Source organism: Mauremys mutica, chromosome 14 (assembly GCF_020497125.1).
Source record: "Mauremys mutica isolate MM-2020 ecotype Southern chromosome 14, ASM2049712v1, whole genome shotgun sequence".
Classification (NCBI taxonomy): Eukaryota; Metazoa; Chordata; order Testudines; family Geoemydidae; genus Mauremys; species Mauremys mutica.
In genome coordinates, this window is record NC_059085.1 from 24,460,409 (window position 1) to 24,604,587 (window position 144,179).

Sequence of the window (144,179 nt, forward strand, 5' to 3'; positions counted from 1 at the left end):
TCTGTCTGAACCGTGTGCTCCTCTGCACCTATCGACTTTCCCCCAGAAAGGCTCAGATGATATGGGTACAGGGGCAGCTCTATCTTTTTAGCCACCCAAGCACGGCAGGCAGGCTGCCTTCAGTGGTTGCTTGTGGGAGGTCCCCGATCCCGCGGATTTGGTGGCACGCCTGCGGGAGGTCCGCCGATCCCGTGGCTTTGGCGTACTCACCGCCGAATTGCCGCCGAATCCACGGGACCGGCGGACCTCCCGCAGGAAAGCCGCCGAAGACTGCCTGACTGCCGCCCTCACAGGGACCGGCAGGGCGCCCCCCGTGACATGCCGCCCCAGGCACGCGCTTGAAGTGCTGGTGCCTGGAGCCGCCGCTGTATGGGGAAGACTGATAGCCAACTGGGAGGTGCAGCTCTGCAAGACTGTTCCATGCTGTTCCTTAAACAAAGAGAAACTCCTGTGCTGAGGCTCACTGGCAAATTGATTCTTCTGTGCTTCTGTGAGGAGGCCAGGAGGTGGCAGAACCAAGAACCAGCTGCTCTCTGTGGCAGAATTCCCCCAGGAGCTCCCCAGTGCACAGAAGAGCATGCGTTGTTACACCACTTCAGTATACATCCCCTACTCACTTGACCATCAGAGAATGGAGAAGGGCCTGGGGCCAGGGACTCACTACCCTTCCAGAACTCTTTGAAATGTCTTGCATCACCAGAGGGCAGTAGGAAGTAGCCCCTGCAATCTACGGTGCACAGGGACCACTTATGTAATTGTCTACTGCAAAGAGGTGAAAGAAGCAACCAGGTACAATTTATTTTGCACAGATGTGTAAAAGCCCAGCCACACTTTAAAACTTATAATAATAAGGCACAGCTGGCCAAGCCCTAGGATATGCAACTTGCACACTTAGAGCAAAAAAAACCTGGGTCACTTCAGTGGAGTTACACTCAGGATAGCCTTGGCCCAGTGTGGTTTTTCCCTGGTGCAGTTCTTCGTTTATGCCCTAAAGAGCATGAGGTGTTTCAGTGATGGTTTGAACAAGACTCCTGGCTGAAAATCTGGGAGGGTCTGTTACAGCGGAGGAGTGTGTTTGGTAGATCCTTCTACATCACTACAGCACAGAGGATTCCCTTGCCTTCCAAAGTGCTATTTCACAGTTCACGCCGCGGAGTCTGAAATGCTACGTATATCTTGAAGCTTTAATACTGTGGTGCTCAGACAGTGCAAGGGAGCTCTGCTGAGGTAGTAGGCCAGAGCCTCCACTGTGATCTGCCCCCTTTGCACTGTTTCCTGGCAAAAAGGGTCTCAAAAGTAGCTGGGTCTCACTCGCTAGAAAGAGGTCATACAAGACGTACTAGGGCCGAGAAGGCACATGCCAGAGCTCTCCTTTGCTCCCACAATCCCCTGCTGGTGGTCAGCCCCTAGGGCCTTGTTCTAACTAGAATGCTTTAGAACAGGCTTATATGCCAGGGTCAAGACTGGCACAGAACTTGTCTCAGAATCAAGAAGCCACATCTAATTCTTTTGTAACCTCCCTCCCCTCCCCCCTGCCCACTTCAGCTGTGCCCGGTATCTGCTGGGCACAGCTAAGACTTTGGCACACACACAATGAAGTCTGAAAAATTTGGGGTCAAGCCTTGTTTGCAGGAAGAATCATAATAGGTGCCAATATAGCTCTGAGCCTAGGTATAAAATGAGTGCTAAAACAGTAATCTGGGTAGTAAGGCTGGATTGTATTTCTCCTCCTATAATAAATCTGCATTGTACATGTATATTAAAGCCAGTCCCTTGATGCATCCAGTTTCAGTGATAAAAACTTGGTGAGGAGCAAAAGTTCTTGGGCAAGGACTGATATGCTTGCTGGTTGTCCTTGATTGGCAACAATGCTACATTTTCTCCTGAACTATAAGAGGTGCCCTTGTGATTTGGGAGCATGAAGAAATTCAGTACTTGACAGATTTATATAGTAGGAATACGCTAATGTCCTTTGACCCGCTTAAGAATAAATACAACCTACCAAATTGTCATTTTTATGGGTATTTACAACTGAGGCACTTTGTAAACCTAAGAACTAATATTCCCCAAAGGAAATCTGTACTCTTGAATCTTGATAAATTATTGAAAATACAAGCCACTACTAACCCTGCAATCTCTCTCTTCTATATTTCCTGGTTTTGGTTACATAGGAATTGTCATAGTGGACTGGACTGTTGGTCTATTTAATCAGCTATCTTGTCCCAGCTATGGCTAGTGTTTGACGCTTCAGAGGAAGGGAGAATCCCATATTGCACCCAGCTAATAGATCAATGCGAACAGTACTCTTTCCTGAACCCGGCAAGTGACCAGCATCTGTTTGGAATTACATCATTGTCCTAGCTTGCATATTGCTAGTGTAGAAATGTTATTAATAGTCAAAGAAATCTCCAGTCCTGTTTTGAAATTCAGCTGCAGCATTTGACCCCGTGAATTGCACAGGTTGACTATGGTATGAACAAGAGTTTCCCTTTGTGAGTTCTTAATTTACTGCCCTTTGCAGGCCAGACGGCCCAAGGACCCTCCACTTGACTACTACACCTCAGTCCCACTCTGTCCCATCCACCCGCATGCTATGCATCACACTGAAACAAAACTAGAATTTAATTCTTAGAGCTCTGCCAAACAGTCCTCTATGCTGATAGTCTCTGCCTCCTTATCTACCTGGGATTTCCTCAGAAAGGTTGAAGAGAAGACAAGCGAGTACCTTTGTGCCTTTTAAAATCTCCCCCTAGAAGCTGAAAGGGTGGTTATATCCCTACCCTATTTGGGGTGCGTTAGAGGTTATCAGAAAGGGTTCAAAGAAGAAAACAGAACGCTCAGACTGGGTTCTAGGTTTGATAAAGGTTCATATAGTTTTGAAACAAGGGATTTAAACATGGTCACCCTTAACAAAGAGTTTATCCTTGCATTTTGGCAGCAGTGTAATGTCCTGCAGCCTTGTCATAGGGACACACTAGAGCACAGTGAGAGAGAAGGGTCAGCACACACCCTCCTCTTTTGGAACCTCAGTCATGAAGCCAAAACCTCCCAGAACAACATCTAGAAACCATAAGTCAAATGTTATTTCCCATCAGATGCTTCCCTTATTTTTTTTCTTTATTAGCGATTAACCAGAAGCAAAATCAAGATCCTCTCATCCACTGAACATTCAGGCAGTTTGGATCCCAGCTAAAGCCTGCGATAGAGAGCTAGGAGCTGGCAAGTGAGCCAGCACTCTGATCACTCTGGCACTAATTGCCTCCCCCAGAGAAGTCTGATTGGGAATAAAGATAATTAATTCACTCATCAGAATGGCAGGCTGAGGAAGTTAAAGGATTGATTAGCCCATCAGCTGAGGACTGATAAAAAAGGCATAGGAAGGACTTGTAAGGCAGAGGAAGAGGGATACTGGAGTATGCAATCAGAGAGGTCTCCAGGAAGGGAGAAATCTTCTCTTGGGCCCTGGGAAAAGGGCTGAGGATAGAAGGGATGTTGTACATAGTATTGCTGAACAAAACTGTAGGAGGGAGCATAAATAAAAAGCACAGCCTGGATAGCCAACCAGGAGGGTCTGAGCAGGTTTCTACAGTGCAAGAAGGCAGAAGGGCCCATCTCTATTCTTCACTTCATTTCTAAGTGCATCTGCTTTTCTATTTATTTATATGCATCTGGTGCAAAGAGTCTTTTGTCTATCACAAGAACGTCTTTATTACGTCAGTTTCTGCCCTTGTAGTATTCCTAGTTCCCCTGCATAGTATGCTTTAGTTTATGTGTATAGACAAGGCAGGGGTGAGAGGCAAAGTGAAAGAAGAGGAAACTGGGATAAATCTAAACTATAAGAGGGCACTTTTGGGGGTGGGGGAAATCTTTCGCTGTGCCTAACATTCACACAGACTCCATCTGGAGACATGGCCAATCACTTAGCCTCGTTGCCTCAGTTTCTCCATTTGTAAAATGGGAATGGGAATACTTACCATGCCTATCTCAGACCTCATAGGGGTGTGGTTGTGGGGATGAATTAGATGTTGTTTGTGATACACTAGAATGGTGCTAAATATTATACCCCACAGTTCCACACAAACCTGTTATTATCTCACTACGCACAGCAAGCTGATTAGCACACACAAATGGGGGGAAGGGAGGTTGCATTCACAAGTTTTAAACGGTTGGTTAAGGATTGAGAGATTGTAAACAATGGGCCACTGAATTTGACCCACTGAGTATGCTAACGAAGGGGATTCTGCAACCTTCTGAAATTTCCTCAGTCTAACATTCTGCGTAGGCCCTTGATTTTGTTTTTGCAAGGTTGGATGCTGGTTTCAAAAACAGTGAAATCCTTTCAACACAACACATCGTTCGGAGCAGGAACACATGATAATCTAGCATCCCAATCAAGTGAATGGCATCTCTGTCCCATTCATTTCAATGGGAGTTTTGTCCTTTGGGAAAAAAGAAATCCCGTGAAATGCAGTGGCTCGCTGCCCATAGGCTCGACTTTGTGGAACTATGCATTTCCCCCCCCCCCCACAGAATTTGTGGGGAGAGAAGGGGGAAGGTCAAGTGGAGAAGGATGGGGAGTCATCTCAGCCGAAAGCAGCAAAGTCACTTTTTTGATGGCTTGTACACAAAACCACGTCTGAATAAAACAAATCAATTTTTAATCCTACCAAAATGATTCCCCTCACACATCTCTGCCCATCTAGAGAGGTTCCACAAAGAGCCTCACACTCCCCACAGCTTTACCAGCACTTCTGCAACTTCAAATTGTAAGCAAATAAACAGAGGTTGGGTTGCCCAAGGTGAAAGGTTATCAAATTTGTACTGAAGAACATGTGTTTTCAGTTAGCTGCCTGGTTAAAGGAAGAAAAGATTTCATCCTTTACTCGCTAACATTTTGCTGGAGACCCCTCTGCTCTGGCCGGTGCTTCAGCTGCTACCTCTGTTTTCTGTATGTGATGCAGATTGTACATAGGATGAAAGGCAGCGACAACTGTTCACTGAATGTGAGTAAAGCATAGGGGAGGAAGGGAGTCATCTATAATGAGGGCTGGGATATTTCAATGACCCAAAGGCATCAATCTAAAATAGCATATAGAGGAGAGGAGTGGTAGCACTGTCAGCTGAAGAATAATCTGAGATAAGTATTTAATAGCTCTGGAACACTTGGCATTGGCCACTGTCAGAAGACAGGATACTGAGCTAGATGGACCTTTGGTCTGACCCAGTATGGCCGTTCTTATGTTCTTACCTCTACAGATTTAACGAGGATTAGTCAAAGTTTGTACATTGATTTAACTACAGAAAGTAACGAATTTTGTAAGTTTCACAATTGCAATGCTTATAGTGTCACATCAACTCCTTGAACCCCATTTACAGGGGTGTGTATGAAGCCATATTTTCACATGTTCTCTTTGTCTGAAGTTTCTTCAAACAGTTTGGCTCATTATTTGTGTCCATTCTATGCTCAGAAGAAAGTGCAGTATCTATGCAAGAACAAATCCAACAAGAAAGAGGCCACTGACATTTTAAAAGGGCAAATCGAAAACAATCAACACACAACAAAATGCTCCAGTGTAGGCTGAGGTAGTACTTTAGGATACTATAATGAAGCTAACAAGTGCTGTAATGTTTTAATGTAAATTAACACAAGATAATCTCTTCACATATTTAAGTGATGCACTTCAAATTAATTAATACATATTTAATATAAGTCTTCTTGAACAGCTGTTATTCATTTCTAGAGCTTCTACACATAACACTGGCTGCTTTGTTCTACAGTAAAGCTATTCATGCTCTGCAGTACTCTGAGAACTTGTGTAAAATTGAGCATTCTTCCCAAAAGACACTGCCTTCCTGATAACTTAATATTTTTACATTAAATATTCAAGCATTTTCTAAACAAAAAGGTCAAATTCTATTTACAGCATCTGTGTGCAACAGACAAGCAGATGCTTAATGCTGCTAGACAAATACTTTCAGCAGAAAGAATGATAAAGAGTTGGTGATCAATCACCCTCTCAGGCTTTAAAAATCAACTTTTCTTTGTCAAGGGTCCCTAAATCCTGCAGTTACATTTTTATATAATAATTTAGGGCCAAATATGGTCTTGGTCCTCTTTTAAGAGCAGTACAGTGGGGTGTGGAGCTGTAGTAATCACTGAGTGGAGATGCTCTGTCTGAGACATTCAGTGCATATTCGGAGTATTGCACAAACTCACTAGAAGGTTTCTCTCTTACAAGGTTGTGATGTACCTGATGTTATTTCATTTTAGACCTTATAGACATTACCAAAACATACAGATTCCTTGGTTCCTAAGAATAGCTATTGCAGAAATAGGGCATGTTGTGTTCCTCACTTAGTTCACAGCAATGAACACATTGAGCCTGATTCTCCTCTCACTTAATCCCCTCACTTCTTTAATCTTGTAACTCCACTGATGTCATTAGAGTTACTCTTGACTAACATGGTATAAGTGAGTAGAAAATCAGGCCAAGTAATTTTATTTTTCTTTGTTTCTAGTAACACTACAGTAACACATTAGATTTTCACCTTCACAGTAATTAATGTGACTTTTAGCAACTGTAATCAGTGTCTTTAAAAACAATCATCGCTGCACAGTCATTATCAATGTATTTGTTGCACTTTCCGATTGACTGCTTTAAAATGTTTCCAACACTAGATTGATTAGTAGCTGGTGCTCTTTGTTCACATGCTAGTCTTTCTAGTTGCATCATTTTCTTAACAATGAATTTCAAAGTTGGTGATAATTCCACTAGAAAATGTGTGACACTACAAGAAGAACTTCATCTACTGTGCAATCAGGTATGGAAATATATGCAAGTTGTGAATTGCTTGAAACCTCCCCAGAAACACACAGGTGGGAAAAAAATCATTATTAACTTTAAAACATGGAAATCAGTTGTTTTTACTGAATTCTAAACACACTGCTTTTTAATTTTATACAGCATGTGCCTTTGTAAACAGGACAAGTACTATATAATATGGGTCTCATAATTTAGTATTAAGGACTTAAAAAATAAACAAAGTGAACATCCTAGCTAGCATATAGATTAATATATTACAATATGCAGAGTGTAAATGGGTGAAAAATAATTTAACATATGAAGGACCCCATGCTTCCCAATACTTCTGCACGCAGCCTGTGCATGCAGACTCTGCTTGGGGGCTAGGGATGTATGAAAAGGTAAGAGTATCATCTTTAGGACATAACCTACTCTTCCCTGCAGATGTTCTGTAGTTCTGGAGGGAATAGATGAGCCAGTCCCACCAAATCGCAGGGGAAGGAGTGCAAGTTACTGCAGACACAGAAATTTGTAACCATACACGCATGCTTCTGAAGCATCTGTGTTTTCTACAGACCACAGCAAGTCAGAGGACTCAACAGTCTTTGGTGGAACCATGGGACAGACAGGTAAGTCCAGAGAGAAGGAACCATGGGAGAAGGCTTACGTTGAATTTCACGCTGTGTTTTTTGGAATTACCTGTATCTTTACAAAACAAAACCTCTGGGAGATGATGTTTTTGCTGCATTTGTTTGGAGATGGATGGAGACTCCACCAGCTTACAAAGGGTTTACACATTTATCCTTTGATATACACAACATCATTTACATTAGCATTAATGAAAGCTACGCACAGATGTCAAGAGAGAGATCCCAGTGGACAGATTTCACTCACAGTCCCAAAGAATGAAAACACACATACATTCATGACACTTCAGATTCTGGGTTTTATCCCCTGTAGAGCCAAATTATCAAAAATGAAAGAGTAAAATCTCTCAAAATATAATCAGAAATTGTCATTTTTTTATTTTCATTTGACTGTTTTTTCACACGATAGTTCATGAAGTAAATACATTTCCAACCCAACCCAATGAATCTGCAAAATACAATAAAGATAATTATAAACATAGTATCGTGCACAATTTCATCTCTTTCATTTGGCTGCTCATATGAAAACACCTCTCTGAAATGTATCCATGTAGAACATGTCTGGGTCCACACCATTCTCACTAAAACATCACACAAGATTTTCACATTATGAACCCAAATAACAAAAAAAGATTTTTTAAAAATCTTTTAGTACTTCTATCATTCTCTGATTTTACATAAGCACACAATGACTTCTAGACCTTTTTTGGCTAAGGAAAATCATTTTTATATGTGATAATTTTAGTTTTAAGAGATGGTTGAATCTATCCAATATTGTTTTCTATGATGAATTCTTTGTGAAAAAATGAAAATCTGTGTTTACCCCTCAGTACTACAAGAAAGGCTTCCATCATAATTATTTCTGTGTGTATTAGGAAGGATCTTGGCAGTCTGCAACATCACTAATACTAATTATGAGAGGTGCAGAGCTGTATTAACTGGTCTGGAAACAGCATTAAATTTTCATTTCAAATGTTTTTTATTAAAATATTTTGTCAAAATTTCAAAAAAAATTCCAGAAGCTCTATTTAAAATATATTTAAATATTTACACTTACTATTCATTAAGTAAGTGAATCCATTTCCCATTTTTTTTTAAATTTTGGTGGTGGTACAGCATTTTCAAGTCAGCCTGATGCTGTAATGGCAGTAGACCGTACCACCTACAACTGCCTGAAACCTCAGGAAGTACTAATGGCTTCAGACAGATGAACTCCTGGGGAGAATATTGGGACCTCCAATGGAGGAAATGCATTCGACAGGGAGAAGAGTTATTAAATGGCAACCACAAACCAGAGGGAAGGCAATAGGAAACCACCCCCTGTATTTTCTCCCATGAGATCAATCATGGCAGAACAAAGGCAACATAATCCATGTGTGGCACTGGATGGTGAGATACCTCCCATGACAAAAGGCTCATCAAATTATCCTAGGGAGGAGGTTCCAGCCATCAAGAGTTAAGATGGTGCTGTACCAACTCCTTTGGGAAGTACAGTACCTGATGTTTGCACCAAAGAAAAGAATAACTTGAACCTTCGTAAAAGAATTATCAGAACAGGAAGATGGATTGTGAGGAGTATGTATAAAGGGAACTTTGCCATTGTGATCAAAGATGTAAGATATATATATATCTAAGATATATATATATATATATATATGGAATCTGAGCTGTGATGGAATGGTAGAGGTCATTTCATGATGATGGATGGGTATGTGGTGTACACTCATGTTCCGAGAAAGTGAGAGAAAAGGGGTTGCATTTATTTTATTTAAGGAGACACCAAAGTGTGCGCTTGGATATAATCCAATCAGCGATACAATCATTACAATTCGCCTTCAAGCAAAGTCAGTTAAAATGTTGATCATACAGGTTCATGCCTCGATGCAGCTGACAAGCGAACAATTTATGGCATTCTATGAATGATTTGAAGAGACATTTATTAAAACACCAAGTGAAGACATCACCCTTGTAACTGGAGATCTGAACACAAAAGTTGGAGCTGTAAGCTCTTAAAGAAATAAAGGGAAACAATGGTCTGGGTTTACAATATGAGAGGAAGATGTTTAGTCGATGTCTGTTACTGTAATCATCTGGTCATTACAAACACTATCTCCACCCAACATCCTATACGTTTACATATATGGAGGTCACCTGATAGTGTGACAAAGAACCAGATCAACTATGTAATGATACAGGGACACTGGAGATAAAGTGTCCAATGGAAAAAGATGTCCCTGAGTGCACACCGTGGGTCAGACCATCAACTGTTACCCTCAAACACAAATTTAAAATATAAAAAGATAAGACGTTTGGCAGGTCCGCTGTGTCTGCACTTGTCCTGAAAACTGCATGTCAAGAACAGGTTTGAGTCACTATAATAGGTAAAAGAGAAGAACAACCCAAATGAATTTTGGGATAAAATGAAAACTATCATGCTTGAAGCAGCCAAAGCACACATTCCAAAAAGCCAGTGTCGGACCGCACCATAATTAACAGAGAAGGTGACTGAGCTGTCAAAATGACTATGCAGAGTGGGAGTGGCTTGGAGACTGAAGAATGCAGGACAGAAAATACACTGTAAGGAACTGAGCAGACAGATTGAAAGGCAGACTAGAGGAGACAAGAGCAAATACATTAGAGCAAAATGTGAGGAACTTGAGAATTAAAATAATAAATCAAAAGGTATGTTCACAGTGGTCAGACATTTTAGTAAGAAGGTTTCCCTGCAACCAAGCATAATAAAAGATCGTGATGGCAGTGTTTTTATTGAAGGTGGTGATTTCAAACACAGAGAGATTACTGTGCCAACCTCTATGCCTCATCAGAGCCACTTACAATACAGGATGACAGAAAAGAGAGTACAGAGCCAGAGCCATCAATCCTGAGCGAGGACATGGTGCGTGCTTTTATGAAAATGAAGCTTGGGAAAGCACCAGGGGTAGATAATGTGCCAGCAGAATTGCTAAAAGTGATTGGTGATGGTGGTATTGATCTCATGTGGAAAATTTGCAACAATGAATGAATTACTAGAAATTGACTGGATGATTGGATAAAGGGAACTTTTCTGCTCTTACCAAAGAAAGGAAATATAACAGTACAGTGACAATCGTACCATCTCCCTGATATAGCATGCAAGTAAAGTGTTCCTCTGTATAATTCAGGATGGCATGAAGCAAATGACAGAAGCAGAACTACCATCACCACAAGTTGATTTCAGAGAGGGACGAGAAAAATATGATCGAACTGCGAATATCCAGCAATCCACTGATTAGGCGTTTCTCTGGCTACGCCAAAGCATTTGATATCATCCATCATAACACCCTCGAGGATACTAGCACATATGGGGATTCCAAAGCATCTAATTGAATTCATCACAAGTCTCCACCGTCAGCAGATCATGGTGCAAACAGCAGTAGGTTTTCCACTGGCACATGGGAGACAAGGGAGCATTCTGTCCCCAAGTCTTTTTAACATGTATGCAGAATTTATTCTGAGACAAGCCCTGAAAGTTTTGATAAAGTGGAAGGAACTCAGAAATGTTTTTTGTTGCAACCATCCATGGAATTCAACAAATGTTGGAGTCTGTTAAAAACAGTTAATGAGAAATACGGACTATTCCTGAAAGGGGCAAAAATAAAAATGCATCTATCTTGACACTATCAATATCATCAGGGTGCCAGGGGACATCAAGACTAATGGTCAAGATGTAGAGGTAGTAGATTAATTTAATTACCTGGGATCAGACATATTCCAACCAAGAAAGCTATTCTAGAGAAATCAGAAGACGACTAGGGATGGCTTGTTCAGCCATGGCCTCCTTTATAAAAGTGTGGAAACACCCTGGCCTCTCAAAACATACAAAGGTTCAACTGGTGAAAAGTTTAATTTTTTTCCATAGCGACTTATGGAGGTGAATCTTAGGGAACTACGGTAATGTGGATGACTAGAAGAAAACTGAAGCCTTTGAAATGGGGTAGACTCTTATGTTTGAAATATTATTGGAGAAAAGAGGACTCTCTGCTCTCGGAAATCAACAGGCACAAACATATGTAGTTTGCTCACATCAGCCATAGAGATGGAAAAAATCTTGAGAAAGTTATCATGGAAGGAGTTCATGATGGGTCATCATAGTAAAGGACCAGCAAGGAGATAAATAGATGGGGTGCCACTCATAACTGGGAGAGGCAGCTGCTGAGTGTCCGAAGTTAGTGATGGATCAAGACTTCCAAAAATTCTGCTGTGATGCCACCAGTATTCAGACATGAATAAATGGACTTTACTAACCTATAGCATTTTTACTGTATTTTCTGACAGTTTGATTATTATTTTATTAGAAGAAACTGCTTTACAAAAACTCATTATGTCCTACAACATTTTTTAAAATAGGTATTATCCCGATTTTGCAGATGGAGAAACTGAGGCACACAGAGGCTAACTGACCTGCCCAATTTACAATTCTGGTGGCTGCAATCTTAGGGTGTCCTATTATATTCCACACATAAAACAAAACTCAGCTAATTCTTAAGATGAACAAATTCTTTACCTGTTGTAAAAAATATATTCCTGAAAACTTCTAAGAGATAATTTAGTATTGGAATATGGGAGTAGAGATGCAGAAATGTGCCTACAAATGAAACTGAGAACAACTGTTGTCTTTAAAATGCCACCTGAATTATTGGCTAGCCATTGAGAAGATTCCCCCCTCATTTAAGATTCCCCCCCCATATTGTATTAACCAATTCCAATTCCCATGCAACTCCCATGAATGCTAATGGAGGTTACTTGTGCATGGTAATGCATATCATATTGGATGTGTATGGTAACCCCACAGAAGTTCTCCCGTGGCCAGATTTTATTCTGCACAAACACAATACTATATGATGATAAATTCATTCTCTCAGTTTACCTATATGATCCATAAATTTCTTTACTCGGTCAGGATCAACACTATTTGCCCAGTAACCTTCTTTCTTGAAATATGAACCAATTATTAGAGCATTTGCATCCAAGTAGCTCCTTGCATTCTCCAGCGTCACTCCAGACCCAATCAGCACTGGAATCTTCACAGCATGTTCAACTTCTAAGGTGAAGAAAGCCACGTATGTAAATCCAACATTAGGATTAAGCCTGCTCTAGAATCATTCTCCCTTCTCCCACCCTTAAAATTATAGAGATGAAATTAACCAGCCTGGACTTATCCAATTTCCAACTGATATTTTGCTAAAAAATGATACTGATTGTCAGCAACACATGGTCTTGGTTTCTCTGGTAAAGAATTACATGGCTTGTCTACTGAAACCACTTGTAATGACTGCTAACAAAAGAAGAGCTCTGTGTAAGCTTTCGAGCTTGTCTCTCTCACCAACTCAGAATAAATAAAAGCTATTACCTCACCCACCTTGTCTTTCTAATATTCTGGGACCAACATACCGGTAGCTATAACAAAACTGCATACTAACAAACCTGCATTTGTTTTGTATAGCACTATTCAGGCAAAGGAAACTGAGAGTTGGGGTCACGAGACCCCCATTGGCCATGCATCACACGGCAGTTTCAGTGCTGAGGAAGAGTCAAAGCCTGGGACTGAAATCATTAATGGCGACTCTTGTGACCCCGACTCCACACGGGGCAATGAGTGAATCCACTGGCCTCACTTGCACTAGCCCTTTCTTCTCCTGCCCCCACAAACCAGGTTGCACAAAGATGCCCAAGAAGTAGGGTTGCCAACCCTCCCGATTTTGCTGGGAATCTACTGGAATCACACTCTGTCTCCCGGAAGCTACTGCAGCCAAACGGAGAGATTTTAAGCACTGACAATCTGGCGGCACAGCTGGGCTAAGGCAGGCTCCCTACCTGCCTTGGCTCCACACAGCTCCCAGAAGCGGCTGGCACATTCCTCTGGCTCTTGGGGGGAGATCAAGGAGTGTGTGTGTGTCTCCGTACACTGCCCCCACCTAGGAGCCACTGCCAGTGTGATGTGCTGGTCGCTTTCGGGAGCCAGCCGAGGTAAGCACCGTCCCCCTCACCTCCTCCAGCACCCCAACCCCCTGCCCTAGCCCAGAGCCCACACCCAAACTCCCTCCCAGAGCTCGCACCCGCTCCTGCACCCAAACTCCCTCCCAGAGACTGCATCCTGCACCCCCTCCCACACCTCAATCCCCTGTCCCAGCCCACACCCGCATCCCAAACCCCTGCCCCAGCCTGGTGAAAGGTAGTGGGGGAGAGAGAGGAAGGGGAGATGAAGTGAGTGGGAGCGGGGCGTCAGAGAAGAGGCAAGAGAGGAGCATGGCCTCAGGGAAGGGGCAGGACGGGGGCAGGGCAAGGGTGTTTGGGTTTGTGCAATTAGGCAGTTGGCAACCCTACCAAGAAGTCTCTGCTGACCTGAGCTTTTGAGGGAGCTCCCTTGCACAGCAGAAGTATAATGATTCTTCTGCATCTTGGATTCCCTTGTTACTAATATTACATCAGTACCTAGCATCCAAATGAGATCAGAGCCTCATTTTGCTAGGTGCTGTACAAACACATAGAAAGAGGCAGTCATTTATATTGCCGTAGCACCTAAAATAGAACCCAGATCACTCAAGTAGGAACCCAGTGTCTTGGGGACAGAATTTATTCCTATGGGAGTTACTTAAATATCAAAATAAGGCTTCTTAACTGTGTTATCAGTTTCTCTCTCATCCCAAAAGGAAAAGAATAAAAACAATTCTTTCTACATGATAATTAAAGTGTAACAGTAACAAGACGACAACGTTATTCTTGTTTCCATTTATGTCAGCACAGATGGGGTTTTTTGGGTGGAGGCGGTGAGATTATTAAAATGGCAGAACTATTCAATAGTGCTGTGTTCATTACAATTCTTTAGTTATCAGTTTAAATCACAATAATGGTAGTTGGAGAAGTATATATTTCTACCAGGTCTCTTTGCTGAATTCATGCTATACAGACGGCTAGAACAAGATTTTCAGGGAAGAGGCAGCAAAACAGTGTTATTCCCCATGAAAGGAAAAATGAACAGGCTCTCTAGTTGATCTTCTAATTTAGGGGAAGGGAAGTAGAGAAGCAAACAGTGGTCATGAGGACTATTTGGATAACTCCATCTACTTTATTTGCAGGCCAAAGGCAGTGCTAGTAAAGATTGTTTTTGTTTTAAAAGTGCAATGGGACATAAAAGCAGCACATTATTTTACCTAGAAATAACACGTCACTTAAGAAGTCGAACCTTCGCCAGGTTGCATATGGTGAAATTCACCCCTGGGCAGAAGACAAGGCTTATGCAACACTGAAGTCCCTCTTCAGCCCTTGTGCAGTCCCTGTGCACAAGGGTGAATTTCCCTCAGATTTATTCAAGTGACTGTGTTCACTGTGAGATGTAAGCATTCTGAGGTTTGGGGTTTTTTTTTATATGACAGAAATTGATACAAGGCCCAGAGAAGGTAGTTTGTTGTTCAGATCACAAATTTATTATTATGTTCAGTTTTTTTTATGGAGAAAGGACAGATGATTAACAGGAGTCTCTGAAAGGCACAAGTCAGTATCTAGCTATGAAAAAATAAAGGCCCAATTCTAACAGGTGCTGAACTTCCTCATGACTATTAACTTCAAATTGGATCTCACAAAAATGACTCCGTGCCTTGCAAGATTGGATGCTCTATTTGCTTCCTCAAAGAAAATGGAGTAGAGCATTATTTCTGACCTTTACAGACATATAAAAATTGCTTTACTTGGTGATAACAAGCTGGCATAGGTGGCTAAAGCATCAGGGAGCTAAGGGAAAGGATACACATGTGAAATATGAAACTCTGCAAGAAAATGCTGTAACTTGTTAATGATGCTACAGGGAAGGCTAATTACGTACTGCCATTCTGCTTCACCAAGAGAAGAACTACCTATACAAATGCTACTGAAGCTTTTTCTAGGTCAGATGTGCTAGCATTCTTCCATCTAAAACAAACATCATCTGTCACATAACATAAACACAGAAGAATAAGACCATCCCCTACAGTGGAAGACAATTTTAAGCAAAGCCTTGCCCTGAATTAGACACATCAGATGAGTTCGGCTATAGCCCTTTTCATGCCTATTTTATATCCTGACAGGAGTCCTGCTCACAGTAATATTCATTAGCTTTCCACTATATTATCAAACAAAAACAAAATCAGAATTTTATTTATACAATGCCCTATCTATTAAGAGTACCATATCAGCTTTACTTAGGCTCAAATACAGATTTAACATGACATTCTTTTCACAGATATGCGTTGCAGTACTCAGCTGCTCTCCCAGGAGAATTTGGCCACAAGTCTGTATTTGTTTTTATGAAAAGTGCACAGGACACATTGCAGGTACCAGGGCCGCCCAGAGGGGGGGGCAAAGGGGGCAATTTGCCCCGGGCCCCGGGCTCCGCAGGGGCCCCCAAGAGAACAGCGGAGGCTCCCGCCTCCGCCCCTCTCCTGGAGCCTCAGCGCATCAAGCGCCGAGTCTCCGCCGGGGCCCCTGAGCCCCGCCCCGCTCAGAGCCGCGTCGTCAGGGGGCGGGGCTGGGAGCTCCGGGCTGAGCTCAGCTCCCTCCGCTCGGCGTGGAGTGCCCCGCCCCCTCCCCACGCGGCTCTGAGCGGGGCGGGGCTCAGGCCCCGCCGGCCACACGCTGCGCCTGTTCCGGCGAGGCGCTGAGACTCCGGGCGAGGAGGGAGCCGGGGGTAAGAGGCCAGAGCCGGGGCCGGGGGGAAGCGGGACCCGCTGCCGCCGAAGCACAGCCCGGTCTTCGGCGGCGGGGGGCCCCTTCCGTTCCGGGACCCACCACCGAAGTGCCCCGAAGACCCGCGGCAGGGACCCCCCACCCGGCCGAATTACCGCCGAAGACCGGGCTGCACTTCGGCGGTAATTCGGCGGCGGGGGGCTCCCGCCGCGGGTCTTCGGGGCATTTCGGCGGCGGGTCCCGGAACGGAAGGGGCCCCCCGCCGCCGAAGACCCCGGGCCCCCGGAATCCTCTGGGCGGCCCTGGCAGGTACTATATAATTATACTATGTCAATAAGTAAACTGATCATGCAGGAAGAGTAGAATATCTAAACTGACATATGGGCCTGAGAGAAGCTCTAAGAAGCAAAGAAACTGAAATGTGCTATTTCAAAGGGTTCCTTAAATAACAAAGAATCAAGCATCCTGCTGTAATCTGTGTGTGAAATAGACCCTCCACACATAGATCTGTCCCTTCCTGTGCAGAAGGTGGGACCAGCCAGAAAGTGCCAGAATAGGGAACATACATCATCCCTACTGCCCACTTTGGCATTACATTTGGTTACCAAATTGAGTGTAAAGTCACTCAAATTATTTTAAACAGATACTTTCACACAGTAAGACATAATGTTGATCCATATCAAATGGTTTACATTTTGGTATTGTTTAATAAGACTCACACTATATCACTGCCCAAATTCTAACTTTTTATTTTTTAAATAGGCAACAGCATTAAGGGAATCAGTACAGTATGATGTTTCTGCGTAGTAGAATTAAACATTAATTATTATGTTTGTTAATTGTCTCTAAACTCAAAACCTTGTTTGTAACTCTTCAGCCAACTCTTCTCAAGCTACTGTACTTTTTCAGATAATTTTGTGACTATGTATTCTATGTGACGAGATCAAAGTTTATACAATTGTACTTAGACATTCCTCTGCTTCAATAAACTAGAACTAGAGGGCACTGTGCTCTTTCTTGTGACAGTATATCTGCATACATGTCTAATAAAAATCAGATGAAATAGGATTTAGTTGCAAAGCATAATGAAAGCTTTTGAACTAGGATATGCACAAGTTGCATGAAATAAAGGCCAAAAATTCATAGCTTTAAAAAAAAGGCAAACAGGATAAAACTAAACAATGCCCCAATAACTTGATCAAATACTTTTCTTTAACATTTTTTTTTCATATGCAATAATCGTTGTACCATACAAACCACTGTGTTTATGGTATATCCTGCACTGTAACACATTTTAGTTATTTGAATTCAAAGGGCTTTTTTTCATCATTATGCTTAGTGCTTGGAAAAGGTGCAGATTAGAGACAGAAGTCCTCTCTGTAGAACAGGTACAGCACGAGCAGCAGCAATGTGCCTCTACCCCAACATAAGCGAACCACCTATGTGCAGAAAGGTAAATTGGTCTCCAGGTCCCCACTGTGAACAATGCCAACAAAGGTGCAAATTATTACTATCTACGCTGGTGGTTTTTGTGACATGGGCACTTGTCCAGTGGTTATTGGACTACAGCCACTAACTCATTTTCCCACAGTTCATCAAACAGTCCTCAGACAGTAAAAACTTTTTAGTTACTTCCAACCTGGACTGGATATGGACTGGAGATCTAAAGATGAAAGCACCTATCCTCCAAAAGCAAACCTTGAACTATTTAAACTTGGACAAGTCTCCCACCATAGATGTTTTTATAATATAATTTTGCCTATCCGAAAGATAAACACATTCTCAAATAGAAATATAATCTGCTAAGAAATTAAGTGCAATATAAAATGCTCAGCATTCTAGGCTTCTTAATGGCCTGGCAGGGGCAGAATGCAAGAGTACAAGGGACTTTGGGTCACTCGCTTCCTAGACTAGTGCTGCTTAGGTACTTTGTAGAACTGAAGTAGCTGGTTACTACAGAGAGGCCAATAGTCACTGACAGTATAAGCAATGCCTGCCAGCTGCTGTGTGGAATGGACTGGTAGTTGCCTCAGAGGAGCCTGCTTGCCTGCACTCATAAACAGAGGAAAAGCGACATATCTGTAGTCATCTATAAAAGATTAATACATGAGAGATCCTCAGGATATCATGTGAAAGGACCTTTGGTCAGGGCTGGTCATGGCAAAGTATCATCACATTAGGAGGCTTGAATTAAGGGATCGACACAAACTAAAAACAAAATTCTAGCCTCTACACACAGTTTCCTTGTTTGACAGAAACACTTCTTTCCTACCTCAAATCACAGTCAATTCAATACATCAGAGACAAAGGCACTCGCATTTCTGTATTGTTGCATAACAAATCTGAAAAAGGATATGGCAAAATCTCAATTCCCCTTTCAGTTCTGCTTTCAAGAGACAGCAGATCAGATCAAAGCTTAAGTTGGCATAAAATGTTTTAAATTATACATTTTGTAACATGATGAAAGGTGTCCAATTTTGTCTACACTTAAAGTCTTCATTGTAACACAGTACTTCTAACAACACAGAAACTTGTGAAATGCAAAACTTCACTCACACCAACACTCAACTTTGTGTACTGTAGGTCTGATTCCTTTAGAGAGATTACCAACACTGATGTGCTTAAACTGTCATTTCCTACCCTAGAATACTGATTTTTCAAGAGGTTCCTCCCCAATTAACAATTCAAAATTACCAACCCTCTTAAATGAGAGATTGCCACACGGTCACAAAATCTTAGCACTTAGCTGTGTGACCCAACCAAAACAAACCCAGGATACTAGGTTTGTTGTATTCATGACACAAAAGTGAAAGCCACACAAATGGGTATACTTTGTGTCATTTCTCAAGTCAAGGGAAGCTATGTGCACACATCCGAGAACAGAATTTTGCCTTCTGGTTTTTATGACTTTTTGAGACTCATTTGGTTTTTCCATTGAAGAAGGGGGAAACAAAAAACTAATTTAAGGGTGTAGAGGATACAAAGATTAGGTCTGTCAAATTTATATTCACATTGTTTTCAGAAGGTTCTGTTTCATGAAACAATTTTTGTTTAAAGTAACAGATTTTCTCAGTATTAAGAGGCCTATCTTCATAGAAGGTTAACTTTCCACTGCAGTTTACCTAATCATGGGCTAAAATGTAGTAATTTATCATCTATTCTTTGGCAAGGGCTTTGTTTTAATTCTATATGTGCATTTGAAAACCTATTTTGACAAGTTTAATATGCCTTGTAACAACACAGTGTTGAACCTGTATTATATGGATAAATACTGGAAATTTCCAATAACTATGTAACATTCTGAATGTGGTCTGATACACAGGTCTCAGCTAAATATGTAAAACATGTATGTTTTTCACTGCTTTTTCTTCTTTAGAATTGTAATAAGGAAGGATGAATGACTGACTGTCTTTAGACCAGAAAGAGCCATGTTTAAAGCAGCAAGAATGGAACCCATAAAAGCAGCCTTCTTGTTTCTTCAAATGATTTTTGCTAAAAAGGTGGTAAAAATGTTCCCTGTCTTGGTTGAGTATATCATGATTATTTTTAGAGCCTGATCCTGGGAGGTGATGAACACCAGCCATGTTGATGGGAGCTGACTTCAAATGAAAGTTGTGGCATTTCTCAGATTCAAGCCATTCATCTATGTGAATATCAGTCCTTAACAGAATCAACTGTAACAAAGGAGCAATCCAATCTGTTGAAGACAATTCCAATCTGTGCCAATATAGTAACATTAGGCACCATACATGATATCTACACAGGTCAGAATTCATGGGTCAAGTTGCTCCCCCTTAGAAACAAATACGCCATTTAAAAGTAATTTAAATGTCTCACACTTTTCCATTTATCAGTGAAAGAGAATTCTTTTTCAAATCTTAAAGGCTACACTTCCCCTAGTATTACTGCACTGAAATGTCTAAGGGCATGGCTACACTTGCAGATGTAGAGTGCTTTGAGTTAAACCAGCCTTCGTAGAGCACAGTAGGGAAAGCGCTGCAGTCTGTCCACACTGACAGCTGCAAGCGCAATGGCGTGGCCATATTAGCAGTTCTTGCAACTGCCACAGAGAGTAGTAAATTGTGGTAGCTATCCCAGCATGCAAGTGGCTACAAGATGCTTTTCAAATGCGGTGGGGTGGAGTGTGACAGGGAGTGTGTTGTGTGTATGTGTGGGGGGGAAGAGAGTGGGTTTTTGGGAGGCTGAGAGCATGTCAGCAAGCTGTGTTGTAAGTTCAGACAGCAACAGACCCCCCCACCCTTTCCCCCCCACCTCTCTCTCTCACACACAGCATTCCACAGTAATGGTTGCTTTGTCTCGGAGCAGATAAGCAGCCGGCTGTCAAGCGGAGCTTTCAAAAGGGATATCCAAAACAATGACAAGAGTGGCCACTTGACTTAAGGGGATTATGGGACCTTTCCGGAGGCTGATCAGAGTGCAGTAATGCAACACCTCGTTCACACTGACGCTGGGGCGCTCCAGCGGGGGCGCATCAAACGTTATTCTGCTTGCCAAGGTGGAGCACCAGGAGCGCTCTAGCCCTGGAGTCAGAGCGCTCTACGTGCCTTGCCAGTGTGGACGGGTAGCAAGCTAGTGCGCCCGGGGCTCCTTTAATGCACTGTAACTCGCAAGTGTAGCCAAGCCCTTAATCTCAGCAGATTCCTCTCTTCCTGCTGGAATATCACTTTCACAATGAGAAATCCAATTATAAATATTCTTTCCATGTTAATAGTTAAGTATTTTTAGTTAGCCTAGTTATTAGCCTTTTTTTAAAGAAGGCTATGGAAAATCTCATTCTTAAATTATAATCATGTAGAAATTGAGCCTTCCTTTTCTTACAAGATGCCAATATGAGTAACAATTTTACCAAGCATATTTTCTCAATATTTACAATAATTTTAACTTTTATGCTATACTATTTTTTATAAACATGCTACTGTACATCCAACCAGAACCCAAATCGCTATGGTTTGTGCTAGACCAAATCAAACTCTACAGTGAAAGAAAGCTTCTCTGTTTTTAGGACAGAGAACGTATAGATTTCTCTCTATATTAATCCAGAAAATGATTCACTGGTTGTTGCCCGACCTTCGTGTGACAGCTCTCACCTTTCAATTCTTTAGGATCTGCCTGCATTCCAGTAGCTGTTCCAGTCAATACAATCCCATCAGCGAGGAAGAGCTCAGCAGCCTTAGCAGTCTCTGATATACTGACATCTGCTGTCAGAGCGTGAGCACTGTAAACAGCAGAAACATAACCTGTTGTTACTTTCAGCATACACACTTGCTATCCACCTTGTTTCATGTTATATTGCTTTTCTTACAACTCATGACTGTATTTCAGTTCCCTGTTGTCAGAACCACGGAAGATTGGCTTTTTGAGTGTTAAGAGCCCTTTTTTACAGTTGAAATTAAAAACACAATGTGAGGAAGAAAAAAAAGTTTTGCCATCCTAGCCCCCATAATCTATTTGTCTCTTTGTCTGGGTCTCACCCTGTCTACACAGTGGCTGCTAAATGTGCTAGACTGTCACCCCGGAGTACCAACTGAGCTGGCAGCTTTTGTATTGAGTGCCTAATTTTCATAGATGCTGAACTCTCCTGATTTCAAGTGGAGTTGTAGGTGCTCGGCTCTTCTGTAAATCAGGTCCTTGTCCTCTAGGAACTGGAGTAAGAGCATCATCTCATTTCATAAAGGCCAACAAAAAGTACTAACTTTCAGTCATTAGCAAGCACTATATCCTGGATATCTGTCTTTAGAGAAAAAATGAGAGCAGCTATCTTCAAACAGTATTTGCTTCATGCATCCAAAGATGTGCCATTCAAATTTTAAGCAGTAACTGTCAGTAAGATGTGTAAGCTAGCCTTTTTTTCCGAAACCTACATCTATCTACGGCAACTTCAGCTTTAGACAGCTTCAAAAATTTGAGAAAGTTTTAGCTTTTGAAACATCAACTTTTACATTTATAATTTTCCCTTATCTTTTCTACTATAGAATCAGGAAATACGATAGTTACGAAAGACAATATTATACAGTAACCTGATACCCTGTTCTGGTAGTACTGAGCACTAACCACAAAAGACCAGTAGTCCTAGGACGAGAGTCTTTCTTTTTGGGCCAACCAGATCTGGGAATGGAATAGAAGGAACTTGCTTCACTAATATTGAGAGGCAGTGCCTCTTCCGGCATATTCACTCTGCCATGACCCTCTCTAGTAGTGTGACTGTGCTAAAAAAAGAATATCAAACTACTTTTTGCAGCCAGAAGAAAGTCATTGTGATGTCAGGGCCTTGATGAGGTTGTGCATATGTAAAAATATGGAGGGAAAAAACAGAGTGAAAGGAAACAGAAATCCCTGAAGCTAGTAACAGAGGATAACCTGGGAAACAGTTTGTCAAGTTAGAGAATTGGATACTGCTAATTCTTAGTGCCTGGCATTTTGTTGTTATTGTTGTTAGGGAAAACACCACAGCCCTTTAACCCTTGCCCTCTAGTTCAATAATCCTGTGAATATTTGTTTCCCATAAACTAGTTAGATCACACTCTCCTTTCCACTATTAACTAAGCAAATAACAAACACCACATTGCATCAGACGATGAACAACTCAGTGTACATTCTAAATATCAGTATCTCATATGACAAAGATGAGAATACGTGCACAAAGTACCACGTTCTGGGACTTCTCAGGAGAAGAAATATCACTGTGCGGATGTTCAGAATATGCAGAAGTGAAGCTAGAAAGAAAATGCTTTGAAGGAACCTTTAAACTTATGTTGAAAATACTGCATTTCATTTATTATAATGAAATGTTTCTTTTTTTAAAATCAGATATTAAATATGCCCCAAACCTAGCTATTTCCATGACTTTTCCCACACTCTGTACAAACATCTTTCTTGAATTCAAGCTACTTGATACATGCAATTCGCAGCTTTTTGGTTCTCTCTTTTTCTGAAGTAAATTTCAAAGAAACATCTAATAACGGAAAGGACTGTGTGACAATTGTGATTAAATGTCAGCTGGAATTCACATAGCTGTCATAAGATGCTGCTGTCTGATAATCATAAAACATACTCCATATCCACATACAGCATTGATTTAAAATTGAAGAAACCAATATTAGATGGAGGGGAAGGGATAAGAGCTTTTAACGTGGCAAAAATCTCATGATTTAAATGTGTTACATTTGGTAGCCACCCATATAACTTGAAATAGCCATTTTAGATGCTTAACCTCATGAAACATGATTTATTTGTAAACATAATAAGGAGATACATCTAACTGATATAAAGCATCACGTTATGTCACACATAAGAAATTTACAAATTCTGAAAGTTAAACAACTGCAAATTCCAAAGATGCAGAAAGCTGCAGTTTATAGGTGCAAGTTTAATAGTTTTGCAAGACCCTGTGTGAGCAGTAAAGTTCTCCCAATATTCACTTTCTGAGCAATTAATAAGATGAATGTAAAATGAACATCAGATCATTTTTACAGTAACACATACGTAAACAGTGCTCATATTTACCTGTGTTTCTTTTTAATATCGGCAAAAATTTGAACACGCTGTGCTCCAATTTGTTTTCGGTATCTTAGCAGATCACCTGCACAGGCATTTATCATCCCTTCATCAGCAACATGAGAAAAAACAAACCCTTCAACTCGGATAAAATCAAGACCTAGAAAAGAAATTTGAAATCTGAAGATGAAATTGAACTGCAAAGAGAAATTACATTTCTCCTAAATTTCATCCTGTAATTACATTTTTGTCTATTCTGATACAGTAATGAGAGGTTCTCTGACATTGGCACAAAAAGCAAGTCTCTTCTGATAAGCAGTTTGTCAAGCCTAGTTAAAACATGTGTTAATGATTTTTAGTGCAACCCATCACTGTGGCCTTTGGGTGCAGGGCATACATCAAGAGCAACACAAACTGAATTTCCACAAAGAGGCCCCCCACACACACTTTGTACCTCCCAGGCCCACTACAAGATAAAATCCGTAAGCTGGCTGGTGAGATATCTCCTAACTGCAGCTAAGATACAATCTTTGGATTCTGATGTACAAATTTCAAAATTTAAAACCAATTTCTAAAACTTTCTGCAGTTTTTATTTAATTGGGCAAATTTAGAGATCTGGACCTGCAATCCTTACAGAGGTTGAATGCCCTATTAAAATCGGGCCCAATTAAAAATGATTTTCAGTTGTGAATTTAGAACATTACTGGTTAACCCAGTAAAATGGCAGTTCTCAAACTTTTGCACACTGTGGGGCACTATTTAAGACAATGACTTTCATTTTTCCCTTTCCCCCACATTCTCTCCCCTCCCAGTATACCAAACTCACATCTGCCTTGCATCAACTATAGTGTTTGATTCTATGAAGAAGCAACAATAGGTAGTAAAGGAACAAGATGAATCCACGGTAATTATATGGCTCCCTGCACTGTAGTATCTGAGAACCTCCCTATCTTTAGCTTATCTATCCTGTGATGTAGGAAAGTGCTATTATCTCCTGTGATGGGGTGTGCATCCCACACAGGCCCTGCAAGAGCTGAGTTGGACCAGATGGAGAAAATCACCTAATTAGGCTGCAAAATTAGGCTCCCTTATTAGGGAGCTTTAGGCTGGGGATAGCTAATTAGAGAGAAGCTCACCTGCGAGAGACAGGCAGGGCTTCTATAAAAGACAAGAAAATGGAAACACAAGGGGTAGCAGGGAGAAGTGTTTGAGAGGCTGCAGAAGCAAGTTGCCTAGTTATTCCCTGGGAGGAGGGAGTGAGGAGACTGGCAAACCCAGAGAAGTGGGGAAGGCCAGGGGATATAGAAGCATCTCAGGGAAAAGCAGCAAGATACAGGGACTGGACTTCAGCTGCTGTGTAGAGGGAACCTGAGCCAAACCTGAACTAGAGGGTGGGCCTGGGTTCCTTTGCCAGCTACTGCAGCAGTGGTACTGTGAGGAAACGAAACAGAAGACTGCTGGAGAGCAAGACCCTTGATTCATCCACCTGAAAGGGAAACCAGGATAGTGACCTGGCTGGAGGACTAAGTCAGGAGGACAGCTGTGGCTCCTGAGAGCAAGAGAGGAGCTGCAGAGGAGAAGCTAACTGGGTATAACCGCTGGAAGGGGTGTTGGCCTGACCAAGCTAATCCCCAGAACTGCCAGGAGGTGGTGCTATCCAGTGGTTGGCAGAGCACTTTGTCCCATCCCCATTTTACAAATGGGGAACTGAGGCACAAAATGGCTAAACGACATTGCTTTCTGTTTTGTCTTCTGAAAACTGTCAGGTTCAATCTCATCTCTTGTGGTCAGGAGTTCCACAGAAGGGATCTGACACCGAGAATGTTGTCCCCAGCCCCTCAGAGACTCACCATGGGTTCTATCAACTGCATCATCCTTGTGCAGTAAGCAGTCATGTTGAGTTGCAGCAGAAAAGACTGTCTTAAAAACAGTGAGGCCCTAGCCTATTAAAGGCCATGTAGATAAGGACTAGGCCTTCGAATTGCCTCTGGAAATGTCTAGATATCAGTCAATGATTGATCTGCTTAATAAACTACCAGTTGCATGTTATGCAAATTGACATTTCTGTGTGAATTTCACCCCAAGTCAAATGAGTTGCTGTTGTCTCTCTCTGCAGTGATGACTGCACAAACTTCAGGGGCACCATGCTCATCAGATGGGAAAGGGTAATTTCCTGGCTAGATGAAGGTGAAAGAGGACAGTCCCTTTTCCAAACTGCATGTTTTAAACAGGTAAGAGTCCAAAATAAGACTCTCTACTTCCTGGATGATGAGTGGCAGATACCGTCAGCAGAGGACAATGTCAATATTCCAGCAGCTTCTCAAACTGCTTCCTTCAACCTTTGCAGCATTAATTTAATCTTCCCTGGATTAATCATGGGTCAGCTGCTTTTAATCCACATTTATTTTTTCTAAGCACTGCCTTCTGGCAACAGTGATGACTCAGTTTGTTTAACAGTTTAGTGTTGTCAGCATATTGACCAAGCATCTCTTACAAAGGCTAAAATCTTGATTAATATTAGGGGAGAGGAGTATATTTCACCAGTCCAGTAAAAAAAGAAAATAAGTGTGTTGTGAATTCAGATTGCTGGCTCTACTTTTGATCATTCCTCTAGCTAACAGTAAGAGTCTGGCCTCCTCTCCGATATGGCTACTGCTCCATTCTGAAAAATGTTTGGTGTTTCTTTGGTAAATTTGCAAAGAAAACCCTAGTTACGAACCATGCTATGAGGAACAGCACAACAACAAAGAACAGCACTAGCTTATGGAATCTAGCAGATATTGGTACAGGTGCAATGGTTAACTTTAAGAAACGAGGCACATTGCCCATCTAGAAAAGGTTGACAGCATGCTGATCCAAACATGTACTGAACATTCCTGAGCACATACAAAAATATATCCAGTGATGCTTGCTGATCAGTAAGAGGCAAAAATACATGTATTTTTGTCTCCTCCACAAATGATCCTGAGAGCTGATTATATGCATCATTCTATGTATGCCTCAAACAGATGTAGTTAATTAAATCCGGATGTACGAACAGGAAAACATGGTAAGAATCAGGGGCGGCTATAGCAATTTCGCCGCCCCAAGCACGGCGGTATGCCGCGGGGGGCGCTCTGGCGGTCGCCGGTCCCGCGGCTCCGGTGGATCTCCTGCAGACGTGCCTGCGGAAGGTCCGCTGGTCCCGCGGCTCCGGTGAAGCATCCGCAGGCATGCCTGCGGGAGGTCCACCGGAGCTGCCTGCCGCCCTCCCAGCGACAGGCAGAGCGCCCCCCGCGGCATGCCGCCCCAAGCGTGCGCTTGGCGCGCTGGGGTCTGGAGCCGGCCCTGGTAAGAATACATGGTACACCTGTTAATAATGAACCAATTGAGAACTGTAGCAAACAAATTCAGACACAGAAGTTCTTTGTTTCTCCACAAAAAATATTTTAAGTTTAATAAAAACAGAATAGAATGAAGATGACATGATGTTCTGATGAGGGTATTAAAATCAACTCGTACAAGGTTGTGTTTTAATGATGTGAAAATGCATTGGATATAAAGATATCCTCCAAACAAGAAAATGAACAGAGAACTACACAACATTGTATTATCTCCAAGTATTATGGCCTATGTTGTTTGTTTACAGATATTACTATTTTACATTTAAAAAAAATTCTATGTTAAAACAAAGTGAAGAAGTCAAGCAATCAAGTTAGGATATGCCAAAAGTAAGGTTGCACAAGCAATCTTAATTTGGCCTCCTCATATGTATGGATTATGTTAGCCTTTATTTACATGTTTCTGAGTAGCAGTTGTGTTAGTCTGTATCCACAAAAGAACAGGAGTACTTGTGGCACCTTAGAGATTAACAAATGTATTTGAGCATAAGCTTTCGTGGGCTACAGCCCACTTCATCGGATGCATACAGTGGAAAATAATAGTAGGAAGATATATATATACACACACACACACACACACACACAGAGAACGTGAAACAATGGGTGTTACCATACACACTATAAGGAGAGTGATCAGTTAAGGTGAGCTATTATCAGCAGGAGAGAAAAAGAACTGTTTGTAGTGGTAATGAAAACGGCCCATTTCCAGCAATTGACAAGGAGATGTGAGGAACTGTGGGGGTGGGGGGAAATAAGCATGGGGAAATCGTTTTACTTTGTGTAATGGCCCATCCACTCCCAGTCCTTATTCAAGCCTAGTTTGATGATGTCCAATTTGCAAATTAATTACAATTCAGCAGTCTCTCGTTGGAGTCTGTTTTTGAAGTTTTTTTGTTGTAATATTGCGATTTTTAGGTCTGTAATCAAGTGGCCAGGGAGACTGAAGTGTTCTCAAACTGGTTTTTGAATGTTATAAAATTCTTGATGTCTAATTTGTATCCATTTATTCTTTTACGTAAAGACTGTCCGATTTGGCCGATGTGCATGGCAGAGGAACATTGCTGGCACACATCACATTGGTAGATGTGCAGGTGAATGAGCCCCTGATGGTGTGGCTGATGTGATTAGGTCCTATGATGGTGTCCCCTGAATAGATATGTGGACAGAGTTGGCAACGGGCTTTGTTGCAAGGACAGGTTCCTGGGTTAGTGTTTTTGTTGTGTGGTGTGTGGTTGCTGGTGAGTATTTGCTTCAGGTTTGGGGGCTGTCTGTAAGCAAGGACTGGCCTGTCTCCCGAGATCTGTGAGAGTGATGGATCGTCCTTCAGGATAGGTTGTAGATCCTTGATGATGTGCTGGATAGGTTTTAGTTGGGGGCTGAAGGTGACGGCTAGTGGCGTTCTGTTACCTTCTTTGTTGGGCCTGTCCTGTAGTAGGTGACTTCTGGGTACTCTTCTGGCTCTGTCAATCTGTTTATTTACATGATCACATACTTTTTTTAAACAGGAAAAAATGTTTTTACATAGTTTTTTTTTTTAATATAATTTCCTAATGAAAAAAACTCTCAGATATTCCATCACATAGACTCATACTGACTGACCCTCAAGTTGGGTGAACAGCAGAGTTTGGACCTTTAGATCCACAGCACAGACCTCAAGACCTGAGCTAACAGAATAACTGATAGCCATAGCAGGCTGCGTCTGGATCAGGTACCGGAGGAGGATGAAACACACATGTTGCCAGTGGATTTCACAGCTATTTACTGAGGTAAGAGGAATATAGCGATTCAGGGCTCCAAAGTTCAATTCCAGGTTCTGGAAGAGAGTGTTCTCTACCGTCATAGACCCTTCTACCGCATCTGCCTCTGCTCCTATCTTTTCACCACTCTGCTTTTATCCAACTCCTCCCCATCCCTCTCTGCTCTCCCCAACTCCTATCACTCAGTGCTCCCCCTCACTACTTTCCAGCGACTGTCCCTGCCCTCTGCTTCTCCCCATCTGTTAACTCCTGCAAGCCATAGCCAATTCTTCACTCTTCATCCTTCTCCCCGCTCCCTGGGCACCAGCAGGGAGGCACTGAGAGCACAGGAAAGACTTGCTTTCAGTTTTGGTGCTCAGTGCCAGAGTGGTCCGGAAGAGCAAATGTGGGGAAAATCCTTCAGTCCCTCCAGCCCCATGCTTAGTCACTCTCTGAGGATGGCATGAGGGTGACTAGATGTCCCAATTTTATAGGGACAGTCCTGATTTTTGGGGCTTTTTCTTAAATAGGCGCCTATTACTCCCTATCCTGATTTTTTACACTTGCTATCTGGACACCCTAGATGGCACACATGCACTCTGATCACAAACTCTTGTGAAGGGATGGAGCATGCTCACGACAGACATAATCTTCAGAGAATTTACCAGTGAAACTAACAACTCTCTACTGGGCATGTGCAAACTGCGATTTTTTTTTTAAAAAGAGGCTAATAAATTGGTCTAATTAGGGCAGTTTTTCACAGGAACAGTGAAAAGCACATTCCTGACACAATGGCGACCCCTCCTAACAAGGGAGTCCCTGCTCCAAAGCATAGATGCTAGAACATCTAAAAAGACACTCTTAAAACTAATTTGTTAATATGGCAAAAACGTATTTTTCTAATCTCATTCTTGGAAATAGCTCAATCATTTTTGCTGAAACTTTCCAAAACAATTCAGCCTGAAGTAATTGCTCAGCATAGAACATTTCAGCCTGAAGGGTTTAAGTTTGGGAAATTTTAAGAAACTGAGAACAGGGTCCTGTAACAAGAATCTTAGCTATAGGTGGCACTATCAACTCCATATAGAAGTACACAGCACTTTCTTTTGCTACTACAGTTATTTTTCCAGAGACCTCTTAGAACAGATGTTCACCACAGTTGCCAGCTTTCACGTGATAAATAAGCACCTCGACTTCCACAATAAGTCCAAAATCAAGCGAATCTCTTTTCAAAACAAGACCAAAACAAGCCAATCCCTAAGAACCCCAACACTCTATGTGACTAGATCCCCCTGGTGTATAGTTTGGGACTGTGGTGGGCCCACTGTGCATCCCTGGCTCTCTTCCTCGCTCCCGCCCCCGCACTGGCCCCTGCTTGTCCCTCTTTGCCAGAAGCCGATATTTAAAAAAAAAAAAGAAAAGAAACAAGCTACAAGCCAAAAACTAGCCAACAAGCAACTCAAAAGCCAATTAAGCCAAAACCAAGCCCAATTTCTGCATTTTTTTCACGGGTTTGGCATGTCTGATGTCCACAGTTATTTACCTAACCATTATTGTTTTCTGCTTAATCAGCAGACTGCATTGCATTTTCTTGAGGCTGCTTGAAACTGATGCATGTTATCGTGCACCTTGATCTCTCTTTTACAGAGCTGTAGAATTAATAAATATATAGGTCTGTAAAGAAACCAAGTTCCACCAAGTGGGTGTATTTATGATAGGCTTTTTTCTTTTAGTCCATGTTCCTTTCTGTGACCGTTACTCTTACACAATAAAAAAAAAAGAGGAGGAGGTGCCTTCCTTTAATTTTCTTAAACATAGCACCATATGACTGCCAATTTCAGATTTATCTGAGAATTCCTTTGAGATAAAATATTGGGGGGAAACTGAGAAGTTCATCTCCGCTTCATTCCTCACCTACATAGAAAATGTTTGTGTGAGTGACAAAGTGCTGGTACTTCTTCTGATTTCCTTCCACTTTCTCAAAAAATAAAAAAAAATAAAATATATATATATTTATTTCTGAGGGGAGAGGGGGCAGTAATGCCACTGTATGCACCGAGAAGCCAACTGCTGGTTTCCAGCACAATTCTGTTCAAAGGTATTATTACTGACAGAGAGTAGACAGATACATTCCCCAAAGGGAATGAAATGCCTGCATAATAGCAGGAGATGTTGCTACCGCTGCATCTGCTTTTTCAAGTACCACATCTTTAAGTATTTTTGTAACAAGGACTAAAATGTGCAGTGCTCTGTTTATTAATAGTCACCTCTATTGACCATTAAAACTTCAGCATTACACAATCAAGTCACTACTGTATCACTACAGAAATACTTATCAAAGATGTGGTATCTATAAAGCAACATTCACTTTAATGAAGAGCTGTTGAAAGGGGCTCTTCAGATTACAGTGATTCCCTCTTTCTTCTTGCTTTCCTGTTCATTGAGCTTGAGACAATCATTTTTGCAGTAGTTGAATGAAATGCATTAAACACAGGTCCTTCAGAGCTCCAGTCCCCCAGTTACAGAGCAAGTAGTGCAGAACAGCAGCAGAGATGTGCAAAACTCTAACAGTACCTTCAGGAATTCTCTCCCTCATTAATAATGACTAAGAAGTCGTAGAAATACATTGCTCCTTCAATATATTCTCCTTTTGGTACTGCAACATGTCCCTAAATGAACCCCAGTTAACTTAAAGCATTCAGTTCAGGTTTTTTGAAATACAATAAACTGATGTGTTTGCAAGCACTTAAGCACATCAAGTATCCTTACATGGAAACTGTACCTAAAAATTAGAAGAGAACGGGATTTTGTTAGTTAATTTTTATTGCAGCCATAGCTTTTCCTATAGGCTTTAGGGCAGCAATGAAAATGGATTAAGCTTGCTAGTTTACCAACCAGATCAACAGCAAAAATTCAGTTTTCACTTTTTAAAATGTTAAAAAATAAATCACAGTTCAAAACACTTCTATTAATAAAAACTCCCTTAAAAATAGACTATTAAGATTTTCAGAGAAAAATTCAACCAAATTACAGCTGTCACTCTAATAGACAAGTCTACATTTTTTGAATGGTGTTTTTAATTTTTTTTAAATCACAAAGTTAAAATAAACATCTTTTAATTTTGTGGGTTTTACAAAAGAAAGTGCCAGGTTTTTGGAACTATATATGCAAAAATATGTGAATATACTGCTATTGCATGGGCAATCTGGGTAAATGCACATGCCACTTACCAGTCAGAGCAGTTTAAATGGTCCTTTACATGTGAGTCCTGTGATTTTAAATGCATCAAAAAAAGCTTGTGCGCATATTTTTGCATGCACACAATTCATTGTCATGGAATGGTACGTGGTGCCTGCCTGGCTCTGCAGCAGTAGACATTATTTCCAGAGTTGAGCTTAAAAAAAATTTAAAAAATCAGAGAAGCTCAATCACCAACAAAAATATTCTGATATGACAAGAATCTTAGTAATCAAAGTTACTGTCATTTGTATTAAAATTAAAACAATGATATTCAGATGAACTCCATTCAAAATACAGAGAGAAAAGAAAAAAGTGTTTTCTCAACAAAAAGGATAAAATCATTAGGGGAAAGTTTCTAAAATATTACAAAAGCATTAGAAATAAAAGCTGGTAAAAACAACCATTTAAATGGTATGATATTATAAGAAGATGCATCTGTTCTCCACTCACCATGACTCTGTAGCTAAAAGATTACAGTGGTTCAAAGAAGCCTGAGAACTTACCTGCAACAGGGTGGGTTGTGAAGCATGGAAGAAAAAGGCAATGCCGCAATGCAAGAAGATAAAATAGATCATGGAAAATATACTTGCAAGCTAGAAAAGAGCATGCCAATATAACCAGAGATTTGTTTGTCACTACTTAAAGGTAATGATAGGAAATGCAAGCTTTCAGTGTTAATTCAGCCATCAGCTTTAAACCAAGAAACAAACATGGGGAACACAAATTGTTTTAACCAAACTTTCATCAGGGAGGAGTAGACAGTACAATCTTTGCTAGCCTTGCTGTTTCTTATAGGATTCATGTAGCAAGGGAAGTTGAATTTATATTTAACTTTTCTAAGCACAATTTAAATTGCTTAATATTTTGGTTAAGAGTAAAGACAGTTCTTCAAGATGTGTTGCTCATGTCCATTCAACCGAGGTGTTTGTGCTCGCCACATGCACTGGTGCCGGAAGTTTTTCCCTCAGCAGTATCCGTAGGTGACCAGCTCTGGTGCCTCCTGGAGTGGTGCGTGTATGCTGCAAGCATATAGGGCACTGCCAGCCCCCTCCACCTTCAGTTCCTTCTAGCCGGAAACTCCGATCGTGGGGAAGGAGGGCATATTGTGGAACAACCATGAGCAACACATCTCGAAGAACACTAGTTACGGAAAAAGGTAACTGTCGTTTTTTCTTCAAGTGATTGCTCATGCCCATTCAACTTAGGTGACTCCCAGCAGTACCCAGGGAGGCAGGTAAGGAGTTCAGGGACATATAGATTGCAATACAGCTCTGCCAAACCCAGCATCGTCCCTGGCCTGCTGCGTGATGGCACAGTGAGCCACGAACGTGTGTACCGAGGACCATGTTGCAGCTCGACAGACGTCCTGGATTGGGAGGTGTGCCAGGAAGGCCGCTGAGGATGCCTGCGCTGTAGTCGAGTGGGCTCTCACAATTGGCGGTGGAGGGACTCCTGCTAACTCGTAGCAGGTCCAAATGCAAGAGGTGATCCAGTTAGAAATCCTTTGCGTGAACACTGGGAGGCCCTTCATCCTATCAGCTGTAGAGAGGAAAAGCTATGTCGATTTACGGAAAGGCTTTGTCCAATCTAGGTAGAAAGCCAGAGCCCTTCCTATGGCCAAAGCGTGAAGGCGACTCTCTTCACTAGTCTCATGGGGCTTAGGGCAGAAGACCGGAAGAAAGATGTCCTGGCTCATGTGGAGAGTAGACACCACTTTGGGAAGGAAGGCCGGGTGGGGCCGGAACTGGAGCTTGTCCTTACGGAAGACCATGTACGCTGGTTCTGAGGTCAGGGCTCGCAACTTGGAGACTTGCCTCGCCGACATCACCACCACTGGGAAAGCTGCCTTCCGTGATAGGTGAGAGAGAGAGCACGAGGCCAAAGCCTCAAAGGGCAGGCCCATGAGCCTGGACAGAACCAAGCTGAGATCCCACTGTGGGACCAGGGACCGGACTTGAGGAACGAGTCTCTTGAGTCCTCTAAGGAACCTGACCATCATGTCATGGGAGAACACAGTCTGCCCCTGGATTGGCGGATGAAAGGGCGAAAGGGCCGCCAGGTGCACCCTGATAGAGCAGTGTGCCAAGCCCTGGTTCCTTAAATGAAGCAGGTAGTCCAAGATCGACTGCACTGAAGAATGCGAAAGGAAGATGCCTCGCTCAGCCGCCCAGCGGGAGAACCTCACCCACTATGCCAGGTATGTCTGCCTAGTCCAGGGCTTTCTACTCTCGAGAACCTTCTGGACCCTGTCCGAACAGGCCCGTTCATTAGGGTTCAGCCATGCAACATCCACGCCATGAGGTGGAGGGATGTGAGGTTGGGGTGCAAAAGTTGGCCATGATCCTGTGACAGCAGGTCCGGTCATTTCGGCATTGCCCAGGGAGGGATCACTGACAAGCTTGATAGTGTCCCAAACCAGTGCTGTGAGGCCACGGCGGGGCAATCATGACAAGCTGTGCCTTGTCCCTCTTGATTTTCACTAGGACCTTGCTGATGAGCGGAATCGGAGGAAACGCATATGTCATAAACATACAGCTAAGGGTAGCATAAAATCCCTCTTTACCCTGTAAGGGGTTAATTCCTCTTTTACCTGTAAAGGGTTAAGAAGCTCAGGTAACCTATCTGACACCTGACCAAAAGGACCAATGAGGGGACAAGATATTTTCAAATCAGGGGTAGGGGGAATAGGCTTTGTCTGTCTGTTCTGTGGGCTTTTGCCAGACACAGATCAAGGAAGCAAGCAATCCAGCTCCTATAAAGTTAGTAAGTATTTAGCAAGGAAATGCGTTAGTTTACTTTTATTTTGGCTTGTGTTTTCCTTTGTGTAAGAGGGAGGTTTATGCCTGGTTTTGTAACTTTAAGGTTTTGCCTAGAGGGGAGATCCTCTGTGTTCTTGAGTCTTTTGTTATTCTGTAAAGTACTTACCATCCCGATTTTACGGAGGTAATTCTTTTACCTTTTTTTTTAATTAAAATTCTTCTTTTAAGAACCTGATTGATTCTTCATTGTTTTAAGATCCAAGGGTTTAGGTCTGTGTTCACGTGTACCAATTGGTGAAGATATTATTCTCAAGCCTCCCCAGGAAAGGGGGAGTAGGGGATTGGGGGATTATTCTCAAGCCTCCCCAGGAAAAGGGGTGTTGGGGCTTGGGGGGATATTTGGGGAAGGTAGAGCTCCAAGTGATCCTCCCTAAATGTTTGTTTAAATCACTTGGTGGTGGCAGCGTTACTTAATCCAAGGTATAAGAGAGAAATTGTGCCTTGGGGAGTTTTTAACCTAAACTGGTAAAAATAAGCTTAGGGGGTCTTTCATTCGGGTCCCCAAGTCTGTACCCTAGAGTTCGAGTGGAGAAGGAACCCTGACAGCATACATCAGGCTTCCTGCCCACGGCAGGGGGAAGGCATCGGAGAGGAAGCCCTTGCCCAGACCCCATCTGAAGCAAAACCTGTGGCACCTCCCGTTCTGCCTGGTGGTGAACAAATCCACCTGGGGAGTTCCCCACCTCTGGAAGATCATGCCGGCAACCTTCAGGTGAAGCACTCACTCATGGTGAGAGAAGTCCCTGCTTAGGTGATCTGCTTGCATGTTCCTGGCCCCTGGAAGGTGACAAGCCTCTAGATGGATTCCGTGGTCGATGCAGTAGTCCCAGAGATGGAGTGCCTCTTGGCAAAGGGCCGAGGATTGCGCTTCCCTTTGCCTGTTGATGTAGAACATCGAGGCCATGTTGTCTGTGAGGACTCTGACCACTCTGTCCGACAGGTGAGGCAGGAAGACTGAGCATGCTCTGCGCACCACCCATAGCTCTTTGATGTTTATATGTAGGTGCACCTCGCATGTGAGGTCTGAGGCGTCCGAAACCAACTCGACTGAGTGAGGAGTGCTGACGAAGGGAACTCCTTCCCGGGGCCGGTCTGCCATCGCAGTGAGGTAAGTACCGTCACAGGGATGCTGAAAACCTTCTCCAGGTGGACCCTGGACTGGGAGTAGACTGTCGCTAGCCATTGCTTAAGGGGTCGCATCCGGAGCCTGGTGTGGTGCACCACATATGCACACGTCACCATGTGACCTAGTATGAGGAGGCAAACCCTGGCCGTGGTCAGGGAAAACACAGACTTCCACAATGAGGTCTGGTACCCTGAATCTTTCCAGCGGCAGGAATGCCCTGGCACAGGTCGAGTCGAGCACTGCTTCGATGAACTCTATCCTCTGTACTGGAACTAACATGAATATTTTGTCGTTCATCAACAGGCCGAGATGACTACACTTGGCTAGCAGCACCGCAATGTCCCCTTGGACCTAGAGTTGTCCATGACGAGCCAGTCGTCAAGGTACGGGTAGATCTGGATACCCCGATGTCTGAGGTAAGCCGCCACCACCGACATGCACTTGGTAAATACTCGTGGTGCTATCGCTAGGCCAAACGGGAGGACTGCGAACTGATAGTGGTCAGGACCTACCGTGAACCGGAGGAAGCGTCTGTGTCCCTCAAAGATAGCGATGTGGAAGTACGCATCTTTCAGATTGAGGGCGGCATACCAGTCTCCTGGATCCAGGGAGGGGATGATGGAAGTCACGGAGACATACGGAACTTCAGTTTCGCTAAGTAGCGGCTCAAGCCCCGCAGACCGCCACTGGCTTTGGGGATTAAAAAGTATCAGGAATAGAACCCCTTGTTCCTGTACTCCACAGGAACTACCTCCACCACACCCAGCTGCAGTAGACCCTCTACCTCCTGTACAAGAAGTTCTCGTGAGACGGGTCCCTGAAGAGGGACAGGGAGGGGTGGGTGGGAAGGGGGGGTAGAAAATAACTGAAGGATGTAACCCTGGGCCACCGTATTGAGGACCCATCGGCCCAATGTTATAGATGCCATGCAAGGAGGAAGGAAAAAAGGTGATTGGCAAACAGAAGGGAGGAAGGATCTGGGGAAAGTCTGGTAGGTCACCCAAGGGTGTACCCTTAAAACGGGTGCATGCCTATCAGCTTACTGCAGATTGAGCCCGTCTGGGATGTAGATTGGGGTTGGTAGCCAGGTGCTTCTTGTAGCCCCTGGATCTTTTGTGGGGAGGCTCCTGGTGAGGGTGGCTCCCCTGACTTTGAGGCTGCTGTGGCTTAAACCGCTTGCGGGCAGGGCCAGGGACGTAGAGGCCCAGTGTTTTCAGGGTCGTATGGGAATCTTTAAGGCCATGGAGCTTAATGTCCGTCTGTTCTGCGAACAGGGTGTGCCCATCAAAAGGGAGGTCTTGCATTGACTGCTGAGCCTCCGTGGAAAGGCCAGAGAGGAGCAGCCACAAAGCCCTGCGCAAGTCCAGTCTCCTGGAATCTTTATTCTTAGGGGTAGCCCCCAGCTGACCCTGTCTCTCCCTTTGGTTGACTGCCTCTACCACTAGGGAATGGGGAGCAGGGTGGATATAAAAGGTACTCGTGGCCCTTGGATGGCACTAACTACTTGTGCCATACCCTCTTGGAGATCGGAGGCAAGGAGAAGGAGGTTTGCCAGAGGGCATTTGTAATTTTAGTGACCCTCTCATGTAGTGGCAAGGCTACCCTGGCCGGGGCCATGGGGCACAGAACATTAAACAGGGAGTCTGCAGGTTTCTTTAACTCCTCCGCCTGGAGGCCCAGGTTGGCGGGAACCCTCTTTAGCAACTCCTGATGTGCCTTAGCATCATCCTGGAGCACTGGTGGAGGGGGCCTTACTATGGCCTCGTCTGACGACGATGAGGAGGAAGCCGATACCAAGTGGCCCTCCGCAACCATAGGTGGTCCAGCGGCTTGCTCGCCCACTTCCTCCTGTGCCTGCAGGGTGCCTGCACCTGAGGCCTCTTGGGCTGGAGGTGGGTGGGAGAGAGCTGTAACCCGTCTCTCTGAAGCTCCGGATACCGAGCAGGCGGCCTGAGTGAACCCCCATGGGTTCCATGGGTACCGCTATGCTGGCCATGGAATCTGAGGCCACGGGCCTGGCTGCAGTGCTGCCCACATAGTCTGCATCGTAGGTGCCAGAGCCCTGCTCCCACGACTAGGGAATTTTGTGCCAGAGCCCAAGTGATCGCTCCCCTGTGACCAAGACGGGGCTGATTGGTGGCTCTGTCCTGATCGGTACCAGTCACCCCTCCCAAAGTTGGATGTGGCTGACCTTGACGAGTGTCTGGATAGGGGCCTTGGTGACCAGCGGTGCTCGGCGGATCCACGATGGCCCTTGGCTGGCGATCTATGCCTCACACTTAAAGAGCAATACCGGGATGTGGAGCGGGATCGGGAACTAGATGCAGCTGCACGTGGTGACACCACCTTGAGGGATCAGCGACAGTCTGGGGAATGGTACCATTGGTCCCTCAACCTGTCCCTGGAGCAGTACTGGTGCCACAGAAATTCTGGGTGCTGACTCAAACTCCTGCAGGGAGGCGCATGCCTCCAGGCGCATGTGCTCTGTTAACGGCAAGCCACGCCTCGAGCCTCTCTACCCTTGTCCTAGGTCCAGAGACCGGATGGGGCAAAGAAGCTTCTGCTTATCACAATCAGAAGCATGTCGGCTGCGAGAGGGTGACCGCTGGCAGGATGTCCCCCGCAACGGGGAGTGCTGCCAGAAAGGTGGAGACTGTGGTGGTCCCAACGCGAGTTTACACCAGGACCCACAGGGGCCGGAGTGGACATAATGTCTTGCACTCCTTGGAAGGCCTCCAGTGTGGCCGGCACCCAGAGGGGACAAGGACCTCCACCACTGCAGGCTGGGCTACACCACTCAACCTAGGTTGGGGCCCAGGATCCCAAAGGGGGTGAAAAGGCACCTGAGACAGAGCCTTGGTCCACCCCAGACTTGTCCTTTCCCTTGCGGGAAACTGGAGACATTCCTCGCCCCATCATCCTTGGCTTCTTGGCTGGAGCCATGGAAGGAGGCCGGTGCAGGCTCGTAGGCAGTACCGGCGGGGCACTGCACACCGAGGTCACAGTGCTTGGTGCTGAATCGAAGTGCTGCTCCGGCATCGGGGTAAAGGCAGACTCCATCAGGAGCACTTTCAAGCGAATGTCACGCTCCTTCTTTGTCCTGGGCTTGAAGGACTTGCAGATTTTGCACTTATCACTAATGTGACCTTCGCCCAAGCACTGTAAACAATTATTACATGGATCGCTAATGGGCATGGGCCTTTTACAGCAATCGCAGGGTTTAAATCCTAGGGACCGAGGCATGCCCCATTCTGAGGCGAAGTCCCTTTAGGGACCTACTAAGCCTCTAACTTAAATAGGTTGAGCTAAACTAGAGGGAAACTATATACAGTAATATTTGCAAAAGAGTTCGAACGAATGAAAAGCAACAACTCTAGCTGAAGCAGCACCAGTTCCATGCAACGTCACTGGCGACAAGAAGGAACTGAGGGTGGAGGGGACTGGTGGCACCCTATATGTTGCAGCATACGCGCGCCACGCCAGGGGGGCGCCAGAGCATGTGGTGAGCACACACTCCTAAGTTGAATGGACATGAGCAATCACTCGAAGAAGACTATCTTCTTATTAATTACCACATCAAAACAAAGAGTCCTGTGGCACCTTATAGACTAACAGACGTTTTGGAGCATGAGCTATCATGGGTGAATACCCACTTCGTCGGATACAGATCCAGACTAACACGGCTACCCCTCTGATACTTGACACATTAAAACATTCATTTCATTCATTTACAAAAATGAAATGATAGTTACAGTAGCTAACAAGAGTATCCCAAGATATAACTGAAATCAGATGTTTAACCATTGTGGATTAAATTAATCTTTATTTGCCTCTCACTGGGGCAATGAATAGGGATCATCTCTTAATATGAAGTCGGCATCTTTTGTACAACTCTCTTTCTGCCTTTTCAGGCGAGAGAGAGTACTGAAGGATCTGTGCCCTTCCTGTCTCCTTCTTGAGGGTGTCTATGTTAGCACACAAGTTTCAGAGAGGAAATATTACATCAATTACCAGTACCAAATTATGAGTCATTTCTATTACCTGCAGCAAGAGCAACAGCTACAGCCTGTTGATTTGCAGAACACAGAATCTGGATACCCAATGGGAGACGTGGGCAGGTGTGTTTCACTGCAGCACTAATGACTGCCATTGCTGCAGTTATTTCTGGCCCAACATAAACCGTGTAAGGAAGGTCGTGCATATTTTCCACTATCAAGCCATCCTGTGGAGATTATTATAGAGAAATCTGATTAAACTGAGAAGAGCCATTTAAAAAAAATCATAGCTATTTTGATATTAGACAAAGACTTGTATTAAAAAGAAACACTATATTTAAAGGTTTTTCTTCAAAGAAGGGATTATCTACAGTAAATTGTTCATGCAAATACCCACTTGCAAAAATGCTTTAATCAACATCATGATATCTGTAATCACAAAATGAAATAAATGTGATTTCAATTACACATTTTGTCAATTAGATTTCCTTTGAATTTGTGCTACAATGCGAACTATAGAGGAACAGGTTAAATCATAAATCTAATTTAAAATATATACTGTAGAGTCAAACCTCAATTATTCAGACGGAATAGAGTATACTGAGTAAGTTTGGACAATTGCATTTTTAGATAATCAAGGAAATTTTCAAATTAATTAATATCAAGAGACTAAACTTATTTTGGATAAACAAAGGTTTCTTGCTTTTTTTTTTTTAAACTATCAATGAAAATGTTTTCAAATTACTAAGATTTGAGGGAGAAGAGGAGGATTAAATATCTATAATATTTTTAAGGTGCCTATAACTTTGGCATTAAGCTTCAACACTGCTCATATTTTGGATTCAAGATTGCTTAACAGAGGATGTTGCCAATTATTGTCTACTGTTATGTCTCATTTGGTAGAAACACATATTTGGTAAACAATGGAGTGGCTATAAACTATTCTGCTGATTCAACCGGTGTGATTTATTTAACATCTTTGTACATTATATGGGACGTTGGTTGTTTTTTTAATCATCAGTATGGTATACATTAGAAAACTGTCAGTAGCTGAAAATCATATATAATTATGTCCAGGACTAATAAGTTTAAACATATATCCTTGAAAGATCAATTCAAATCTAATGTTTTGCCTTCACATAAGGATTCTTAAAAGAATTTGGGACTTCTTAACCTATCTTCACTTAAATCTAAAAGTACAGAAGGGAATAATTTGAAAAAATACATAACTCCTATTTTCTTTACAACTCCATAATTAGGGAAAAGTGAGATTGTTCCAAGAGGACTTAGCCTATCAAGGGTGTCCTAACTGAACTAAATGTGTTTGGAAGGCATCAGAGACAGCATTTCAACAAAGAAAATTTTACCATAGGGACAATAACGGGTGAAAAACAATTTATGATGGTGCGGCTAATGGTAATTTAAGAATGTAGAACCAGGAAGAAAGACAAATATTTTTAAGGAAACATTACATTTGTACTTTTTTTCATTTTAACGGTATTTTTTAATGGAGAAGCTATTTCTGAAACAAAAGATACAATATCATAAATGTGCAGCCAGCATGTGATGACCAAGTTGAAGACTAAGCATCTGACATCACAAACAGACACCTAAAATGAAGGAATGGGAAAACAAATTTGAGCATTTAAACAGTCTCTTGAAACAATGTGATAAAACCAAATACATGAACCATACTAAAATAAATTTGATAGAAAATAACATAACAGGATACTGCTGATGTCCCCAAGTGGCTGACAGTTAAATACCTAAATAAATAGGAGGCGCATCTCCTTAAAAGCAACAGGTCACAGTTTTATTAGTTGGCTAACAAATGGTTATTCAGCAATGGACCTAGTCCTAAAGCTCAAATCAATTAATGGAGCCATTCACCGCCTGATGTTTCTTCACTGGGAAGACTCAGCTTTGCAAGTCAAGGATCCCCCAACCATGAGAAACAGTACAGGTATTGATAAAGAAACCTCAAATCTGTTCTTAATCACGTCCAATTCAACTGTACAATTTAACAGCTTAACACCTTCACTTCTCATCCTGTGCTCATACTTTGGGATAAAAGTGACTGACTAACCATCAATCACGATATATGACTGTCAGAATTACACAATTAAAAACATTTCATAAAAATCTCTGGGATGCAGCAAATAATTGTTCCAGAAATTCCAACTTGATCAAATGTTCTCTAGTCTACTCATTCAAGAAAGCCTGCTGAACCCAGCTGACGTCAAAGGAAAGGTATATCCCTCACCCTTCTCTCTCACACACTCATGTCAATTTACTTTAAAAGACAGAATTTCTTCCTGGTCCCGAAGTTCCTGATTTGTAGAGCTGTGCAATTCCATTTTGCAGAGGATTTAAGATATTTCAAAATTTGGTTTTATTCAAATTTCACAACTCTCTTCAAAATGGACTGGAGTCCCAACTCTGGGCAGTCCTCTCAGTGGGTTGCCCCAGAGCTGCAGACCCTGAAAGCTCTGGGATCCTGGCTGAACCAAGAACCTTGTAAGTTGGGAGTTGAAAACCCTAAGAAGACTCGTTCTATGGTACTCTGCCAGGCAAGCTATGGAAGGACCAAGGAGCCTGGGAGTTTAGGAGCTGGGGCTCCCAATGCTTGCAGGCTCTCAGCTGCTGAAAAAACTAGGCGCCTGGGCTGCTGAAGAACCGGGTGGATGAGTTGGTAGGAAGCCAGAAATATTTCCATTGCCAATTTGTCAAAGTTTCTGCAAAAAGTTTGCCAATTTGTCAAAATTGAAATTCTCTGACTGAAAAAGGTTCCATCGAAGAACTTCTGACCAGCTCTATGGGTCAGTTTACTTTTTATTTTATTTAAATAATATGGCCATGACAGAAAGGGTGTTGTGCATGAAACAAAAACCTCTTGTACTGAAATGCTACTGGCACGGTCTCTCTTTACTTAACATGGGTATATGCTTCTGAGTTCTTTGATGGCTGCTCAGTCCAATGCACAAGTGACAGTCCCATCCTCAGGTAGGGCACACCTACACACTAGCAATGCTCTGAATCAGAGCAGCAGATTATTTCCTCCTCTAACGTTGGTCATCACAAAGCTCAATCCAGTCCACCTCACAATGCCTCACTCCATCGACAAGCTGACTCCGACAACCAGAACAGCATTTCCCAATCATCCACAGAGATTCCAAAGGATACTAAATGATCCTTGCAAGCACTCTGAAATCTATGCAGCAGTCTGCCTCTCTTTTTAGACCCTTTGCAATCTTCAGAGTACAGCACACTCTTTGGGATCCTGTTATCCGGCATTCGGTTCACATGTCCAAGCTACCTTAGTCTTTTTTTTACTAATCAACATTGCCATGAATGACATACCAGCACAATTTAACACTTCCATATTTATCAGCCTGTCTTGTGATTTTATTCGAAGAATTTTACACAAGCATCTGATATGAAAGCTGTTTAGTCTTTTGATACATTTGACGCAAGTTGTCCATGTTTCTGAGCCATACAGAAGAGTGCATAAAGCACATCTCATAAATACAGATTTTCACTTTAGTTGACAATTTATTATTGTACCAGGCTCTGTCTTGCAAAAGACCAAAGTTCCTGGCTGCTTTGCCAATTTTTCTAGTCGGCTCAGCATCAAGATCTACATTGCTGGTAACAGTAGAGCCAACATAGCAAAATTGGGCAACAACATCCAGATGAGTACCATTTAAGGTGATATCTAGAATTGGTTCTGAAGAGCCTTGGTGCATGATAGGTCTTCTTCAAGCTTACTGCTAGCCCAAAGATTTTACACGAATCAGAGAACTTAGTAATAAGATGTAGGGTATCCACACTGTGAGCCACAAGGGCTGCATCATCTGCAAACATGAAATGCAGCCTTGCACTAAACTCTGATCCATCACCAAGCAGATAACAGCCACCAGGAGGAACCAGAAGGTGGCCAACAGATAGAATATAGAAGGATTCCTTACTTCCACTGGCAGCATCATATCTCCCTCCAAAATGGTGAGGAAGTCAGTCACCTTGGCAAGCAGTTTCCAAACTCTCCAATCTCACAGAAGGCCTTTTCCTGGATCACAGGCAATGAGGTGGCTGCCCACTGTGAGATTCAAGTCACCTGCCAGAACCTTGGGCACAACAAAAATGATCACCATGGAGGGAGAAATTATGCTATTAGATTATTATTTGCTTGAGCAGCAGGAGGGCAAAAGTCCACACAGTTTTAAGAATAACTAATACAGAACACCCTACAACTCAAAGGGAAAAACCAACCCCCAATTATGTTAAGAGTTTATACTGTCGTACAGGATATAGAAGCTAGTAGAGCCCTAGAACTGTAAAAGTAATAATTCATTGTGTGTGTATGCATCATTTGAGAGGCGAAAAGGACCCTAGCCAGTGGTTGTTTGTGGGGGGCTTTATTATATTATAGATTCTTAGAACTCATGAGGTGGGAATTCTCTTCTTCACCCCAGAGTTACAGGCAAGACTCTTCTTCACTGCAGGGTTACAGGAGAAGGGCTAGAATTCCTATTCTCCCACGGTGAGAAGCCCCCACTCCCATATTGCTATTGTGGTAGGGAAGGGTTCCCAAGTTCTGATCACTGCCATGGAGTAAGAAGAGAAGCATTAGTTCAATGAGCCCAACATCAGTGTCTCCTCTCCCTCTCTCAATTCCACCCTGTTAGCCAGTCTCACCAATATACCCGCCACCAACATACAGCCTGGGAAGATGCACTGTTTTGTGTATGCACTGACCAAGCTCAATCCACCCCAAAAGATCATTCTCATGAACCATAAAACAATCAGGAAGAACAGTGTCTATGGCTGTTCCTATGAAGAGAGCAGACGTGAGGGACTGGACTGTGTAACAGGTGGCATTTCACAGCAGCTTCTGAGAAGAGAGGAAGCAGACTATGTGCTGACCCACAGTTTGAGAGGGAAGTCATAGAGGGCTATGTCTAGGCCTCAGATTAATGCTGTCCATACTGTGCTTCATGATGGGGGGAAAAAAACCCCAAAAAAACCCACTGAATGGCTCAAGTGGTAATCTTTGATTGTGTGGTTTGTAGACATACAGCACATTAGGTAATCCAGAGAATACAAATATTTTATATTGATAACTGTCCAGATAGAAAATTATCACTAAAATTATTTATGAAAACTTCTGAAATTCTTCTATGAGCATTAAAAAAAACCACAGTATGTCATTTATTCATTAAAATCTAAAAATGAAAGCCTCTCCTATTACCGTTCTGATGAGCCTGTGTATACTATTTATGGAGGCATTACCAAAATCAGTAGGACTTTGCATTTTATTATTACAACAGCTCCTGCCACAAGATATTAAAGCACATCAGCTCCAATCAAAAGCGTACATGCCGTTATGCACAAAAATTGACCTTTCCCATTAACCCACCTATAGCCAGACACTTCAGTAGATCTGTTCCTCTGCCAGAGTGCCCCTAAGCCCTGGGCAATGCCATAGGCTCTGGGCATTATTTTAATAACATGTTATTCTTTGGGTACCATCAGATAGGACTGTGTTCTTTTGCACATCATGTTTTGTTTAATCAAAAAAAGAGAACAAATGTTCTGCAATACAGTGAGCTGAATTACAGATACATTAACTCAAAGCTTTCTTTCTTATTTTTGTGTCAAAACTATAACACTTACCACAGATGTTTGTGTTTTTACTGAATTCATATGTATATAAAACAGATTTCATTATTATCAGACAGCTAATTAAAATGGTGGAGAGAAAACAGTTATGCTGCATTAAAGTTCTTGGAACTTAAGCTTATAGAGCAGAAATCTATGGCAACAGTTACTGTATTACATATTCCAAAACAGAATGTATTTGGATAGGAACAGATAAAACTCTTCTAATTATTTCTCTAGCATTTCTTTTTAGTTGAATATTAAGATTATTTATGTCTTACTTATTCAGACAATTGCCTCCCTTCTCATATAAAATATTGCCTGTAATCCCTTTCATTCTGAGTGATGTGTTTATGTGTCTAAAATGTATTACGTGCACAATATTATAACAACAAAAAGCTCTCCTTTTGTTACAATTAGCTACTGGATATTTGTTCTTCTGACTACAAGGGGAGTCTACCATTTCCCTTAATGCTGATATAGTTACACGAACAACAGTCTAGTAGAAAACTAACTTTCACTTAGGAATCATCAGCTTATATCTCCTTTCCAGCACTCAGGTGTGTTCTGGACAAATCAATGCCTCTAGCTCTGCCTCAGCCGCTCCCCTATGAACAGGAAATCACTTGGCACATTACCCTACAACAGTGGTCACCAACCCGTCAATTGATCCTGGAGCCTCAGCTGCTAAAAGTCTGGGGGCGCAGCAGGGCTAAGGCAGGCTCCATGCCGTTCCCGGAAGCAGCCAGCACGCTGCTCCTGCCTGCAAGAACAGCTCCCACAGGCCAGAAACTGGGAACTGAGGTCAATGGGAGCTGCAGGGGTGGTGCCTGCAGAGAGAGGCAGTGTGTGGAGTCATGTGCCCTCGCCAGAGGCCACAGGGGTGCGCTGGCCACTTCTGGGAGCGGCCTGGGGCCGGAGCAGGAGGGAGCCTGTCTTAGCCCCGCTGTGCCGCCAACCGGTAGTCGACCAAGGTAAATGCCACCCGATGGGAGCCCACACCTCTCCCGCACCCCCAGCCCTGAACCCCCTCGTGGAGCCAGCATCCCGTACACCCCTCTGCTCCAACGCTGAGCCTCCTCCCAGAGCCAACACCCCAAACCCCCTCCGGCACTCAAACCCCCTTCCCTAGCCCTGAGCCCTCTCCCAGAGCCAGCACCCTGTACCCCCTCTTGCACCCCAACAATCTGACCCAGCCCAGAGCCCCCTCCTCCACCCAAACTTCCTCACAGAACTTGCACCCCTCACCCCTCCTGCATCCCAACCCCTGCCACAGACTCAGCCCGGAGCCCTCTCCCACACTCCGAACCCCTCGGAGCCCACACCCCAACCTCCTACACCAGCCAGGGGAAAGTGAGGGTGGGGGAGAGCGAGCGATTGGAGGGGATGGACTGAGTGGAGCAGATCTTGGGTTGCACTTAAATTCAAAAAGTGATCGTGTGTAAAAAGGTTGGAGACCACTGTCCTACAAGATCTACTTTCTGTTTGTAGGAATAATCTACCCTAAACACAAGACCAGCTTTCCTTCAAAAGCTCTGCTTGAACAAAAAGATTTCTTCTTTATCTAAAGTAAGTAAAGGGTCTTTTGTGTTCTACTCTGTTACTAAATCAAGGTATATCAGATAATAATTATGCAAGATTCCACCACACTGTAGTGTGGATGGGACTTAAGAAACTGACCAGTGCAAGGGAAATAAATTCTGTGCACAATATTTTAAAATTCTGCATATTTTATTTGTCAAAATAACAATATAATCATGCAAGTTTCAATTATTTTGACAATTTATTTCAAAATACCTGTCAGCAAGTATATCTGTAACAATACAGACAAACAAAAAATATTCAGAAATGTTTTTTGACAAATAGATTTCTTACTAGGCATATTAATATAGACTTCTGAGTAATAATTCATTTAAATTACAATACAGAAATGTATTCCCCATACCCCTCAGAAGCAGTGCAAAGGCTTGGGGATGTCAGCGGTAACGTCCCTGCACCGTCACTCAGCCAGCCCGCTGCCCCCATCCTCATGTGTCCCCGAATCCCCACTCAGCCACCCCTCCTCCTCCATCCCCATGTGCCCCTGAACCTCCACTCCCGTTCAGCCCCTCGACCAATGGTGTCACCCAAATAGCTCCTGTGATCCCCACTAGCCCTTCTGAACCCCAGTTCAGGTGACCCCCTAGCAACACCATGTGCCTCGGTCTGTTCCCCTCCCCCATGTCCTGTGCCTCCTCACCTGGCCCTGTGGGCAGGGCACTGTGAGGAAGGCAGCCATTGCTGTCTCTCTCTCCATGGCTGGCTGCTCGGCCCAGAGCCATCTGCCCTTTCTTTTGATGCCACAGCAGTCTCTGGTGGGCAAAAGGAGTAATTGCAGCACTTCCCTGGCAAAATCTATTTTCTACCAGTTAGGAAGGGGAATCTGCGAGGGACATGAATTCTCTGTGTGCAGGAGCTCAGAATTCCCTCAGGAGTAAAGGATACTTACAAAGACTTTTCTCCATGCTAAAGTGCAGGTTCCACTAAGACTCCAACCACAATTCCTTGCCATATCCATGCAGCAGCTTTTAACAGCAGTTAAAAATATGGCTAGGTGCTCATTTTTCACTGCCAAAAAACTAATACAAATTAGGCATATAGATGTAAAACTTTCCAAGTACAAAGGAGGTAGGAAGAACCTCAAATTCTTTATAAGGAGTCAGTGCGACAAGAAGACTTGTTTGGGAAACTATATGGGTAAAAATTGACAACATAGTCCATGTTTCTTTAGCAATGTTCTCATGCTAGCTGAGTATTCTGCTGTATTTTTAAATTGCCTGTACTTCATTTTAGTATTTAAATAGTCTCAACTAAGTGATGAAAGTGTTAATGAAAGTAAATGATGTGAAGAAGGAAAACTTGAACCTTTGTTGTTTCAATGTAGAAGCTTTCTGTGAGGCTGAGTTAACGTAGGTCCAGTGATTTACACTGTGAACCCTGTATTTTTGCTATAAACACTTTCTTAAAATGAAAGCAGAACACTGGAAAAATTGCGGAGGCCTTAAAGTCTTAGAATCTGTCACTTATAAAATCTTGTGTAGGCAACCTGGTTATTTGGCAATACAAGAACATGGTATTTGATATTTTTCAGCACAGATGGCCTCCTATCTGAGCACTCACTTGTCTTCATTATTGTGCTCCAACATTATAAATCCTCCATATTTATTATGTTAAAAAACTGCTAATGGACTGGGCAAGTCACCTTCTAAAGATGCAGGACTTCCTTTAATCAATGATGTGTATACAGAGTGCTCTGAAAATTTAAAGCTGTCTGTAGCTTTGTCTACACTAAGCAATTTTAACAATTCCCAGCCTTGAAGTCACGGAAAGCCTTATCTACAATGGGAGCGGTGATAGCCCTAGTGAGAAATGCTTGCTAAAAGGTCTATTGTAGATAGAATTCATGAGCGATAGTGGTAAAATCCTGTGTTTCCTGGTGGGTGACCAAAGTATGAATCTTAAAATCCAACTTCTGCAGTAGGGCTGATGGGGCTTAGGATTGTTGCTGTGTAAGCGCCTCTTCCAAAAGAGGAAGAGTCACTTCAGTGGTAAAGCCTGCCAGCTCATCTTGTCAATTTTCTACCATGGTAATGGGCAGGTTAGGAATGCCTATGATAGATGGTGCTGCTTCAACCTAGCTCAAAAGCAGTTATGTCCAATTCACTTAGCCAGAGAAACATTACAATATTGTGAAGATTCTTAGCATGGAGGAAATCGTTATATGCAAATGATGTAGGGAATCAAAGGGGGGAGGCCTTTTATAAGGACCCATAGCTATTGTTCAGGACTTCTGATTCTAAACCATAGATACTAAATTCTTAATTGGCTTGGGTACACAGGGCACTCCTGCCTACGTAAACAAGTAATTATCAACAGGTAGTTGCCAGACAGCAGTTGGGTAGATTTGAGTAACACTCCCAGTGTCTGAGGCACTAAAGAACATCCATCTTCTAGAGGGAGAGGAGAACCATCAGGACCCTTCAAGAGAAGTGAAGAGGCAGTCTAACCATTCACCCCAAGTCCCCATGGGGGAGAGAGACAATAGATTCCTTGCCTCCCCAGAGGAAGCTGAGTTTGGAGGAGTTGAGCACTCTCTCAATATCCAGAAACCAGGAATCCTTTGAAGTATCATGAGAACCAGTATACCATTCAAAGTGCTAAAGAAAATGGTTCAAGTGATACAGGGTAGCAGAAGGAAAGCATTATCAGGGTTCTCAGCACAATTTGATAACAACCTCCTTAATGATATTCAGTTATTTCTGACCCTCATTATCAAAAAAGTAGGTGTGTGGTTTTCATTGTTTCTTTAGAGTTCTCATGTGTTTGGTATTGCAATCAGAATGCAATAAGGTGTTTCAACTGTAAAGCCTATCTCAAATGTTCAACTTTGGAACTAAACTATTGCTGCGCTTGTGAATGCTACATGGAATGTTTGTGCTCCTACTTCTACTTTGAGTGAATATAAGATTTAATATGCAGAGAAATTACTGCATTAACCTTTCATCTATCTACAGAGCGAGTTTTAAAGCTTGCAAGTGAAGAGCTTAGCAATTTTGATACTGTAAAGTATGGCAGCCCAGTCAGTCCAGGATTTGTTATTTGAAGAAGAAGAATTGAGGATCAAGCAAAGAAAGGCAAAAAGTAAAAAAAATTTTTTTAACAAACTCATATTAATACTAGTGACTTATCTAAAATTGCTGAAGGTGTTCTAAATCTGAGGCCAACTAAGGGAGTTATATTTAAGTGTATACATTTTCTTCATCAGATTTTTTAAAATGTATTTTTGATGCTTTTTCAGTTTTGTCCCTAAAGGCTTCAATATATAACTCCTTACATAAGGGAAACAAAATTCCCCCTGCTAAATGTTAATTTAAGCTCCAGTAGTATAGTCAAATAATGGAATGTGTGACAGTGGCTTTAAGAGAACTACAGATTACCTTTGTACCCAAACCCTCTACCACAATGTTAATCTCTAGCTTCCCTACCCCGGCCATTCTACACAAAGCCCTACTGCTAGTCTTTTTCCTCTCCTGCCACTCTAACCACATCACACTCTTGTTGCCTTAATTCTGTCACTTACTTCCTGTCGTATTTTCAGTAAGTGCTCAGAGTGGTTTGTGCTGTAGAATGGCAGATCTCAACTGGGGGGTCCACAAGCAGGTTTCAGGGCTGGTGCTAGACTCATTGGGGTGCAGGGCAGAGACTAAGGAGCCAAAGCCCTCGTCCCGCCACTTGGGCCTCAAGCCGAAGCCTGCACCCTGCCAGATTTACGCTAAGTAAATACAACAAAAATAATATTCAGTTTTTTATTTTTGTGCCTATTTTATCCTTTTCCTTATTATATATGTGTGTGTTTAACTGTATAACTATCAATTTAATACATCTTTTAATCTACTAGATATGCAGAAAAACAGTTGTGGTACAGGTGGGCTGTGGAGTTTTTATAGCATGTTGGAGGGCCTCAGAGAGAAAAAGGTTCAGAACCCTTGCTGTAGAAGACAGAAAAAAAAACCCAAACCCATAGATCCTGCCTCAGCTATCTTACAGTCTGAGGCATCAATCCAGAAAACTCTGCATGGGTAAACTCTGTGAAGCCAATGGCCCTCTTTGTAGGCACAGAGGTCTGCCTCCATGGAGCAGTTCACATGGTTTGGGCGTAAGTTTTTAACATCTCAAATTCTACTTGGGTCTCTGCCTTCAAGGCCATACATAACCTCGTGCCCACTAACAACTGACATGTCTTCTACTCCTCACAGATTTCTTCTTAATACTCCCTTTCCATCTCATTCTTTCACTTTCATGCATCCTGCTCTCCTTCCCCACTTTTACCATGACTCCTTCTAGTTTATCCATCCAATACTCTGCATGCTCTTCTTTACATTAAATGTTGTTCTGTGTCTCATTTCTAGCTTTCTGTAATTTAAGATTACGCTCTTAGATTCAATCTTACTCTGACTGTAAAGTACCACGTGAATTTATGATACTATATAAAAATAAAACATAATGAAAATGTTATGCAGAAAATAGAAGTAGTTCACAGGAGTGACTATTTATCCATTTAAGCCCCATTTAAAGCCCAGTCACTGAGACCTTGCATTATTGCCAGGCCAGAAACTTGCACTCCTGTCAAGTCAAAGCAAAAAGTGCAGCAACACATGGATACAGAGTGCAATGAAATGTTTAAAACATACCCTGACCTTTTAAAAGGACATGCACCCTGTTAAAAATCTGCTGAACTATGGAAATTACTACAACACCTGAGGTCCATAGAAATTCAGTCACTAGTACCTGCATTTTGTTGCCTTTGGCTGAGACTGGCCTTTCAGATCTTCTCTTCTAGATATGCAAAGTAGAAGAGCACTTACTGCCAGGGGTATATCATGGAAGGGTTACACTTAGCAGAAACGGACACAGGTGCTTTTTGTACCCTGCATAATATATACTACAAAGGGGCCAGAACAACCAGAACAGGTTGAATCTGCTTAAAGGGGAAGTGGAGGTGCTTGATCTGCTGCCTGGGCATACTCCATTCTCCAGTGAGACGACAAAACAGAGCATTTTAATTATATTAAAATACGATATGTAGGGCAAACAAATACATCAGACTGGTTGAGCAATTTTATCAAAGAACAGAGTTGACTAGATTTTTGGCAATAATCAACTTTTCTTAATCATATTAATTAATATTTATGTTATCATAGTGCCTAAGAAACCTATTTATGGAACAGGAACCCATATGGTAGGCACTGTACAAACACAAAACAAGAGATGACAATCTAACTTCCTTAACTGGTCTGATTCTTCTAGCAGTTGATTGTAGATATGCTTAAGTGCTGATCCAGATTCTTCCAAAGCTCAGGAATACTGAGATCTAGACTATTATAGAAATTGAGGCCACCTGCAAAATGTGGATCTAGGACTGAATTTCAAACACCTTCTAACAATCTGCATGTCAGTGTGGATTCAGGTTTTGGCAAGAACTCTAATATAAATGTGATCTGGAAAATATTAGTTTCACAGAACCAAGATCTGTTGTATTCGGACATAGCAATATCTTTATTCAAAAATTAAAATAGAAGGATGAAAAATGAAACTTACAACTCCAGCATCCTTGTAAATCTCAGCCTCATGACAGGCTTTATCAGTGATCTGGGTCAATGGCAAACTGCTCCGTGGTGTCCCTGCAAAGAACAATAATCTTATATGCCATGATACAAGCAGAAATCAAAACAAAGTCAGAGTTAGATTAAGATTATTGCAAGTATTGACAGAAATGCCAAAGTAGGCACAAATTGCCAGAGTAAATAATGAGTAGTAGGCTGTTGCATAATGTCTCATACCTTAATGGTATCTTGTCCCTAGTAGAACTTGATTGACATGCTTTTACTACTGAGTTCCTAAAACTGGTTTAAAAGCCCTTATACTTCAGGAATATCAAACATAACCTTACACTGAAGCAGACCAGCACCTAGCTTGTAATTCTTGCCTGTAATTGTGATCACACCTCATTCTTTACCAGTGACAATGCATATATTTCAATCTGTGACAATGTCACAGGCAACTACTCTGCACCGGTGATGGGAAATTAATACAAAGAAGACCAAAGAAATTGACAGGTAGGGATCCTTGGTAGGGATTCTCCAATGATTCATGAGAAGTGGAGGTTAAGTCTTGCATGCCAATTTTCCCAGAGGCACACAAACAGGAATGATGCACTGGAGAAAATTTAAAGACTGCATTAGTGCTAAAAGGAAGGTTCTTAGTACACAGGACTGATCCAAGACACGGAGATACAACTGCAATAGTAAACTGTTGCAAAATAACTCATTGATGAGTAACAGGCAAAAAGCAGCAAAGTCTGCTGTTTTTCTGTCTGTTCTCCCTAAAGATAAGATGGAGTCCAAAAACTTTCAAGTGTCCTCTGATATTTTCATGCCTAACTTTAGGCTTTATTTTCAGAGGTGCTGAACACTCACAATGCCAACAGAAGAGGCATTCAGCATCTCTGAAAATCAGGCTCTAGGTGTCACAAATTGGGCAACCAAACTCAGAAGCCACTCTAAAAACACTGAGCACAGTGTGTGCTCACCTTCAATCTGTCTGCCACAGCCATAAGATCACTCTGGGCAGGAATTTGCCTGACACTGACTAGCTAATATTACAGATGCTCCATTGTGAAGTCAAGGGCAAATGTCTCAGTGAAAAACCTGCATGCTCATCTCAGCTATTGGGCTTCCAGCTAAGTCACTGTCACTGTATCCTGACAAGAAACCCTGATCTTTTGTCTCCCACTCCCTCCCGTAAATTCTCACTTCCCCCCAGTCATGGGAACGGTGAGCTCAGCAACAAGGTTAACTTCCAATCTTCCTTAAAAACAAAACAACAACAACAAAAACAAACAAACAAAAAACCCCACACAACAACAACAGGGACTGCAGTTCTTCTGGCTCCCTTCCCAAGGGCTCAAGGTGTGGAAGCTTAAATGTCCCACTCGGCCAGGGCCGCATGGGGAATCTCATAAAATGTCACCTACTCTAACGTTTTGGACAGCAGAGCAAATCCAGCCAACAAACTTGTGCAACTTAAGTAAAGTCCAGGGAGCACACTCCTACGCAAAGACTGGATCTGGTTACACATAACAGCACCTGCTATGTTGTGATCATATGGTGCATAGTGCCATCTACCTTGCTAGATGACAGACATATGGAGGTAGGCAAGAGGCAGCAAGGTGGACAGTGTGGAAGAATGTCAATATGCTAGCTCCTCCCCACGTCTCTTCTGTGCCTTCTTGGATGTTGAGAAATAGCAAACATGGGTCAGTGAGGTAGTTCTTAAATCAGACTCACTGGACACAGGTTTATCTGAGCTGCAATCAATAGAAAAACTCTTTTTTTTTTACCTGGCAATGCCCCCACGTGCACCATCCCAATGACAACTGATTTTAATCGCCCAAAGAGCTTCAGAAACTTCATGACCTATGGAAAAACAGACCGGGGGTGTCAGTCAGTCGGTCAGTCTCGGGGGGCCAGCTCTGAACACTCACGTGGTTCATCACGGAGAGGCACAGCCCAGGGTGACTGCGGCAATCCATGGCACGGGAAGAGATGCGATTTAAAGCCCAGGCGCTTCCCAACGTGGGAAGTCGGGATGTACAGACCCCGGGCAGGCAAACAGCCCGCCCAGGCAGGCGCTACGAAGCTCGGCCGGGCCGGGCCGCCTGCCCCAGTCAGCTCCCCCCGGGCTCTTCCCCTCCCAAGGCAGCCCTGCCCCGGCCGCTCCCCGTTACCTGGGCGGGGTCTCTCGCGGGGGGGGAGAAGCCCCGCGGCGCGACCCCCTCGGCCCAGCCCTGCCGCCCTGTTTACATCCAGGGGAAGCCACGCTGCTTCCTCCCGCTTCCGCGTCTGGGCCGCCGGCTCCGCCCCCGCGCCCGCAGGCCCCGCCCGAGCCGGCTGCCCGCCGAGCCGGGTGGCCGCGCAGCCTGGCCCCCGCGCCTCTCCTCCTGCCCCCGGGCCCAGCCTCCTGCGCCCCGCCGCCTCCCCGCGCAGACCCCGCCCCGGCCGGGTGCCGGCGGTGCCCCGCGCGGGGCCACGTGTGCGGGCCGGGCAGGGAGGAGGCCCCGCGCCCTCTAATTTAAATGTCCCGCTCGGCCGGGGCCGCTCTCTGCGCAGGGACGGGAGCGACCGCGCTGTGAGGCAGGAGGCGCCCAGCGGAGCCCGCCCGCGCCTCGCGCCCCGCCCGCCCTGCCCCGCGCCCCGTCCGCAGCCGCCGGGCAGCGCCTCGCACAGGGCTCGCCCGTCCCGGGCACCCTCTCCCCGGGTAAGGCGGGGGTGGGCGGCGAGGGGCGGGTGCCTGAGCCCGGGGCTCCCCCTCGGCCATTTCCTGGAGGTGCCCCAGTTAGGGGGCAGGGGAGGGGGAGGTCCCGGCCCCATCCGATCCCCCCCACGCACCCCGCATCCCACCCCGGCGGACTCCGCTCAGGTGCCCCCGCCCGGCGATGAGGGCCACCCCCGCCCCCACCGCGCGCGCCCGGAGCCCTTTGTGGGGCTGGGGAGCTGCAGCTGCTGCCGCCTTCGCCTTTGTGAGGAGGTGACCTGCCCCCCCAACCCTCTGCCTTTCCCTCCTCCTAGGGTCGGAGCCAGCCTCACCCCGTCCCATCCAGGCACCATGCGCAGGGAGAGGTGAGTCTCTCCCCAGCCCCCTGCAGGGCGTGTGGGGGTGGATGTGGGGTAGGCCACGGTCTCCATTAGGCAGATCCCAGAGGAGACTCCCTCGAGGGGTTTATGGCCCTGTCTCTCTCTTTCTTGGCAGTGACTACGTGGATGAGAAGGTTCCCTCCAAGGGTGAGGGTGCTGCTGATCTTGCCATGCGAGCCCGCAAGAGGAAAGCTGATGTGGCCACTGTAAGTACAAAATGGCTCGCTTTGATCCTCTAGGGCCCAGTCCTGCTCTGTCATTCCAGTGTAAATGTGGATTCTCTCTGCTGAAATATTTGGACCATGGCCTCTTGTGCCCTTGCTGGATTGTGAGTGTCCATGTGGCATTGTGAGTGTACAGTAACTGGGTCAAGTGCTGTGCTCTGTCGCACCGGCGTAATGTGCCGGGAGTAACAACTGGATTTACACCCGTGTGACTCAGAGTGGCAGAGTTTGGCCTGGAGTCTGTATTCTTATTAGCACATGGCTCTCTTTTCTTTTCTCCCCACTGTAGTTCTTACAGGATCCTGATGAAGAAATTGCTAAAAGGGAAATGAACAAGAAAAAGCAATATGAAAGCCAGGTAATTGATTTGGCTGTGGATACATAGTTACTGATATTACAGCAGTATTTTTAATTTATACAGTTTTCTTGGAACTTAGAGCATTTCACCAACTCTATACCTACACCACCACTAACATGCTGCATGGTAATGGGGGAGGGGAGACTTTTGGCCAGGAACACTAAGAGAAACCCCCTCAATTTACACAAGGTGACATGGGATCTTTAACATTCTCATAAAACAGATGAGGTCTGTCTGAATTCTTGTGAACGCTAGCATGACTAAATGTCCTGGGTTTGCATGGCCTTCATGTGGCCTGCATGGGTAGAGAGCTGCACAGAACCCCATTTACCTCATTAAAGAGTTGTACACTGCAGGACTGAAGCCTAGGACATATGTCCTAGCCACTTCCATATAATTGACAGTCTGGAGCCTCTTGCAGCTGTCTCCCTACTTTAAATATGAATGTGGAAAAGAGGACATATGTATTCCTCCTCCAGCCCATTAATGATTTGTTGTTGCTGTGGCACTGAATGTTGTCTGAGTGCCAAAAAATCAGAAGGTGCACAGTTAGGATTTGGAAGTTTTATGTTATATACTAGGCCTAGGGGGTGTACACTTCAGTGGCATTGCTGGGACTGAAGCTTCTAGGTAAGGCATAGTAATCCCTATAAAGGCACTAGGGGTTGTTCAGATAGACAGCACTAACTGGCCTAGGAGGAGTGGAGATGGGGAGGAGAAACAATGTCCTTAGCAGGCAGTACTAGCTTTTTAAATCTCCCTGTGATAATATTAAGATAACTTAATTTTGATTTTGAAACAGTGGTATTCTAAACTTCTTCCATTCCACTTCCACAAACTTGGGTATGCTATCAGTTAATGCCCCACACTTTCATACACAATATGAGATGTGTACTGAGTTTGTGAGGTTGCACTTGCCGTACACCTTTAAGGTACGTGCAGATTAAATTTGGCTGAGGCACAAAGAAATAGAATATACATACATGCTCTTTCTTGTTAGGACTTCAGCTAATTAATGCACATGTAGGAGGATATTTAAGCTACAAAAGTCATAGGTAGGGAATACAGTACCCTGTTCATTCAGTAATAGGGTTACTTATGCATAGGGACCTACCAAATTCACGGCCATGAAAAACATGTCGCAGACTGTGAAATCTGGTCTTTTTTATGTGCTTTTATCCTATACTATACAGATTGCACTGGGGAGACCAGCGTTTCTCAAATTGGGGGTCCTGACACAAAAGGGAGGGGGGGTCACAAGGCTATTTTAGGGTGGTTGCGGTATTGCCACCCTTACTTCTGTGCTTTTCAGAGCAGGGCGGCCGGAGAATGTTGGCTGTTAGCCGGGCACCCAGCTCTGAAGGCAGCACCCTGCCAGCGGCAGCACAGAAGTAAGGGTGGCAATCCCATACCATGCCATCATTTACTTCTGTGCTACTGTCTTCGGAGCTGGGTGGCCAGGCGTGCAGAAGTAATGATGGCAATACCATCTCATGCCATCCTTACTCCTGCGCTAGTGCTGGCAGTGGCTCTGCCTTCAGAGCTAGGCTCCAGGCCAGCAACTGCCTCTCTCCAGCTGCCAAGCTCTGAAGGCAGCACCGCTTCCAGCAGCAGTGCAGAAGTAAAGGTAGAAGTAGCGCAATCGTCCCTATAATAACCTTGCGACTCCTCCCCCCCACACACACAACTCCTTTTTGGGGCAGGACCCCTGCAATTACAACACCGTGAAATTTCGGATTTAAATAGCTGAAATCATGAAATTTATGATTTTTAAAATCCCATGACTCTGAAATTGACCAAAATGGACTGTGAATACTTCTGGTTAGATGTACCACATTATGCATAAGTGGTAACTGCAAATTTGAAGACTGAAGTGCTACATAGCAGATGGACATCATTGTTTGGAATGGTCTCTGCTTGTTGCAACTGCATATACTAGTTATCACTCAACATATCAAGCAGGGCTCAAATGGTGAGTGTTTAATGAGGGGATCTCTCCTTCCCGTCTGTCTTCCTTTTATGAATATTTTAAACTAATTTCTCACTTTTGACAAGGGGGAGCTGTCTGTCCTTCATTACAATTCCTTTTCTTCATTCTCCCAAAAAGCGTCCCTCAATTTGAGGTGTGTGTGTGTGGTTGTTTTTTTTGTTTGTTAATATTACAGAGTAGCTACTTACTAAAATAAACTCTAATAACATGTAGCCAGGTATTTATCCCCTCTCCCCAAAATGGCAGTAGAAATAAAGTTGAAATGTTTAGCATAAAATGCACTTACTGTAACTCCTCTATTCCAGAGCTAGAAATGGAATTACAGTCCTGTTTTAACATGAAAATCAGATTTTTTAAAATAGATTCTGGGGCAATTCCTTCATGAATGATTGGTATATTGAAATACAGTTAAAGCACCAATTCCTGAAGTGTAAATTAAAGACTTAGCTTTCTGTAAACCCACTTGGCACTGATGATGATAAGGCCCTGCAACTCTGTAGTTCATAAATAAGAGGTACCTGAGTATCAGTCTGTACATTGAGAAGATTCTGTGGATACTTTGTTATAACAGTTATCCTTTGACAAATCCAGGAAGCTAACATTTGGTTGCACAGCAGCAGCTCTTCAGTCTGTGTGTGACACAAGCTATTCTCTGATATAAATTGCCATAGGCCACTAATGAGACTGTGTGCAGTTCCACCAGGAGTAGAGCAAACTTGTATGATTTCTAGTGAGAAAGCAAGATGGTGCACAATAATAGCATAGCAAACTTCAATGTGCAAGTAGCCATAAATCCTGTGCAACATGCACTGTGTGGCTTTTTTGCATTAAATAAATTATTGTATACTAGTTGAAGCTCCATTTGGCTCCATGTGTAAAGTAGCACTGTCACATCCCACTTGTGGCATGTTAATACCCAATTCATTAGTGTGTTTCTGCTGAACATAAGGCCTGAGGTTTTAATTAGGATGCAGTTAGCCTTTATGTGATGAAAAGGTGGTTATATTAGGCTGATGGAAGCAGAGTACTGCAGAAATTCTGTATTTGGTTTTGAAGTAAAAGAACAGGCACTGTTCGTAATTCTCAGTTTAATTTTCATCATACCCAACATGAGTGTTGATACATTAGCAGAATGTCTTGTGAAACAAAAGTCCTTTAAACTGGGATTATTTTTTCACAAAACATACCAAAGGGGAGATCCGGATGGTGAGTGTAGTAGCCAACGTAATCTTTGATATAAATTATGTGGATTATCAAATTTAGGGTTGGGAATTGAAGCGTTAATCACAATGATCCCTTCCCTTGTCTGACTTCTTTAACATTTCTCTTCACTTCTTGAAGCTGGCTGGTAGAACTGCCTTGTATATCTTTCCTGTGCCATAATACTTGTCTCTAGTGCAGTGGTTCTCAACCTACTTATCATTGTGGGCCACATCCAGTACTGCCTGTATGGCTCTGAGGATGTCACATGGGCAGCAGCTGTAAGCCGATTGGGTTGCAAGTGGTCCACGGGCCTGCTGGTTGAGAACCATGGCCTAGTGCCTTCAGTGAATGAAACTAACTAGAATTACATTTCCTGCAATTTGCCTACAGAAAGTGACATGTAAACAGCATTATTCCTAAAACTTGGCTTAAGGCACTAGTTGCTAGCACATGCTGGGTTTGGTGCGGGGAAGGGCTAAGTATATATCCCTCTTTCTCTTCTGATCCCACCTTCATGTTTGGTAACTTCAGCTTCCATGCTGATGATCCATCTAATCTTCTGCTTCTTATTTCCTCTGTTCCTCAGTAGTTCTGAGTCAACCTCCTACATACAGCCATGGTCTGGACTTTATTCGGAGCTGTGCATTGCTGCTTGTTCACTCATGGATAGATTTCTTCATTCTTCATCTGCCTTCTGCCTTTTTTTGGTCCTATGACCACCAAGCCATTAACTTTCTTGAATTCTCCATCTCTCCTCTCTGTTGATATAGGTAGCATATAAATAAAATACAGGTTTTTTACCGCAGCCATCATAGCAGTATCTGAGCCTTGCCAAAGAACTCCATGGACCTCACATATAAAACCACTCCTCTTCCACACTAGATTCTTTGGCTTCTCTTTCTTGCTGAATCATGGTCTTGACTTACATCCCACTTCGGCTCCTGCTCTACCATTGCAGAGTGCCTTTGGAGGAGCCCACGAACCATAGAATTTCCTTTGCTACGCTGCCAAGATTTTCAGCTGCACCTGCCATCCTGGACAAGGGGGGATCCCTGCAGAGGAGCTGATTGCAGCTCCAGGATTTGGGGACTAGTTAACTTTATACAAACCTAAACTAAGCTTGGCAAAAATTGAACTAGTTTTTCCACCTAAGCCTTTACCCATTTTTTTTTCACAAATGGCAACCTGATAATCCTCTCAGTTGATGTAATACAACTCTTCTGATACATTTCCTCATCTGAAATTGGTGGTGTCACAAAATCTGTAGCCGTCTCCATCTCCCCTGCAAAAACCCTTATCTAAGCAATAATAATCCCTCACTTCAATGACTATAGCCTCTTCCTCCTCACTAGCTTGCTAGATAGCCATCTTGCTTCTCTTTAGCCTATCTAAAATGCTGCCTCTAAAGATAATCTACTTTGCTTACTGCTCTGACCACACCTAGCCCCTCACCTATCATTTCACTCTTAAACAGCATTTTGCTCTTAAACCCTAGCATGTCCTCCCATTCCAATCCTGTTGAGGTTTGTTTACTTTTTTATTTAAAAACACCCACTATACTTTAGTGCACTGATGAATTGCATTGCCTTTTGTTGTTCCCCTTTGCCCTCGTTTTGTCTACATGTTAAGATTGTGAGCTCTTTGGGGCAGGGACCTTGTCTTTCTGAGGTGCTGAGCATGTGCCATATTATACAGAAAGAATATAATTCTCCTTCCTTACAGCTCTTATCCAACACAGTCTGTTTGATTAACTGCACTCAAAGGACTGTCATCCATACCTTCCATGTAATTGGAGAACAAGGTGTGACTAAAATCTAACTTAGAGGAAGGGCAAAAATTAACTTAAGTGCCGATGTGACACTTCAAACTTTCAGTTCATAGGGAATCTACTGTCATCTTACTCAGAATGAATACATCTTTCCCGTCCCCCCAGTTGAATGGTAACACAAACAGCATTGGGATCTTGGACACAGCTGGGCACATGGCTGTGATAGATTTGCATGCACAATTTTGAGACCTCTTTTTAAAGAGGAAAACTGCCTAGCTTTTTCAGGCAGTGGCTCAAATAGTACAAAGCAATTTTCACTATGAATAAACCAAAATGTGGTTATGAGCATTCTGAACCTAGTGCTGGAAAGCGTTGTCAGTTGTGACAAAGGCAGACGAAAAACCCAGGTTTGGAAACTGATTCATAAGTCTTTATTTTTAACTTGTAAAACAAGTGTCTTCTATTTAAAGCAGGTTGGGGACTTGCTGGAGCTTTTTGACCCTGCCACTGATACTGAAAAAGGGATGTAATTTGTAAGATGGCTGTCTCCAGTACTAGGCGCAAATGCCAAGTTTTAGTTAAAATAAAAATAAATGTGCTTATTCGTGGTCATAGGATTTTCTTACTTTGTGAACTTTCAGAACATTGGGCTAAGCAAAATGGGTTCTATCTTTCTTTAGAAACTGGGATAATAACTTTATACCAATGTCTTGCTTTTTAAAAAATCTAGTTTGCCAGGATAAGCCTTCTTTAAAGGAAGGCTAAAGTGTTAGGTCTGTGTACTGTTCCAAATACATAAATAACAAGCTATAATAGCTGGAATGTCAGGTGTCTAACATTTGCAGATTTGTTAGTATCTATTCTGTATATGAATGGACTAGTTGTTATGAGTTTGTTCGCTCTTTTTCTAAGAGGGAACATCCTTGGGCAAATAAAACGTATACAAAGTCATTTTCATATGTCTGAAGTGATAACAAAGTGTTAGCTTTGTGCTTAACCAACTTTACAAGATGAGCAGTCAATAACCTCTGAATCTTGAAAGACAAAACAAAAGCAGCATTCCTCTTCTGTGTTCATTACCAAGGACATTTTGCACAAAAGCAGGCTCTGTCTGGGAATCCCATTTGCTTATTCCTCACCTAAGTCCTAATCCTTAATTGTCTTTTTAGCATATGTGCAACATGCCTCATGTGGCATGTGACCAGCATTCATCACTGAATTTGGTCTGCTGGTGTTGGATCATTAGTGCCTGGCCCAGGCCAGGAAAGCTGGCTGGGATTGTGATGCCATAAACCAAGGGATTAGAATTTCAAGTGGGGAATAAGCAGATGCTTATTCCCAGACAAAAGTCCTACTTTCATGCAAAATTCCTTCCATCTGAAACATAGCGACAGAACTCTCTCTTTATAGAACACTTGTCTTTCTGTGGGACATCTGCAACCCTTCAATCCCAAAACATGGAAAGTAAATGACTTGTTTAAGATCAGCAATGGAAAGTCTTTTAGTGTGAAAATACACCTTTAAACTTGTTCTGAATTTTAGCTGCCTGCAGGAGTGATCACCTCTGATGTAATGTGTCTTGTGGAGTCTGTGTGCATTAATAGCCCTAGAAACTAAAAAAAAAAACAGTTATGGTGCAACATTTTTTTCTTTCCTTTAATAGCCATCTTGGAATAAGGATGTCCAGAAAAGTCCCCATATGCTGATTCCCACACCAGATAAAGATGAGCCAGTTAATATTGGCTTCTCTCATTTTGTAGACCTCAGACTTAGTCCAGCTAGAACTTCACCGCTACCAATTCTGGGGTAATTGTATTTCATTCCCCCTTCTTTGTCTGTTCCATTCACAACTTAACAGTTGATACTTAACGTGTTTATATTTTTTCCTTAGCTGGGCAAATAGAGATGATGTATGGAAAAACATGCTAAACAAAGAACAGACATATGTGAGAGAGAAACATTATATGCAAAAGCACCCTCTCTTGCAACCTAAAATGCGAACAATTCTTCTAGACTGGCTAATGGAGGTGAGTTTTGCTGTTCTTGCTAACACTTTAAGCATGCTGTAGGTAGGTATAGAGATGTCCTGAATAACATGGATTTTTCTAAATACCTAGTATGATCTGCATTTTCATGAACTTTACGTAATGCATAAAGCACTAGAATATTAGTGGAACTTGTTTACTCAATGCACAGCTAAGAAATTTTACTAGAGTGTTAGAACCAAATAAGTAGAACTTAATGGTTCCAAGTTTCAAGTGTGCAATTTGATAATTTCATATCTAATATAAGGATAGTTTATCAAACGTGTACTCCATGAATGTGAATGATTACTTCTGCCTGGAACTTGCATAAAATGTTTTATTGCAGCATTTTGAGTTCTAGGCTAAAGCAAAACAAATGAAGATGAAATTATGGTGGAGGGGAAGTGACGGTGTGTGTAGAGAAGTTGGGAACCCTGATGTAATGCCTAATGTTCCATAATTCTAATAGTTTCAGCATATACTACATGATATACAACTGTTTCTAACATGATAATCTTAGAATTGAAAAGATGCTATTTTTAAACATGCTTGTTGCACAGTATCTTCCTGTTGGCCACCTACTGGCTTAGAGGACTGAAGAGTTCTGTCTCAGTCACAACCAACTTGTGAGAATTCTTTTTTCCGTTATGAACTGTGGAGAAGCTACATATTTTTAAAAATGAAGACCTGATGCTCTGGTCTTGTAACATACATGCTTTCCAACGTGTGGTTTTTTTTGTTTGTTTTACACATGACAGCCTTGTCCCACTGATGTAAGTGCCGTTCTACACTGACATAATTCCACTTTCATGAGAGCGCTTCTACTGGGCTTATGTTAGTGTAGTTAGGGTAATGCAGTGTCTGTGCAGACATGGTGTGAAAATTGACAAGACAGTCAGGCAGTTAGCGCCCAGCTGCCTCCAGCTCCCCGCTCCCAGTGGGCTACTGCCCGGAGGCTCCCTGCTTAGGGAGCTGAGAAGCCCGGGTAGCTGCTCCTCCGCTCCTGACTGGGAGCAGGGAGGCAAGAGCCTGGGGGGCAGCTGGGCTCCCAACCAAGAGCTGTGTGGAGCTGAGAGCCTGGCTCTAAGCCCCTCATGCTGCTCCTCTTCAGTTGGCATCAGTCACTGCAGTAATTACTAGGACTGAAGGGTCATAGATGTCCCCTGGAAAGACATTACTGTGGCGGCTGCAAGTTGACCTACCATAGGACATGCCACCACTCTTCTTACCCCATATTTGATTTCAGCTCTTTATATTAAAAGCTACTGTATGAAAAATATCCCTAGATTTGTCTTATTAAATGTTATACGCTGCTTGAGACAGAACCGCCATTGTAGGTACATGAATTGGTTTGATACCTAAAAGAACTTGTATATACTCTCTGTGCTTTCCTTATGAATATGCATTACTGTTTATCTCTTGCAGGTTTGTGAGGTCTACAAGCTTCACAGAGAGACTTTTTACTTGGCACAAGATTTCTTTGATCGGTTTATGGCAACACAACAAAATGTTGTAAAAACACTGTTGCAGCTTATTGGCATTTCATCTTTATTCATAGCTGCAAAGCTTGAGGTAAAAGTCTTTAGCTTCTACCTAAACATGAGTGGCAAGGAAATGCTTACTTCTGTTGTGTGCTAGGCATATCTTTGTTTTATGGAAGTCATTAAGGGGAAAATAATTTTTGGAGGGGTTTGTGGGAAGAAAGAAGTCTCAACTCTTGCTACAGTCCCCGCTCTGACCCATTTTACTCTATATAAGGTTACATCGGAATCTGCCATTGCTTTGTACTCCTAGGAAATACAAAAACTGAGGTCAAGTTAGTTACCTTGAGTTTTAAGGTTGGCCTCTGTATCCAGAGACCACTTCTAAGTACTCTACCAATAAAGAGTATAACTGACATTGGAACTAGATGACATAACTCCGGAGTTATCTCTCAATTGTTTGAATAACTCGACTATTAAAATAAGTGACTTTCCCTGGTTTTAACGCTTAAAGGGGAAGATGAGTAGAAATCTCTGGAATGTATTTGATTCTTTAAGCTATTCTTTGGCACACATCCTTGCTCTGTTTCTAAATCATAACGCCTCATCACATTTTTTAATTTTTTTTAAAGTATGTGTAAGGTAACGCTTACACCAGTCAATTGAGTGGAAGGGTTGAGGAAGCCAACTTGTCTGAAAAAACAGATATGTTAAAAGAGCATTTAAATTGTTGAGCTAAATTGGGGCTAATGTCTGTTTCTTCCTCTCCCCACTGCCTCTTTTAGCAAGCCAAATTTAGACCAGACATATCCCATAACCTCCAGAGATACATCCTCATACCACATCTGCACTGGACACCAGGTTTATAATCCTACATTTGGGAAATTAGAATAGGTCATTGACCATGCTGTTCCTAATAATGATATTTCTTTTAGAGGGCTAATCCTTTTGTAATGTGACACAAAAATAGACCCCCATGCTAAGATTGGAACCTGGCCCCTAGAAAATGTGGTGGCACAATATTCAGCCTTTATTAAAACATTTTTTAGGAATATGCAGGTGTTATCTCTCCATGTATGCAGTAGGAGTATACAGAGGCAAATTTGTGAGGTGGTGGAATAACTGACATGAAGATCTTGATAATGAGCTATAAGAACATGCATTGTATCCCTTGCAGTCAAACTCTATTTTGCACTTATACTAATTAAACAAAAATGGAAAACGAAGACTATGAACAAGAAATTTGCTATTTGTGAAGCCATTTTTTATCACTACCATGATTCATGAGCGTCAACAAAGACATGGGCTCCCATGAGATTTTAGTTTTAAACAACTTTAAATGTTCAGTTTTTACACGTGGAATATCTACATTCTACTTGAATTCTATTTTTAATCTTTTATCTTTCAGGAAATCTATCCACCAAAGTTGCACCAGTTTGCTTATGTTACAGACGGAGCTTGTGCAGAAGATGAAATCCTCAGCATGGAACTGATCATTATGAAGGTAGTAATAAAATAGTATCGTTTACGTTTCTGTAAGGACCAAAACATTGTATGGTTGACTACAGCAGAGAGCTACTGTTGTAATATTCTGGTAGAGTAATATTTTCCTGTAGTTAAAACTAGTGCCCTATAAGATATAGTAATTGCATACTTCTCAAAGGTTACATATAAGATGGTTTAGTTAGGTTTTTTTACATGGGAAAGTTCAGTTTCACTCGGAAAAAGAACATTGTTTTCTTTGCACTGCTACCATAGATAGGAATGCAGTCTCCCACCAACACTAGGTAATGATGTAAAGAGTAAGCCGCATATTCTAATAACATTTTTGTCAACCTTATATGTATCTTTTTTTAGGCTCTTAATTGGAACTTAAATCCACTGACCGTTGTATCATGGCTAAATATTTACATGCAAGTTGCATATCTAAATGAGCTTTATGAGGTGTTGCTGCCACAATATCCCCAGCAAATCTTTGTACAGATAGCAGAGGTAAGGGTGACTTCATCCCCAAACACCATGCAGCTCATGCTAAGACCTGTCATTTGTAATATGAGATTGTCACATGTTAGGAGTCTGTCTTCTCTCTGTGTAGCTTTTGGATCTCTGTGTGCTCGATATTGGCTGCTTGGAATATACATATGGAGTACTTGCCGCTTCTGCTTTGTACCACTTCTCCTCATCTGAACTGATGCAGAAGGTTTCGGGTAATTAACGCTTTCTAGTTGCAAATGTTTGTCTGACAAGTAGGTTAACCTAAGGCTCACCTAAGTATTTTTACCTTCCAGGTTATGAATGGTATGACATAGAGGAGTGTGTAAAATGGATGGTTCCATTTGCTATTGCTATCAGGGAAGCAGGAAGCTCCAAACTAAAACACTTCAAAGGCATAGCTTCTGAAGATTTGCACAATATACAAACACATATAAACAGCTTGGATTTGCTGGTATGCTTTTTTCTTTTTTTAATCTTTATGTAATCTCTAGAGGCAAAAACTATATTCTCTTGTAGAGTATAGGAATAACAAGGCTTTTTTTTTTTTTTTTAATTTGTGACCTGATAAAGGCATTTAGTTTCTGAATTTGCTCTAAGAAGTGATACACAGTACATATTTAAGGACCTATACTTAAGAGTGCAGCGGATGACAAACTTGAACTTAAGTTGCAAGTTCTTTTGGGCAGAGGCTGTCATCTTTTGCGCCATGCCTAGCACAAAAGGGCCACTCTTCAGATTGTGGGCTCCTGGTGATGGCATAATACACTGAGCACTTGATAGTTATTTGTATAGATTATGTCAGAAACATACTGTCATCTTGCAGATACTTGTCAGAGAAATAAACAAAACCCCTCTGGCTTGATTTTCCCCTAACTTGGTATCAACTTTGGGATGCTTCACAAGGATTATAGAACATGGAGCTTCCTCATTATGTTTGGAAAGATAGAATAGTCTAATTTTAGGAAAGAAAACACGTCCCCAATTTGGATGACTGCTTTTTTCCTCTGCCAGTGACTAAATTCTCACTATATTCCAGTAAGATCAATATCTTATGGTCCCAAGGTTTGCTAGCAATTGACTAGTTGAATAAATCAAGCAATAATGTTTTAAGGGTCAGAATATATTTGCTTGATGCAATTATAGCTCCATGTATCATAAACTGGAGTTAACTTTTATTCACTAATTCTTTTATATTAAAATGATTTTGATTAAAATGTAGTAGATTACTAAGATTTAGAGGTGTTTTTATAGCAACTGAAATTCTGTTTTCTTATACACTTATAAGGGCTATATCTAATACTGATGAAGAGAATTCAAAATGCTGCTAACTTTGATCTATCATGATTTACAGTGTCTGACTAGCGATATGATATAATGTATCTTACTACAGTAAAGTTGTTTGGTAGGTCAAAAATATAATTCAAGTAGAATGTAGATATAGAAACTTGCCAAATTGCACTCTGGACTCACATCGGTAATACTTTTAAGGCAAAGCTGCACACTGGAAAATAACCTAAATTGAAGAATTAGCAGTGCGTCGTTACTCTCAGACTTATTCTGCTATCAGCTAATTGTTCAGAGGCAGTCTTAGCTTTGAAGAAATTTCAGTGATATGGTGTAAGAATTTTAAAATGGGATAGCAGGCTGGTGAGAACAAACTAGAGAGGTTTAAATGTGTAAATGATAGCTTTGGAAACATAATGGGCATTTAAGTAATACCTCAAGTCTTTTGCATCTTTTATTAATATGTGTGGCTGGAATATCAAAGTTGATTTTGTAACACACACTAACTTAAACGTTACCTTTTTTACTTGTTCAGGACAAAGCTCAAGCAAAACAGGCCATGTTGGCTGAGCAAAATAGGACTTCTCCTTTACCCAGTGGTGTCCTCACACCACCACAGAGTAGTAAGAAACAGTCCACTGGGCTGAAGCTGATATGACTGCAAACTGTCTACATCAGAGACAATTTAGCTGAAGTGCCTGTTTTTGCTGTTTCTGAATCCTGCTCCATTATGGAAATGCTGCCAGTGAAGTTTATAAGCTTTTATGGATTCTAAAAAGGAAACTTGCATTTTTTTTGTGACAGAAGAATCTTCTATATGAAAAAGTTTTTATTAACTATTGATATTTTAAATAAATGGATCAAGTACACCAGCCACTTAAAAGAACGCCGAAGAGTGCTCCAAATGCTGCTAAGGAAGGTGATACTTGATGTGACCAACTGTTCCAAAAAAAAAAAAGGCTTGAAGTTGAAAACTGCAACTGTGTCCGTGTCCGTGTGTCTGTCTGTCAGTCGGTCTTTGGATATCCTGGGATCATTTAACCTTGTGAGGGCAAATGGGCTTGAGAATGCTGTGGAAGACTACATTTTAGAGCCTCTTTACAAGCTAGCTATTGGCTTACAACTTGATGACTTTTAAAAAACCCTTTATGTAAATGCTGCTATGTCTCTGTATATCAATTTTTAAATAAAAATGCTGTCCTAGACAGCTGGTTTTATGTGTATTTGTTGTATCAGTGTGGTAACAGTAGCTGTTTCAAAGCAGAAAACATGGGGCTGTGGGGGAGTTAAGTAAGGATATCTTCTGTTACCACCAACTGCTTCCCTGCGAACTAAGTCTCTTCTTGGATACAGAAATGTGAACATCCAGAGAATGAAGCTGTTAATGCAACTGAAAACAGGGACTTTTCATATTGTGGTGTTTTTCCAAATATTTTGAATGACTACTTCTGGAAATTGATATTCCACCTCCACGTATTGCAGAGAGGAGGAGATGTAAAACAGCTTTTCAGTTCGTCGTTGCACTTGTTTTTCAAAATGTCAGTGAGCAGTTTCTACTGCAAATGCAATACTGAAAATTCTGGGAGGCTTTCAGCATTACTCATGCTAGTTTCCCATAAACTAAGCATTAGCAGCATGAAACCGAGGAATGGAATACAAGTTGTTTTGTATTTTCATTAAATTTCTGGTGTTCAAACTAAAGCTTGCTGGTAACTATAGTGTTTGGAAGTAATTTAGTGCATGGAGTGGGGGGGAAATCTGACAAAATCTAAAGCCCCAACACATTGGGAAAAAAAAAACATAGACTTGATCAAGTGTTAGCTAATGCTACTAATGGTTAAACAATTCATTTTTATCTTCATGATGCTGTTCAGTCTCTTGAAAGATCCTCTGAAAGGTTGTAAATTGGACATTAAAGGAACAAGTGTAAATGTCAGCAGAACAAGTTGGCAGCTACCAACTTGAAGTTCTTACTTCTGGCAGCAGCTATGACTAACAGTGAGACATGGATTCTGTTAAAAGGAATGTTAGAAATGCTCATGAGTGGTGGAAATGCATGTAGCTTAGTACTACTCTTAAATATCCTCATGCTCATTTAAAACCTGAGCAAAAGAGTAGTCTAGGCATACCTTGTAATTGATGAGAAATCAGTTTTTAATGCAAACCTTGCTGTCATTATTTCTAATGCTTTCTATAAAAGCTTCAGTATTAAATAATGAGTACTACATACAAACCCCCCATTTGACTGCTTATAATGGGATGTTACACTTTAATTTAGGACCTTAATAGTCTGCCTTCTCCAATTGTGAAAAATTGAAGACAGTAGCAAACACAGCAAATGTGACAAGCACTAATTTTCAGTTTCAATTAGAAAAAAAGATGTTTCTGGTTTGACATCCTAATGTTTGAGAATAAATGCAAGTGTTCCATACCCCTGTGGAAAGATATCTGGATAGAACTAAGTTGTACCTCCTGGAACTCAGTTTCAATGAGCGGTTGTCTCTAGCCAAAATGAATCCTGACTTATAGTTAGAATCTAAAGTAGGATGAGTATATAAGTGATGGTAACTTTGAAAAAAGTTTAAAATGCCTTATTTCTGAGGAAAGGAGACTTGTGTTCAGAGTACACTTAATCATAACCCTCCCTAAACCCCTCTAATTATCTGCCACCACAGCCGAGGCCACACTAATACACAGCTGTTTTCATGAGTTAGACAAAGCAGAGTTTAAATTTTTTGGAATGTGTTTTGAATTCATTTGACTTGGGCATGGATTATATGTAGAGAGGGGTAGAAGATGGGAGCCAATGTAGTGAGTGGTAATGAGTTATGTTACATTGTCTCAGAATGGAAAGCTCTGTGAATAACAAGTTAAAATAACAGTAGATTTCTATTAATTGATTGTTTGAATAGGAAATGGCAATATGTTTCTTCAGATTTCAAAGTGCAACATTGTCTGGGAGGGAGGAGTAGGCTGGATGGAGTGAGTGTGATTGAGGAATCCTTTCACTTGAGATTTCTAAAAGTTGTAGAACTTTTATACTATGTAAAGTGCCCATAAAAACACACTTTTAACCTTAACTCTTTTAGGTTCCTGCATAGTATAACTTTGCTGATGAATTCCACATAGTATGCTGAATGATCTAGTCACCAAACAGTCTGAATTAAATATTTGCTTCACTTTGCATATAATTGCTCCTTTCAGGTTTTAAATTAACATCTGCCTCTGATGGAACTTGCACCATTTTTAAATGTCACCAGTCAATCTCTTGAAATATCCATTTAATTCTCAAAGAACTTTGGCAAGCACAAAACAGTAAATGTTACATAAGAAAGGCCCTGCTTGGTCAGACCAAAGGTCCATCTAGCCCAGTAACCTGTCTCCTGACAGTGGCCAGGTGCACCACAGGGAATGAACAGGTAATCATCAAATGATCCATCCCTTGTTGCTCATTCCCAGCTTCTGGCAAACAGAGGCTATGGACACCATTCCTGCCCATCCTGGCTAATAGCTATTGATGGACCTATCCTTCATGAACTTATCTAGTTCTTTTTTTGAATCCTGTTATGGTCTTGGCCTTCACAACATCCTCTGGCAAGGAATTCCACAGGTTGACTGTGCATTGTGTGAAGAAATACTTCCTTTTATTTGTTTTAAACCTGCGGCCTAATAATTTCACTTGGTGACCCTTAGTTCTTTTGTTATAAGTAGTAGTAAACACCACTTCCTTATATACTTTCTCTACACCAGTCATAATTTTATAGACCTCAATCATATCTCCCATTAGCAGTCTCTTTTCCAAGCTGAAAAGTCCCAGTCTTATTAAGCTTTCTTCAAACGGAAGCCGTTCCATATCCTAAAAATTTTTGTTGCCCTTTTCTGAACCTCTTCCAATTCCAATACATCTTTTTTGAAATGGGGTGACCACACCTGCACAGAGTAGTCAAGATGTGGGCATACCATGGATTTATATAGATTTATATAGAGGCAACATATTTTCTGTCCTATTATCTATCCCTTAATGATTCCCAACATTCTGTTTGCTGTTTTGACTGCTACTGCACATTGAGGGGATATTTTCAGACAACTATCCACAATGACTTTTGCTTAGGATTTTCCCTTCCCATATATTTCAAGCTTGCTTGGATAAATTTGTTCAAGTGTGGTTATAGGGCTTACAAAAGAATTGAGGTTTGTAATTGCAATCCGCAATACTTTTTTTGTGCCTGTTGTTTCACATACAGTAGGGGAATGTTGAATTGTTTAAAAATACCTTCCACTGCAATTAAAAAAAAACAAATTTCAAGGGGTCTTAGCTTTTATAAAAGTCTATTTAGGTGGCATTTTAAAAAAAAGTGGGCCAAAAATGAGTTGTCTTTTGAACTTCAAAAGTATAATAAAATGGTCTGGATATTTGTACAAAGTGAGATTAAAAAGACAACCTTGACACTGAAACTACACCACATCTTGGTTAAGAAGTAAATTGTGCTTGCAGCCTTGAGTCTGTTTTACCAACATAGAAAGAAACCCTTAATTAACCATATAAAATGTTTTATTCATCCCAAAAAAGGTAAGTATTCCAGGAAAGTAGCATCATAACAGAAATTAGGCCCCCAGTATGAAAAGCAAAGACTATGTACACACGGCTCAACATCAGATGCATTTTTCTATATTAGAAACTGATTATTTTAGTTAGTGTAAATAGAAGAAAAACTTAGATATTCCAAGACTTGTCTCCCTTCCTTCCCTCCTGTTCCCCCCTCCCCCCATCAAAATTACTTTCTTTCACAAATAAGAATGTTCATTAGCCAACTGACTCCTCATGGTAGTGCAAGGAAATGAAAGCTGAAAAATTGAAACTGCAACGTATTAGCTGGAATAAGTGTGTTACTTGCACAAGTTTTAAGTTTTTGCAGCCCCTTCTAGAGTAAATCAGTTGAACTCTGAATCTGGGTCAGTAACTCTAATGTGCATGCGAGGAGACTAATGAACCAAAAATACAGGAAGTTGGCTGGAAGTTAAGCACCCACTGCAATGACTGTATAGAACCAGTAAAACTGCAGGAAGTACTTCTCTTTTTTTCCATGTGTTTATAAAATTGAGATGCAGCAACAGCTGTGCCTTGCCAGGTCTACAGTTATTGTGGTCTGATTCCACTTGTGTGTGCTTAATACATACTGATCAGGTAACTAGAATGAATAGTATGAAAAAAGTATTTCTCACCTGAGTCCTAGAGTTACGTCATCAAAAAGAAAGGCAAAATGAGTAATACAGTACACCTGTGGTTCTCAGCCAGGGGTATGTAGAGATCTGCCAGGGGGTACATCGACTTGTCTAGATATTTGCCTAGTTTTACAACGGGCTACAATAAACGCACTAACGAAGTCACTATAAATTAAAATTTCATACAATGACTTGTTTATACCACTCTAAATACTATACACTGAAATGTAAGTACAATATTTATATTCCAATTGATTTATTTTGTAATTATATGATAAAAATGAGAAAGTAAGCAATTTTTCAGTAATAGTGTACTGTGACACTTTTGTATTGTCTGATTTTTGTAAGCAAGTAGTTTTTTAGTGAGGTGAAACTTGGGGTACACAAGAAAAATCAGCCTCCTGAAAGGGGTACAGTAGTCTGGAAAGGTTGAGTACCACTACAGTACAGTATTTTAATAACCCTCATACTCAGCTGTTGCTTTTTTAATTGGATTCTTTATTCTAGAGGCTATAGTTGCTGCAAACAGGTGTTCCTTCAGTCAACATTTGTGTACGCTAATAATTATTGGGAGTGATGAGTTCAATAGGCAATAGTTCTTTCATATAACATTAACCTTCCAAGTACTTACCAGTAATATTTTTGAGCTCTCAGTAAGGTCCAGTTGTGAGACATCCTTTTGAGGCCACTCAAAGAAGGCAAGTTACTTTGTCCTCTCAACCAACTCTGCAAAATGTTGATTGTGCATTTTCTATTTTTTCAATGTTTAACATTTCTAGGGATGTCTCCCACAAGCCCGGTTACACACATACTGGAACATAGTTTTTAGCAAAGTGAAGGAAAAAATAAAAACTTCTGTTTTAAATCAAAATTTGTGAAGTGGGAAATCAGTCAGAGAGACAGGTATTAATTTTGGCCTAAATCTTGCAGAATGAGAAATGGTTGGTTTATCCTTAGTTGTTTTATTAGTATTCTGTGCTTCAAATTGTAGATTAATAATTGCTCCAGACAATGTTTTTTTCATATTAAAGTATTTTCGCATGAGTAGTTTGGGTGAGTGCAAAAGGGCTGCGAGGTAAAAGCAAATCGTCTTCTCACCCAAACTGAAAATGAGTCAATCCTTTAACATAAAGCGGACAGTTGGAAACAGTTATTAACATAACAAAATATCCCTGAGAATTCTCAATATTCATTTTGTTATATTTAAACATATTTTCCCCTCACCACTGACGACAGAATAATTTAATAAATGTTTTGCTGCCTGGGCCACCTCTGTTCTACAGGGAAATGGTACAAAATTCAGGCCATCAAAGGATCCTATTGGATTATCCATGAGTTCGTTATGACAAGAAGACAAGATAGGTACCAAAGAAGAGGTTTATTTTCTACACATCATTTGCTATCCTATGTTTCAGATTACACTAGGAAGGTGTGAAAGATCTATTTGTTAAATGACAAAAAGAAGCCACCTATTTTATGCAGCTAAAACACATTATCCTTGTGAGCGCCACAAGCTGTATGCACTCTAGGACCACACTAAATAGTCAAACTACATAGAAGCATGCATCCACAGGGCTGTTTAGGGCCACATAGTGTCCTGAGAGCTCATGCAAGTGATGTAGTGGCTGCTACTGTAGCCTGTATATGGTTGTGCTACAGCTCTGTGTCCAGGCCTCATATTGCAAAGTGGATTTTGTCTCATGACATCCCTACAGATCATTTTCTTAAAGCCAGGTTACTTGGGTTTGAGGTGTTGGAGTGGCTGCCCCCTGGATAATATGAAATGAGTGTGCACACAGTACATATTACTACTCAGAGTAACGTGTTACTTCCCGGTGTTCTGTGAATGGAGCTGAGAGACTGGAAAGGCTTAAAGGGACAAGTACTCTAAGGGTTATGTTTTCTAAGGGACCTCAAGCCAGGGGTCCTGGAACAATTTGTATAGTGGGGCTGCTGAGAGCCATTGAACCAAACTCTGAACCCTGTATATAATGAAAAACACTTCAAGTCAGGGGGTCCTGCAGCACCCCCCACACCCATAGTTCTAGCACTTATGCCTCCATATAGCCTTCAGATTTGCATGTCTGGTTTTGTTTTTGTCACAGGGTGAGCTGGCCCTTTATACTTACTGAGCCCATCTGACTTTGGATTTATACATAAAAAATCTTGGATGTTGGAGCACAAACATTTTGGTGTTCAGGTGTATGTGTGCGCATCTGCACCCATCAGTCTGTTATATGTATTACAGACAATAGAGTAGCATTTTTCACTCTAAACTAGAAGACAGATTTGATTATTGCCTTTATTTCCCTTCCCAAGTCTGCAGGGTCTGTGTGCTTAGTCCTTTGGGTTGGAGAAGAGGGAGAAAAGGCAAACCCATCAATCCTTTGTGGCCTCTGCTGAATGGTTAGTGAGTGATTTTAACAGATTCAGAAAGCCGGTCGGAGGAGATAGCTGTGGGAGGACTTGGATGAAAGACGGGAGTATGGAGATGGTATGAGTATTATAGGCTTGATGGCAAAACTCTCAGTGACTTAACTGGGAGCATGATAAGGCCCTAAGAGAGAAGAGTGTTAAAAGGCAAGGATTTTCAGGACTTATCTAGCCGAATTTTGGCCGGAGTGGGCATGGAGAGATTCCACCAGCAAAAACAATGGAACAGTGAAATCATTAAGATCAATTAAATACATTCTGTGTAGATTACTGACATGTTATTGTTACATTTCTAAAGGAAATATAATTAATAAAACTCACCATCCCGCACCAAAAAGCTAGCCTTTTGTGTGCCCTTTGCTTTCTTATTGACTACGCTATCTATCTCGTCTCGCAGACTTGCATTCCTTTCAACTGCTGTGAACAACATTAACATTTGAATTAACATAAAATCACTTTCTGAAATCTGTTAACACTTACAATGTTGCTGTACTTTGCCTGATCATTGCAATTTTTCTGTCAGTTTGAGCTCAGTGAGTTTTTCCAATAGTTCCAAACATGGACCTATTATACTGCAAAAATCACATATTGGTTTAATGATTTCCCATTGGTATCTTTCTTGCTATGAACCAAAGCATTAAATAGGAGCTAGCATGTTAATGCCATATTGTTCTACATAATAAGTTGAATATTCCCAGATGAATATGCTTAAAAGGGATGTTCTGAATAAAATGCATACACACCAGCATATTAGTAATCACTTAAAATCATTTTTTGACATTTAATGTTGGCATCTAACATCATTTCCTTTAATTTTTCATTGCCTCTGCATCACGAATTATGACATTTGTCCTGGAAAAGGCTCAGTGGCCAAACATCATTTTTGCTTATAATGAAAGGAAAAAGCAAATAAGATAATGTCGGAAATATCAACAGTAAAGAGTATATATTTTGTTAATGCATTATGAAGAGAATATACCATGAACAGTCCAAAACCCAGATTTTAAGTAACATAATATATTTGAATATTAATAGATTGACCATTAATCCACTGTTATGGGTAAATTTTCAGCAAATTGACTATTTAAATACGTTATTACCTCTATAAATCCTATAAGATCTCTTGGTGGTAGCTAAAGCATGAAAAATAATTATAAATCTGAATTTAAATACAACTGAATTTTCTTCAGAATTGCACACATTTTCAGAGACAGGCAAAAGATAATGAAGTATTGTTTAATTCCAATACACTTTGTCTTTGCAGAGGTTGTTCATACTAAAAGCAGCAGATTAAGAGTTTTGGATGTCTCAGGTGACTGTCAAATACCTAAAATATTTTCTGGCTCTAGCTAGCTTGCTATTTCAGACTTTGCTCTGGTGAGTAATGACTGGAAATCTTTACCATTTGACAGAGCTTTGATAGCTTATACAAACCAAACCAAACTATGTACATCGGTCAAACTGGACAGTCTCAATGTAAAAGGATAAATGGACACAAGTCAGATATTAGGAATGGCAATATACAAAAACCTGTAGGAGAACACTTCAATCTCCTTGGACACACAATAGCAGATTTAAAGGTAGCCATCCTGCAGCAAAAAAAACTTCAGGACCAGACTTCAAAGAGAAACTGCTGAGCTTCAGTTCATTTGCAAATTTGACACCATCAGGATTAAACAAAGACTGTGAATGGCTAGCCAACTACAAAAACAGTTTCTCCTCCCTTGGTGTTCATACCTCAATTGCTAGAAGAGGGCCTCATCCTCCCTGACTGAACTAACATCGTTATCTCTAGACTGATTCTTGCCTGCATATTCATACCTGCCTCTGGAAATTTCCACCACATGCATCTGACGAAGTGGGTATTCGCCCACAAAAGCTTATGCTCCAATACGTCTGTTAGTCTACAAGGTGCCACAGGACTCTTTGTCACTTTTTACAGAGCCAGACGAACATGGCTACCCCTCTGATACTGTACAAAACAAGTTGGTCAACACAGTTCAGTTTCTTGTGGAGAAGTGTCCATATGGCAGTTGGCACTCTTGTTGGAGGTCTGAGCAGGAAGGAGTGAATGGGCAGGTGTTCCGCTCCCATAAAGGTGATCTCTAGAGGTCACAGTAGATGTGCCTTGGCGGGAGCAACATGAAGAACTTTACACGGCTGAAAGCCTTTGACAAGGTCCCTCACCAAAGGCTCTAAAGCAAAGTAAGCTGTCATGAGATAAAAGGGAAGTTCCTGTCATAGATCAATATCAGGTTAAAAGATAGGAAACAAAGGGTAGGAATAAACGGTCACTTTTCAGAAAACAGAGAGCTTCATATTGGTGTCCCCCAGGGGTCTGTAATGGGACCAGTCCTATTCAACATATTCATAAATGATCTGGAAAAAGAGGTAAGCAGTGAAGTGGCAAAATTTGCAGATGATACAAAACTACTCGAGATAATTAAGTCCACAGTGGACTGTGAAGAGCTACAAAAGGATCTCACAAAAATGGATAACTGGGTAACAAAATGGCAGCTGAAATTCAATGCTGATAAATGCAAAGTAATGCACATTGGAAAACATAATCCCAACTATACATATAATACAATGGGGTCTAGCTATTACCACCCAAGAAAGAGATCTTGGAGTCATTGTGGATAGTTCTCTGAAAGCATCCACTCAAGGTGAAATGTCAGTCAAAAAAGCCAACAGAATGTTGGGAAACATTAAGAAAGGGATAGATAATAAGACAGAAAATATCATATTGCCTCTATATAAATCCATGGTATGCCCACATCTTGAATACTGCATGCAGATGTGGTCGCCCCATCTCAAAAAAGATATATTGGATCATGGCCAGCATCAGGACGTGCTATGACCTGGCAAAGATTCCAGCCCCAGAGTTGACTGTGCACTCCACGAGAGTGCAGGCTTCATCTGCAGTGTTCTTGGTGCAGGTCCCCATTCAGGACATCTTCAGGGCAGCAACGTGGTCATCTATCCATACCTTTATATCGCACTATACCATTACACAGCAGGCTAGGGATGATGCCACATTTGGTAGAGTCGTGCTTCAGTTTGCAACTCGGTGAACTCAGAGAAACTGCTTGGGAGTTGCCTATTTGGAATTGACATGAGCAATCACTCGAAGAAGAAAAAACGGTTACCTACCTTTCATAACTGTTGTTCTTCAAGATGTGTTGCTCATGTCCATTCCAAGACCCACCTGCCTCCCCGGTCGGAGTATCCGGCAAGAAGGAACTGAAGAGGTGGCGGGTTGCAGGGACCTATATACATGGCCATGAAGGCACCATTCCAGGGGGCTTCACAGCTGACCCGATGGGTACCACTAGGGGAAAAACCTTCTGATAATCATGCATGTCACCCATTTGTCTTTTATTAGCATTTTCATGTGTGCTGGACCATACGAAGAAACCCAAACTAGGAATGTGCCAGCATTCATATAAAAAAAGAGATGGTCGTGTTTGGGTGCTGTTAATGTACTGAACTCTCACAGCAATTATAGAATTATATCTTCAGAAATAAGCAATTTTTTTGGTAGTGGGAGTGGGTTTGGGAGGAGGGTAATAGTGTAATCGCTTATGTATTCAGATGGTATTGCAGAGTTTTTGCAATATTGTAGTTCAGGAGTTCTCAAACTTCATTGCACTGTGGCCCCTTTCTGACAACAAAAATTACTACATGACCCCAGGAGGGCAGACCAAAGCCTGAGCTCACCCGAACCCCACTGCCCTGGGTGGGGGGGGGGCAAATCCCGAGCCCCGCCTCTCTGGACTGGGGGAGGGAGGTGTGTGTGTCAAAGCTGAAGCCCAAGGGCTTCATCCCCAGGCAGGGGAACTGTAACCTGAAGCCTTCGAGCTTTGGCTTTGGCCCTGAGTGGTGGGGTTCGGGCTTCAGCCCTAGGCCCCAGCAAATCTAAGCCAGCCCTGGCAACCCCGCTAAAATGGGGTCCTGACCCACAGTAGAGAACTGCTGTGTAGTTGAAATTTTCTCTATGGGGAAAAATTGACATAGTGGGTGAAATCTTGATCCCTATTGAAGTTAACGAGAGTTTTGCCATTGACTTCAGTGGGACCAGAATTTCACCCTATGTCCTTTTCTCTCATCCTAGCTTTTGTACAACTTGAATGACATATGACTGTTATCTCAGAAGAGTGATGTACCCATGCTGCTCATACACACATTGGTTTCTCACACAAATGTCATTATTATTATTTATTATTATTTTCTGTCTGGATCCCCCTCCCTTGGAAAAAAAATTCAATCTTTTGTTTTATATTATTCTATTATTAGCTATTTAGTTACCAACTTATCCAAGGAGAAGGGCAGAAAATCTGTCAGATTCAAGCCTCACACAAAGTTAACAGGCCTGTTGCTCGGTGTCCCCGTCAGGCTCCCTTCTTATGACCCTCTGACCGCACTCCTGTCCCTGTTCTTTTATTAGTTGTCCCCCGAAATCAGTGGGTTTCTGAGGTCCTGTAGATCCTCCCCTTAGGCTGGGGGGGTATCCTTTAGCATTCTGCCCAGTTCCCAGAAACCCAATAGGTACAATAATGCAAATAATAAATAACAATGATAATGTCAGGTTAATTTAAAGAAGTGTGAGAAAGATATGCACACACAAATAACAAATCCAGCACGTACTCAGCCCCAAATCTACTGATCAAGACCTGTGCAATTAGGGTTTGATCCTGTGAGGTGCCGAGCACTCTGGCTCCGATCCAGCGAAGCACTTAAGCTTGTGCTTACGTTTAAGCATATGAGCAGCCCCATTGACTTCATTGTAGGATTGAGCCTTTAAACTTAGGACAGAGCACCTCAGCTGTGAATTACAACTGTTCCTTTCATAGCTGCAGCTGTCTGTGTTGTCTCATAGTGTGTAGTTGCAGCTGACTTTACCTCTGAAATTGTATTTGATAAATGTGATGGATGAGGTTTTTTTTTAAATTCCTCTCAATCTTTTTAAATGAAAAAAAAAAAAAAAGAAATGAGAGAGAAACTGAAAAGAGTTGTAATTGCAAATGAGCAGCCAGCAGGCATGCTTCAAAGGGAAACGTGGACAGGCTGGAGGCTTCGAATGCTGGCCAGCAAGGGTTTCCAGTGTGCTCACATGTGGGGCTGCTTTAAATTGTGATTTATATTGAAAGAGCTTAATTGGGGGATATTGTTTGGTTTGATTTAAATGTGATCTTTTATTCAGTATCAGTGGAACATTGTCAGAGCAGATGCCAGAGCGGGTCTTTAGTGGATGGAATGGCCGTCACTGCAGCAAAGATCCTGGCTGGGGAGAGCAGCAGTAGTTTTGAATGTGGACGGACAGGGATCATAAATAAAGGAGATAAAGGTCTGGGCTTGAAGGGATTGGTTTGAAAAGGTCTGTATTAGAAAATAAAAGCCATGAAAGCTCTGCTCAAGAGAAGAAGGGTACTGAGCCTTAGCTTGAGGCTTGCTCTTGTCGATTATAATGTTACGGTATAAAGTAATGAAGTGTTTTCAGCTAGTTAGATCATTGTAGGGTTGCCACTTGTCCTTGTTTTCAGAATGTCTCCGTGTGTCTGCAAGATAGTTCCTTGAGGTATTAGCTTTATTTTATATTGGGCCGATGAAATGAATAAGGTCTTTTCTTGCAGGAGTGGGAAATCTATTCTATGCATTTAAAACCATAAAGCAGGCTATGAGATTTATATTTGGGAGATAGGAGTCCATCACTTTTCCATATCCTCATATTCCACCCCCCACAAACATACACACACAGCTGTTTCTTATAGCCCCCTCGCCCACATGCACATGGCTCCCTGCACACTCACACAGGTGTTTAGCCCACATGCCCTCTGTGCCCACACACATTAGCTGTGAGCCAACCCACTGTGTCCTTTCTCTTCCAGACATGCGCAGAGGACCAATCAGTGTATCCTTCCACTCCTCCACACTGGGAAAGCCCAAGTGTCCTCTTCTATCCACAGGTGGTGGGGGTGGGCCATGTCTGGGTTATAGCTCCGACTCTGGTTTGCATTGATGGAACTGCGCCTGTAGAGAATTATGCACCCAGTTTTCATCAGTGTTGATGCACCTTGCATGTATCTATAAACTACCTATTAAGGCTATTGATTCACATCAGTGAAGGTATTACATTCCAGTAGGAACTGAAAAAGGAGACACTAAACTTCTGGAGACAATCTGTATAAAGCAGCTAATTTATCATCTTTGTATATCTTTAAAAATGCATTGATAATCCTTGGTATGTAGCTCCCAACCAGTATGTGTGTATTTGGAGTCCTTTACTTCTCAGCTGTTTCTAACTGGGACTGATTTGAGCCAGACATCGGAAATTGTTGCCCTTGGAGAGTATTTTGTTATCCTTTATGAAATGAGTCAATGCTCTGAGCTGATGAATTCTACAGGATGACTAATCACTGCATACGGATGCCTTCGCATTTACTAATCTATGAGTAAAGACACTCTTCCATTGTTGTCTAGGTTTCTGAATTTGCAAACATATTCACTAGCATGGACCCCTGGTACCTGTGTCACATACCATTCTCTTTAGTGGAATGCCACGTACGTCCGGGTTAGTGACTCGGTTTGTGGAACTGGATGCTCAATTTGCTTTGTTTTCACAATAATTCTACATTCAGAGTCCAGGGCCAGAAGGGACTAACGTGATCATCTAACTGAGCTCCAGTGTTACACTGGCTGTAGAACTTTCTGAAAATAATTCCTAGAGCAGAATTCAATGTTGGAGCAGAAATAGCAATTTTCTACCCAGTGAATTGCCAAATTATTTTTGAGCAAATTAGATCTATTTCCTGGACTATGATGATTATGAATGATTTTTGGATGCTGCTAAACTGTACTACTTGCTCAAGATTGGCAATGGCAAACTATATTTCCCTCTCACCTGATCATAGTTGGGAGGTTGAAATACCAGAAGTTAAAGGATTATCTTGTGTTACTAAGACCTCAGTACTTTTGTAAAATACACTATGGCCCTGCAAGAGCTGAGTTGGACCAGGTGGGTCCAATTAGCTAGTTAGCCTGCAAACAGGCTGGAGGCAGCTAGTCAGAGAGAAGCTCACCTGCGAGAGACAGGCAGGGCTTCTATAAAAGACAGGAAAATGGAAACAGAAGGGGTGGCTGGGAATGTCTGCAGTCACTCCCTGAGGGAAGGGAGGTGCGGTTGTGCTGACAAATCCGGGGAGGAGGAGGAGGAAGGGAAGCCAGGAAGGTAGGACAGGGCTCAGGGAAAGGCAGTAAGATCTAGAAGGGAACAGACCTTGACTGCTAGAGGGGCCCTGAGCCAGAACCCGGAGTACAGGGCGGGACTGGGTTCCGCTGCCAGCCAGTGCAAGAGTGGCACTAAGAGGCAGTGAACAGGAAGACTGCCCAGGATCGTTGAAGGAGACTTTGGTATCCCAGAAGGAGGAAACATGTACAGCAACCTGGCCGGAGGGCTGAGTCACGAAGAGACCATAGCAGCGCCTGGAGCAAGAGAGGGACTGCAGACTGAGAGAGAGAGAGGCAGAGGATGGCGTGCAACTGTGGGAAGGGGTGTCAACCTCAGGAGCTATTCCCTAGAGCAACCAAGAGGAGGTGCCATCCTAGCAGTGAAGTAGAGCACCCTGTCAGAAAGACCTTTACTAGCATGCTGCAAGGTGTTGTCATAAAAAGTTAAAACTCTAAACTTTCCCTGTCCAATATTTAGTTTCTCCACACAACCTACATGGCTCTACTACCATGATATAGGCAGCTTAGTCTGAGGTTGAGGTCTGCAAAGAAACTTGAAAACTCACAATGAGAAATACTTACTTCTGTCAGCAGATACAAACAGCCTTGACTCCCTATTTTTTTCCTCCTCATCAGAACTTTGCAGATGCTGTGGTGTGATGGAAATGAAGAAACCTTTCTCCACTACTTGCTCGGTTTCATAAGGGTTTTATGCCATAATCAGTCCTTTTGGCATGAGGCTTCTGGCATTCTAGTCATTTTGCACCCAGCGTGATCTGCCACATGCAACCATATTGTTTAAATGGCTGTGAAGATAATGACAATGGAATATTTAAGGTATGTCTACGCTAAAGTTTCCCTCTAATTTTGCCAGCTTACTCAATGTAGTTATCACGTTTCTAAAGGCTTGTTTGAACATGACCCAAAGATTTGTGCCAGGTTAGAAATGTTATGGTTTAGCCTAGGGATCAAGGATCAGCCTAAGAGGTAAACTACAAATGATTGATTCAGTTAGCTCAAGGTAAAAGATACTTTACAGGGGTCGGCAACGTTCGGCACATGGCCCATCAGGGTAATCTGCTGGAAGGCCGCGCGAGACATTTTGTTTACGTTGACCATCCGCAGGCACGGCCCCCAGCAGTTCCCAGTGGCTGCGGTTCACCGTTCCTGGCCACTGGGAGCTGTGGGAGGCCGTGGCTGTGGACAGTCAACGTAAACAAAATGTGTCACACAGCCCGCTAGCTGATTACCCTGATGTGCTGCGTGCCAAAGGTTGCCAACCCCTGCTTTAGAAGCTCTTAGGGTTTGTCTGCATATGGAAATTTACCAGCCAAATTTTACCAGCATAATTACACCACTATTGTATACTGGTATAACTCCCCCATGTAAACATTTATTCCTGCATATCTGTCATGCCATTGTAAAAATAGTTTAGGCTTAATATAAACATCTTTATGTGAAGACTGGCCCTGGGCTGTTCTGGGTAAATCCAGAGGAGAGTCCTTAGAAAGTGGTGGGGTGTTTGTCTTGGATACCTACAATATAAACTTGCTGCTGTGATTGACAGCAGACATTTCTTTAGACAGCAGCATGGTGATGCAAGTTGACAAGTTCTAACAAATGTTGATAGTCTGCTTCAATGTCTCAGACTATTTCTCCTACCTTTTAATTTTCTTCCATTGAGTGGAAGGTTGGTTTTGTGCTTAATGTACTGGACTGCAACCCTCTGGATGTTGGTTCAATTTTTAGTTCTGCTACAAACTTCCTAGACTGTGGATAGTTAATTACATCTCTTTCTGCATAAGAACCCTATCTATGAAGTGGATAGTAATGACCTTCTTTCACCCAACCTTTGTATTGTCTATTTAGGACTAGATTTTCCAAAGACCTCAGCTCCCATTTAGGCACCTGTGTAAGTGGCCACAGTTTCAAAATAGCTCAGCTCTCTTTTGGGCACCAAAGACCCTGTCTACATCAGAGAAACTTCCAGCCATGTAACTATACTGAGGTAATTACACCAATGTGAATTTTCCTATTGTAATCAGGGTCTTTATAAAGATGCCAGATTTTCAAACGTGCTGAAGATTCTATTGGGAACAATGGGAACTACTAAATGCTGAACAGGTCTGAAAATCTGGCCTTTCAGTTGCAAGCTGTTCTGGGCAGAGGCTGTCTCTTACTGTGTGTTATGTACAGTACCTAACACAAACGAGCTCTGGCCTTTCTTGAGGCCTTGGGTGCCAGTGTAATACAAATTAATAACATTCCTTGTAGGCTTTCTTGCTATAATCTTTAAATCTTTAATTTAATAATTCTTTACTTCAATAATCCAGTAGCATCCCAGGTGGATCCATATCCTTCACCCCTGTACTGCTGCACTCTCCCTTCCTTTCCTGCTGGAAATCTCCAGCTGCCCCAGGGTATCTGTATTAAACTAAGGGCATGTCCACACATACAGTGCTGCAGCAGGGCAGCTGCATCAATGGTGAAGATGCTCTATGTCAATGGAGCCTGGTCTACACTACGCGTTTAAACCGGTTTTAGGAGCGTAAAACCGATTTAACGCCACAACCGTCCACACTAGGAGGCACCATATATCGATTTTAATGGCTCTTTAAACCGGTTTCTGTACTCCTCCCTAACGAGAGGAGTAACGCTAGTATCGGTATTAAAATATTGGATTAGGGTTAGTGTGGACGCTGATCGACGGCATTGGCCTCCGGGAGCTATCCCACAGTGCACCAGTGACCGCTCTGGACAGCATTCTAAACTCGGATGCACTGGCCAGGTAGACAGGAAAAGCCCCGCGAACTTTTGAAATTCATTTCCTGCTTCCCCAGCGTGGAGATCTCATCTCATCAGCACAGGTGACCACGCACAGCTCATCAGCACAGGTAACAATGCAGTCTCCTGAGAATCGTAAAAGAGCCCCAGCATGGACTGCACGGGAGGTACTGGATCTGATCGCTATCTGGGGAGAGGATTCAGTGCTAACAGAACTGCGTTCCAAAAGACGAAATGAAAAAGTATTTGAAAGAATTTCTAAGGCTATGACGGATAAAGGCCACAGCCGGGACTCAGTGCAGTGCAGAGTGAAAGTTAAGGAGCTCAGACAAGGCTACCAGAAAACCAAAGAAGCAAACGGAAGGTCCGGGGCAGGTCGAAAAACATGCCGCTTCTATGCTGAGCTGCATGCAATTTTAGGGGGCTGCGCCACAAGTACCCCACCCCTGATGGTGGATTCCGAGGTGGGGGTTGTAATCTCTGCCATGGCTGAGGATTATGCAGACGGGGAAGATGAAGATGAAGAAGAGGAGGAAGACATAGCAGAGAGCACACAGCACTCCGTGAGCCCCAGCAGCCAGGAGCTTTTTATCACCCTGACGGAATTACCGTCCTCCCAGCCCTCACAAGCCACTATCCCAGACAATGACGCCATGGAAGGGAGCTCTGGTGAGTGTACCTTTGCAAATAGCAAACATTGTTTTTTAAGCAAGCCTTTTTTAATGATTGATTTGCCCTGAGGACTTGGGATGCATTCGCAGACAGTATAGTTACTTAGAAAAGTTTGTTAACATGTCCGGGGATTGAGAGGAAATCCTCCAGGGACATCTCGATGAAGCGCTCCTGTAGGTACTCCAGAAGCCTTTGCAGAAGGTTTCTGGGCAAGGCAGCCTTGTTCCGCCCACCGTGGTAGGACACTTTACCACGCCATGCATGTAGCAAGTAATCAGGTATCATTGCGTGGCAAAGCATAGCAGCGTATGGTCCCGGTGACTGCTGGCATTCAAGAAGCATCCGTTCTTTATCTTGTTCTGTTATCCTCAGCAAAGTGATATCGTTCAGGATAACCTGGTTAAAAATCAGGAATTTAAGTAAGGGGGGTGGCCATTTTTCTACTGGGTTCGTGGACTGCATCAGCTTAAAAAAAAAACTTTCCTGCACGTAGCGAAGCGGGGGGAGGGGAGGAGTGAAATGCCGATGATCTTTTCTGTGTTTGGTCACCGGCGATCTTCCCCAAGGTACCAGACACGCAGTGGGTAGGGGGGGGGGGGAAGGTTGTTGATTAGCAGGGAGCTAGCGTGGTGTTAGCCATGCGTTGGGGGGGAGGGGTACATCACTACAGAAGCAGAAAGACAGTGGCTTACCATGGCCGCATGCAAGCTGAATTCTGATGCCTGGACCTGTGTCTGTGAGATCTGTAACTCCAGAGCTGCAGGCACTCACTATTAAGATTAAAAATGCGACCTTGTAGGGAAATCACATGTGCTAGGTGAATACTTCTTTTCACTGTGAAAGAGTATAATCATTGTTCTGTAAAATGTATCTTTCTAAATATTTATCTCCCTCATGCAGCTGCAAATTTTTCAACCATCCCTCCTCCATCCCAAAGGCTAGCACAGATAAGGCGGAGGAAAAAGAAGACGCGAGATGAGATGTTCTCGGATATTATGGAAGTTACACGCAATGAAAGAGCTCATCTGAATGAGTGGAAGGACGTGGTTTCAAATTACAGGAAAGAGGCCAGTGAACGTGAGGACAGGAGGGATGAACGTGAGGACAGGAGGGACAACCGAGATGAGAGGTGGCGGCAGGAAGACCGGCAGGAAAATCAGCGGTGGCGGCAGGAAGATCAGCGGTGGCGGGATGCAACTCTGGGGCTGCTGCGTGATCAAACTGACATGCTCCGGCGTCTTGTGGAGCTTCAGGAAAGGCAGCATGATCACAGAGTGCCGCTGCAGCCCCTGTATAACCACCCTCAACCCTCACCTTGTTCCACATCCTCCTCACCCAGACGTGTAAGAACGCGTGGGGGGAGGCTCCGTGCACCCGCCCACTCCACCCCCGTGGACAGCCCAACCAGAAGGCTGTCGTTACTGTGAATTTTTTTTTTAATGGCCTTCTCCATCCCTCCTATCCTCCTCCCAAACCACACCCTTACTTCTCTCCCTCTTTTTATAAGGAATCAATAAAGAATTCATGCTTTTTAAATGAGAGTGACTTTATTTGCATAAGTAAGCTGTACTCGAAGGGGGTGGGGGAGTTGCTTACAGGGACTGAGTCAATCAAGGGGGTTGGGTGTTCATCAACAAACACAGCAGTCACACTGTACCCTGGCCATTGATGAAGCTCGTTTTCAAAGCTTCTCTGATGCGCACCGCTTCCTGGTGTGCTCTTCTAATCTCCCTGGTGTCTGGCTGTGCGTAATCAGCGGCCAGGTGATTTGCCTCAGCCTCCCACCCCGCCATAAAGGTCTCCCCCTTACTCTCACAGAGATTGTGGAGAATACAGCAAGCAGTAATAACATAGGGGACATTGGTTTGGCTGAGGTCTGAGCGAGTGAGTAATGTCCGCCAGCGCGCCTTTAAACGGCCAAATGCACATTCCACCACCATTCTGCACTTGCTCAGCCTGTAATTGAACAGATCCTGACCACTGTCCAGGCTGCCTGTGTATGGCTTCATGAGCCATGGCATCAAGGGGTAGGCTGGGTCCCCCAGGATAACGACAGGCATTTCAACATCCCCAACTGTTATTTTCTGGTCTGGGAAGTAATTCCCTTGCTGCAGCCGTTTAAACAGAGTAGTGCTTCTGAAGACGCGAGCGTCATGAACCCTCCCTGGCCATCCCACGTGGATGTTTGTGAAACGTCCCTTGTGATCTACCAGTGCTTGCAGCACCATTGAAAAGTACCCCTTGCGGTTTACGTACTGGGTGCCCTGGCGCTGCGGTGCCAAGATAGGGATATGGGTTCCATCTATCGCCCCCCCACAGTTAGGGAATCCCATTGCAGCAAAGCCATCCACTATGGCCTGCACGTTTCCCAGAGTCACAACCTTTCGTAGCAGCAGCTTAGTGATTGCTTTGGCTACTTGCATCACAGCAGCCCCCACAGTAGATTTTCCAACTCCAAATTGATTCCCGACTGACCGGAAGCTGTCTGGCGTTGCAAGCTTCCACAGGGCTATCGCCACTCGCTTCTCTACTGTGAGGGCTGCTCTCATCTTGGTATTACGGCGTTTCAGGGCAGGGGCAAGCAAGTCACAAAGTTCCATGAAAGTGCCCTTACGCATGCGAAAGTTTCGCAGCCACTGGGAATCGTCCCACACCTGCAACACAATGCGGTCCCACCAGTCAGTGCTTGTTTCCCGGGCCCAAAATCGGCGTTCAATGGATAGAATCTGCCCCATTACCATCAGGATCTCCAAAGCGCAGGGGCCCGCCGTTTGAGAGAATTCTGTGTCTACGTCCTCATCACTGTCATCGCCGCGCTGCCGTATCCGCCTCCTCCTCGCCTCGGATTGAAGGTCCTGGTTCACCATAGACTGCACTAGAGTGCGCGAGGTGTTTAAAACATTCACGATTGCGGTATGGAGCTGAGCAGGGTCCATGCTTGCTGTGCTATGGCGTCTGCACAGTTCACCAAGCAAAAAAAGGCGCGAAACGGTTGTCTGCTGCTCAGGGAGGGAGGGGTGAGGCTGTACCCAGAACCACCCGCGACAATGATTTTTGCCCCATCAGGCACTGGGATCTCAACCCGGAAATGCCAAGGGGCGGGGGAGGCTGCGGGAACTATGGGATAGCTACGGGATAGCTACCCACAGTGCAACGCTCCAGAAATCGACGCTAGCCTCGGACCATGGACGCACACCACCGATTTAATGTGTTTAGTGTGGCCGCGCGCAATCGATTTTATAAAATCTGTTTTACAAAACCGGTTTATGCAAATTCGGAATAGTCCCGTAGTGTAGACGTACCCTGGGAGAGAGCTCTCCAATCAGCATAATAAAACCGCCTCTGCAAGCGACAGAAGTATGTCGGTGGGAGAAGCTCTTCCGCTGACATAGTGCTGTCCACACCGGCGCTTAAGTCAGTGTAACTTATGTTGCTCAGTAGTTTATTCATACCCCTGAGAAACATAAGTTCTGCAGACATAAGCTGTAGTGTAGACATAGCCCAAGAGACAGTGAGAGGCTGCTCCACCTAGCTGTTGTGGAGAGGTCAATTGAGGGAATGTATTTTACTTGTAGAGCTGACATAATTGTTTAAAGCAAACAGACAGCTCAACATTTTTGCTTACTTACAAAATCTGGCATCTCGTAACAACGTGTTCTGAGTCAGCAAGTTCATTTTCACAGAAGCATTGTCATTAATCTGCATGTTTGACATCGCTGCTGAAGATTGTCTTATTTTGCTATGATAAGATGCATATTCATACTCTGAAACTTTTTTTGAGAGTGTGCTGGCCGTGTGTTCCAACTGCGCCCCGTTCCCCCACTTTTTTGTGTGTATGTGGACACACCTAATCGCTCCATATACATGCAGTCAGCATTTCCAACTACACTTTGAAAAAAACTCTGGTCACTTTTATTGGTATTTTCTAATCTAATGACATGGAAACTGTAATTGTGTCAAGGTCTGTACAATGATTGCCTGACTGATGCCAGTTATATTATCTGTCACTCTGGGAAAAGAACCAGTGACTAAATAAGATGGTAGAGTGAATGATCTGTTCAGAATGAAAGGAATAACCAGTTACTACTGCCTGTTGCCAATTTCTGTATAACCCGAGAAAAGTTCACATGGTGCTTTGTATTCTGTCCAGCTGTGAGCCTCACACAACCTTCATACAGCAACCCACTGCAGAACACTTGTAAAAGGAGTATGCGTACACTAAGATGTGGGACCCAACTTTATTTATTTCATTATTGATTTTCTATTATATCCTAATCAGGTCTTTATATTGTACCCGTCATGGTGGTACCAGAGTACTTACTAGATATGAAGCCTAAAGAATATTGCTCTTCCCTTCAATCATTGCAAAAGCCTATAGTGCCAGATGTTCAAATAATTTAGGTATGCAACTGTGTGTCCAAAATCCTTGTGCAATTGTGTGCCTAATTTACAAATAATATTGCTGCCATTGTGCATGCAAATCAGATAATTATGCATGCAAATAACCAAAGTGGACACTGTGTATTGTTGGGATTTTCAAAAGCAATTGAAAGTCAATGGGAGTTAGCTATTTAACTCGCTAGCGTATTTTTGAAAATCTCACCCTGTGTTCTTAAGGTATTTGAAAAACTGGCTTAGAACATGTAGTGGTACACACATCTTCGGAATGATAAAGAACTGTGTGTCAGGTAAGGAGTTACTTCTCCATTTAACCTCTCTCCCTCTTGACATTTCTGTACATGACTCTGCTCACCATGTCTTTGTGTTGCATGTTTGCTATTGTCTCTCTCTCTGTGTCTTGATATGTGTCAACTACTCAAATTCCCAAGGGCCTTAAAAGATGAATGGCTTCATCTATGAGATTCCAAAAATAATCCATTTGTGTATGAAATATGCTGTTCATTATTACTGAATCATAGAGAGGTAGTATTTTCTGATAGTTAGAGCAGGTGAATGAGGACTGGGACTCCTGAGTACTATTCTAAATTATGCCGCTGACTCTGGCTAGCTTTTAAAAACTCATTTTAATTCTTAGTGACTCAGATTACCAGATTAATGTTACCCACTGAGTCACAAAGATTTAAAGTGACTTCTCAAAAGCTATCCAGAGAGTCCGGGGCCTAGCTCAAAATAGGACTCCTTTTCACCACAAACATATGCTACAGGGGTTGTGCGGGTTAATTAGTGGATGTCTGTAAAGTGCTGTGAGGTCCTTGTATCAGATGCAATATGTAAAGAATTACTGTATCAACAGTATGCTTAAGTACACTGTGATACTATTAAGGCTAATCATAATAGCTAATAAGAGACATGTGTAGCATATGTCTGTGGTAAAAAGGGGTGATGTGTGTTTTTCAGTCTGCTTCGTTCACAGGTGTATAGAATGTTGCAGTGGCTCGCCATGTTTAAAGTGCAATTCTAAACACTCATTGGCACTTTGAAAGCTTTGAAAGTTGTCTACCAGGATCTGCTTTAATTTCAAATGATCTCAGTCCAGTCAAGAAATGCAGAATATGCCAATCAAGTAGTACAGTGCACACAAAAGTACAGTTCAGAAGTCACATTATCCTTATCTATTAGTAATCATAAATTAGCATGAAGGTTAGTGGGCACCTTGGAAATGAGTCAGAGAAGAAGGTCAGAAAGAGGACTTGAATGGAAAGGAAACTGTGAATACATATGCAGTGTTCAAATCATTGCAACAATGGGCGAGGAGGGTAACATTAAATAATCTCACTGTCAAACTGCCTCAGCCAGTATGTATATCATGGACGGTATAATAGTGTGGATTTTTTCCAATGCCAAAAATCATTTTGTATTACAGTGAGGTTTTTCTATTGCAAACAGTCCTCCTTCCCCTCCACTCCACCCTGAAAGTGCCTGGCCAATTACACTCCTCATGCATCGCATGCCTTCAACAGCACAGCAGGGACAGTGGCTTACTGTGAGTGCCACTGAAGATTTAAAATTCTACTCTTCTGCTTCCACCAAAATGAGCTGAATCAATGGTGAAAGCGATGCCCGCAAGGCATGAGACAGTGGGAGGCAGGAAGGCGTCAACAGCCTCCTGACATTACCCAAGCAGGAAGTACTTTTCAATACAACGTTAATGTTCGTCAAAAAAAGATTTGTAACCAATTAATTAACTTGCAAATTTTGCACAGATGATCCAAGTGTGTCACATTAAACAGTAATCAGCCCTTCCCAGTGTGTGTGTGCTCCCTGAGATAAAGACAAAGGTATTAAAAAACATTAATGGGAGTTACACGCTCACAGCCAGGGTGGTATAGGCCTCTTATTATGATCATGTACTCTAGCTTGGTTTCTGTTGCAAGCTGTTACAGTTCAGGCAGAAACGGCTGGGCAAATCACTTACGTTCTTGAAAGTTAGGCATTATGGTACATTGACTTTTTGCCTAAATGTTATTTTTGCCTGGTCAGTTATTTAAAACAAGTGTGCTTGAAATAATTCTATCCTGTGCTGAGTCTTCTTGAACGTGGACATTGATGAAACCAGCCAGAGAGTGCGATGCACAATAAAAAGCAGTGACTGTGCTAGCCTCAGATTCAGTTAAAAATGTATAGGACACAAATAAGAAATGAAATGGAGGCCAGGCCATCTGTTTTCATTGACTCACGTGTGTAACTTTGGGGTATTTAGGGAGAGGTCAAAGGTCTTTCAGGGGCAGATTGAGTGACTTTTTTTATAAAGGAGCTGAAATATAAAATGTACATGACACAAGATTAATGCATAAGAATAGAAAATCTGTCTGTGGTTCTGGGGCAGGACCTTGGAGACTGTAATTCTCTTCAGAGCTCTCCACAGAAAAAGTAGGGCACAGACAGAAGCACTACACACTCCCCACATGCTGCACTGTCAATCTGATTCCACTCTGACTTGGAGGGACCAAGGGTAGCCCATCAAGCCTATTTTCTCCTGCATTACCTAGGCCATCAATCCCCCTTTCCCTGCCACAGGGTCAGTCCCAGCTGTCAAAAGGCCCTGTGAAAAGTAATGTGGAGGGTACCGTGACAGACATGGCAACCCCGTGCAGTATCTTACAGGGCTTTGTATGAAATTTATGAATGGTTTGTGAATGACTGTGTTTTACTTCATGGAGAAGGATTACCACAGATCCTACCGGAACTAAAAGCAGTGGAAGATGATTAAGGCGAGTCACTGAGACTAAACAACTCTAGAGAAGTACCAGCTCCTGGAGTGGTTTGCATATACTGATTCAGGCTGTGTTTCCAGGGAGTAGGAAACAAAGAAAGGGGTTTGGGTATAAAAAGGCTGCATTTGTACCGATCCAGGGCCGCCTTTTTGATCCAGCAAATTGACAGGACCTTCTATCCAAGGGGGTCCCAACCTTTGCAGGAGAATTGGAAAGCCTTCGACCTACTATGGCCCCATGAGGCCAACTGCTAATGGCTGGTAAGCTTTTTGCATGAGTATAGGAACATTTAAAAAAATATTTCTCTGTATACTTTAAAATAAATATGCTTGCTTAGAAAGAGCTGTGTGGTAACTTGTAACTGTGGGCACAACATAGTTCGTTGCCCTCGGAGAGAAAGCAACACAGACGCTGGAGCTATCACAGTGTAAGGCAGGGAGCTGTGCAGCCTTAGAACCCCTGGTCAGAAGGGAGTGGGACAAGGGTCCCTGCCCAGAGACAGGTGATGCTAGGATACCTGACTAGGCACTTCTGGAATGGTCCATTCCAGGGGTTGTGGGGGGGAGAGTGCAGGTGAGGTTACCCTGACACTGTGACAGGTACTACTTAGCTATGTTCTGCCTCCTGCTTTCCCCTCCTGTTGGGCTCAGACTAAGACCCCTCTTTCCAAATGCTGTTACTCAAAATGGACTGGGCAATTCTCATTTTAACAGTCTGAGGGTCCCTGGGTCCCTCTGGATTTGGATCCCTGGGTTCCTGTGTGGGAGGAGATAATCAAGTCATGGACAGGAGCTCACAGGAGGGCTCTCAGTGCTTGGGGCCTCTCCAAATTCAGAGCAGTGCCAATTAGACCTCTTCTAGGACCAGCCCTGGTCACGAGCATGTATTTCCAAAACATCTGAAAGGGGAGGGGATCATCCTTTCCAGATGCCCCCTAGGACAAAGATTGAGATAAGAGCACCTCCCCCATACAGGGTGTGTCTTCACTTCAGAGTTAACCCAGGCTCTTACCTGTGTTTTCGCTTTAACCGCTCTCTCCTCCTCCCCTGTACTGTCCACGCACACAACAAACCTTTTACCTGGATTAATATGTGCTTTGAAACCAGACTAGCTTACCCAGCTGGGGGTAAGCCAAGTCTTGTGAAGGCCAAGACTATAACAGGGTTCAAAAAGAACTAGATAGGTTCATGGAGGATAGGTCCATCAATGGCTATTAGCCAGGATGGGCAGGGATGGTGTCCCCAGCCTCTGTTTGCCAGAAGCTGGGAATGAGCAACAGGGGATGGATCACTTGTGATTACCTGTTCTATTAATTCCCTCTGGGGCAGCTGGCATGGGCTGCTGATGGAAGACAGGATACTGGGCTAGATGGACCTTTGGTCTGTCCCAGTATCGATGTTCTTATAGGTAAGAGCCTGAGTTTTGCTATTTAATTTGGGCTCTAACCCACCTACTTTGCAGTGTGGATGAAGGCTCTAACCCAGGTTACAAAACTTGGGTGCTGATAGTCCTTCAATGCCCTTCCACAGTTCCCAAGGACTGTATGTTCCTGCCTTTCTACCAACTCCCTTCGTCTGCACCAGAAGTCACCTACCAGTTGATATGTAGCTAATTGGTGTTTAAACCCCACATTCCATGTGCCTGCTCCTTTTCTGCACAGCACTCAAACAGTACTTGAACAGAAATGTGATGTGGGAGATCCTCCTCCCAGCACGCTTCTTGCTGGCCAGAGCTCCCACCAAGGTTCTGAGGGACATCTAGTGTGTGGTCAGTAAAGTCCACAGTTTGGGGAGATGTACCCTGAAATCATCACCGGGGCAATAGAAGCACCAAGAGGCTGGCAGAGGAAGGGATTAAGTGGATGGCAATTCAATGCAGGGAGAGATTAAAAAACCTGAAGACTTCATACCGCAAGAAGAAAACACCAATGGCAAGTTAGGAAAGTCCCCCTCAGCCTGACCTGACTACAAGGAATTTGACTGGGTGTTCAGCTCTGAGCTGCGTACGGAGCCCACAGTTGTGCTGGATGAGCTTTGGACATTGAATGAGCTAATTTTTTGAAAGGGACCAGGAGGACCAGAGAGGCCAGAAGAGACCTAGTGGCAGAGGGTCTGGAAACCCCATGTGCAGGGGGACTGGAGAACGATGATGGCCTGGAGTCCATGGATCTCTTGGGGAAGGGGCTTGCGAACGCAGCAGGGAGGATGCACCATCACAACTGCAGCTGATTAAGTCACCGCTGCCATCTTTATTATTGTGTGGGGAGAAATTACAACATAAGTGGGAGGGGTTTGCTGGTTTATGACCAATGTAATTATTGCCATGGAGGATATTACGCTGTGGGATGGCCTTTGCTTCAGTTGAGGTGGAAATGAGATCATTTCCTGGCCCCCTTTCCTCTCCTTTCCTCCTGGACACATGATCCAAGATGGAATGCAAGCAGAGAAAAGAAATGTAAACATGCAACTACTGATTTATTCTATTACATGTGTGCAAAGCTGGGATCTTAAACTGAGCAATGCCGGCAGATGCAGGGACACATGCAGCATAAGCATATATGCATATTCATATACATACTGCAATCTGTTTATTCTCACAGTGCCACTAGCATTGAAGTATTGTATAAAATAGCCTAGATTGTATGTCCCACTGTATGACCTGCAGCTGTCGTAAGTGCAGAGCAGTTTAAATTCTCCTGGTAACTGCCAGTCTGCTGTCCATGCAGGGTGATTTGAAAAGCCACATCTGTTGTAATGAAGTGATTGCATCTTAGTTCAGCATCCTGTTTATCGTTCCTCCAAATTTTAGTCCACCCCTGGTTGATGATGCTTGAGAGCTTCATAGAAGAGAAATTCAAGATGGTCTGAGATTACTGGGCAGGGCAAACTTTCCATTACTCCCTATCTAGTTTACTAGACATCTTTGCTAGAGCTGGTTGAAGTTCTGAATTTCATCGGAAAATGGCAATTCACCAGAGCAAAATGTTTCACCAAATCTATTACAGATTTGACAAGACCTTTATCAAACCACAGGCAGGCTTTTACTAGAGTGAGGCAGTTTTGGGAACAAGCTGTCCCTGAGCCACAGACTCAGGAATGTCAGTTCCACATTTCATTTTGGAAAGGCAATGTTTCAGTGTTTCCTAAACAAAATTGTTGATCCTCAGAGACTTTGGGCAAATTTGCTTTAGTTTTGATGTGGAATGAACCCAAATTACAAAAAACAAAATTTCTCATGAACCAAAAATCACAAGTTTTGGCCAGTTCTACTCTCCAGTAATTTGCTGATGAGTCACCAGGCAGTGAAATATCTCTTGGAAAAGGCTCAGGGATGACTGGCTGCAGGACACGCAGAAGGACTTTGGCCACAGATCAGAGTATCACATAGAAGTGCAGAGAGAAATGCTGGAGAGGGAGGAGAGAATGAGGTGAAATACACTGAAAATGACAGGATGATGAAGGAGCAGGACCAACAACAGCAGAGGGAACTGTTCGAGAGGCTGCTTAGCCTGAGGGCCAGAAGGCAGCAGATTCCAGTACCTGCCTCTGCACACTGACTGCTCTGGTGCAGCAATCTCCAATGGACACTGCTCCACATTACTACATCCTGCAGCCACTGGATAATTGTGGGTGGGCAATGAGCCAGTCTATGCACTCCTGGAATGGAAGTATGTAAGTGTGCGTGGGCAGATGTTTCCTGTTCACTTGATTTCCATGCAATGGTAGGGGAAGGAGAACAAGTGCGGTGGTGATGTGCAGTTCCATTACCAGTGATGTTGCTTTATTGTTTGTTGGTTAACTTTGTACTTTCCACTCCTATTAACATTTGCACTCTCTGTGGAGTGGCAGCTAGGCCGCCTGTTTTGTTCTTATGTAAGTATTTGGGTACACAATCCATTGGTGCATGAGTGCTTGGGAAACAATAAAGAGGCAGGAAGATTAAACCAAAGCTTTTAATAGTTTCAGAAAAACACTAGATAAATTGATATGTGTACTGTGGGTGAATGACACTATCCCACATCACCACATTTCCCCATGCATGCCCCTTGTAAAGCAAGGATGTGAGCATACAAGTAATCCTTTTCTTCCCTCAGTCTACTGGGCCCAGCTTCAGTGATCAAAGGTGCTCTTCCTGCTTACCTCTATTGGGCCCATAAACAAGCACAGACATGCACCCTTTCCTGGTTCAAATTCTCTCCCTTATGGTCACATATGTTGTGTAGTTCAGAAGCTCTCAACCTTTCCAGACTACTGTACCCCTTTCAGAAGTCTGATTTGTCTTGTGTACCACCAAGTTTCACCTCACTTAAAAACTTACAAAATCAGACATAAAAATACAAAAATGTCCCAGCGCACTATTACTGAAAAATTGCTGAATTTCTCATTTTTACCATAAAATTATAAAATAAATCAATTAGAGTATAAATATTGTACTTACATTTCAGTGTATAGTATATAGAGCAGTATAAACAAATCATTGTCCATGAAATTTTAATGTGTACTGACTTTGCTAGTGCTTTTTATGTAGCCTGTTGTAAAACTAGGCAAATATCTAGATGAGTTGATGTATCCCCTGGAAGACCCCTGACTCCCAGGGATACGTGTACCCCTGGTTAAGAACCACTGGTGTAGTTTACCATAGCAGGTACCAGCAACATGAATGGCATTATACTCAGTGTGTAATTAAACCTCCTTCTGCCCAGGTGCTTTGAAATCAGGATACAGCTGCATTAGCAAGGGCAGTAGAGGATAAGCTGAGTCCCTAGTGAGCACAGACACCTGTTGATATCCATTTTATCAGGAGTGAATAAAGTCCCTTCTAGTCCAAAAAAGTTAAAAGCCTGATCCTCTGACCACCCTAGTGTCATGCACTGCAGGTGCATCTGACATTAGTGTTTCTGAACCTCCTTCTGTGGTCAATCAAGCTCTGCATAACAAACGAGATAGTATCCTTTCTCTGACATACTTATGGGCATCTTGAAGGTGAGTAAACAATGGGCAGATGTGTGCCAACAATAGCCCCAGCACAAATTGGGAACCCTATTCTCTTAAAGCCAGATAACATTTTCTGGATCTTAGGAATTTTCACCATTTGTGGCTAAACTACAGCAGTAATTACCCCAAAAATCTCCATCCCCACAGCACCACAGTTGACTTTTCAACTCCAAATTGATTAGCCACTGAACTGAGCCAGCTTCCAGATGGCAATAGCAATCCACTTCTGAATGCGTATGGCCTCTCATCTGCGTGTACTGGTGCTGCAGGGTCAGGGCAAGCTCCTCACACAGCTCCGTGACAGTGTCTTTCATATGGAAGTTCTGGAGCCACTGCTGGTCATTCTAGGTCTATAGGACAATATGATCACACCACTCTGTGCTTACGGCCCTGCTCTAGAACCAGTCAGCTCAGGGGACTCTACAGCTATTAAAACCTGCATTAGCTGTATCCTCTCCATCATGGCTGCATGCAACTTGCAAGATTTTCTAACCAAAGTCTGCTTCCTCTTCCTTCTCAGGGTGACAAGCCACTGCCAAAATGCCCTCCGCCATGTCTCATGGCCTGTAGCTGCCTCCTGTTGAAATGAGAGTTGCATTAATGCCAAAAGCTGGAACGGGTCACCATCCTGAGCTAAATCCATGCCTTACTACCAGCTGGAATGGATTTTCTTGATTAAAAAATGAGAGTAAACTTTGGCACTTTCCATAAATTCAGATGATTTGATAAAATATTTCTTGTTTTCTCAAGTTTACATATCCCAAGCTTTCACTGTTGCTATGGGGCAGGTTGGAGCAGAGATGAAAATAAATCTGTGTCATTTATTTCTCTGTGTGAAGTTTATTTCTGCTTATTTTTTCCACACATACATATATATGTACACATATAGAGGCTTACTAAAATACTTAAACTCTGAATGCTCTCTGCGTGAAGGAATACATGTGTGAAGGAATACATATGTACTGTGCTTTCAGCTTCTGTTCTTGAAATACCATATGTTCCGGACTGCACGCTTAAAATAACTTGATGAAGCAATGCTTTAAAGCAATAGATAGGTAAGTGCAGATTTTCTCCACCAATTTCTCAAGGTTGATTAAGCCCCTTAAAATACACTTGTAGAGAAATAGGTACTCTCAGTATTAGGCAACTGAACTGCCTGTTGAAGATAATGAAATATAAGTACAAAAGAAAATAGGTAAGGGTAGGTTAAAACTGTGTTCCTGTCTCTGACAGTTTACTTTGATGAATGCACTCATTCACTCATATTCACCTGCATAATCAGAGATAACAGGCTGATGGTTTGCATGAATAACTAAGTTTGGCATGTTTAATTTTCTTTTAAAAAAGAAACAGCAGTTGTTTCACCTGCATCCTTCAGTTCCTATACATATTTATAAATTGTCAAAAAATGAAAAGCCCTTTAACAGCAAGCAACAAGCATACAAAACTACCACAAGAAAGAACTGGGATAGCAGTAATCCAGGGGAGCGGACCAGATTGTGAGCAATTCAGACCCACTCATCCCACTGTGGGCTGTGCAGATAATATGGGACAGAAGAGCTAGTTGCTTGAATGATTAGTAAGTGTGGCACTTCTATTTGTTTTGTATTCTTTAGGCTGTGTCTTCTGACAGCTTGACATTGCAAAACAAGATGCACTAAAATTGAAAAGTAAATCCACACTGCATAGCTAGCTAGTAATTTGGAAAGTGAATGTGCTGCTTAATGTTTGACGGTTTATATTCTTTAGATTACTTTAAAGGGCCTAACCCAATGGCTCCAGGCACTGTTTCAATTTCTTGAAATGGAAATGGATGCAACTAGAGGTCACCAAGATGGACCAAGATGGCAGAGGGTTGCTCTACCTCCACAGAAATCCACCACCAGGATTGATTTATCCCCCGCCAAAGTATTGAGATGGCAACTTCTAAGAACCCCAGGAAGCTGGCAGGGATGAAATACAAAGGTAAAATGACTGATTCACCAGTTGACTCTGATCTAGAATCAGACCCTCTAGGGCCAGACATAGGGCAGGACATCAGGTGTTGGAAACTCTGAAGCAACAAATAAAAATATTCTAGAACTATATTCTCCTTACTGGCCAAATGATGTCTGTGCAGAAAACAGTAAATGATATTAAACCTGGTATGAAGGAGGATTCCAAGAGAGAATCTCAGGAGCAGAGCACTAGACTGAGAGCATTGACAGCACAGGATCTGCAGCCCAAGCTTTGATCAGTAAAAATTAAACTGAGATTGCCAAGATCCAGGAGAAACTGGCAGGGGCTGAAGAAAGAAAATTGAATCTGAGGTTTGTGAGTCTTACAGCAGGAGAGGGAGGAGGAGATACCCTTTCTTTCATAAATAACTCCATCAAGGAGATCTTTGCAATGGAAGACCTGGATCTGATTTCTATACAAATTTATGTACATCAAAATGTGCAAATCCCAGAAGCAGACACAACACTATTTAAAACAAATCAAAACTGCCAGTTCTAGGAGAGAGAGATGCAATTAGATTAGAGGAGCACATATGTTGGTAGAGAATGAAGGACTATAAACAGCAAAGTCTGGGAGAAACCCAAGGCTGGAAGTCTAGGGAGCCAAGTTCTTAACAACTTTTAGGCAAGAACTTATTCCCTTATTAAGCTGAGTCTTTGCTGAAATTTTAGAAAAGAGTAGTTTCCTGGAAAGCATGCAACAAGCTACTGTTAATTGCACTGATTCTAAGGAGGGGGAATCCAGAGATAATTGTGGATCCTACAAATCAATTTCCTTTTAAAATGTAGAAATTAACACTTATGCTAAATGCTGGCAGCAAAGAGGAGACTATAATCAAACAATTGCTACACAGAGACCAGACAGGATTCCCTAATGGAAGACAACAATATGGATTTGGTCCCAAGTTTAGAACACAGGTGAGTGCCTCCAGGAGCAAATTTCTTGGTATATGGCTCCCTCCTTAAGAGTTTAATTTGCTCCTGTACAAAGGACCTTCATAAGGCCTAGGCACAGAACCACGCTTCACCCCAAAGGAATATACCTTTAAAAGCTGCTGAAGAGGATGGGGGGAAACGTGACTGTAAGCCACTTCTGTGCTCTCACCTCCCCAGTTCCTGGTGTTGCTGGGAATAGGTCTCAGGGGCAGTGTCACTCGGAACCATCTCCGGGCTGTTCTAAATTACACTAGTTTATAGTGGGTCCCCCAAAGGCCATTATGCTGGCTTGGGATTGCTGGAGCACAGTGGGTAGGGGCTACCCACTTGGCCCAACACATTCTTTATGCTGTGGTCACAGGGCAGGGATGGTCTAGAGACGGGATTCCCCCATGCCAGATGAGTCGTTCGTGAAATTATTGCCACGCAGTGTTGATGAAATTGCAATGAGGAAGGAAACAGAAAATATATAATTTGATATTGTTGCCCAATATACAGATTTAGTGGTAAAAAATAATAAATGTTACCACAAATATCACTGGGATGAAAAAATATTAAATCCTCCCCACAAGTGATTGTCTTGGGAATAGACAATAATGAAATAGGAAATGCAAGACCACAGAAGCCTTTAAAATATTATTTCTAGCAGGGGAACATCATAAAAGTTTGAAAGCCTGAGTCACTTTTGATATGCCTTGATTCAGCAAGGCGTTTGACCACCTGCTTCACTTTAAGTACTTGAGCAGTTCTGTTGACTTCTATGGGACTACTCCTATGCTTAAAGCTAGGCCCATGCATCAGTGTTTTGATAAATTAAAGCCATAATGAATGGTTATGGAGAATATGGCAGGTGGTGGGAATAGAGAGCCAGATTCTCATTTACACAATAGCCACTTTACATGGCTCAGGCAATGGGTGTAAATGTACCTGAATTCTAAACCATGTAACTGGTGTAAAATTCTCTGAAGCTAACCTAAAAATAGGCAGGATATTTTATTTGTATGTGCTGGGAGACCACAGGCATCTACACAACTTTACACCTTTGTTCTCTGCTCACGAGCTCCCGCTCTTTCATGTGAAAAGCAAGAGTCCTCCAACCATGGCTCTTTCAGCTAGAGCCCAGCAGGTGGCACTGAAGAGCTTGTAACAAGGACCTTTTTCCTTATGAATCATGCAGATGGTTTCCATTGTGCATCTGGTGTCCAGCAGGTCCCTGCTAATGCTGGGTTAGCAAGGAGTGCCACAAATGTGTGATGTGGACGAGCATTTGTGTTACTATTTTTAACAATGCAGCGGGGGCGCGCGGGGGAGGGAGTTTGCTGTGGTCTAAATCACTGTAAAAAGCAGCGCATCTCATTAGTTTATTCTCAGTACATCCTCAGCTGTCTGGACTGGAGAGCCTCCTCTCAGCTAGAGACATTAACATTTCAGTTAATAGGGATATCTGTGTGGCTACTTAGTGTGAATCCAGCCTCAGTTACTTATTAATGAGGATCCAAAAGTGCCTGTACTTAAGGCCTCACTTAGCTGGGGGAAGCCTTGGAGGGCCAATTTGAGTTCTATTAAATGACTAATGGCTATTGAGACATAATGTCCACCAAGCAGATATCACATCATATTTAGTATTTAATGTTTAAATATTTAATTAATTAAACACGGCCAAATATTGAATTAAATACCATCAAAGTCATCCGGACACCTCCATTATGCATAATGCAAAGGAAATCAGGGCCCTTTTTATCAAGTAGCGTGAATTTAGCATTACCTAGAAATAATGGGTCTGTTCAGCCAAAACACTTAAAATCATTCCATAAAGTAGGCGAATTTTAAAAACAACTTTTTTTGTAAAGTAAGCTGGGCTAAATGTTGTGCTAGTAAATCAGGCTCTGAAAGAGCACATAGACTAGACAGAGCTGCAGTGCTGTATTCTGCACTGAAACAAGAATGCTGGGCTTGTATATTGACTTTTAATTATTTAAAAGTAAATGACTGCTACTTAGCCTGGCATACCTGCCAACAGTTTACACTAGTTTTACTTAAATATTTACTCTGCTATTCAATAAAAAATGAGTCTACTGAAGCAAAAAATGAGAAGCTACCACATCACATAGTCCTTGTGCTACCTGTGGCATGCAGAGTTCACACTGGATAGAAGAATTATTTGCAAACATTCTAAACTTTCCTGTTTCTAAATTACCCAGATTAAACTTTCACATTTGGATGCTTAATGTTAGGCACCTACATCAGAGTCACCAACATTTTTAATTTAGGCACCATGAGTAGATACCTGTATTTAGCACTTAATTATGAAACTATAAATGTAGGTACCAAACTTGAATTTTGAAAAGTGGGCTCCACCCCCCCCCCACAAGGTACAGTGATGTTTTACTTTAAGTACATTTGCATTTATCATGAAACAGTTAGTTGACTAGTTGCTAGGTTTAGCTACTTCTACAGGTTCCTGAGAGCCAATGTTTTGGATTTGCTTATTGTCCCTTCACCCACCCAAACAATGAACTGTTTGATAACACTGTTCTAAATACACCACTACCTCGATATAACGCCACCTGATATAACACGAATTTGGATATAACGCGGTAAAGCTGTGCTCCGGGGGAGAAGGGCTGCTCACTCCGGTGGATCAAAGCAAGTTCGATATAACGTGGTAAGATGTTTTGGCTCCCAAGGACAGCGTTATATCGAGGTAGAGGTGTATATGTAGTCATTGGGCCTGGGTCTCCACTCTGCTGCACATTGTGTAGTATTTTAAGCAAGTGTAAAATGTTACCCAAAGTGGGTGTAAAATTATACCATTACATCCACTTTGCAGGTGTAAATGATGAGAAAACATCCCAAATGGATCCGAAGAAGTGGGTATTCACCCACGAAAGCTCATGCTGCAAAACGTCTGTTAGTCTATAAGGTGCCACAGGATTCTTTGCTGCTTCTATCCCAAATGGGGGAGACCCATCATTTCTTGTAAACAAAAAATTTATCTTGTTTGATGTTCATGGATTGTCCTTCCTGACATTTACGTTAGCCTTATTTATGCATTAAATGCACACTAATAGGATCTATCAGGTTATAGCTTCATTAATAAGGTTAATATGTAAACTGTATAGTTATCTCGCCCTTTGCCCTAAGGTGCATGTACAATAGGCAGTAGTCTATCTGGGTTTTGCTACTCAATAAAAAATGAACGTTAAACAAACTTTCTTTCTGGTCGCTGTTCTCTGACAATCTCTCTAGCAAAAAGCACAGCTTGTTTTGCACCGATCTAGCTGGAAGTTAATTAGTAGTATAGCAGTGTCCAAAGGCCCCAGTCAGGTTCACATGGTGCATGTGATGACATGCTGCATGCAGGCACAGAAGATGGCACAGTCCTTTACAGATGCGTTAACTAAGTTGATTCTCTTTCCTTTTTTATTTCTTCCCCCGTATTTCACTGTTAAAATAAAGAGGATTGTTACATTACAAAGGGAGCACAGGAGGAGGTTATTAAACTTGCCACATTCACCTTATTCTTGCTGACTGTCCTTGCTGACTTTTCAGGGATCTGTTTTCAGTGCTTTTCTACCAGCCATCCTAAAGACTATTCCCTCAGCTGGCAAGGAACTGATGCTGTTGTGAGCAGAAGGAAGAGAGGCAGCCAAGAGTGGGGGTTTGGATGTTTATATGAACATGTCTCAGTTTTTACTGAACTGCGTCCTTTAATCATCAGCCCCTTTGGGCTGTGCAGTGGCTGGGAGGGTAGAGCAAGTGAAAGGCCACATGGGATGTCTAGAAAGCCCTCATCCTAAAATGTTTTGCTTGCCTAGATGGAGTGAGTACAGAAAGGCACTGTAAAGCTGGAGTATTTTCTGCTATCTTGAGCTTGCAGAACTGTTCCACTAACTCAACTGGCAGAGCACTTGCAAGGGTAAGCGGGGGATTTGGGTTCTAGTTGCATCACTGAGTCCTTCCTGTGCTCATTTATTATTCAGAATGCCTTCACTGCTTAATTGAGGAGATGTATAGCAGCCTCTATTAGTGGATGAGCTGTCTGGAAAAAAATCACAGTGTGAACAGAGCTTCTGTGTTAATATTTTCAACCTTAGGATGGAAAAAACCCTTAACCCTCCAAGATTTATTTACCGTAGGTTGAATTTTTATGAATTTTTATCATATTTGAAAGTGGGTCAGTGATTATGCCTTGTGATTACATCTAAGCACTGGCTGGCTTGTCTAGTGCCTCATGTCATGCCTGGCCAGTCCGTTGTGCTGGCAGCATCAGCCATGGCCCATTCATTGCAAGTCAAGGCCTGTCCAGCCTGACTCAGCTTTTGATTATGAAATCACGGAAGGCCCAAGTCTCATTCAATGTTTCAAAAGTGGGTTTCTAAAGTTAGGCCCTTGAGTCCATATTTAGGCACCTTAATAAGCGACTTGATTTTCCCAAGCCTGGGGAGGGAAGAAACTTCTCCCCAAACCTAATGTCTAGCATGTTTGATGGGGAAAGGGTCCCTAAAAACTTTTGTGCCCTGGTGCTCCAGGAATATTACTTGCTTACAAGTGATTTATTGCATTTCCTCTGTGACTGGATGGGGGCATATGCCGTTTTGTAAAAATATTTAAGAAAAAGGTTTCTCCTTTAATTATGGTAACAACATTTCAAGTATTCAGGTCTCCAGCCTTTGTAAGCTGGAGTCACAACAAGCTGCACTTAATATGGCGAGACTGTTAGAGCCTGATAAGGTGAAGAAAGCGATGTTGTTATAAAGATAGCGGTTATAATGATTCTGCTTTCTCCTGGTCTCTCGCCTATCAGGTCTAAACCCAGGGAGTCAGGCTGAACTAAGCTACCTTCTAGAGATACTTTCATTGTGTTCTATAATCCCCTCTAGAGAGATGATAAAAAGGGATATCCTACTTCGATATAAGATCCCACTGAGGGAGATTCATTACACAGGCAATCTCTGGACTTTTACCTTCAGTGTGAATATATAAGGTAAGGGTATTATTGAGTGAACTGTACTATCCCAAGGTCCTAGCATCCCTCAGAGGTGGATCTGAGTCACAAAGCTGAGACCCAGTTCTAGATCAATTTTGAACCTTTCCTATAGTTAGGAGGTGCTGGGCTGCTTTAGACCAGTCTCTAGCATCAATACAGTGAAGGAAAAGAGAACGTTATCTCTGGGTTACTTAGTTATTATTTTATATGCAATGAACTAGCAAACACTTCTACAGGAGCAGTGGAATTCGAAGACCACTTTACAGCTTTACTGTTGCTCGTTAGTTATTTTTATTTCATTTTTTAAAAACTGATCTGCATGTAGTATCAGTCCCATGTGCCTGGTTTCTAAACCTACATTAGGGAAACAGGGAGCATGTGTGGATGTGCTGGGTGGGATGACAGTTATCAAGAGGGGAGTGTTTGGGAATTTGGGAATGAAAAGCTCTGATTAATCAATTGAGATTTATAACCAGCCCATGACATTATTTAGATTTGTTCTTTGTGCATTAAAAGAAGTGGGTGAAAGAATGTTCCAAACATGTTTAGCTTTACTGTGCTGGTTTCAGACTAAATTTACTTTCACCTTACAATATTAAATGTTATAATTCGAGATCAAACAGTTGTACTTCCATTTATTAAAAAATGCATGTAGGTATTGATCACCTAGCTAGGATATTTCAAAGATTCTACTGCCATCTTGTGGATAAGTATATACTTATGCAAATATAACAGATTGGAGCAGAACATCATCCATATTCTGAATATTCTTATTAGGTATTGTATATATGGCACCATATATGTGCATGGTGCTTTGCAGACAAATAAAAATGACTGGTTTCTACCTTAAAGAATTTACAATCTAAGGGTCCAATCCTGCAAAACTTTGAGTGCCACCTTTGAGGTGATTGACTCCTTTTGTCTTGGGATGGTTTTGACACGAGCACAGGCAAATCTTGGTCATTTCAGCAGGATTTCATTTTGAGTGTTGTGGTTTGCTAGAACCTGAAACTCAAAGTGAAACACTAAAGGAACGAACCCACATGAACTGAACAAAACAATGGTCAGCGAAGTAAAATCAGCAAGTATTGCATAGCTCTAGCCTTCATTTTGCTTACTGATGGGGATCTACACAGGAAATCACTAATTTCCATAAGCCTGGCTATATTATTATTATAAACCGATTGTGTCATAATTTGTAGATTAGGATTAATTTAAAAAATCTGTTTTTAATTTTAAAATTTAAACCTTAAAGAATAAACCTACTTTTTCAGGTGTAGGAATTCAGCTACAATACTCAGAGGGGTAGCCGTGTACGAAAACCTACCGACCGCTATGCCTACCTTCATGCCTCCAGCTTCCATCCCGGACACACCACAAGATCCATTGTCTACAGCCAAGCACTGAGGTACAACCGTATCTGCTCTAACCCCGCAGACAGAGACCAACACCTAGAAAATCTCCACCAAGCATTCTCAAGACTACAGTACCCACACGAGGAAATAAGGAAACAGATCAACAGAGCCAGACGTGTACCCAGAAGCCTCCTACTGGAAGACAAACCCAAGAAAGAAACCAACAGGACTCCACTGGCCATCACATACAGTCCCCAGCTATAACCCCTACAACGCATCATCAGGGATATACAACCCATCCTGGACAATGATCCCACACTTTCACAGGCCTTGGGTGGCAGACCAGTCCTCGCCCACAGACAACCTGCCAACCTGAAGCATATTCTCACCAGCAACTGCACACACCGCACCATAGTAACTCTAGCTCAGGAACCAATCCATGCAACAAACCTCGATGCCAACTCTGCCCACATATCTACACCAGCAACACCATCACAGGACCAAACCAGATCAGCCACAACATCACCGGTTCATTCACCTGCACTTCCACCAATGTAATATATGCCATCATATGCCAGCAATGCCCCTCTGCTATGTACATCGGCCAAACTGGACAGTCTCTAAGGAAAAGGATAAATGGACACAAATCAGACATTAGGAATGGCAATATACAAAAACCTGTAGGAGAACACTTCAACCTCCCTGGCCACACAATAGCAGATCTTAAGGTGGCCATCCTACAGCAAAAAAACTTTAGGACCAGACTTCAAAGAGAAACTGCTGAGCTCCAGTTCATCTGCAAATTTGACACCATCAGCTCAGGACTAAACAAAGATTGTGAATGGCTTGCCAATTACAGAACCAGTTTCTCCTCCCTTGGTTTTCACACTTCAACTGCTAGAACAGGGCCTCATCCTCCCTGATTGATCTAACCTCGTTATCTCTAGCTTGCTTCTTGCTTGCTTATATATACCTGCCCCAGGAAATTTCCACCACTTGCATCTGAAGAAGTGGGTATTCACCCACGAAAGCTCATGCTGCAAAACGTCTGTTAGTCTATAAGGTGCCACAGGATTCTTTGCTGCAGCTACAATACTGCATTCTTGAACAAGTGTTTACACAGAGTGAATTTTTGTTTCATTCTTAATTAAGTCAGTATTTATGTGGAAATTACCATTTCCCCATCCATAATTTCAAATCTTATGTACTGTGCTGCATGGGATCATATGTGATTTTATCAGGCATGCTACTTTGATTACAGCTTGGGACATAATGCAGTGTGACCTGCAAAATTAGTCACAACATGATACATCAGCCTGGAAGAGACAAAAGATTTCACAGACCTGAGTACTATCTGGTATTTGACTATGAACGTTTCTGAGCAAACTATGGTTTGATGGCTATGTTCAAACTCAAAAGTAGCAAATGTTTTCCAAATAGTTGAACATAATGACATTCAAATGTATAAACATTATAGGGCAAATTCAGTGGCTTCACTGGAATTACAATAGTGATCAATTCGACCTAGTGGCATTATTTCCCTCTGTCTTGCTTCTGGATTAGTGTATTACACAGTATCTGGGAGACAGTTGTCCTCCATTCTAAAAATAGGATCTAGAACAGGGGTTCTCAAATGGGGGGTCATTACCCCTCAGGGGGTTGCGAGGTTATTACGTGGGGGGTTGCGACCTGTCAGCCTCCACCCCCAAACCCCACTTCACCTCCAGCATTTATAATAGTATTAAATATAAAAAACATGTTTTAATTTATAAGGGGGGGGTCACATTCAGAGGCTTGCTGTATAAAAGGGGTCACCAATACAAAAGTTTGAGACCACTGACAGAATAAACGTGATGCACTAGGTTTTATTTTGATTTGTTGGTTTTATCAGCTGCTGTAATTTAGAACGGTCTTTCTTACTCAGACTGGGATAGGAGAATGGTGATCATATGGTCTTGGTCATGTGATTCTGCTAAAGTGTAACACCAGCCTTGCATCAGAGGGCAGCATCCAAAGGTTTGTGTTAGCAGCTCTCTGAAGACTTTAGGTATGCTGTGCTTGGGAGAAGATGAACCAGCTGCAGGATATGTCTGTTACTCAAAGTGGGAGTTGAGACTCAGTGAAACTCACAACTCTGAGACTATTTGAAAGTTATGGGCCCAGTCCGGCTCCCATTAAAGTCAATTGGCCATGTTCATTTCTCAGTGTCTACGGTGCAGGGCCGGCTCCAGACCCCAGCGCACCAAGCAGGCGCGTGGGGCGGCATTTTGCTGGCAGGGCGGCATTTGGCTCCGGCGGACCTTCCGCAGTCATGCCTGCGGGAGGTCCACCGGAGCCCCGGGACGAGCGGACCTGCCACAGGCATGACTGCGGCGGGTGCGCTGGTCCCGCGGCTCGGACGGAGCTCCTGCAGGCATGCCTGCGGATGCTCCACCGGAGCCGCGAACCAGCGCACCTGCCGCAGACGCTTCTGCCCCGGCCGCGGGACCGGGGAAGGGCGGCGAGCGCGCCGCCCTGCTTGGGGCGGTGTAATTTCTAGAGCCGCCCTTGCTACGGTGCATGCTCGTGCCTAACTAGACCTCAGGGAAGCTTGGGTGGATATTAAGGGTGGCTTCATAGGCGAGTGCCCACTGGGCCTACCTGCAGCCAGTGCAAATAAAGGCCTATTCCATTCTGTTCAGATTCTTATACTGTGTCCTTCACAAGGACCAGTTCTAGGGGCAGGAGAGCAGGGCGGTCACAGTGGGGGCCAACGTCCGGGGGGGAAGGGGGTGCCATACCACTGTGTGCTGCTAAGCTGTTTGTTGGTTTTGCTTTGTTTTGTTTTTTGTAGTTTTTCTTGGGGGGTGTGGGGGGGATGCGTGAGGGGGGGGTATCACAAATGTTTTCCACTTTGGCTGGCAAAATGCCTAGGGCTACCCTCGCCACAAAGTCTGAGCACTTTCATGAGACATCACATGTCATATGCGGTTCCTTCTCCATTCCTCTCCTCCTGCAGCGCTCCAGCCCTTTCGTTGGGGAGCAGCCACACTCTTGTGGCTCATGCTGTTCCTCCCCGTAACTTCTTCCCACCTCTTCTCCCCCCCTCACTCTCTGGCCCCATCCCCTGCGCCAGCCACCAAAGTTTCTGCCACGTCCCAGCCCCTGTGGTGCTAGAGGAGGAGAGGGGGACTGGAGGGCTCTGTGAACAGGGGAGACAGATCAGAGAGGCCCTCCAGGTCCCCAACTCTACTTCTCCCCCTGCAGCCACCTCAGGAAGAGAGACAGAGTGAGTAGAGGGGGGACGTGAAAGAGTTAGATGGGGACATGGGGGGACCCATAAGGGATAACTGAGGGTCCCCCTGAGAGATCCAAAAAGAGGGGATTGGGCCACAAGGGGCCAAGAGGGATTCTGAGAGATCTGGGGCAGGGAATGGGGAGGGGGAGGCTGAGGGACCCAGAACGTCGCTGTTGGGAACCCAGAGGCTGAGATACTCAGGTGGAAGTCATAAGGGCACATGAAAGATCCAGAAGCCGGAGAACCCAAGAGTCCAGAAAGTGGGTGCATTTAGAGGGTGCTGAGAGCCCCAGAAGAGGTGGAATAGACATGATCTCCATTAAGTGGTGGGTGGATGGGTTTGTGGGGAAGGGCACTAGTGTTGCTGTACATGGTTCTGTGTGGTGGGCGCCCAGCTGTGGGAGTGGGAGCAGCGTTGGGCCCTAGCTGGCCACATGCAGATGAGAGGCATTAATTTAAATAATTCACTTTGTGTGATGTGACAGATCTCTCTGTTTACATTTCTTAAGGGAGAAACAATACTTGCCTCCGCAAACATTTGACTTAGTTTAAATAACCGTGATAATAGCAACACTTAGCGCTTATATTGTGCTTTTTATCTTCAGGTGAACTTTCCATATACTAACCAGCTATTCTTCTCACCGCTCCTGTGGCTGTTACTCTCCTCATACTACAGAGGGAGAAAGTGAGGCAGTGAGCTTATTATTGTCACTGTTGTTATTAAGCATTGTAAGGGACCCATAACTTTGGCCTCTGTGTGCTAAGCTCTGCTACATGACATGCCCAGGGCCAGTCACAGAGCCAGAACTAACTGCCTTCTAGTCATGTGCTCACACTGCTAGGCCATGCTGTCACCAGAGGGCCTAGGAAGAGCTTATCTCTCAACCAGTTTAAGGTAACTCCTGTTTCTCTGTAGTAGAAATGATTGTCAGTTGATCCTTCACCACTGCAGTGGTGACAATCTGCATTTGAACTGCTGTAAATGAGGCCAATCAACATTACTTTCATTTCATTACTTCAAGAGCTTACTCATAAATTTCCTCTTATCCTACTTCCCCTTTGGTCTGGAATTAGCCTCAGTACTTGCTGCATGCTACAATATCTCGTTCTCCTCAATCTCAGCTGTCTGATCTCTGCTAGCTTTAGTAATCAATTGGCAAACGTGCCCTGCTTGGTGTGGCCTGAAGAAATCCACCTCTCAGTCTGTCCTTCTCTGCTCTGCACGTGCATGATTTTGTGGGTGAAGTATTGAGCAAGCTTTGGCACTTAACCGACCTCAGTGTTGCACAAGAGAGAATGAACTGGGAATGACCGTATAAAATAATTAACAACAATCTCTCACTTAGCTGTGTGAATTTTATTACTCGATTGATGACAATAGGGGAGGGTGGATTTCACTGCATATTAAGGAGTGTTTTCCCCCCTTTAATGCTGAGGGCACATGATCCACTGTGTGGCAGGAATGGGAGGGTTTTGAGAACTCTGCTCTTTTCAGAGATCAGTAACGGAACGTTTTCTCGGAGATATAAGAGACGTTAATATTCTCTGTGCATTTTGTAATTTTCATTCATGCTAAATACAGCTGGGCTGAAGAAATGACATTTGGCTCCAGTTTAGATTCATGGTTTGAGGAAGAACCGGGGATAGGACTTGAGGTCTGGATTTGACAGTGCTGAAATTTTTGCAAGCTGTTCCCTTGAGATTTTGGTCATTTCTAAACTGAAACTGGACAGATAGGCCTGTTCAGTGTTGGATGGATCCATTTCCAAATGAGCCAGAAATTCAAAGGGGCTCAAGCTGAAGACTCTGTTTTGGCCCATCCTGACTTTGTGGGTATCTGCTCACTGACTTGCAAAACCTGCTAAAATGTAAGCAAAAGTTATTGTACATGAATTCACCTTGTAGTATAATCTTTTAAAAATCAGACTGCTCAGTGATATCTCCTGTCTTTCATTGTTCCCCAATGTGAATAAGTAAAAGAAAAACTGAGCTTTTAAAAATGAAGGTCTGGTATTCACCCATGGAAGCCCCATTTGGTATAACAGAGAGCAGAATTTGCCTGGTCTGTTTGCCTTTTATGGTCACTTTGCATTAAAGGTTAGTAGTTAGGAACTGGAACTCCTGTGCTCTATTCCTGATGTTTCTTGTCCAGCTCTCTACATATTTCAGTTCATTCAAACGATAAAGAATTATGATGATATGGCAGCCTCACAGCGAGGCATGGCCTCTTCCTGGGAGCCCCATTTATAGACATTTAGAACACCTTCTCTCCATTATGTCTAGAGGTTTTACTGTGCTATAGTGGATCTAATTTTAAAGGATTTGGAAAATTCTCGGATTAACAAAATTAGGTTTATTCTCCAAATTGTGGGTTTTTTCCATCTTTTTCAGTTCCTTAAATTGTCATGTCAGCATGAGGGTATAAGGCTCTGACTCAGGCCAGGTCTACACTACAGACCTTTATCGGTATAACTACATCACTCTAGCGTGTAAAAAATCCACCCCCCTGAGCAACATAGTTATACCAACCTAACTCTATCAGAACCAACCTAAAAAAGAGAAGAAGGAGAAACTGGGGAACTACAGACCGGTCAGCCTCACCTCAGTGCCTGGAAAGATCATCGAGCAGGTCCTCAAGGAATCCATTTTGAAGCACTTCGAGGAGAGGAAAGTGATCAGGAACAGTCAACATGGATTCACCAAGGGCAAGTGATGCCTGACCAACCTGATTGCCTTGTATGATGAGATAACTGGCTCTGTGGATATGGGGAAAGCGGTGGACGTGATATATCTTGACTTTAGCAAAGCTTTTGATACAGTCTCCCACAGTATTCTTGCCAGCAAATTAAAAAAGTATGGATTGGATGCATGAACTATAAGGTGGATAGAAAGCTGGCTAGATCGTTGGGCTCAACGCGTAATGATCAACGGCTCGATGTCTAATTGGCAGCCGGTATCAAGCAGAGTGCCCCAGGGGTCAGTACTGGGGCCGGTTTTGTTCAACATCTTCATTAATGATCTGGTTGATGGGATGGATTGCACCCTCAGCAAGCTCTCTGATGACACTAAGATGTGGGGAGAGGTAGATACGCTGGAGGGTAGGGATATGGTCCAGAGTGACCTAGACAAATTGGAGGAATCTGATGACGTTCAACAAGGACAAGTGCAGGGTCCTGCACTTAGAACGGAAGAATCCCATGCACTGCTACAGGCTGGGGACCGACTGGCAAAGTGGCAGTTCTGCAGATAAGGACCTGGGGATTACAGTGGACAAGACGCTGGATATGAGTCAACAGTGTGCCCTTGTTGCCAAGAGGGCTAACGGCATATTGGGCTGCATTAGCAGGAGCATTGCCAGCAAATTGAGGGAAGTGATTATTCCCCTCTATTCGGCACTGTTGAGGCCACATCTGGAGTATTGTGTCCAGTTTTGGGCCCCCCATTCCAGAAAGGATGTGGACAAATTAGAGAGAGTCCAGCGGAGGGCAACAAAAATGATTAGGGGGCTGGGGCACATGACCTACAAGGAGAGGTTGTGGGAACAGGGCTTATTTTGTCTGAAGAAGAGAAGAGTGGGGGAGGATTTGATAGCAGCCATCAACTACCTGAAGTGGGGTTTCAAAGAGGATGGAGCTCGGCTGTTCTCAGTGGTGGCAGATGACAAAACAAGAATCAATGGGGGGGGTGTCTAGATTGGATATTAGGAAACACTATTTCACTAGGAGGGTGGTGAAGCACTGGAATGGGTTACCTAGGGTGGTGATGGAATCTCCATCCTTAGAGGTTTTTAAGGCCCGGCTTGACAAAGCCCTGGTTGGGAAGATTTACTTGGGATTGGCCCTGCTTAGAGCAGGAGGTTGGACTAGATGACCTCCTGAGGTCTCTTCCAACCCTGACCTTTTATGATTCTATGATAACCCCCTGTGTAGACAGTGCTATGTCGACGGGAGAGCTTCTACTGCCTCTCTGGGAGGTGGATTAACTATGCCAATGGAGAAGCTCTCCTGTCAGCATAGGAGCATATTCACTTAAGTGCTACAATGCAGTGTTTTAAGTATAGACCTGCCCTAAGGGAACTAGCCTATGTTTGTGGACCTCATCTCCGGCTAGATGCGGCACCTCATCATATCATATTGAAAGTTCCCATTACAAGGGGACACTCTTAACTTAGAGAAACATAAATGACTCATGAATTTCTTCTGTGTAAAGAACAGTTATTTGTCTCCCTTCCCTAGAGGCCTATCTTTCTTTGTTGAGGATAGCAGTGTGACTCTGATGCAGGCAGATTCTGCCAGTCACATTTCTCAGCTAACTCCCTGATAACTTTAAGAGAACCCTGCTCAACTTGGACTTGTGTTCTTCTCTCTTCTCTTCAGCTTACGCACCTCAGTCACCTTTGCAGGCCTATGAATGTGGAACGGCAGTGTGCAGAATACTTCCCCCCGTTCTTCCCCTTTCATCATTTGTCCCTATTTCAGTTGGTACTAAGGACTCACATACTGAACCGTATAGCCATGTGCAGTGGATGCATTGACCCTATATCTTCATCTCTGTGGGCTCCTGTGCTGAGAATTGGATTGGGAGCTTGATGTGGATTTTGACAAGGCTCCTTCTACCGACAAAACTGTCCTGCTTTGCTGACAAAATAAAACTACCTCAATGAGCGGTGTAGAGCTTGTAGGTGTAGCAGCAAAGTTAGTTCGACAAAGCATCAGTGTAGACACTGCGTTCCTTACGTCGCCGTAATTGGCCTCCAAGTATCCCACAAAGCCCATCGTGACGGCTCTGTTCGCTGCTTAGAACTCTGCTTCCCTGCATCCAGCTACAGGCCCCTCCCCTTTCAAAGCTCCAAGAAGTTTTGAAACTGCTCAGTGTGGAGAGGTCACATAGCTACTGCCCAGCTGCCGAATGCACTCCTGCCTGGACTACAGGGGAGGGGCTGGATCTCCTTGGTCTGTGGGGAGAGGAGGCTTTGGGAGAACTCGGAGGGAATCAGGGAATCGAAACATTAACACGGAATCCTGCTCTCCCTGGCACAGGACCACAGCAGCAGGCAGGCAGGCAGGGCAGGGCAGGCTGCTGTTGCAGGGGGGGTGGGTATTGAGGGTGGGGCAGACTGCTGTGCTGTGCAGAGCTGGGGAGTGAAGTGAGGGGCTAATGTCAGGGTGTCCCCCTCCTCGTGCCAGTGTACCAGTCTCTGCTGAGCTGGGTGGAAGGACAGAGGGACACCAGCTGTCCGTGAACCATCTTCTGCCACAGGATTGGTTGCTTCCAGCTGCTGTCTGAACTTAAAGGGACAGTGTGCCGACACACTCACTCTCCACCAGCAGTCTGTCTCTAGGGTTGCCAACTCTGACTGAAGCTATTCTGGGAGATTTCCCCCCCTCCCCCCATGACAGAATGTCATTTTCTTAAGATATCCTATTAAAATCTCCCAGATTGCTTTCAATAGTCACCGCGAGGTCAATGCCGGTTCCGGGAGACTCCAGGCCAATCCTGGAGGGTTGGCAACCATATCTGTCTCTCTCTCTCGTTCTCACGCACACACACACACACACACACACACACACACACACACACACACACTTCTATGGGCTTCTCAGCAATGTCTGTACCAAGTACTACTTTAAAAAGTGATTTAAAATGTGTTACTTTTTGGCCACACACAGCAATCATTACAAGGTTCATAGCACGGAACAAGAAAATAATACCAGGCTCAGCACACTCCAGCAACACACATTACTATGGCTCATTGTTAATATGCTCCTTCAAGGCATCCCCCAGCTGAATAGCCCTTTGTTTGGCTCCTCTTATAGCCTTGTGTTCATAACACACAGCACAATCCTGAACAGCAGTGCAGGATCCATGCTTTGCAGGTTACCAGGGCAGTTGAAAAGCGGCTGGCAATCTAGTAGGATGCCCATGAGAAACCTTCATCATGTGACGCTGTACCTGCCCCCATGAGGCATTGCAAACCCTTCCCAAAGCACCTTGCGGCCAGTTGCACAGTGGGATAGCTACCCACAGTGCACTGCTCTCTGTGTTGATGCAAGAGCTGCTATTGTGGGTGCACTCCACCGACACAAGGAGCATAGTGTGGACATGCAATACTGGTTTAATTACTGTGATGGCTGTGTGTCGGCATAACATGTGTAGACAAAATCCTGTAGTGTAGACAAGGCCTAACTGTACAATTAGTGGACATGAAGGGTTCCCCTAGTTTTGAATAGGGACTTCAACACAATTCAACCCTATTTTATTGGTTTTAAGGTTCATCAGGATTTGAACCCAGTCTGCAAGGTAACTAACACTCCCACACTATCACCCAGCAGCAGCTGTATCCTGGCTGCTCCCTCTGACCCACAAGCCACAGAGATTGCACGCCACAGGAAGTTCTGCCTCAAGAGATCTAACGATTGCTTATTGGCTCCTTGATCTTATATAAGCCCATGGGACATACCAGTAACTGGGTCCAGGAAACAACGCAGGTCCTTGGTTAGCTACTATGATTATCCTGCTTCTCATTTCTTGGTATTGACTTTTCCTCTGACTTGGATTTTGACTCCTGATTGACCCTGGGATCCCCACATGGCCCCTGATACCTCAGCCTGATTCCTGACTCTGACTCCAGCTTGAGCTTCTGGCAGACGCTTTGGGCATGATACTGGCTCTGACTCCTGGCTTCAGTTCATGGCTTCCAAACTCCTGCCACTAGTCCTGCGTACCTTCACCCAGGATCCTGACAGTGGCTAACCTGGAAGCGCTTCCTCCAGAACAACTTTGAACTCTGTATGATACCTGGAGATTCAGAAATCCTGAATTTGTTCTTTATGCTAGTCTGGGAGACTGGCTAACATGCTCAGAGGTGCTGCATGACAGTGACAGGGGTGTGGTCACTGACTTGAATGGTTGGTCAGACCTTCAACTCTGTTGACAGCAGGCCCCAAGGGGAGCACATGTGTTATGTGGAGCTTGTTGACTCCAGAACCCCCCTGAACTATCATGCCCCATGCAGGCATGGATCTTCCATGTGTTCTCTACCACTCTGTTTCCCTCACTTTATGCCTTGAAGTTGTGAGGGTAGGGCCTTCCTTTAAATCTTGGGCGCTACCACTCAAATACTTCAGGTAAGGTAAAAGCAGAGATACAGATATGTAGTGGTTATTAATAGGGATGGTTTTGAGAAAAAATATGGTCACTGCTTTAATTAGATTGAAATGCACTAAGCGAGATAGGAGGACAAAGCAAAACATTTTTTAAATAGCATAATTTTTTAACTGGAATGAATTTCTAAGATACACCTCAGTGATGGAAAGAATAAAAATGACCAGGTATTGAGGTGGAGCAGTACTGTAGGGATTCAGTGCTCCAGTGATTGTTATGGCCACATAGGGTCCTTACACAGGGCATGTGGGACCTATGTTTTTGGAAGAAAAAAAGTTATTGGTGAATATACAAAATATACTTCCTAGAGCTGTGAGTACTTTTCCATCCGATTCCAGCTTCTCTAGGTAATTCACCCCTGAGGTGAATGCTTGGGTCAAAGTTAAATACTGCTGCTTTGGGATTTTGTGAGTATGAAAACAGACTAATTTGGTGCATCAGTCATTTTTAGTGCACTAATTTCCTGCTTTACGTGCAGAAATGGTCCATAAATGGCACAAAAGACTTCAGTAAACTGAACCTAAAGCATGCTGTTCAGATACATTGAACTCTGGAGTTTTTCTTAAGAGCATATTATAAGGAAACTCTCGCTACTTTAGTTATTACTAAAGCCCAGCAAATCTCTACCAACTTATGGCTTGGTTGACACAAAACTTTATTAGTTGGTTCAGGCACATATTTCTCTGTTTTTCTCCCCTTAATATTAAGCTTTTATTTTCTGATTTTTCCAAAGAACTTTAAGTCTACAGGTTTGAAGATCTGATGCCTTTCTTCATTAAAAAAAAATACTGTATGTGAATCTGGTGTTTATGAAAACAATGGCTAGAGCCACAGGCATAGGACAGACAATTGTTAGGAAGGCTCTCACATAGTTCAGTCAATATGTCTCCATTGTAACCATGCCAGTATAATCCTGGCCCATTTGAGCTGAGACTTCCAACCATGAAGGACTATGTAGTGTTTTCATGCAATAGACCTGTGATGGGTTGGACCCCTTGGGAAGCCACCTGATGTGCTGAGATATCACTGAGGCCTGGTCTACACTAGGACTTTAAATCGAATTTAGCAGCATTAATTCGAACTAACCGCTCAACCGTCCACACCAGGAAGCCATTTAATTCGAACTAGAGGGCTCTTTAGTTTGAATTTGGTACTCCACCCCGACAGGTGGAGAAACGCTAAATTCGACATGGCTAGCTCGAATTAGGCTAGGTGTGGATGCAAATCGAACTTAGTAGCTCCGGGAGCTATCCCACAGTGCACCACTCTGTTGACGCTCTGGACAGCAGTCCGAGCTTCGATGCTCTGAGCAGCCACACAGGAAACGACCCGGGAAAATTTGAATTCCTTTTCCTTTCTGGACAGTTAGAATCTCATTTCGTGGTTGGACATCAGGGCGAGCTCAGCAGCACCGGCAGCAATGCAGAGCTCTCCAGCAGAGGAGTTCATGTAATCTCTGAATAGAAAGAGGGACCCGGCATAGACTGACCGGGAACTCTTGGATCTGATCGGTGTGTGGGGTGAGGAGTCTGTGCTTTCGGAGCTGCGCTCCAACAAATGGAATGCAAAGACCTACGAGAAGGTCTCCAAAGCCATGATCCAGACAGAGGATACAGCCGTCATGCAACGCATCGCCGCGTGAAAATCAAGGACCCCAGACAAGGCTACCAAAAAATCAAAGCGGCAAACGGACGCTACGGAGCCTGCCACCACTGCCCCACCAGTGACCATGGACTCTGATGATGGGACAGTGTCGACGGACAGTTCCTCGACGATGTTCACGGACGGGGAAGATGAGGAAGTGTTTGTGGAGGACGAGGCAGGCGAGAGCGCTTACAACGCTGGTTTCCCCGACAGCCAGGATCTATTCATCACCGTCACGGAGATCCCCTACCAACCCTCCCCGGCCATGAACCCGGATCCTGAATCAGGGGAAGGAGCAGTCGGTAAGTGCTTTAACCATGTTAACTTTTATTCTTAATATAACAGGAATCTGAAGTGTGTGAGAAGGAGGTCTCTCTATATATGGTGATAGAACAGAAATCCTCCTGGGAGATCTCCACGAAGCTCTCCTTCCGTTAATCGATAAGCATCAGCAGGAGGTTCCTGGGGAGAGCTGCCTTATTGGGTGCTCCGTGATAGCACCCTTTTCCGTGCGAGGCTTTCATGCGGTATTCAGGGAGCATTGCCTCCCCGAGCACGGCTGCATCGGTCCGTGGTTCGTGATAGATTTCACGCAGCATGCGCTCTCTATCTCCTTCAGTGCCTGTCCTCACGGTGATCTCGCTAGGAGACTCATGCATCTAAGTAGTGGAATTACTGTTATGGTGCGCCTGGTCCAAAGTATTTTTAATAAATCCACGGACAGATGGCATAGCACAGACTCAGCACGCAGCTGCGTGACGAGCGTAACGGAAAGCCAAAGAATATAATGGACGCTCATGGAGGGAGGGGGGAATGAGGACGCAAGGTATCCAACAGTTCCTGCTGTCTCCGAAAAGTATTTGCATTCTTGGATGAGCTCCAAATGCTTCTAGGGTCAAACACAGTGTCTGCGGTGGGTCAGGGCATAGTTCGGCAATTTGCGCACACACCCCACCCACCACCAGAAGTGAAAGGGAAAACAATCCTCTCTTGACTCTTTTACATGTCACCCTATCTTTACTGAATGCTGCAGATAGACGCGATGGTGCAGCACTCAACACCAACATCCTTGCTCCCCCCACGCTATGGATGGCTGATGGTACAAAACGACTGGTATCCGTCCTCATCATCAGCCTATTGGCACATGGGGCAGTGCAAAAGGACTGGTAACCATGCGTACTAGCATCTGTGAGGTCGATCAAGGGCGCCTGGCCCTAATTTTTCATGGTAGATGGTGCAGTATGGCTGGTAACTGTCCTCATCATTGCAACAGGGGGCTGAGCTCCATCAGCCCCCACCCTTCCTGTGTAAAGAAAAGATTGAATTGCCCCTGGACTAGCAGAGGGATGATGGGCTCCTTCATCCACAGTAATTAATGTCCTGCCTGGACTATCATTGCAGCTGGAGGCTTCCTTCCACTCATTTCTCACAAACAAGTCACTGTGTCTTATTCCTGCATTCTTTATTACTTCATCACACAAGTGGTGGGACAATGGTATGGTAGCCCAGGAAGGCTGTGGGAAGGCCGGAATGAACAGGTGGTGTTGTTGCAGGAGCACCCCCTGTGAATAGCATACAGCTCCAAATTTATGCAGGATCGGACACAGAGCAGCTGTGCTCTCTGGTTCTATGATACAGTGGTTCTCTAGTACACTTGCCCATAATCTAGGCAGGACTGATTCTATTTTTAGATACCAAAAAGGAGGGATTGACTCAGGGAGTCATTCCCAATTTTTGCTTTTGCGCCCCTGGATGCTCGGCCAGGGGCATTTATGACAGCACCAAATGGTGCAGTGCAAAAGGACAGGTAACCATGCCCATCTTATTACCATCTTATTACCAATTTATGGTATGGTAGATGGTACAATATGGCTGGTAACCATCTCTGCTGTCATGCAAAAGCAAAAGCATGCTGCTGTGTAGCGCTGCTGGACCGCCTCTGTCAGCGGCATCTAGTACACATACGGTGACATACACAAAAGGCAAAACAGTGTCCATGGTTGCCACGCTATGGCGTATGCCAGGGCAATTCTGGGAAAACGGGCTTGAAATGATTGTCTGCCGTTGCTTTCCCGGAGGAAGGAATGACTGGCGACATTTACCCAATATCCACCGCGAAAATTATTTGTGCCCCAGCAGGCACAGGGGTCTCAACCCAGAATTCACAGAGACAGCCTAGACTCAGTTAATTGTTCGCAAAAATGTATCTTTTCAAGGAATTCACTCCCTGTTTCCCATCTCACAGCTTCCACTGTCTCCAGACCTGCCACAGCATCCCCCTCGCAGAGGCTGGCAAAGATTAGGCGGAGAAAGAAAAAGACAAGGGACAAGATGTTCGATGAACGTATGGGCTGCTACCTAGCCGAGGCGGACCAGCAGAGCCGGACCAGCAGTGGAGGGAGACCGTCTCTCTGTGCCAGCGCTCACACAGCGAACGGGAGGAGAGGTGGCGTGAGGAAGACAAGCAGGCGACTGAAACAATGCTTGGACTAGTGAGGGAGCAAACGGACATGCTCAGGCGCCTTGTGGATGTTCTGCAGGACCGCAGGAGGACAGAGCCCCCCTGCAGTGTATCTGCAACCGCCCTCCCCCGCCACAAAGTCCCATACCCCCCTCACCCAAAATAACCAGAAGGAGGGGCGCCAGAGGCCGTGTAAACTGTCACTGCACCCCAGCAGAGTGCTCAAGTACCCAAAAGCTCTCATACCCTACATTTGCAGAAGTCGTTCCCTTCCGGACTCACACAAGTCCCAATCCCAGTTCCATGCCCTAAGTGTCTACTTAAGTAATAAAAATACTTTGCTGTTAATTACTGTTTCCGTCATGTTTTTTCAAAGAAGACTGTGTTTGAATGGGGGGCTTGGGGAAGGGGGTTGTTAATTGCATAGGACAGTCACCTTTCCCAGGGTACAGACACGGGGGCAGGATCAGCAGCGGGTCACACACACAGTGCAGTCAGTAGGCACCATGGTCAGTATGGGAGGTGGTTTCCAGGTTCTGTGTGGGCGGGGGGGATGTGACTTTGTAGCAGGGGAGGGCGGTTACAGATCTTATACAGCGGTCCTTGTCCTGGACCGCTGAGTCACGCAGCAGAGGAATCTGTATCCGTACTCCTCCGCCACAAGGTCACATATCCCCCCGCACACAGAATTCGAAAAAGAGGGATGGCAGGCTCCGTTGAAAGAAGCATTCCGGCACTGCGGACCGCTCTAGGAGCAGGAGCCTGTCATTCGTTGAGTTTAGAGGCGGTCTTTACATCACCGCACACCCTACCCAGCACAGTCTGCCTCCCAGTTTCAACCCTTTAACGCAAAGTCATGAATAAAGAAACCTTTCTTCAGTAACAATGGGACATGTATTTTATTTTTACACGTGTGTTGGAAGTGGGGGAAACGGGGTGAACAGGGTATGTAGCCGAAGAGGAGAGTCAACAGTCAGTGGGTAAAGAAACAGGGGCAGGTTCAGCTTCTCTGTAAAGAAAATGAACAGTCACAGGTCACGCTGCTTGCTGGTATTTGAAGAGTTCCTTGTCGGTGTCCCAGGCACCTGTATAGGGCTTCATGAGCAAGTGTATTAGCGGGCAGGCTGGGTCCCTGAGGATGACTTTAGGAATCTGCTCATCCACAACAGTTATTTCGTGGTCCGGGAAGAAACTACCTTCCTGCAGGCGTCTGAGCAGCCCACAGTTCCTGAAAACACACGCATCATGAACCTTGCCCGGCCACCCGACGTTGATGTTTGCAAAACGTCCCCTATGGTCCCCCAGTGCTTGCAGCACCATTGAAAAGTAGCCCAATTTCTCAGCAGCTGACTGTGGAAGAGGTGGACGATAAAGTGCGAGGAGGAGAAAACGGCGATGATCGCAGCGGGCTCCATGCTTGCAGTGCTGTGGCGTCCGCGCTGTCACTGACCAGAAAAGTGCATGAACAGATTGCCCGCAGGCGCTTTCAAGGAGGGAGGGAGGGAGGTTGTGATTGACGGTTCAATGACGACACTTACCCAAAACCACCCTCGACACATTTCTCCCCCCAGCAGGCATTGTGGGCTCTACCCAGCATTCCAATGGGCAGCGGGGACTGCGGGAACTGTGGGATAGCTTCCCACAGTGCACCGTTTCCAAAGTCAACGCTGGCCCTGTGAATGTGGACTCAAAAATTCGAATTAGTGTATTTAGTATGGATACACAAATTCGACTTCATAAGGTCGAATCCACAAATTCGAACTAAGTTGATTCGAAATAGTCTTGTAGTGTAGACAAGGCCTGAGTCTACCTGTTCTGCCAGCATAGGCCCCCTTTAACCTGTCTTGCTGAACCAGGATCTTAAAACCTCCTCCAGCACACACACAGGCAGGGCCACACCCAGCTGCAGATCAGCTCTGGGAAGACTCAGCTTAAGGGACTTACTCCAGCACTCAGATGTCCACCTCCCTTGGAGTGCAGACCCAAAGATATATTATATTCGCTCCCTCCCTCAATGTGGAAGAGGGTATGCAGAATTTCTCACCCCCCACCCCAGTTAGAAATCACAGAAACTGGGTTGTATTATAAACCAGAAATAAATGTATTAACTGTAACAGGTGTATTTTAAGTAGTTAAGAAGGTAGCAGACAGAACAAGGCAGATTACTAAGAAAATAAAACAGAGCACGCAAACGAAGCTTAATACACTAAAGAAACTGGTTACATGTGAGTTCTCACCTGAAATGTGGTTCTAATAACCTTCTTCACAGGCCAGACACCCTTCCAGCCTGGGCCCAGTTCTTTCCCACTGTTCAGTCTTAGTTGTTTCCAGCAGTCATCTTGGATGGGGTAGCAGGGGAGAACTCAAAACCTGGATTACCTCACTCCCCACCCTTAAATAGGATTTGCATAAGGCGGGAGTTCTTTGTTTCCTAGTTTGACCCCCCGTCCCTCACAGTGGAAAGTTACAAGACGTCCCAGGTAATGTTTTAGTATCAGGTGACAAGACCACCTGACTTTGTAAGGCCCCTGTAGCCATTCTTCACAGGCTGACCCACATGTTCACAGGAAGACTAAGCTCTTTTACAATCCATTGTCTTTGTTGATGGGCCATCCGCCCTGTCTGGCTTTTCCATTGTTGTACCTGAAGTGTTGGCCGTGGGTGTCACCCAAAGTAGCACAGTCGAAATACAGATACAGAGTCAATATTCCTAATTTCAGTTACAGAAACGATACCGGCATACAAAGAGGATAATCACATTCAGTAAATCATAACCTTTCCAATGATATCTCACACGAGCCATCTTGCATGAAGTATATCTCAGTTATGTCATATTCATATCAGCATGTTTTCATAGAGAATATGGACTGCCACGTCACAAGATCAATGTCTCTGGAAGGGGGACGTTTGGACCCAGAAAGAGGCTAAGTTTGGACCTCCTATGATGTGTGTGTATACTTTTGTTCAAAGTGGGTAGGAGAGTCCCCTACTCACACACACTCGTAAAATGTAATAATTCCACCATCTTGATGTTCTCCTACTTCTGAGCCTGACGCTGTCCCTAAACTCCCTCAGTGTTCTCAGTTATGTATTGCATTTACTCCTGCTCTAGTCCATTTGCTTACCAACCACACATTAGATCATAATCCTCAAAACAGAAAATTGTGCTGTGCAGCTAAGTCCTTAAACACTATACAGCAAGGAGCAGATTTTTAGAAGGATAAGCAATCCTGTGCCCAATGTACAGGCATAATTACAGTGTTTGTCATGCAGTCTTTGTGTACCCAGTCTATTACCACTTACATGTGAAATTGCTCTAATTTGCACGTGCAGTCATGGTAATTGTGTGAGCAAATTAGACTTGTAATTCGCACAATCTATGCAAGAAATCGTACAATTCATACTAACATACTAATGTGAGTGTACATATCACTTTATCAATTTCATAAAATCTTAAACTTTTTCAACAAGTAGGTATGAGTCAGAGCATTCCCATTGCTCCCATATTGGGTCTGAAGGAACCATAGACCCCATGCAGTGGCCAACAAAGATTTTTTTTTAAATGAGCTGTTCCCTATACAAGAATGTAATCAGAGCTGTTATGGTATCAGTGAAAGATTCATTACAATATCTATGGAAGGTTTATCTTTCGTCTTTCACTTTTTTTAAAAAGCGTTGTCCTGAAGGAGTTGTTACAATGTCAATAAATGTGTCTCCTGCACTTGTCAGTGCAAATGCAGTTATCGATATGTCAAGGAAAACTTGGTTTTAAGAGTTTTATTTCTATATTGCAATTGAAAAACAGAAACAATTCCAAAAGAGACACAATAACTATCTCAAGCCTGCCTTCCAGGGCACTGGGGACATGACCAACGGACATGGCCCACTTTGTACAAGGGGGAAGGCCTGAGCCCTAAGGGCATGGGAGGCGGGTATCATAGTCTGGGGGAGTCTGTGCCTTCCCAAACAGCCTGGTGTGGCCCCGCCCATGCTCTGCCCTCACGCCCCCTCCTGCTGCAGTTCCTGGCGCTCTGCCCTGGCCCAGGCTGGCTGGGGCTGGCTGGCCTGCTGTGAGGACTCAGGGTTGCTGGCACTGGGGCCGCGCTGCCCACCTGGTGCTCCGGGGCTGAGAGTGCTGTGGCTGTGCTGCCCGGTGCACCAGGGCTGGGGGCGCTGCGACCACGCTGCCTGGCCACCTGGGGGTGGGGGCCACGTGGGGGTTCTCTGGGCTGCTGTGGGGACAGTGGGGGGCAGAAAAGGAAGGGGAGGGGTGGCACCTCTGGCACAAAGGGAGGAGCTGGGGGCTAGCTTCCCCAAACAGCTGGGTCACCGGCTGCCCATGCCTAAGGGTGAAGCCTAAATCCAGTAAAACAAGAAAATTCAGAACTGAAAATACAGCTCCGTCCTTAATTCACCCAATTATGCCTGTGTTTTTATAAGATGTGAGATCACCCACTATTCTGAAACTCCTACTATACTGAGGCACAGCAGGTTGGGGTATGGTGAATCGATTTGATTTTGTTAAACACTTAAGGCTAAATTCTTGCTTCCAAAGCCTGGATAAGTGGACTTTCTTTGGGATTCAGCAGTTGGTGGCAATCTGTGGCATACGTCATATTCAGAGGTCTTGGCCAGTAGATCCTCATAGCTTGTGCTCCTGCTGACCACCCAATATCTCTCTCCCAGTTCATCCACCATGCTGCTGCATGGTTTATCTACAGACTCCTACTGGTTCCTCACATAGGAGAACCACAGTGGTTCCACTGCTTTTTGAGTCTTGAATTCCCATCTGGGAGATGTGGGTGATTTGTCCCTCATCAGCTCCAGTTTGCTGAGTGTCGGGTGCCTCTTTCTCACCTGCAAGAGCAGAAGGGCAGGATCGCTCCCTAATGCTGGAAGGGAAGGCATGGGTGTATTCTGATAGGCAGAAACCATTTCCAGCCTGTTCAATGGCACACTACCGTCTCATAGACTATAAAGCCAGAAGGGGCCATCATGATCATCTAGTCTGACCTGCACATTGCAGGCCACAGAACCTCACCCACCCACTCCTGTAAAAGACCCATGACAGTCAGGCCTCCCTCCCTATGCTAGGTGGGAGCAAATGCGTCTCCCATTTAGAGCAGCAGCGAAGACATTGCACCACCTGTCCCTCAGGCCACTTCTGGAAATCTTTTCCTGGCCAATAGGACACAACTGTCACAACACCAGTCAGGGTTGGAATTGACCCTTTAATGTTATTTGAACAGATTTAAAAAAAATTAATTTACATGTATCCAGTTTTAATCAGTCACTTCATGATCTAGAGAGAGACACAGATTCAATACCTTGTTCGAACTTTCTCAAAGGAAATACAGCGAGGTTCCCCCTGTTCATTTATGTAGCTCTATTTCTCAGACACATCCTGCTAATTTAATAGTATATTTCTGAATACTGTATGTTGGATAAAGGCTTTATCGGAGCCAGATGCTGCTGATGACTTGAGGTTTGGCTTTTGTTCACTTAGAAAAGATCTAGCTATTGAAGCACTGAGGCTGGGACTGGCTATCTCAGAGCCAGATGGTTCAGTTCCAAATGTTTAAAATCTATAAATCTTTAAACTATAAATTCTGTTGTCACTATGAAAATGATAGGTTAAATTTTGCAGTCCTCACAGATAGTTACCCTTTGAGTAGATATCATCAAAGATTAAAAAGTCATTATTTCTTGGCTTTTTATATATTTTTCCCTCTTTGTCATTTTTGTATAAGTTCTTACAGCGGGAAAAAATATTCTAAGCTCTGAGTTATAGAACATTAGAAAGAAGCTTCTATGAACTTGATTTGAAATCATATTTTTCTAGTGTACTGCTCCTCTTTAGTTTATCTATAACTTTTTTATGACCTGGTCTATTTGTGGTAGTTTCTGTTATTTATATTCTGGCTAACTGCTGACTTCATTCTCTCAATGCTATTTATATATTTTACAGCTATTGCAGAAAAGTGGTTATTTATTTTACTTTGTTCCTTTTTATTCTTGTATTTTTATTTTTAAGTCTATAAGCAGCAATATTTTTCTCTCCTTTTAAAACTTACTAGCTGTCATTAAAGTTTACTGCTTGGTAATTAGTTGTCTGTGGGCAAATGCTGCAATTTAAAGGTATTGTAGCTAGCCAAGGGCCAAGTATGTCCTCTGGCAGAAGAACCTACAGCAGGGCTAAAGATCTCAGAAAAATCACATTTCTGCCCAGAATTTCTATGGCTAGAGGGAGATGTGAGGGGCTTGCTATGGTGTGGGTACAACCCTCTTGCCCCACAGATGTTCTGAGTTCCAAGGGCTACAGCAAGTGCAGAGAGGTTGTCCCGTCTGTATTACTTTCCCAGCCTCCTTGTGTCACCTGCCCTCATGGCTTTCTCTGGAGTTGTGCTGCCAACATCTTCCTGTCCTCAATGCACCAGCCATTGCCATAAGGAAGGTTGGGGTTGCTCCAAACACAAATCTGGTGGCTTAGAGTAGCCAAAGATTATGTGGTAGGGTAAAGAGAATAGATTTCTTGTTGAGGCACAGAATTGTGAGCCAGGAAATCCGAAAACTTCTTGTGTGACTTTAGCAACAGAGGCTCAAATTTGCAAAAGTGGCCTCTAATTCTGGGTGCTTCCATTTTTAAGGCCGGACATTAGACAGCTGTGTCCTGGTTTTCTGAGGTATTGCTCCCCCTCAGTTTCCATTAACTTATCTTGGAGTGGTGGGGTCTCAGCATCTCTGAAAATCAGACTGTAGGTGTCTCAGGTAGGCACTCATAAACTGAGCACCCAAAATCAGAAACCACTTTTGAAAATTTCCCCCTGAAGGATTCTCTGAGGCTGGCATTATGTTTTTAAGCCTCTTTTTTGACCCTGTCATCCTCAAATGGAGGGCATTATATAAGTGCAAGGTGGTAGTAGTGGGGTTATTATTACAGAAAACTGTGATATAAAGATTTTGGGCCAAATTCAGATCTTGTCTAAACAAATACAACTCTGTCAAAGTCAGTGGCATACACCACTTCCACCAGGTTGAATTTGGACTATTGTATGGCAAATTAAAATATTAATTCTTAAGGCTAATAACAGAGAGCAGAAGGACATTTATAGGCAGAGGCAAGGGAGAAAAGATGTGTCTTTTAAGATGAGATTTGAAAAGAGATGGAATCAGTGAGCAGACTTGACAAGTCTTACTGTTTTCCCACTGCTTTTCTATAGGTCTGAAGGGAAACTTGAACAATCTGCTGTTTTTTTCTGGTGATTGGCTCAGTGCTGCGTACAGGAGGGTTTCATATGAAATCAGAGTGATTTGTGCTGTTAACACTAAAATGCACTAAAATGTTTCAAAGTCATCTTCTGTTTCCTTTATTTCTCTCATAATCTAGATTATACAAATCGAGATACCTCAGACTCTTTCACAAGATAAACTTCTAAGCAAATATTTCTACCTTTCTTTATTTTTTTAATACACACCTTTGCCAGAATTCTCACTTATTATTGTTTGGGTTTAAAATTTGCTATCAGATCTTCTCAGGGTTACTTAGAAAACTTATAGGTTGTTCCCTGAGGTAAAGGAATTAACGCTTTTGTATAAAAATGGAAATATGTTTTTGGAGCCTTATTTTTTACAATAAAAATATAAAAGTGTTACTAATTCTTCTAAACACCTCAGTACAGAGGTGCTGCAAATGGCTTCCCTCTCCCCACCCTATCCTTAAAACTTATTGCCATGAAGCAAAATAATATTGATATGCAAGATAACTTATTTATTATTATGTTTATGGTATTTCTGTGCATATCTAATTGCATGGAATTGCATTCATGAGATGGCTAGTATTTGATGGTATTTGTATACTATATATATATAGTATAGTATATAGTCTCTAGCCATCCCATAAATGCAATTAGCTACCCTCACAGGGATTTTGCTAAGTTAGTTAGGTACGGGCTTCTGATGTTTTTGCCTTAATTTATGCACATTTTTCTATTTTGTATTTTTTTAAAGGATATTGGCAGACATGAATGAGGGGAAAAGACCTGGAGCTTATTTTTCACTACCTTGCATCTTGTCTAGTAATTTACACTTGGGCAAAATCAATGCAAAGAGTATGTGAAACGCGACTAAAGCAGGATAATAGCATTTTACACCCACTTTGAACAGATGAAATGACTACATGAAGTGGAGAATCAGGCCCCAGGTCTGTGATGTAGTTTGGAGCAAGTTCATGAATAGTTTTGAAAACAAGGAGGACAATCTTTTGGTGAATCTTTACATACGTGAATTGGGAACTAGTGGACATATATGTGGATAGAAGTGATTTGTATGTACTTTTTTAGTACAAATGAGATGTTGAACAGCAGCAGCTTGTCTATGTTTTAGTATGGACAAGACAACCATGTTCTCTCCCTGTGGTGATGCCTTTGACACTGCCTCATCTACAGTACGAACTTATGTCAGTATAACTATTTCCCTGAGGGAGGTGGAGCACCTATACAGACGAGTCTTTACTAAGTGCTACAGTGGTGCCACTGCAGCGCTGTAAGTGTAGACAAGCCCTTAGATATGTTTATAGGGAAAACAAGTAAAAGTTTATTTAACAAAGAATAGAGATTCAAGTGATAGCAAATAGAAAATATTGGAAACAAATGGTGACCTGTAAAATAAAATCCTAACATTCATTCTAGAGCCTAGACTTAAGTAACAAGATACACTCATACATAAAGTATTCCTCACCAGTGTTATACATCCAGGCTTGGCTGTGATCTTCCATTTATGAGACAAGTCATGCTGTCAGCTTGCCTCCTCAGCAAAAGACCTAGGGTATTCTGCACCCCCACATATATCCCAACAATCCATGGTCTTTACTTGTAAACAGGATTTCCTTCTGCTTATTTCTTCATGTAAATTTATTCTCTTGAAGATTTCACAATCTCTTAATTAGCATATGGCTCAGTACACAAACAGGCATCCATTGTGAAACATACAGTGCTCAATACACACATTACTAGGCAGAGAGAGAGGCATTGGTTACCTCCTTCTTGAAAGCAACCTGTCTGCGACACGTTACTTCCTGGTTATCTGCCTTAAGAAGATAATTTTTCAGTATAAACACCTAAGTTGTGTCGTCTGTGTAGGTGCTCCACCTCCCTCAGGGAAATAGTTATACTGACATAAGTTCGTACTGTAGATGAGGCAGTGTCAAGGGCATCACCACTGGGAGAGAACATGGTTGTCTTGTCCATACTAAAACATAGACAAGCTGCTGCTGTTCAACATAAGTCCTTAAATATTATCCATGATTACGATGACCAGTGGGCTAGTGGCCCTCGGTAGAGACGTTATTCACCTTTAGTGAATTATTATGCAGGTATCTGATCCAAGGGATCCCTGTAAAACTCTATGTACCCCCTTGTGTTCTCTGCCCGTTGGCACCAAGATATCCCTGGGTCCCAATATGTTGATCAACTTTAGCAAGAGGTTTGATATCTTCATTTGATAAATTAGCTAACGTCTCAGCTGGGCCCCTTAAGTGCTACCAAAATAATAACAATGATTATGGATGAAGCACTTTATGTAGAGTATCAACCATTTTGGAGTTGTCTCAGTTATCTGTGTCATGTGATGTTTCTCTGTCAACTCTTGTTTCCATGCCAGTATTGTAACTGATTTTGTCATGACATTAGTTTCACATAGACCATGCCGGAAGGAAAGATCCATTTCTAATAAAGCAAAACATAATTTGATCATCAGTCAGAAGTCCTCCATCCCAACTGTTTGAATATACAGTTGTTAGAGGCAATACTCATATTTGAGAGCAGAATTAATATGTGTACTAGGACAAAATTCAAGCAAGTCTGTGCTCACTTTTTAGTTAATGGTCATTATATCTGGTTGACATATGCCAATTTTTAAATAATAAATTCAGAATTTTCCATGAAAATATTTTTTTCTGTGAAAAACTGAAGCTAAAAACTGGAACATAAGTTTCTGAAAATGTTTTTGGTAAAAATGTTGGTTTTCAACACAAAGTTTTGGTTCTCAAAAATCTAAACTAAACTGAAATTTTCTGCATAGATTTTGTATTTTATTATTACTATTAGTTGAAAAGCTATTTTTTTTTGTTGAGGAAATATTCTGATGAAAAAATATTGACCAGTTTTCACAGTAATATTCCTGCTTGAGGTGAAAGATTGGAATGTTTTTGTATAGTTTGTTACAGAATGAATATTTTATATTAGTAGGCTCCCTTAAAAACCTTGAGATAGCAACAGTCACCATGTCTGCTTCTACGTAGAAATCAACTAAATAAAGCAAGTTTGTTGCTAATCTGCAGCTAATGTATAGTTCTATTCATTGGAGAGTCTAGTTAAGATCTAAACCTACTGTTATATGGCGCAAATATGATATGCTGTTCTTTTGGTTTAATATACTATTTGCTTAATGGGCCACTGACATAATCATTTGATATAGATCTTAGTCATACCATGTTACCATGCTATGATATATTAATACAGTTATGTATTAATATTGGATGGCAAGTATGGTACATTATTATCCATGAGCAATTAGTTTCTATCTTAGGGATACTACTAGCTAGGTTTTAGTCATTAGAAATCTGAGTACTCTCAGCTCCAGTTGAAGCCAATAGTCTTTTCTGATGGATCCATTATTCAGGGTTACCCGTAGCACTCTCTGTAATATAATCTTTGAGCATGTAACTATAATTGTATATTTCTACTACGTACTTGGATGTTTTATGTTTAATTACTAGCTGCTTTTTATTCTTATCCAATGAATAATTAAATAATACTTTTATTTCTCTTTACAGTTCCCCAATCAAGCAACCATAGGATGGTCTATAAAGCCAAAAGGAACCATTGATGCCAGGAAATCATGGTATTTCAGGATTCCCTGTGTCTCTGCATGTCCAACTTTTGCAGCTTTTCATTAATATTTATATGCGATTTCTATATTTCTTGCAAGTGGTAGTATTATGCAAAAATCAAGATATGTTATGTGCAGCAGTTTTCACATGCAAATATGGTCTATTTTCCTCTTTCCTCCACCCCCACCCCCAGATTATTAATTAAAATATGAGAGACTAGAACAGAAATAAAATTGCATGGGACAAATTCTGCTCTTAGTCATATGTCTACAACCCCATTGAAACCAACCAAGAACGGAATTTAGCCCAATATATTTATAGCTTTGCTATTATTACTATTAATATCTATATTGTTGTTGTGCCCAGAGGCTGATGTCAGAACTGGGTAGGTGGTAGGTGTTGTACAAACACATGCAAAGAATTTACAGTCCAACAGCCTGATTTTCAGAGATACTAAGTGCCTTCTTGTTCCCATTTGCTTTGGCTGGAGCTGTACGTGCTTAGCACTTCTGAAAAATCAGGCCATAAAAAAAGTGACGTTAAAAGTGGGAGGAGAGAGGGGTAAAACTAAACACATGTATTTACAGACATATATACATTTGCCATTTTTAAATGATTATTATAAATAGGTTAAGTGCCAGCTATCCCTATCTGCCCCACAAGCTGTCATTAACCAACTGATTTCTGGCAGACATTGTGGCAATAGTAGGTCTTTCTGAGGAAAGATTTGAAGGCACAGAGAGGGTAGTGGCCTTCTGGATCAGTTCAGGGAGGGTGAGCCATGCAGAAGGGATAACAGAAGAAAGTGTGGAGAGATTTGTGTAAGAAACTGACAAAATGGTAGATGAGGAAGGCCTGGATGAGAGTTTTGAATTTGTGGATGGAGAGAAAATGGGTATGTCTACATTGCAATTAAAAACCTGCGGCTGGCCCGTACCAGCTGTTTTGGGCTCACAGGACTGGAGCTAAGGGGCTGTTTAATAGCAGTGTAGACATTCAGGTTGGGTCTGGAGCCCGCAGTCTAGGCCCCTTCAAGGTGGGAGCCCAAGTACAAATGTCTACAAGGCAATTAAACAGCCTGTTAGCCTGAGCCCCGCAAGCCCGAGTCAGATGGCAGGGGCCAGCCACACGTCTAATTGCAGAATAGATAAGCTGAATGACAGCTCTTAGAAATGTGGGCACAGCCTGGATATGCGTTTGAGATTAAGGAGCCCACATTACAGGCTTGAGCACCAAGGTGAATGGTGGTGATGTCTATAGTGACAGAGAATGGGAAAAGTGAAAAGGGGGAACCATCATGAGCATATCACTAATACCAGCCTGTACATGTTACAAAAGGAATAGATTATTGTGCATTTGGGATTACTTTTTAAACTATTATAATGAACATGTACAAAACAGACAAATATCAGAGGGGTAGCCGTGTTAGTCTGGTTCTGTAAAAGCAGCAAAGAATCCTGTGGCACCTTATAGACTAACAGACGTTTTGCAGCATGAGCTTTCGTGGGTGAATACGAAGAAGTGGGTATTCACCCACGAAAGCTCATGCTGCAAAACGTCTGTTAGTCTATAAGGTGCCACAGGATTCTTTGCTGCTTTTACAAAACAGACAAAGTAACTCAGAGATATTGTCTGGACAAGGGAAACTGAAGTCCTCTAAATAGCTACAGAACAGCCTGAGCTGTGGCAGTAGAAACCTCCACCCTATCATCCTTGAAGTCCCATCCAGACTTCCACTGAAGGACCATACCTGGGGGTGAGAGAATAGGTCACTCTCCATGCTCATTCAACATTTGACCGACTCTGAGAATGCCAACAGGAGCACCATTTGTGAGGGTATTTTCTATTATGTGTACATTGGTCCACAGGTAGTATGCTAAAACCACCAATTCATTTTTCATAGGCTATTAAATAACCCTGAATATCGAATGATGGTCAGTCAAGGCATCTTTAAAGAGGGCATCTTCATCAAGTTTCACAATAGTTAAATGGCATGCATTTATATATATAAATATTGTATAGCTGCTCATTCAGTGAGCACTGTTCATCTTGTGCACTGACTGAAGCAGGGCTCTTGTGGAAAATCTAGTGTGATAATGCAATTAAATACTATATCTTAATGCGCACACACACAAGGGGGCTGAACTAAGGTAGCACAGGCAACCTCAATTTCTAAATCTGAGTGCTTGAGTTTGCAACCTTCATGTTCCTTTAATATAATTTCTGGTGTATAAGTCCATAAGTTACTAAAAAAAGGAAACTGCAAAAACAGAAATTCCATCTTGTAGAACCATATTGACTCAGCAGGGTTAGAACCTATAGATCCACTGCAAAGATCTCAGTCACTTCAGCTGACAGAGTAGCTGATAGAAGAAGTAGGTTGTCATTGTCTGTGTGGGTCATGAGGGAAATGAGGCACACGTGCAAGAGGGTTTCACAGCTCTTTGCTGACAGCAGAGGAATATTGAGAGTTAGAAATTATTCCTGAGGTTTTGAGTGGCATGTCCTCTTGTGATTACAGACACTTCTGCCCATCTGATCTTTTCTGCCCTTGGCCCCTCCAATCTGGCCTTGTCTCACTCTCCTCCCTAGTCCTCCCTTAGCTCCTCATCCCAGTGTCCCTTCCATCAGCTCTATGCTCTAGTCCCCACCCCTCTGCTCCACTTACCAATCCCTCACCCGGAACATGCCTTGTCTCCTCATCCTAGTCCCCAGTTCCAATCCCCCTGTTGGCGCCTTATCCCCATCCCCCACTATTTGACCCACTATCTCAGTCTTCCCCTTAACCAGCCCCAAGGCTCAATTCCTCACCCCTCTACATGTTAGTCAGGCTGTTTCCACCTCCTTCTCCTTGCTGACAGGGCACCAGAAGTGGGAAGCATTGAGAGCACAGGAGAGACAGTCTTCCTGCTGTTAGTTCTGGTGCCTGGTACCACAGTGGCCAGTGACCGCCAGGAGAAGCAATTGCTGGGAAAGTCCTTCTCAGCCTCCGTGTGTTCAGTACAAATGGAATCTTCGAAGTATACCAAAGTCTAACAAATCTCTATTGAACGTGTACAAACTGAGATTTTCAGAGGCTCATATCTTGGTCAAATTTGGGCAGTTTTTTCATAAGGACAACAAAAGACACATCCTTAACACCAGCCTGATCCCCCTGCCAAATTTCAAGTTCCTGCTCCAAAGCATGTGGCTTCTAGAGCTTCTCCACAAAATGTTTTTTTTTAAAAATTAACATGAGCAAAACAACCTCTTTCCCGCTGAGAAACAGCTGAACTGTTTAAAAAAAAAATCCACCTGAGCAGACACCCATCATGGAAAATTTCAGAGTAAATGGTTAAAGTTGGCAAAGTTATAAGCAACTGAAAATAGGGTCTCATAATGGAAAGTGTCTGGGAGTCTTAACTATAGGTGTTGCAACCTACATAGCCTATAAATTATAAGAGAGAGAGAGAGAGAGAGAGGCAGTGTGTTAAATAGAATACTTCAGACTTTAGCTAAACCCGGAGTTAAAAGACTGGGGGTTACAAATATCGTACATGGCTGTTGTGCTCAGCAAACAAAGGATTGGCCACAACTGCAGATCCTTTCCTGTCCTGTGTTTTGTTTAATCTATGGAAATGGCCACAAGTCCTTCTGTACACCTCATTAGTTCCCTAGCAGGCCATCCCTGGACTAATTTCTAGTTTTTACTAGTAAAGTGTGTTCGGGTTAACACATGATTGTTATCTCTGTAAAGGTGTGAAATAAAATAATGTAATGGTTAGGGGCCTTTTCAAAAAAGTCCGCATACAGAAGGTGGGGGAGAATTAGAGGCTTTGTGGGATGCATGCAGAAAATAAAAATCCTCAGCTCTCCCACATGAAGTTAGACAACTGGCAGCCATATGTGTAAGCAAGCAAAGTTTTACTACTTCTTTCTAAAAGAGATCATTCTAAAAGCTTTATTTTCTTGCCAGTTGGCTAAGAAGCGAACAAGGAACAATAGATTCAAGCTGAAATAATTTGCATTTATGATGAATACAAGGAACATCTACCTTGCATTTTCCTAAAAAAAGAAAAATTAAACCCCATTTTTAATTAACTGATAAACTATTAATCAAATTTCTGCAATGTTAGGTGACACATTATTCATTTAGATAGAATGACTATGAACTTAAACTAATCAAATCTGATTTGCCCACATATGCTTGATTGAAATACATTTTAACTAGCATATACAAAGAAAAAATCTTGGATTTCTTACCTAATCTTCAGAGTATACTGCTGAGTTAATAAGGGCAGCTTTTTTTTTAAATGAGACCACCATTTCTTAATCTGCATATCAAAATCAAGAGCAACTTAATTGCAAAACACATATTCCTGAAATCTAATCATTATACTGCTTTAGGGTATTTTATTGAAGCATGTTAAATTATGGACAGAATATTAATGATGAAGCTAATCAAACCCAATTAGTCACTTCTAACAATAGTCACATAAATATACAAGTCAGGTACTAAAATACTGTAGGTATGGTTTTTAAAATTTTAATATAAAATTTATGTGGTATTTATGAATTATATACTCGTTATTTTTAATCTGAAAATCTAAGACAAGTCATTTCAGAGAAAATGAGCTATGCTAGAAGACAAAGGAACTTGTCCCATCGTATTAGAATTGGCATTCCTGATATCTGAACATATAAACAGTGCACAGATTTTATGGTGATGGGCACATAATTAGTAGGATAGAAAGGTAGATAGGCCCTGGCTTTCAAATATGGGAATACAAAAATGAACATAGTGTTGCATGCCTAATTTGTGTAAGTGATTATCATGATTGTATGCACAAGCTGGGTATTTGCATGTACACATTTATATTGGCCCTGATCCTCTAAAGACTTAAGCATGTGGTTAACTTTAAGCTGAACTTGATGGAAACCAAAACAGGTTCAATTACGTATTGATATTGTGGGTGGCTTTCCATTGACTAACTAGGCCACTGTAGCTCCTACTTTGGTAATTATCTTACTTTAAGTGTTTCTGCTCTATAAAAAAAAAAATCACACACTAAAGGGGTCATAGATGCTAATGGTGTGTCCTTTGTTTGTTTTGAAAGACTACTGAAATTGCAGCCATAAGAATTTCTAAAATTTAGTTTATCTAAATAATGACAGAGTATTTATAACCTCTACTTGTACTTTCATATATAAGTATATTTTCAGTGATAATTTATAGTTTGTTTTCCATAAATCATAAGTATGATTTTAATGCCAGAGAACCTTTGACAGGGTTTGCAGTTCCATTGACAACAAAAATTGTTTTGTGTGTCTAAGAACCTATAGCATTTTTCTCATAAAAGTGATGATCATTCTTGGCTCAGTCATGCCATTTATGCACAGACCTGTGTAGGAGGGATGTGAAACTGCACTTCTCGAGATGGGGGAGTTACCGGTGGAACGCTTTCTGGTACAGAGAGTGAGTGCACCCCCTGCCACTCCCCTTCAAGGAGTGCTGCATACTATACCTTGTGTACAGGACCACTTCAATGAGTAGGGTCAAAGGGGAAGCAGGCCCATGGCACTACCTCTTCCCCTTCCCCTTTTGGGGTGATGTGTGTGTAACACGTGTTACCTCCATGCAGTTATCTGTCCCTCTCTAGAGGCGAGACCATGTGTAGAGATTTAAGAGTGCACTACTGCCTCCAGCCCAACTGGACTGGTTCTTTAGCTCAAGCAGAAGAGGTTTATGTGTTTAGACCCAAAGGTCTTAGTGTCAGTTCCTGCAGAAGACATGTCAGGGATGTCACTGCAGCTAGTGGCCTGTACAGGGTTTGAACTGCTGTGGACTGCTGACACTCGGGACAAGATTCCCTAGCCGAGGGCAGTGTGTGTCCATGCTAACTCAGTGAGGCTAGCTGCTAGACCACAGCTTGAGTCTGCTTCTGTCTGCAAGCAAATGGACCTGGTCTTCTAGCTCAAGCGATGGAGTCTGATTTTTTTTTAATCCAGAGATTCCCAGGTTCAGCCCTCACAGATAACTCATTCAAGGGCATTGTCCATGCACTCCTGGGGGTACTAGAAAGAAGCAGTCCCTGTGATCCCATGAGCACAAGGACTATGACAGACGCTAATGTGCAAGTGGCAAGAGACTTTCCAAATGCTCTTTCCTGCCCTGCATAAGGGCCAACCATGATCTTGCTCTTGGAAAGGAAAATACCTTTGAAAGAAGAACTGCCCTATCAAAAACTAACACTAATTTCAATGTACCTGAATCATGCTAAGCATATAAATACAGCATCATATTTTGTGTTTGAAGTTATTATGCGTCCACCATCAGCTGAGGAAACAAAAGATCACGTTGAGACATCTACTTGATCTGCAGATGCAAAATATAATCAGGTAATTAATAATAAATTCTATTATTTGTGCCCAGAAAAAGAGACTGAAGAGGTTGAGTGCCCTTTGAAAACTGGCCCATACTTCTTTTTCATATGGCATAGAGCTCATTCCAAGAGGAACTTAATGCTTCTGCCTGCATTTTAAAATCCATAATAAGAGTATGGCAAATTAAGCACACAACGGCAGTCAGGTTTTGCAGGCACAGTTGTATGCCTACATTTGTTGAAAATCTGACCATCGCTAACAGTGAACAAATCAGATCCTACATACACAGTAACCCTTTGAGAAAAACAAATTTAATCCAAGTTTTCTATAGGGTTGTACTAGAAATAATGTGGGTCACGGCCAACTGATTCAAGTTTATTAGCAGATGCTAGGTCAGAGTCGACTGTAACTCTGTTGAAAATGAAGAGCTCCTGTACTATTCTATGAAATCCACATGGTACTGATGTGGGTGAGCTGCACTCTCACATTCTGGTTATATTCTTCAGAGCAGGCTCAGTTGCAATGGCAAACATACATACACTGGATTTGAGTTGATCACAGGATTTCAGCAGAATATCAACACTTAACAAATACATTTAAATAAAAACTCTGTATCGAAATAACCTGGAGATGGTAATGAAAATAAGGTCAAGATCCTGCACTGAGCTCTACGTGGGAAGTCAATGGGGTTCTGTGTGGTCACAGGGGTTTGCCCACTTGGAGCTCAATGCAGGCTCAGAGCCTTAATTAAAACATGCACCATCATGCACCTTTTCGAGGTTTAACATCTTCCTTCTTGGTAGGCAGGGGGTTTCTAATATACTCTTTGGGAACTGCAGTGTTGGATGTACTATGGAATCTGAGTCAACCATGTAGTTGAAAATGATGATCTGTCCAGCACTACCAATATTTAACTGTTGGAATAATCTTTCTGTAATTTTTTTTGACAGAGTAGATGATACCTTGACATTGTAAGGCTCATTCACCAATGCCTTACTCCATCTGCAACTACAGCTTCAAGTGGTCATAAGGGATGGAGAGTGGAAGGGGGTTTATCCTTATCTGCTATCACTTTGCAGTAAGTTGTTAAATTTCTGCAGTTTAGAGGAACATCCTATGCTCAGATTCGTGTGATAGATCTTGACTCCATTATCCTGCTTTCAGACATTCTGCTATATGTGCAAATTGATGTTGGTGGGAATCCTGCACATTTACGGAGAACACAAGATCCATGGTATTACAGAAACATTAACATAGTATAATCTTATGTATTGCTCTATCAATATCTAGTGCATCAACAAACAGTTCACTATTGCATTATTCCAATTTTCCCTGAAGCAACTCCAAAGTACCAGAGGAACAAAGAAGCTCAAATCTTCTGAATTTTGTTATTAAAAAAGGAATTAAAGTGCTCACACAATGCTGTAGAATACTCAGCACAGTGCTGAGTCACCATAGCAGATTGCAGAAGAGAGTCAGTGCTTCTTTGAAAGAATGCTGCATATCATCCTTTGTTCCATGATTTATTTCACTGGTCGTTTATCAAGAAATAATAATCAGACCCTGACTGCCTCAAAACTTGCTCTTTGCTGTTTCAGATCAGAGCCACTACCCCAGTTTTCAAACATGTTTCTTCTCATTATTGAGAGGCAGGAGCACACAAAATGAATTCTTTCTGGAGAGGAAGTTGGTCAGTGAGAGTTGGTCACAATAGTTTATATTGATTCCCAGTGGTTTGTTTGCAGAGAGGGCTGTCTGCCAAGAGAGAGTTCTCTATTTTCTGCATGGAGGGAGAGTGCCACTTCCATGGTAACATTTCCACATGCTGGCTTTACATGGATGCCCTTCTGTTTGGGTTCTGCCTAGAGAGAGTGCTACAGATTTTGGGGACAGCAAAGAAGGGAAGGAGCTATATTTTGTAGTGCTGTCCCTTGCTCTGCTTACAGATTTTAGCATGGTAAATGGGCTTCTTAGAAACTAAGCAGGGGGAAAGCGTTCGAGAGAGCACACAGACCACAGGCAAAACAGGGGCCTAACTGCTTTGCATGCTGAATAATCATTTACACTGGCCAGTGTGAGTGGAGAATTCTGACTGGATGTTTACACAAATGTATAAATGTCAATACAGGGTCCAAAGAAAGAACATTCATGTCTACTCTCTTTCTGGGACACACAGGTGGGAATGGAGAAGCTCACCATGAAATCTTGGTCCCACTGAAGTCAATAGGAAAACATTGGCTTCAGTGGGGCCAGGATTTCACTGGAGCTCTTCAGTGTGGTTTGTGGAGCATTGCCCATTAGGATTCTTGTTCTGTTTGTGATGATTATTGTTGCCACAAAAAGTACTTTTCTAAATTTAGAACTTTTAATTGAGGTAAAAGTTAACTTTTAACCACAAAGTGCATACGTCTACATTAACTGAGAGCTTACTACTGCAGCTCTCAGCCTTCCCCACCCAATACCTTCCCCATTTGTTTGCCCCCAATCATCATGTCTTGTCTAAAATTAGATTGTAAGTTCTTTCAGGCAGAGATCATATTTCTGTTTTGGGCAGTAACAAATATTCATGCTTTTGACTGAGTTTGTGAACATGAATACAAGTTATCAGGGATGCATGTCTGGAGGCGTGCTTTCTACATACACACATTGTTCCCTTTTTAAGACATCTGCATCTGTAGAATTCAGTTCAGGTTTTAGCCCTAGAAACTTACCATTATTGTGCCCTGATCAGCAATGTATGATATCAGTGGGTTTTAAAGTTAAGCATAGCTGGATTGAGGCCTTATACTTTCTTGTGTATGCTCCTATGACTTAAAATGGTCAGATATTTAATACTGAATATGTTCAAGTCCTCACTCTGTCATGTTTATTTATTTTGATTCATATATATACATCCTAAACTCAAGATGTTTTTACCAAAAATTCAAAATATAATCAAATAAAAAAAGCAGCATCTGCTTCTCACCGCCAATGCAGAAAATCAACCAATCACATTAATATCATTCCTAAACTATATTAATCAGTATCCCCTTAAACACAAACAGTGGTGCCTTATTCTGTCTTTCCCTTCCCCCAGATTTGGTTTAATAGATGGGCTTGTCCTGATGGTCAATACTTTCAGGCTATTTTGGATCAAGGGATAGTGATGTCAATTCCAAAGTTTAGGGTCCCTTGTGGTTAATGATCTGCAGGCAGGTTTTATGCCATGGGGACTCCAGTTCAAGCACCTCTGCTGATCACAGCTGTGGCAATATGGACTAGGCCTTCATACTACTGTAAAAATAAAAGTGGCCTACTTAACAACATGTGCAGGCAGTATGTTTTTTGTACCGTAAGCCAATAAATATGTCTGTGTTTACACTTTAATGATCTATTCTGTAAATTGATTAAGCCCTCAAGGCAGATTGATAAGAATGATTAGAATGTCTCACAAACTAATAATCAACTACATCAATAATGCTTAACATGTTAAAACATGTAAAAATACCTTCTTATGCCTCTGCCTGGAAATAGTCTAAGCAGACCTGATTTATTTTATAAAAATCTATTTTTATATGTTTGGCCATGGGATCAAAATGGCATCTTTGGAGCCATTCTAATCTCTCGGGCCCAATGGAAGCCTAGCTAAATGCCTTGAGTCATCTTTGCTGAATTATGCATGTTTTATAACATTCCATGAAAAATACTTGCTTTTATAAAATTCAATTTTATGTTTAATTAATGATAAGGTTTAACACAGAGCCACCACACACACGAAATATAAAGTTATGATATTCTGTTTGTGGATTTGATTTTTCTTTTTAAAAAGTTTAGGTGAATTTAATATCAGTGAAAGTTTCTAGATTTACATTACTGGGACTGGAGACATTCATTCTAAGTGTCAAACTGTGATACTGGTTTACCTGAGATGGAGTCTTCATCAACAAGAATGATACTGAGACCACTCAACCCCTTTTACATACGCCACTGATTAGGACTCAGATGATCTGTCTTTATTGACCGACCAGATTTGAACAGGTGACTTAAAGAGCATCTTGCTCCAACTTTCATAAGTCAGCTAGTTCCCCAGGAGATGATCTTACCTACAGCCCAATCTTTACTTGCATGAGAAGTCCTTAATCATTCCATTGATATCAATCAATAGGACTCTTCATCTAAACAGGATTACTTGTCTGAGTAAGGGTTTGCAGGATTGAGCCCTAACATTTTCTTTGTTTCTGCAGTAGCACAAATTAAGGACACATTTTCTGGCTTCTCTCAGGGTTTCCCCCCCCACCATAGCCTTACCACAGTTTTTGCTTTTAATAAAGATTAATGTAATACTCCACAGTGTTTGGAATTTGACTGAGAGGAATTAAACAAAACTGCTAGGGAGTCGGTAAATAGACAATGCCTTGGGCAACAGAGTATAGTATGTTAG

At 42.9% G+C, this 144,179-nt stretch overlaps 2 protein-coding genes and 1 long non-coding RNA gene across 8 annotated transcripts; 2 read left to right on the forward strand and 1 right to left on the reverse strand.

The window, feature by feature from the left end:
* Positions 1–7,850: 7,850 nt before the first annotated feature.
* Positions 7,851–55,045, reverse strand: LOC123349461 (uncharacterized protein F13E9.13, mitochondrial-like). Of its 5 annotated transcripts, none has more exons than XM_044987570.1 (8): positions 54,943–55,045; positions 54,556–54,631; positions 52,755–52,837; positions 40,006–40,186; positions 23,672–23,822; positions 21,256–21,383; positions 18,420–18,489; positions 12,458–12,530 (listed from the first exon to the last, which is right to left on the reverse strand). In XM_044987570.1, exons 2-7 carry the CDS (start codon positions 54,626–54,628, stop codon positions 18,437–18,439), a joined length of 669 nt encoding a protein of 222 aa, XP_044843505.1. In that variant the 5' UTR covers positions 54,629–54,631; positions 54,943–55,045; the 3' UTR covers positions 12,458–12,530; positions 18,420–18,436. The 5 variants fall into 5 exon arrangements, with proteins under 5 accessions (XP_044843501.1, XP_044843506.1, XP_044843503.1 ...); XM_044987569.1 differs by lacking the exon at positions 12,458–12,530 and adding an exon at positions 16,865–17,586; XM_044987566.1 differs by lacking the exon at positions 18,420–18,489 and having other exon boundaries at positions 7,851–12,530.
* Positions 55,046–55,263: 218 nt separating this feature from the next.
* CCNE1 (cyclin E1) lies at positions 55,264–69,381 on the forward strand. 2 transcript variants are annotated; one of them, XM_044987564.1, is made up of 12 exons: positions 55,264–55,472; positions 55,784–55,834; positions 55,965–56,055; positions 56,363–56,431; positions 63,056–63,198; positions 63,284–63,419; positions 64,842–64,988; positions 66,306–66,401; positions 66,755–66,889; positions 66,993–67,104; positions 67,186–67,343; positions 68,712–69,381. In XM_044987564.1, exons 2-12 carry the CDS (start codon positions 55,821–55,823, stop codon positions 68,832–68,834), a joined length of 1,224 nt encoding a protein of 407 aa, XP_044843499.1. In that variant the 5' UTR covers positions 55,264–55,472; positions 55,784–55,820; the 3' UTR covers positions 68,835–69,381. The 2 variants fall into 2 exon arrangements, with proteins under 2 accessions (XP_044843499.1, XP_044843500.1); XM_044987565.1 differs by lacking the exon at positions 55,784–55,834 and having other exon boundaries at positions 55,266–55,472.
* A 27,685-nt stretch (positions 69,382–97,066) lies between these two features.
* Positions 97,067–99,508, forward strand: LOC123349466. Its single transcript, XR_006573560.1, has 2 exons — positions 97,067–97,361; positions 99,205–99,508. It is a non-coding gene; the product is annotated as an uncharacterized LOC123349466 (long non-coding RNA).
* The last annotated feature ends 44,671 nt before the right edge of the window (positions 99,509–144,179 follow it).

Coding starts and splice junctions, on each gene's coding strand:
- LOC123349461 (XM_044987566.1), bottom strand. CDS start 54,628: ATGAAGTTTCTGAAGCTCTTTGGGCGATTAAAATCAGTTGTCATTGGG. Junction 40,187..52,754: donor TTTACAAGGATGCTGGAGTT/GTAAGTTTCATT, acceptor TAATCTCCACAG/GATGGCTTGATAGTGGAAAA. Junction 21,384..23,671: donor GATATTAAAAAGAAACACAG/GTAAATATGAGC, acceptor TGCTGTTTACAG/TGCTCACGCTCTGACAGCAG.
- CCNE1 (XM_044987564.1), top strand. Junction 56,056..56,362: donor GGAAAGCTGATGTGGCCACT/GTAAGTACAAAA, acceptor TCCCCACTGTAG/TTCTTACAGGATCCTGATGA. Junction 63,199..63,283: donor TCACCGCTACCAATTCTGGG/GTAATTGTATTT, acceptor TTTTTTCCTTAG/CTGGGCAAATAGAGATGATG.